Source organism: Dermacentor silvarum, chromosome 1 (genome assembly GCF_013339745.2).
Source record: "Dermacentor silvarum isolate Dsil-2018 chromosome 1, BIME_Dsil_1.4, whole genome shotgun sequence".
NCBI lineage: Eukaryota > Metazoa > Arthropoda > Arachnida > Ixodida > Ixodidae > Dermacentor > Dermacentor silvarum.
The window spans coordinates 179,405,533-179,511,375 of NC_051154.1; the positions used below are offsets into that span (position 1 = coordinate 179,405,533).

At 45.9% G+C, this 105,843-nt stretch overlaps 1 protein-coding gene across 1 annotated transcript; it reads left to right on the forward strand.

The window, feature by feature from the left end:
* The first annotated feature begins 23,648 nt into the window (after positions 1-23,648).
* LOC119436466 (tyrosine-protein kinase Abl-like) lies at positions 23,649-101,573 on the forward strand. Its single transcript, XM_037703319.2, has 11 exons — positions 23,649-23,993; positions 39,448-39,648; positions 42,999-43,297; positions 51,836-52,193; positions 54,832-55,058; positions 58,618-58,753; positions 64,173-64,325; positions 75,430-75,519; positions 83,965-84,084; positions 87,630-88,066; positions 99,296-101,573. The coding sequence occupies exons 1-11, from the start codon at positions 23,840-23,842 to the stop codon at positions 101,243-101,245; spliced, it is 4,125 nt and encodes a 1,374-aa protein (XP_037559247.1). The 5' UTR covers positions 23,649-23,839; the 3' UTR covers positions 101,246-101,573.
* The last annotated feature ends 4,270 nt before the right edge of the window (positions 101,574-105,843 follow it).

Below are 105,843 nucleotides of genomic sequence, written 5' to 3' on the forward strand. Positions count from 1 at the left end.
CGATGGAGGTGAGGTCGCTGGACAATGTCGCTGCCGACTCACTGCCTCCAACTATTTTCATGCTTAAAAATAAGGTTCATGTACTGATTGATGGGGTGTCTACAATGGCTTTAGTCGACACGGGAGCAACTGTCTCGGTCATGAGTGTGGGGTTTAAAGACCTTCTGTGACGCAAGGTTATGTTTCGTTGGGACCAGTGCAGAAGTTTCCGTTGAGTCAGTGGTGAATCATTATACCCGGTTGGTGTGTGTAATGTGGATGTGTCTTTGGGTGGGAGAGTTTTTAATGAAGAGTTTACTGTTCTTCCTCGCTCCTCGCATGACGTGATTCTGGGGATTGACTTTTTGCAATTGTGTGGTGCCAATGTTGACTGCCGGACGGGAGAACTCAGTGTCGACACCGGCGTTTCGCCTGTTCTCTTTGAAGGTGCAGCTTGCCCGGAGAGTGTGTTTTGCGTGTCTGATGATACAGTTGTGCCCGCCTTATCCGCGATGCGTATTGCCGTCGCCTGTTCATCGCCAACTCCTATCTCGTTCGATGCTGCAGTGGAACCTGTACATCGAAACTGCCTCAAGAAAACCGTGTTAGTTCCGCACTGCGTGGTCTCAGTGACCAATGGATGCGTGGGGCTGTGGGCGCTAAACTGTTCCACTGAAGCGGCAGTGCTACCTCAAGGCCTAAAGATTGCCACGTTTCAGGAAGACTCGCCTATATCCGTGGCAGTACTTACAGAGCGACCCGATGGAGGAGCAACCAGTGTCTCGAGCCCCGGGAGCTCGAAGATACTTTCCATGATTGATAAATCACTCAGTGACCACGAGCGTCGAGTGTTGATGGCCCTACTTACGAAACACACCTCGGTGTTCGACTTTGCGCAGCACGATGGCCCGCCATCGATTCCTGCGTCCAGAACTCGTCACCGCATCAACACAGAAGCCGCCCAGCCAATCCGACAAAAATCCTATCGTGTGTCCCCGTCAGAACGCAAGATAATAAGCGATCAGGTCCAAGATATGCTATGCAAAGGCGTCATTCGAGAATCATCTAGTCATTGGGCAGCCTCCGTGATATTGGTGAAGAAGAAATACGGTACGTGGCGATTCTGCGTTGATTATCGTCGCCTAAACGCCGTTACTAAGAAAGATGTCTATCCGCTCCCACGAATTGACGATGCCATCGACTGCCTCTTTGCGGCATCTTACTTTTCCTCCATTGATTTACGGTCAGGTTACTGGCAAATTCCTATGCACAAGGACGACAGAGAAAAAACAGCATTTGTAACGCCCGACGTACTATTTGAGTTTAACGTGATGCCTTTCGGGTTGTGTAACGCGCCCGCAACGTTCGAAGTAGTAGTAGTAACAACTTTATTTATCCTTTTTACAAGGAAAGGGGCAGCGGGGTAGAGGGGGGAAGGGGTCTACTCGAGGTAGTCTTCCGCTACCCTCTCAGCCCACCCCAGGATGGCCTCCTGAACGTCGGGCCTGGAGCTGCGCAAGGCAGCCCCCCACTGCTCCTCACTAGTAATTAAATTATTAAGGGGAGGGGGTAATGAGTGTTGAGGGCATCCCCACATTATGTGGTCGAGATTGGCCTTGGCCGCTGAGCAGAAGCGGCAGGCCGGTGAAGGGTAGAGAGAAGGGTGAATGACGTGTAGAAAGTGAGGGGAGGGAAAGGTGCGAGTCTGTAGCTGCCCCCAGAGGATCTCGCGTTTACGTGGAGAATTACGTGCCAAGGGAGGAAATGTGAGACGATCGAGTGTATCAGTAGCGCACCCAGGATCTCTGCCAGGGGGGGGGGGGGGGGGGGGGGGGGGTTGACAGTTTGCCAATACCATCTAAACAGCACTAATTTTGATTTCTTCACGAGAAATTGTCAAAAAATGCGCTTTTTGCGAGTGTGCAGACGATTGCGCTTCTTACATCTTAGTTGCAGTACTCAAATGCGTAAGGAAAGAAAAGGGATTAAACAAAAGGGGGGGTTAAGTCGGCCTAAGGGGGGGGGGGGGGGGGGGGTTTCCAACACCCGAATCCCCCCCCCCACCCTGTCGGTGCGCCGCTGGAGTGTATAATGTGCACAGATGTGGAATGTGCGAAGGCGATCTCTCGCGGAAAACGGCCTCTCGAAAGCAACGATTTGCGACTCACCTAATGCCCGCGCCTGGTCCGTTAACCCTCGGGCGCTGGCGTGAGCCACCTCGTTGCCGGCGAGACCCGCGTGTGCTGGGGTCCAAATCAGGCCTACGTCTTGTGTGGGAGGGCGAGAGAGGGTTAGGGAAAGGGCTTGTCTTGACACCCTGCCCGCTCCGAAATTGCTGATGGCTGTTTTTGAGTCGCTGACAATGACGGAGGAATTTGGAATAGCGAAAGCCAGGGCTATGGCCGCCTCCTCCGCCTCCTCCGGAGAAGAAGCATAGACAGAGGCGGCCGTAGCTAACTGGCCGTGCGAATTTATTACTGAGAGGGCATATTTGGAGCCAGTGCTATATTCGGCGGCGTCGACATAGAGCACGTCGGTTGAATTAGAGAATTTTCTGTGTAGGGCCTTGGCCCTTTGCCTCCTGCGTGGGATGTGATGTATAGGGTGCATGTTTTTTAGGGAGTGGTGGAATGTGTAAATTCGCGTGTATGTGGTGTGGAATGGTGTGTTTGGGGTGAGTGAGAGATGGTGCAGAAATGCCTAAGGAGTTGAGAATGTGTCGTCCGGTTTTCGATTTGGAAAGGCGGGTTTGTTGGGAGGTGAGATGGGCTTCGACGAGCTCGTCGAGTGTGTTGAAGGTACCGGTCTGCATGAGCCGTTCTGTGGACGTGCGTAGTGGGAGGCCTAGGGCGAATTTATAGATTTTGCGAAGGAGGGTGTTGACCTTGTCAGTCTCCTTTCTGAGAAGGTGTAAGTATGGGAGTGTGTAAGTTACCTTTGTGATGACAAAGGCGTGTATTAGTCGGAGAAGATCATTTTCCCGCAGACCGCCGTGTCGGTTGGACACGCGGCCGAGCAGTCTGAGAGTGTTGTCGACGGTGGATTGGAGTGTCTGGAGGGTGTGCGTGTTGTGTCGATTGCTCTGAATATGCAGACCGAGAACCCTGAGCTTGTCTACCCTGGGGACATGTTTGTTGCCGAGGAGGATGTGGATGTCGGGAGTGTGTCTACGGTTGCCGGTGTGGGCAGGAAGGAGAAGGATTTCAGATTTCTCGGGGGAACAGACGAGACCCATGCGTCCCGCTATGGCCTCCACCTTATCGGCGGCGGCCTGCAGTACGTCTTGAATCTCACCGTCTGAGCCACCTGTGACCCAGAGGGTGATGTGGTCCACGTATAGGGAGAAGTTCAGCCCTGGGATGGTCTTAAGGGAGCGTGCAAGGTGGAGCATGGCGAAATTGAAGAGCAGGGGAGATAGCACGGACCCCTTGGGCGTGCCAAAGCTCCCAAGGTGATAGGTAGGGGATTGCTCCGCGCCAATAAATATTGTCGCGGTGCGGTTGGAGAGGAATGCGGCAATGTAATTGTGGATCCTTTCGCCTACCCCAAGAAGGTTTAGCTCCCGAAGTATGACGCAATGATCCACATTATTAAAAGCGCCATGAAGGTCAAGACCCAGAATTGCTTGTGTGTCGTGAGTAGGGTTGGGTGTCAAGATGTCGTGCTTCAAGCGAAGCATAACGTCCTGGCACGACAGGGAGCGGCGGAATCCCACCATCTCTGGTGGAAAGAGGTTGTTGTCCTCAATATATTTATTGAGGCGGTTGAGGATAATGTGTTCGAAAGTTTTGCCAATGCATGAGGTGAGTGAGATTGGTCTGAGGTTTGACGTGTTTACGGGTTTGTGGGGTTTGGGAATAAAGATGACTCTGGCATCCTTCCACGAGGATGGAAGGATGCCAGTGTCGAAGCAGTGGTTGAAGTATGTTGTGAGTGCCTTGACAGAATTGTCGTCCAGGTTTCGGAGAATATTGTTATTTATCTGGTCGGGGCCAGGAGCGGAGGTCGTGCGGAGGTTAGCCAACGCGTGGCGCACCTCGGCTTCTGTGATCGGTGTAGCAAGGTCCGGATTAGGTATGCCGATGTAGTGGGGAATGGAGAAACGACGTGCGGGGGGGGGAGGTGTTTTTCTCGAAGCTCAGCAAAGAGTCCAACGTTCGAAAGGCTTATGGACACGATATTACGCGGCTTGAAATGGGAAATTTGCATGTGCTACTTAGACGACGTTGTGATCTTCAGGCGAACGTTTAGTGAGCACAACAAGCGTTTGGACTTGGTCCTGAACTGCTTGGAGAAAGCGGGTCTTGTGCTCAATTAAAAAAAAATGCCATTTTGGGGAACGACAAACTGTTGTGCTAGGACATCTCGTCGCTAAAGAAGGCATCCGACCAGATCCACATAAGACTGCGGCCGTAGAAGCATTTAAGGTACCCGACTCTGTCAAGCAGTTAAGAAGTTTCTTGGGCTTGTGCTCCGACTTTCTCCGATTCATTCCCCGGTTTGCTGACATGGCTCATCCCCTTACACGCCTTCTCCAAAAAGGCGTTCCCTTTGAGTGCACTGCAAATTGCGACTCATCGTTTCGCCAGCTGAAGTTCCTGTTGACGTCCCAACCAATTCTTCGCCACTTTGATCCTTCTTCACCAACCGAGATCCACACCGATGCCAGTGGCGTAGGCATTGGTGCTGTGCTAGTTCAGCGTATTGGCGACAGTGAGCACGTGATCTCGTACGCTAGCCGTTCCTTGAGCGGATCCGAGCGCAACTACACAGTGACCGAACAAGAGTGTCTGGCGGTCATCTTCGCATTGCAACGGTTTCGTTGGTATCTCTACGGGAACCCCTTTACTGTGATAACGGATCATCATTCGCTATGCTGGCTTGTGAATCTGCGGGATCCCTCAGGACGACTAGCGCGCTGGGCCCTGCGCGCCTACAGGAATACGACTTCGTTATTTGCTACAAAAGTGGCCGGCGACATGCTGACGCTGATTGTCTCTCTCGGATGCCACTTCCAACAACTGAATGCGATGCGTACAACTTTGATGAATACATCGCTTTTGTGTCCCCGGAATTTCCGGATATGGGTACCGTCATATCCGAGCAGCACAAGGACAAGAACTTACAACCGCTCTTCGCGGTAGCACAGGAGTCACCTGCAGGAAGTCGCTTTCGCCTACGCGATGGTGGCGCGCTGTATAAGAAGAGCTATTCGACCACCGGTGCACGCTACCTTTTAGTTGTCCCCAAGAACCTTCGCAGCCAAGTATTATACGCCATGCACGATGACCCAACTTCCGGTCATCTTGGTTCCACATGTACGCTCTACCGGGCTCAAGAACGTTTTTACTGGCCTAAGATGCGGAAGGATATCGAACGGTACGTCGCCAGCTGCTCTCAATGCCAGCGCTACAAGCGTCCTCCACAAGAGCCACACGGCCTGCTTCAACCAGTTTCCCCTTCTAGCGTCCCCTTTGAGCAAGTCGGTATAGATCTTCTGGGCCCTTTCCCCCGATCCTCCAACGGCAATCGTTGGGTTATCGTTTGCGTAGATCACCTTACCCGCTATTGTGAGACCGCCGCGTTGCCATCCGCCACAGCTACAGAAGTTTCTATCTCCTTGCTGACTCACGTTATACTCCGACATGGACCTCCTCGCATAGTAATCAGCGATCGTGGGCGACAATTTACCGCGGACGTAGTTGAAGAAACACTTCGTCTGTGTTCATGTAGCTTCCGCCGTTCTTCGCCCTGCCATCCACAAACTAATAGTCTGGTCGAGCGCACAAACAGAACGCTTGCCAACATGCTGTCTATGTACGTCGATTCGGCACACAAGAATTGGGACAGTATCTTGCCTTTCATTACCTATGCCTTCAATACCGCGAGACACGAAACTACTGGTTACTCACCATTTTTCCTTCTTTATGCTCGTCCGCCGCGCTACACCCTCGACACCATATTGCCCTACTTCGCTCGTGACAGCGAGTCAATTGATGAGATACTCTGTCGAGCAGAAGAAGCGCGACGCCTCGCTAGACTACGCACCCTGGCATCGCAGGACCGGTCCAAGATACGCTATGACGGGTGTCACCGCCACGTTTACTTCGATCCTGGTGACCTTGTGTGGCTCTGGACGTCGTTGCGGAAGATTAGCTTGTGCCAGAATTTTCTCGCCCATTACGTCGGCCCCTACGTTATTCTGGAGCGCCTCAGCGAAGTGAACTATCGTATTGCGCGTCTCACGAGCAGTGGACGACGCTCGGCCAAGGCTGAAGTGACACACGTCGCGCGTCTGAGGCGTTACAATCCACGAGATGAGTGACTCGCCCGGCGGGCTTCGTCTGCCAGCGAGGAAATGTCACGAGCTCTTGCCTTTAACCACGGCTGCCGCGCAGACAACCAGGGAAAAGAAGAGGAGAACGACGTGCGCCAAGCTGCTTCGGGACCGCGCTCGAAACGCTCTCATCAACCAGATTCATCTGGTTCGACATTAAACACCTCGTGTGTAATAATAATAATAATAATAATAATAATAATAATAATAATAATAATAATAATAATAATAATAATAATAATAATAATAATAATAATAATAATATAACTTTATTCAGATCAATATACCAGACTGAATGCATTTATGCGTGCGAAGCCAATTGCAGCTGCGTTGATGTTTGAAATCATCATCGGGTGGTTAGAGAAACATTTAGGGGATCGTATACTATAGTTGACACTCCACTTCACCTGAAATAACGTCTTCCTAAACCTCCGTATGCGAAACCTTAATGCATGCATGTGCTGCTTCTTGCAGTACTCCTCCGCCGCTGGCGACGGCCTAACGACTTAAAAAAATTAAAGCAGACACAACTTTCGTTGACATCTACGTAATGCGAAGCATGCTTGATTTGTTAGAGAATTGTTCTTATGGATCATATAATTGTACTGCAGCGAACGGTTAATGATTTTGCGACGTGTTGCGAACTGATGTGGAGCGCAGGGCATGGTGTTTGTTGTTGTTGTGATACAAAGCGACCGAAGTTGGCGTCAAAGAGGCTTATTAACTCCCTCAGGTACATTTACCAGTGAGCCGAGAAATTATCCATGTATTGTGGGTTTTTTTTCTTTACTTTGGCCTTCCAGCAATAATGGAACACTTTTCAAATATGTATTTCTGATAGCTTATATGTTAGACTATGGGACATATGTGTCCCCACGTTTAAGGTAACCGAACCTTTACATGGACTTCTTAATTTCTATAGCACCGTAATACTCCATGGAGCAATTTCTTGCGGCAGGAAAGTAGAAGTTAACATTGAAAATGTTGCAGCAGGTAAATGTGGAGATTTCAAGCTTTGAGTTTGAACAATCCGTGCACCCCTTTCGAGGGGGAGCTTCTTACTTTTTCGCACATTATTCTGCGCCTGCAGATCAGCTCAAGGCTTTTGCTCCGCTCTCGGCTAAAAAATTTTCCACAAGAACCCGTGCAACTCCTTGGCAGAACTACAGCGAGGTCAGAGTGGGCATAATAGGTTCATCAGCTTGCAGTTTGACGTACATAATGCAGTCAATGTTTACTCCAATGTCGCATTCAAAGAACACTCAAACGTACTATGTTATTGTGAACTCTCGCTCCACTTCGTGAATAACCCTCTTTGAGCTGGCAGGACATGATAAGGTGACAGGTTATGAAAAGGTTGACAACTAGAAAGGCCTTCATTTCTTCGGCCGGCGCTGTGAAGAAGTTTCCGTTTTGCTAAGAATATCTAATGCTTTCTTGTACAAGCATTGTTACGAAGCTCCGCAACTTCATATATTCACAGAATGTATTTTTAGTGCTATAACGTTGTTTGCACTGGGGAATACACTTTATTTCCCTGTGCTGCACGCAGGAATCAGATGTGATTTGCTCTGTTGTGCGTCTTCCATTCAATGAACCCTTGACTGCCCACGTATTTTTGGGGAGCAGTAGTGGCGAAATTTTTGGCTCCCACAGCTTCCTTGTCTCGCTTCTTGGATGGCTTTGAATGCTGTGCCTACTCTGGGTGCTCTGCGTCGATTTCTGCACAAACGTAGTTCACATATTCTTCCTCAAGCTGTAAAACAGACTCATCGTCGTTGTCATGGAACAAAATTTTATGGAATCTTTTCTTCCGATCCTAGAAATGTGCGTTGTATTTCGGCTATAATTTTAGAAAATGAGAGCTATCTAAAATTACCCAGGCCACATGTAAAGACACAAAGTATACAAATTTATTCATTTCAAGCGGCTATTAGAACATAAAAGTGCCACCCACAAGTGAACGCCGCCAATTGGCGTCCAGAATTCCGTCACGGTACACTGGGACACTTAATGTCCCCAAGCCTCTTTTTCGATAAAATAGTAGTTTATACTCGTTTAAATCGAGGAATCTTGATTTGTTAAAAGTCCTAGATCACGGCACTTTATATTCCACACATTGCCTTCCTTCATTGATTAAAAACATCTGCAAAACGAGTGCTTAATTCGTCGACGCCGAAGCAACCTTTTGTGGCGCGACTCCACCAACGAATCGTCAGCATTTTGTCAAAGAGTTCTCAACCGAAATAAGATATTTCGGCAACAGAAGCTACCTAGTTTGGTAATAAATTGCCCTCAGTAAGTTTCTATAGACGTTTTCACGAGGGCGCTTCCGACGGTCTGGCGTGGAGAGTATGTGTCAGTGTTGCCTGTTCGGTCTGTACTGTGAGCTTGCCTTGCGCTTGCATTGCGGAGTGGTAGCTTTCCTTCGATGTTTCCGTTTATTTTTGTCACGAATGACTTACGCTCGTAAATAATGGCATATATACTCATCAAAAGGCTACAGGCCAGCACTGTGTAGTTTATGGGTGCACAAACAACCAGCGGAAAATAACGATTTTGGGGACTAAGTGTGTCCACAACACAGCACTCCGCGAGACCACTGCCGCGATGTGGTATGTTCACGCTTCGCCGGTTTCCTGTATCACCCGAAGACTTGGCATTTCAGTCTAATGTGAACCAATGCACACATCAGTAAAATAACGCATTTTGGTAAACTCTTTTCGGCACATTTCCCAATAGGTTGCGAGAATTGTCAGCTCTTCGATGCAATATTTTCTCGTATGTAGTGGCAGAGGCTACATTTGTTATTCTTTCAAACACGTCTTCATTCCAGTGCCTAATACGGGGGTCACACGGCGCACTTTTGATCGTGATCGAGCCCGATATGGGTCAAATTTCTTGGTCGCGATTGGCTTCTTTGCTCAATCTGCGGAAGGGAGCCAATCGCGGTCGAACATTCCGATCCAGATCGGTCTCGATCGCTTTCAAAAGTGTCCATGTGACACCGGTATAAGACAAATTAGAGCACTCTGCGAGAGAACTAGTCGGTAAATACACTTCGCAACGATCTGGAAAAATCGTGTCCTATGGAAGATGTATGCAGACCCTGTGTCCACCAAAACATTGTCTCTGCGTTCACACGCACCCTGCGCGGCGCCCTGCCCATAAAGGTAATTAACTTCAACAGTGTTGTGCTGCATCGAGCTCACCCATCTTTGAGCGGTGTCTATGTGCTTGGGCAGCAAGAGCATGCAAAAAAACGAACGTGTCAACCTCGTCAGCGCGGCTATAGCGCCAGTGCTAGAGTTCGGGAACCGTAATGCGCTAACTGTGCGTGGCGTAGAAACGCGCTATGTGAGCCCGCGCAAGTAAGAACGTAAAAAACGGTATTCGAATGGGTACACGGACAATAGCATCATGCTTGCAAGAATAACAGTAACGAAAAAAATAAATAATTCGCGCAGTCGATCAAGTGAAATACTTACGTGCGTGCAGTGACCGCTTCGCTGACCACTAAGCGCTTTTCACTCACGGTCAGTAGTGGTTTACGGTCGTATCCATATGTATTTATTCGACAATTGTTAAGACTCGACATTACTTTATTATGAACATAGCACAGTGAGACAGTGTAAGGGAAACAAGAGAAAGAGCAGAGATGACCCTAACGGTGCAAATATTGGCTTATTTCTCTTCAGAGATAGCGCACACGAACAATTCAATACAAATCTTCAATACATCTTCAATATCTTCGAAGATGTATTGAAGCGATATCTTCAATACAAACTTCGCGCACAATCTACGTTAAGGTTCACCGTGAGCGAAGCTTCTTCCAAATTCAGACATTCGAAAGAAAAGCCATTCCAGGTAAACAAACGTAAAAAATAGGTAAACAAATATATCTTTATACCAAGTCCTGTTATAATCCCTATTTGGATTGACAGTATGTATAAATAAATACTAAATGCTAAAAATAAAAATCGAGCACCTGGGCTGTATCAGTTGCGCTGGCATCTGTGATCACAGTCGCGCGTCGGTTCGCTGCAGGTACCGCGCTGCTCGATCGCCACGCTTATGCTTTGACATTTGGTTATAAGCACCCTGCACTGCACCAGATCCAATAAATTTTGCATGATTGAGCTGTTCAGTTGCGTCGGAAGTGTATGGAGTAACCACCGCATATCTACCAACCACTGACACGCGTCGTCGGGCCGCCGGCGCCTGGTTCTAAGCATTGCCCGACAGCTACGTACGCGCCTGCTTTCGCTAAATGAGGCAACCCTCAACCGCAAAACGTAATGGTGATCAGATTCAATCGACGATACGGTCACATGTGCCCAGCAATAACAACGAAATATACCGCTGATTAGCACGCCAGGTCTCGACGAAGCAGACGCGGCTGCCGCCGCTACCGACGACGAAACACCACATCCACTGGCTGGGTTTGCTGTTGCCAGTGCACACTACACTGAGCGCTCATGCGAGTACGTGAAACATCTAACAAGTCAAGCGGCACAAGACAAGCGAAGCGGAAGAAAACAATCGAAATAATGCGCGGCGAAGATCACACAACCGAAGTGCGGCCGGCCTGCTCTCGCAAGGCGCACAGTCCAAAATGGCGGCATAACATGTTCTGACGCTAGACGTGGCCCGTGTCGGCCAATGGCGCTGCTCAAACGTCGGTTTGTGAAAAGGTCTATATATGGCAAAAGGTATTTACCGAGACGTGTTTCAAATTCAGGAACACACGTGTTCCACGTACGTTAAGGGGCACACCCAGTCGCACATACCCAAGTGGACATCAAAAAGGTTCATTCGGGATCGGCCCACATATATTTGTATCGCGGACAGCCAGTGGCACATATATACTGCACTTCGGGATTGGCCCACATTTTAAAAAATACTTCACTATATTTCAGATTGGCCAACGAAAACAGCCAGATAGTCGCTAGATAGTCGCTACAGAAAACTGGTTTGAACTCGCCAAGATGCTGCGCATTAACAAAAGAAAAAAAAAAAAAAGGGGGGGGGGGGGGGGGCTCCATTTTTCGTTCGCCAAGATTGTTGGTGTGGCGGAGGGAACAAGACAGCCAAATTCGCACACCCCCACCCATCTGCGAGCACCTGACAATTCGAATCGCATGATTAAACTGCCGTCATTCCCATTTACCCACAGTCTATTTCTACGGTATATGCTAAGCGCACTGCAGTTGAGGCCACTTTCAGTGCAGTCTCGGTTCTTTGACCTTCCGACACCCGCTCCCGCCATTTATTTAAGCTACCTCCCGCCCGAGTTTTTCCATCGCGTTTCTCTCGGCTGTGCGCGGGGGGGAAACAACCGCGTTCAAGGCGCGTGCTCCGCGGCGGGACGCCTTCGGGCCACTTTGTCTCCGCCGCCGCCTCCGCTGCGTGGGGCGCGAGCAAAAGGCGTCGATTGAGTCACCCTGGGCGTGCCAACGGGGGCGCGTGACTCAATCGCCAACTCATGGCACGCGTGGCCGCCGGGGCGTTGATTCCGACGGAAGCGCGTTCCCCAGGTGGTTCACTGCCGCCGCGCGCCCGTCCTCGGCTGAACCGCGCACGCGTTGCCCTTGCGCCGGTTACTCAACGGTCGGGGGGTGGGCCCACTATCAACGTGGCAACTACGTGCAAATAAGAGTATGATAGCGAGAAAATGCGGATCGTAGGTTGAGGGGAAAGGCAGGACCGTTGCTTATGCGTTGGCTTTTAATCCGGCCACTTCGTCAGCGTAATTCAGCTCAACTATGTCAGTAAAACCTTACGGGTCAAGGTAAAGCCCCCCGCATGCAGAGTTCAAGAGGAAACAATGCAGCTACCCTACACTTTCTCCTCAGAGACCTCGCGCTGACAGTGGCCGTTACACTGCAGCTGTGGTGCAGTGGAATTACAAGTTTCACTTGTCTTCCCTCCAAAAGTGTTCGTTGTGTTTTCGTCACTTGCACCTGTTAGGCTGTCAGGAGCTCGCCGTGCGTGTTCGCCGACAATACGCCGCGCACTTGTTGCAAAATACGATTGTACAGCTCTGTATATTCTTGAAGTAAGAAATTCGGGCAGAATTTAGCTACCGCTAATTCTCGGGTTATGCCATGGCACTGCTATAAGTTTGAGAGGTTAATGCGGCAGCATTATAGGCAAGCTTCACCCACTGTTGAGGTATCGAATATAGCGAAAATATGGGCCGATCCCAAAGGCAGCGCAATCTAACACCGCGTCTCAAATCGCTATGCTGTCCCGTTTCGAAGAGAGGCTTTGCGAGAGAAGCATGTGTGTGACCGTGGCCTAATGGTTTAGTCACTACTGGACTGCTGTGCTGGAAGAGGTTCGATCCGACGCATGTCTTCGCAGCGTTACGGGTGGATACTTTCGGAGGTACCCAACAGAAAAGTCGAGCTGTGCTGAGCATATACCCGAGCGCGTCACAATGTGCACAAAATCGCGATTCTGTAATAGATGCGAGGTATATAAATGCAAATGCCACTTTGTTAAATTAGAGTGCGAGTCGCCCATGATGCACGCGCGCCAAGATGTCGAGACGTCACAATGTAAGTATATACTATCGCATACTTAGGGAGGAGTTAGCAGTGCTAAGTTCCGGCCTAGTTATATATATATATATATATATATAAAGAGAGTAAGAAAGAGAGATAGAGAGAGAGAGATAAATTAACATCACATCCTACGCACATGCTGGAATCTACGTGAAGCGAAGTTTTCGTGATGCGGTCATTTAAATGCCATTAAAAAGTTCGTCTTCTGCGCAACATATTGCAGAATAGCGACTACTGGTCCCAGTATAGCATGGCAGCGGCTGCAGTTTACTATTGCATTATCTTCAGGATCGGACTACGTTTTAAGTCAGACGGATATTCACAAAATTCTCAAGTCCGCCTATATATAATGCTATCGGAATAGAATGCGCCTGACTTAGTTTTACACGGCAGAATGAGTTTCCGAAGCATCCGAAAAATCTGCACTGTTCGGTGGTTGGTCGTATACGAGAGCTGGTGCCCAGAATTTGTATATGCGCTCTTCCATCTTAATTGTTTTGTTTTTTCAAGGCCTCGATAACAGAGCGTTACTTTAGTTATTTGCGAGGGCGAGCCCGACAGCGCGGTTAGGGTTCGAAAATGACTGCGCTGTATACTGTAGCTTTGGCGAAGCAGCAGCACAAAATTCTCCTCATATCACCAGCTTCATGCGCCCTCAAAACACCCCTATGCATGCTCCCCATGTGCATGTTTTTCTAAAACTCTGTAAGATGATCATAGCGTAAACGACTTCCCAACAGAAATTAAAAATTAGATATTTATGATTTAAAAAAAAAAGTTAAAATAATTACTACAAAAATGAACGCAAGCATGTTGCAAGTGGTGCAACGCAGAACGTATGTAGCAATAGGTCTGGATATAAGTACTGGCTGACGTACTTCAACTGTGATATTCAACCCCATGCACGGTACAGGGGCCTTGTTGCATTTCGCCTCCACCGAAATGCGGCCGCCGCAGCCAGGATTCGATCCCGCGTCCTAGGGCTTAGCAGCGAAACACCAAAGCCACTATATAGACCGTACGGTGGGTAATTCTGAAATTGCAACGCGCCTCTAAAGCAGACAAAAAACAAAGCTAATTAGTAAAATTTTCGTAAAGATTAAAAATATACTTTGTTAAATAAAATAATTACTAATAAATAATCGGCGATTGTCACTCAAATTCCATTTCCACCGCTGCTATATATGAAGCTTGATCAGTAAAAATTATTTGGTCCCGAATCCCAGATTATTGATCATATGAGACAGTCGTCGCATAAACACCAGCTGTACATACATAACAGACATAATGCGTTAAACTCACCGCGGTGGCTCAGTATATTAAGGTGCTACTGTGCATGAGGTCGCGGATTTGATTCCACTCCGGGCATTCTTGTGTGGTCGGAATCCGAGAACGCTCGTGTACATAAACTTAGGTGCACGCTATAAAGAACCCCCAGATGGTCCAAGTTAATCCGGGGCTCTCCACTATATACGGCGTCTCTAATATCCCAGTGTTGATTTGGGACGTTAAACCCCATCAATCAACATCGCTGACTCAGCTCAATTACTAGCCTCTGGCTAAGGATCCAGATAATGCTACCCGTACAATGTTGGAACGATGAGAAAAAATAAAAATAATTTTAGGTGTTGCTTACGAATTTGTCTAAATAAAGTGCCGTCAGGTATCAAATTTCTTCAGCATTTATTCTGCTAAATTGAGGAATTATTTCACGAGTGTGCATGTCTGATAAAGTACCTGACCAACTCTCTCGCTCTTCGTTTTATTTTTTTCGCATACTTTTGGTCAGGATTTCTGAGGCCTGGTTCATGTCACTGTGATTGGATATTTAGGAAATCATGCGGATCAGGAGATCTGCGATAAATCTCTGAGAATGAGCGACTGGTATAGTACGTTAGTTAGCCCACCTTAATCTTTTTTTATTTATTTATTTATTTATTTATTTATTTATTTATTTATTTATTTATTTATTTATTTATTTATTTATTTATTTATTTATTTATTACACAGCCTATCTTGAACACTTATGTGCTATTGTTACTAAAGGAAAATGCGTCGAGATCGTTCTTTTCACGTGACAAACAAAGCCTGTCAAGAGCGCGTGAAGCCGAAGTATAAAAAAAAGGGCAAAAAAAAAAAACGGGAAAAAAAAACGGAGGAAAACACGTGTACTTCGCCTACCTGGTTCCGCAGAGCTTGCCACGCTGTAATTTTTAGTGATTAGCGACTATCATCATCATTTGTTTGTGACAAGGCAAACAAATAAGAATATGGAAAGAAACATGCAAAAGGCCACCTTAACTACTTCCTCGCAGGGATACAAGTAAAACCATTCCTTGCGGAAGAAGACGCGAGAGTGGTGCGCTGAGTGGCGCACAGTTCATCATCAGCGTTCTGTCCGACCCGGTTGTTTTCGCTGGTCTTGGCCTTGCGTTTTTCCTTGCGTTCTCAAGTAGCGATGCCGGAATCGTTTGCGTTCTCAACGCTCAGCGCCTAAGACACTTCCTAGGCGGCGGTCGGATACATTTGCGAGGCTATATATGTAGCGAGCAATAGCTTGTCAAGGACTTGCCTCCCCTTCTTGCAAATGCGGCCGAAAATCAAGCTTGCACAATTCTTGCTACAAGAAATGACGTCGCTGTCAACGGCGAGCGCAGATACGCGCTATAGAGGTTGTCGCACTGGCAGCCAGTGTGGCACAGGCCACCGGTAACAAGCTGCTCCCACTCCCAGTGAAGCGGCTTTCCCGGGGGGACGACTCTTTTGAAATACAGATCCTTCATGTCGACGAAGTTCGAGGCGCGGAACGGTTGCCACGCCCGCCAAAAGAGTGCGCGTCGGATGTACTTGCTTTCTCAAACCGTTGTCCCCGAAACCCAGGAGTATTCGAGAGAGTTCATGTAGAGTGGATTAGCCGGATACGTGTGGCCCTAGATGCCCCATTAACGAGTATTGTTTAGTGACGCCTAGCGAGGAACTTGCGACATCCTGTACGCCAGCCCCAATTGTTCAGGGAAAATCGAAAGCAAATCTAGGCCTCTATAACGTAAAATGATTCCAAACTGTTTTGATTCCAAACTCCTCACGTCAAATTTGCGTAATCACTGACGCAAGCATCGGGCGGTGACCAGCAGCGTTGTCTGAACAGCCTAATCAAACACTCTCCTCGTTTATAGGAGGTCACCTTTGTTCGCTTTCAAAACCAATAACATTGTCTACATTCATCGGTTTTTCTTATCTAATTGGCTCACAAGAGGCGAGGAGCACGCTCTAGTGGAGAGGGTTTCGATGGGGCCGAGCCAGCACAGTGAAAATAGATAACCGCATGAAGAGGGTGGTGCTGGCTTCTCCGATTGTCCGCTTCGCCTTACTTAGCTTGCGGTGGCTGGTCGAAAATCGCGGTGGCGTGCAACGGAAGGATAAGAATGTCGCCAGAACGGATCCTCAGCAAGGAAGAGTTGGCAGAGCGATGTCGCATGCATGCCGAAAGGGCTCGATAACGTTTTACTGCCACGCAATAAGGTTTATCATGCGCAAATAAATACAAGCTCACCAGCAGGTGCTAGTAGCGAGGGCCTGAGCGATCGGCGGGCAGCTATCTTCTATTCTTTTCGAAACGGGGCAGTCTGTGGCTATTCAGAAAAATTTTCAGTTTTGTTCGGCATATTAATGCATTTTTTTCGCGTACACGTCACTTTGGCGTGGTGAGTTTTCGCGGTTTTGTGAGGTCGCGTGACAGACAGGCGAAGTGGTCGTAGCCAGAAAACATTGAAGCAATAGCAGAGGGCTAATGGTGCACGTGAAAAGGCGTCGAATCAGGAATGATGATTTTTTGTGCGGTTTAATCATTCATAATCAGTGTGTACACGTTATATCAGACGGGGAGCTATCGCGGTTTTCGTGACGCGTCGCGTGACAGACAGGTGAAGTTGGGAGTGGCCCGAAAATGTTTTGACCAATCGCGGAGGCTGACTGCAGAAATTCAAATCAAAACAGTTTGGAATCATTTGACGTTATAGCGCCCCTAATTGATTATAGACTGCGGGTGACATAAGTCGCCTTGTGGTGACGCAAACATCGCCAGTACTGCCGTCGCTGAAGACGACAGTAGTGCATGGTCAGTGGAGTTTACTGGGGGGAGCGTGGAGAAAGAAAAGGAACGCCATGGTGGTGAGAGTGCCTGCTGCGCTTGACTGGAACCACACTGCAGGCCCTCACAATGGCGGCCGCCGTTGCTGGAACTACCATCTACTAAATCCTAATCATGGAAGCTGCAAACGTAATATGACTTGAATAGACCTCTCTCTGAGTACGTCACACAGTGCCGGCGACGCCACAGCATGACGTCACCGGCGCACGTGCAGTGGCACTGGCTGGCAAAACACCGCCACCGTCAGCTCTCAGCGAGGGGCAGTCGCGCAGTGCTTGGTGCGCGTGTGCGCCACGTGGACGTGCATTTTTTTTCCTCTCTTTTTTTCATTTTTTTCTTGTGAACCTCAAACTTTTGTCAGTCAGATCAGCAGTCTTGTGTGCCAGAGAACATCGGTGTGTGGTAAACTGCGTGATGAAAAACTGGCGACTTTTGGGAAGGATGCTTAAGCTTCACTAAAGAGTGGAGAACACGATAGCATTCAAAGATACCTGACTGCTTCTCGCACTTCCCGGCAACTGCAGCTTATGTAACCGTAATGTTTAGCGGGAAACGCTGGTGGTGAACGCTATGCACGAAGGCGAGCTTTCTGGTAGAAACGCGGCTTCTTGCGTGGGCCGATCTCGGAGGTAGTGCACAACCGCGCCAAAAAAAAAAAAAAAAATGCATCCTTTTCAGGTTTCTGTTATTGTTTCGCACTTATAATATTTCAATCTGAGAAGATTTAACATAAAAATTTCTCGCAGTTTCACCCGAAAGGCGAAGCATATCAATTGCGATATATAGCAACTTAGTAGAGAGCTATACGGACTAAGGATAGTAGTTTTATCAGCTGTATAAACTTGGACATGCAGCAGCACCAGCAACGCGCAGAACTGTTGTCGACGCCGTCAGCGTTTTGCCCGCGTTCGCACCGAACGCGCGCGGCGTTGGTGACTGTTGCCGGTGCCTCTGGGGGCGGCTCGGAGGTTTTCGACGAGATCAGAATGGCACACACACTCGTCGAGCAGCGTCGGAAATCTTACCCACCTTCTCGCCTCGCAACGTTCTTATATAAATACGCATTTGGTGCCGCAGCTAAACGTCGCCTCCCCTCCCTCCCTCCCTCGCGTGCCCCCACGGCCTTTCGCGCGACGGAAGATGTCGCGTTTGATCTCTATATATGGTGATTGTAAAGGAGGAAAGAGACGCTTAATTCTGCAGCCCTTCAGGGAGCACGGCGCAAAACGCGCGTTTGCTCTTCGACGTGCGTTCGCTTTCCGTGAGAGCGCGCGTCCCTCGCGCCCTTTCACTCGCACATACAGCGTCCGGAGCGCGGCGACGATTTCATCGCCGTTGACGTCCTACGGAACCTCACGGCGACGGCTACGCCGACAGCAGAAATCCGCTTTGGAGTGTCCATATAATTGCTATCGCAATAAAAGGCATGCGCTGTCTTAGTGACCAGGCATCGGCAGAACTTCAGAGTGCGTCATTTTGCACAGGTGGGAATGAATGAGATGCGATGATCAGTGAGGGGGCATATCTAAGTGCCGTCTGCGCTGTGTGGAGAAAAAAAAAACACATTGTTTCAGCATAATCTATCGGCTTAAAAGGATGACTGTAAATGAGCTCCTCGCATTTTGTGTACGCTTCGCCATGGGGATTGCACAAATGCGACCACTAAAATGAGCGCGCTTTATAACAGATCTCATGGGTTTTAACTAAAACAGAGAACTTTCTTGTTTTATTTCTTGTTTATATACTTCTCTTTACGACATAAAATTTATGCTGCGATGATGCGCATAAACACGCAGAACTGGGTCTTCTAAAGTTAAAAGCAGCAAAGGGAGGAAGCAGGCACAGCGAAGTTAACGCGCAATGAATTATGTATTATTTATATACGCTTCGTGCATTCGCATTGCGGTAACTAAGAGGTATTAATTAAAATATGATGTTTAACATTCCTAATCAGCAGTGTGGATTATGAATAACGCTGTAAGCGAGAGCTGCGGATTAATTTTGAACACCTGGGGTTTTACACCGTGCACCTAAAGCACGGTAACGACTGTGTTTGCATTCCGCCACCATCGGAATTTAGGCGCCACCACCGGGTATAGCTGATGGTTGCAGACTAAATTAACCTTGTATATCGGTTAAGATTACAGTGTAAATGGACGATAATTCACTTCAATGCAATTCATTTTTTTAATTTTTTTCCCCCCGACGATCACTCATTTAAGCGAAGTGTCGTTTCGGCACGGGAAAAATGCTCAAGTTCTGTGATAAAATATTCACTTTCGAAGAGCAATATAATTTTTGTGGCTGTTTGATCTACGGAAGAGGCATTCTTGCGAACTCGCCATATGCTGACTTAAAGGCGCCATATACTTGGCAACAACGCTACGTTGTTGTGCCAGTAAATCGAGGCGGTTACTTTCTAAGCACAGTTCGTATAGATGCTGCCACTTCAGAAAATAGCAATATGCAGAAATTGCGATCGTAGCCGCTTAGATACAAGCAGCGCTGTATATGCAGAGAACCGGTCAGCTGAACGTTTCTTTGCCAACCAGCGCCCACCCGGCGGAAGTGCGGCATATGGGAGGAGCACTCCCAGATTCGTGGTGACGTCACGCTGTTTGCAAACAGGCAGAGGTCTATTGTCGTTTCAAGCTTGTCGTCTGTTTATTTATTTCTCACTGTTTTGTGCGTTTTCGCGCGAGAAAGGAAAAAAAAATGTTATGGAAAAGTAAACATGAAGGTTGTCGATCGTTGTGAGCTGAGGGGTCCGTGACGGCTGTAAGCTTCCAAACCTCTGATTTATGCAGTGCGCCGGTTTTGATCATATCGCAAGAGATGAGCGGGTCTACGCGTCGGCTGCTCATGCCATGTTTATCTGTAGTGTGACATTTTCCACGGCCGTGCAAAGAACGCGTACAAAGGCTGCAGAACGTGAGTGTACGTGGTGGTCTAACTCGCGGACAAGCTCTCAGTTGAAGACGTTGAGCAAGTTCAACACTGTCCGATGGAGCCACAACTGTTTCGGAGAAGAAGCAGCATCGGGCGGAAACAACAAAAACATAACATTGAATAAGTAAAAACAAACAAATAAATAATAAAACATCATTCAGAGTTCTCAAAACAGCTAATTATTTCAATGTGAGACATTGCAAGTGATATCGCTTTGTTCGAGACACTGCTTGAAGTTTTTCTTTCTACCGCACTATAACTCATTATACACCCATAAGGATGTTTTTAAGTGTCAACTCACACCCTCATGCCCCTCAGAAACTGTGTTTTGTATAGAGGGACGCTCTAATCAAGGGTGTGATTCGCAGCATTACGCTGTTGGCACCGTTTCATTCTCGAGGGTGTAAATATCGCACAGTGTGTCTGCTCCCTCCCCAGTCACCTATGCAGGGTGGAGGAAGTTGTGCTTTGGAGGCTTCGGGCTGGGGTGGCCCTAACACTGGTTGTCACATCCGCATGGAACTTCTTCCAGTGACGAAAGCAGATGCCGACCGGCTTGTTCCGGCTTGCAAGCTGAACGCTTTCATCTCCTACTGCAAGATGGCTTGCGCTATAGTGCCACGACCAGCTATGATCGCTGGGTACACACCATCAAATACCACCGAACACTGCTTAATTTCATACACGACCCTGGTCTCGCAGCATATATACCGGTTGTCCCTCGTAACTTGAGCCAAACTTTAAAAAGTGACAATGAGAAAATTGTAGAGCAACATTAAAAACCTTCCGATCCAGATTTGTATTTGGGACACCCTGTACATACTGCAATGACGAAGAGCGGCACCGCTTTTTAGTAGTGAATGTTGACCTTGATGACCTGGACTTTTCGTGCAGTGGCACCGGGCAAATATGTAGAAATTGGTTTTACGGATGAGAAAGGGCCACCGATAAGCTGTTTTCCCCCCTATAATCCTGTTTGATTTTTCAAAAGTATGCGATCAACGACTCCGCAGAATATTTTTACAGCAAAGCTGTTATTGCGACTAGCTGCGGCGAATAATATCCGCTCCAAATACCGATGAAATTCGTTTCGTCTGTATTTTTTTTTTTTTTTCGTCGGTAAATTTAGAGCTAGCAGAATCTGTCAGAGTTGGAGGTTATGTTGGGTATGTGAAAGGTGATGTGTGGACATAGAGGTTTGAGCGGTAATTAGGCGCGTTGCGAGAAATCGCCGAAGTGCTGCTAATTGCATTCTGTAACTCTCACCAGTGCATCATCTCACAAAGGTTGGATGTAACAAGATGGAAAGCTTGATAAGAATAATGCTTATGTTACATATCATAATAATGCTTATGTTACATAATAACTTATGTTGCAATAGTTTCTCAATAAAGAAAATCGACCGGAAAAAAAATGGTCACATCTCCACGGCTCTAACACGATTTCATTGTAAGAACATTCACTAACTTGCAATGCGGGTAACTGCGCTAATTGCGTGCACTACACGATGCGCGAAAAGAAACAGCAGGAAGGTGCCGAGGGGCACAAGTTTCAGCATACTTCGTGACACGTTGCAAAAGCTATATCAAAATAAATATTTACAGCCGTACTGTGAAAAGCACCGATCGAAACGGTAAGCGACTGTGTGCGTCGCATAATTTCGCAGTCTTCTGTACGGATTTGCGGAATCTATTGTGCGCGGTTTCGGGTGCTGGTGCGTAATAAATAACTTTTAATTGAGGATCATCTGAAGATAGACGTCGGCAGAACTAATGTTGCAACACTGGTATCAGTGTTACTGCTTTTCAGAGTAATACACACCTACACCCTTGTACTAATAACCTCAGAAAATATGCTCTTCATAGCCCTTCAATAATTTAAAGGTTTAGTCTGGGTGTTTTGGACAGAGTTATGCTTTATTTAAAAAAATGAAAATTAGCAATGTGCTAAGGGCGTATTGTACATCATTCTACCTTTAAGTACAGTGCACTGGATTCGTCGTAACGATGGTTTACCGTATTCAAAAGTGCACAATCGTCGACAAATGAAAGGCGATATATCGACCGGGCGCCCTTCAATGCTCCTCGTATATGTGTGCAAGAAAATATTGCTTTTGGCTAGTTTAAGGTGACGTATTGTTTTACAGTGCCTCCCGGAGGCACGTACATATTCTCCGATGCTCTGCATAATGTGGCCAAAATCACGCGCTCAGGTTGTTTGGTAACATTAATTGAGGAACGTACAGTTGTCGGCGAATGAAACGCGATAATCGGAGCGCAGGGCCTTGCATGGTTTAATCCTCCGTAATGCGGTCATGTGCTGTGAAGCAAATGTATGAGAGTGGCACATGTCAGTTGGTTTTATTAATTTATTTTCTACCCCCTTCCCTTCTTTTTTTACTTTTTTTTCTTCCCTACTGCATGAATAACATACCCACTTCTCCACGGCGCAGAATATAACGAAAGCCGTGCCCTTGAATTTTCGTGTTTCATTTGTTGCCCAATGTAGTACGTGAAAATGAAAAATGCGCACCAACGATACGACGACAGTCATCAGCAGCAGAAGGCGAAAAGCACGACTCCTGCCTCTTCGCATCCTGCTGTTCTACCGACATTGATCGCGGACGTGATCTTTCTATCTCTCCTGTGTTTATTCTCCTGTTGAGCCCCGTGAAATTGCGCTTACTGCATTCATGCACTTGCAATATAATGCTGAAACCAAATTCGTTCCCATCATCATGGCTTCCCAGACTGAGCCGCTCCCCTGTCATGCTATACCTGTTCTCGTTGTCACCGCTCATAACACACATTATATTCCGTTTATTTTTAATTGAAGAGCAGTAGGCTGAACGAGTTTATGTCTGGCCTGGATCAGCCTTGTCTTAAATAAGTCCGTTCCTTGTCTTTTCTTTCTACATGTTCACGGTTACCTAATCTGTCGGCATTGGTACCCTTTGGGATGAATAAGGTTACTCCAACTACGCCTTATTGCACAATGCATTGTTATACATTTGCGACATTATCTTTTACCACAGGACTGAGGCTGGGAAAAAAAAAAAAAAAAAAAAGCTAGCTGCCTTAGCCCAGTTACCCGAACAAAAATATTTCACCCAGCAGTGGTGATGCTTACAAAGGTGTTAGTCGTAATACAAGTGATAACACATACCAGCTATGTGTCAGCTAGCATACCGCAAGTGTGCCACTGTAATTAATACCGGTGTCACACGGCCACTTTCAATCGAGCCCGATCCGGACCAAAATTCTCGACCGCGATTGGCTCCCCACCGTAGCTTGAGCAAAGTAGCCGATCGCGACCGAAAAACTTCGAACCCGATCGCCATCGAAAGTGCGCCGTGTAGAGAAAGTGTCATGTCAGGAAGCAAATAGAGCGCCTGAAATGCTCATTTCCTTGGCACATAAACACCACGGAAACACCAGCATACACATTCCGTGTATAAAGCTAGCTGCTTTGCGGAATCGCAGTACTCCGTAGTGGGTTGGCGCTGCCACAATGTAAAGGTAAGTGTGGGGCGCAGGCCCGGCGTTTGAGGCCATGCGGCGGCGGCGACCGGGGCCGCACGCGCATGCCCCCATCCCATGCTGCATCTCTCCCAACTACGAGAGCGGTTGAGAGCGGTTGCCCTTCTCCTCCGGCGATCGGGTCGAGGGTATGCATTCCTGCAGCGGAGCAGCCATCGTAGACATGGCGGCCGACTCCGTCGGCGATTGAATGACGGCGGATCTACTCGTTGGGTCGCGTTGACTTCATTCCGGCCGCCCTGCACGATGAAGATGTAGTTGGCCAGGATCCGCCAGGACTGGGCGGAGTCGTCACCCCCGCAACCGACGTCGGGCTATGGGCGCGCAGCATGGCAAGGAAAACCGTGGAAGCGCGTCATCCGTTGGAAGTAGTAGTCACGGGAACAAGCTGACAAAACATGGCCAGAAACAAAAGGCGAAGGACATCAGGCTTTCCTCTGTGTCGGCGAACATATTCACCGAGCACAGCGGTACGTGTTTTGCTCCCTGATCGTTAGCAGTGTTCATGCATGAACGAGTTGGGGTGTTTTCGTGGACGACGCTTAGGCCTAGCGGTTTGACGGATAGATGTTTTTCCGTCATCTCAATCCGTTGGTTTCGAAGCCCTTGCGTTTTGTGTTGCTTCTTGCACTGATGTTCAGGAAATCTGTACAGTCAGTACATGGCTGTTGTGTCCATGGATTATTATAGAAGTTAGTTGGGATCGAGTGCCCCGACATTTGCTTTTGACAACAAGTAGGGCTCAACTTGCTACCCTGCACGTTCCGGCATGTCAGTGATGTCGCCGGTTAATACTCTTGGGGCTGTATTGATGCTGGCTTCCATTTTAGTTTAGTTACATATGCTACTACGGTGTTTAACTGTGTAGGCAGAAGGGTATTGAATTTATATGGTAATTTTGTTTTTGTACAATCGCATTCTTTTTAACTGTAGCCCACTTACTCTGCAGGAAGAAATGCAAATAAATATAAAGAAAGTTCTATCTGTAACATTTATGAGCCGTCAAGAAAGAACATTAACAAAGCAACATCACATGCTTCCTTGACTGCGCCAGACCCGCGGAAGCCGACGTGAGCAAAGTGATATGACCTCCAGCTAATGGTGTTTCTCTGGTACGCTGTTACAGCCTCCTCCAAGGCCTGTTGCAAAGAGCGACGGCAAGAAATCGTGTCAATAAAAACACGCGAGCAGTGCTGACATTTTATCAGGCTCAACATCAGTTTATTGCACTGTGCAATATTACAATTTCACATAACTAGGAATAAGCCAGAACAGATGGTTTAGAAATGGCTTAGAAGGTTGCATAGTCAACGACCCCTTATACCATTGCTCTTTAGTATCGTGGATTGTGGTTTGTTATTGCTACGGCTGCCTGTAAAAAAGACCATTGGGAGTTGTATCAAAGTATGTATATTTAAAAGCCAATTGAAGATCTTTTAATACAAGCAAGCAGACCTAATAAGTGGAATTGTCAGTGGTAGCTGAAGAAGAAAACGTAAAGTTTATATGTCAGCTTGTGTAAACCTTGTGTTGGGAGTTAAGTTAAGGCTTCTATGAAACTGGAGATGTCTCTGTTGCACATACTGCATTGGTACATTGGCGGACCTTGAGGGGAAAGTGGAATAGTATATATTTATAGTGCAATGGGCTTCTTGTAGTCCATACATGTGCTTGTGGGCTCCTTGCATGTGCACACTGATAATGAAGTCTGACCCTCATAGGTGCACATGCAGTGCCCACAGTGCACATTTGTACATTGTAGGGTGTTCAGAAAGTTGCTTAAGCTGTGTATCAAGTAGCCACTTAGAGGGGCGAAAAGAAGCACATTTAACCGGGGGGGGGGGGGGGGGGGGCAGTGGACCACTTTCCCCCTACTTCTCTACTACTGATGCCACTGATGTTAAACATTCGTCTTTGTCACTTCTTCATATGCTTAGTGCCCATTTTCTTTGCGGGGTGCATGCAATATAAAACCACTCACAAAGAGCACATGCTTTAGACAGAGACAGTGACCAAGGGGGCTATATTTGAATGCTGTCATGTCCTCATTTGGAAATGCATTGCTCAATACATTTGCCACACCATCAGGAGCACCACGCAAGTCCCCTTGAAAGCAGCGCCTGTCACACCTAACAAGGTAGCACGGATAGGTTTGGATGCTTGTGGAACTTGAAAATTCTGCCTGTGAAACCCTTGTGTTTCTCCCAAGAACCTGGTCTGGGAACTCTTGTTATGACATCCAGTGCAAGCCATTTAAAGGGATTTTCTTGCAATATGAAACTTATGAAGGAGGTCCCATAGCCCTTAGACTGTGAGACCTCCTCCTGTATACTGTCTTTTCAATAAAAATTGTGAATATGTGATAAGTTCTTTTAAATATGGGGTTTCAGTGAGCTTGAAGACTAGAGGTGCTTGTGTGTGTCTGCTGTATTTCGTGCTTTCCTAGTATGCTAAAAAAATCTAATTAATTACCAATAATTGAATCTTGCATGTTGTTGACCAAATGTGCAAACCTTAAAAGCATTATTTGTGCACCATTGACAAACATCCAACATGTTGGAAATTTGGGTGAGAAGTGCATGGGGGACACCATATGTCTCTCAAAGCCCTGATGTTTTTTACCCGGCACTGGTGTTTCCTCTGGAAGCCCACTATGTAATCACACTTTTTGTAAAAGTTAGTTACCTGTGATGTCATTGTGCCAACTGAGCTGTTCAGTGTGAGATCTTGTTTCTGAATTACATGACCTGTTGTGAAGTGTTCAACGGAAATCCGTCTAGTCAGTAAACATGTCATTGCTGCCTAACATGACCTGTTGTGATTAACAATCGTAGAACAAGGAATGTCACTGAAGCTAGCATTTCGACAGGGGGACTTGCCTTGGTCAGGGCAGCTATTGCTTTTCCTTAGTTGTGTTTTTATGTACACGTAGCTCACTTTTTAATATGGGACGAGAAGGAGAACAAGCTGGTGCTTGGAGTAAGGGAAGTCAAATTGTTCAAAAAAGGGGGGAGGGGGAGAAAAGGAATAGAGGAGTGAGGGGGCAGTGTTTAGTTAATATAAAGAGGCAACAGGTAGGGGAACTGTTGTTGGTTTAGAAACAGTGCTGACACAAACTGAAATGGATCCAAACATTCAAGCAGCGCTAACAATATGGCATGCCCATCTTCCCGCAAAACAGGAAATAAGATCTGTTGTTTGAATACATGAAAAAAAAAAAAGTAAGAGAAAATGAAAACCGGTTGAAAAAAACTGAGTTTGAACAAGACATGTTTGGTTGTGTGTAAAAGTTTGAATATGCATAGTTTTGAAAGTTGAGGGAGAGAGAAACAAGATAGACCAAATAATGAATAAATGAAACAATAAACTTCTACTTGTGATGATACCAGATTAGCAAAGTAGGGCTTGTGAGAAAAAATCATTTAATAAATTAAAATAGTTTAAAAATATCTAATAGACATAATAAATTGGAATGGGGATAGGACCAGCGCTAGTCTAATCAGAGTTACGACTGCAAAAAATGAAGGGCTGCTTGTTATATTCTTGCCATTGGTGTAACGAATGGATTTAAGAAACACTTTGAAACATTTATGCCTTTTGGTTGCAGTGTATTGAACTTGTAAATGAGACATGATTATCAGTATTTTCTGTCTCAGTGCAAACGAAAGTGTGACTGTAGGATATGAAGTTTAAGTTCCTTGAAATTGTGACCTAGCAGTAAAATGCAGTGTGACTGCTTTTGGAAGTTTCTTAGCTGTGTCCGTACAGTATCCGTTGTTTATACTAACATTCGTTGGCTGTCCTTTTTCACTAATGTATTGTTTGTGGCAGAATGAACATTCCAGTGAATGAATGACGTTAGAACTCATACAGGTAAACCTGGAATAAATTTTGTGCACATATTGACTTGCAGTGCTGCTAATTTTTATATCATTTTCAAGATGTCTGCAGGTCTTACACCTGGGTCAAGAACAGGTTATAATGTTGGCAGGACTAGGAAGGGTTACTTTTACATGAGCCAACATGTCTTTATATTGTCGCAATATGTGACCCTTGGTACCTCCAGGAACGTTTTCCTAGGGCACTCATTGCTTGATAATATTGGACAGTATTTACGTAGAATATTGTTTGTTTGGCAGCATGTTGGAACACTTTGTTACAAAGGCTAGTGGCAGCTTGGAGGGTGTTTTAGGCTTCATTCTAGTTAATGCTGATCTCCTTTATAATTTACCTGCCTGGTTTAAGGTGTTTTGTTGGTGATTTCATTCAGTTAGTGTTACATTGAGATTTTTCTTCTATTCCATTGAGGGTGGGGGAGAGTGAGCTACGCGTACATAAAAACACTTAAGGAAAGCAGTTGCTGCCCTGATGAAGACCAAGTTCCCCTAAAACATTAGTTTCAGTGACGTTCTTTGTTCAACTATTGTTAACCACTTAAGGCCTCCATCTTCCTGTGAATCACTCTTGTTTTTTTGGCCTGTTATGTCTTGATGGTCATGTGGTGCATTGAAAAATAAATAAAATAAGTGGTGGGGCAGCTAGATTAGACTAATCCTTTCAGTAAAAGAGTTCAGTGCATGGAACCGTTGCCATCATATTGTGATGGTCTATGGAATTTTCACATTATGCTTAGCATCCTGGAATTTGTTGTACTGTTAATAGCAAGATGTCATAATTGCTTATCAGCAGTTAATTGGTTTGGCCAGTGAGTGGTGAAGTGTGGAATGTCACAGGAAGCTGGTGCACAAATGAAGATGGTGTATGCAGCTGCCTTTCACATTTTCTTTCTTACCTAGGTTCTATTTTTAGTAAAAGAATTTATTTGCTGCTTCTGGAGCATAATGTGTGATTCTGTTCCAGCTTGTTTTCCTACCTACAGCAGTGGCCCAGTGGTTATGGTGTTCTGCTGAGCACAAGGTTGCAGGTATAATCACTGCCCATAGTGGCTGCATTCTGTTGGGAGTAGAGTGCAAAGATGCTTGTGTACCATGGTTGGGGTGCACATTAAAGAAACTCAATGTAGTCAAAGTTTATGAAGAGCCCCTCACAAACCATAGGCCATGTGTTGCTATGACTTGTTAAATCCCCATTCATCAATCTATCCACTGTGTCCAACATATTTATTTCTGAACTGTGTTATCATTCAGTGCCATTTCCATTGAAAGGTGCAAATTATTGCTGTCATCATTGTCATTTAAAGGCGCAGATTGCAGTTGAGGTCACTGAATTTTAGTGGCCATCTTTTGCGTATTGTGCTGAAGTCGCTAAACACAGTCCAGGGCACTCCTTTGCTTTCCTTCAGTTCCTGTGGTGTACTTGTACTTACCGCTTGCTGTGATGCATAACCAAGAATGTAGAGAACCAGTGTGGGCATGACATCTGAGTCTAGCCACTGCCCCTGACTTACCTCGAGGTGACGTGCTGCGATTTACCTCATATCCGCTATCCACCACACCGTCTGCTTAGGTGCTATTTAAAGGCTGCTAATAAGAAAATTAGAGAATTGCCAGCCCTGCAGCTTTGCCAAGATTGCTTCAATATTATTGCAACTCATTTATAACCAATTTAGCCAAAAGGAAATTTCGTTGCAGTTGGCCTCTATTTAATGCTAAAGCACTGGTGGCTTGGGATGTGTTGTGGCACCGTAGCTAGTTCAGCATTCATTTTTTCCTGCTCATCTGCCTCGGCTGCAGATGCATGTTAGAGGTGGTGTGTTCTCAAGAATGGCGACACATTGGGGCTATGACTGCCTAAATTTCTGAATCCATTCTTTTGTCAGTGCCTCTAGCAGTCAAGACGGAGTGTGCATCATAGATTGGGGGGGGGGGGGTTGCACTTTGCATTTATTTTGATGGTTTGGTTTCTTTGTTGTGGTACTTTGCTATAGAAGACTTGAAAACTACCTTTTTGCTTCTGAGCACCTGATTTTTTTAGGTGTCACCGTGTGGTTTGTGGCCTTTGTACAGAGCAAGGTAGCAGCATGCAGCACATAAGGAAATGGCAGGGCACACTGTATGCACGTTGGTTACAAAAGCAGCTTTGCAAATTGTGGGCATTTACAATTTTTGAAATTCAACATGAAGCACTAATGCATGTAAAGTCTGTTGAACGTAAAAAACATAGTGGCACCTTTCAATGTGGTGGTAGCCAGCTTCATACCAATTTACTTGCTGCTGAACTTAATTCTATTTGATATTCTATATTAAATGGGGGGGGGGGGGGTAGTACTGGCTTTGATTTTGTGTGATCGCATTTCGGCAAAGAAGTATTGGCAATAACTTAGCAATGTTTCTCGATGTGTTCTCAATTTTCAGTGCATATAGCCTAACAGAAGAGAGTAGTCGCAAGAACCATGCTGAAAGGATGCTTTGACTAAATTAAGAGCTTTCTGCTGTTTAAAAACATGATCTTCAGTCTGAAACATTCCCAGAAATTATGGTACTATGATGAGAGAGATCACGTCTCAAAATTTTAGAAACGGGTGGAGTGTTATCTTTAGACAAGAAATTATATTTACAGCTGCATAAAAAGTCGAACAAAGATTAAGAGTCGTTATACTGCGGTGAAACATCGCAATGAAATAAGGGGCATGTACCACATGACATGACACAAACATGTACAACTGCTGCCAAGTGTGCACATTTTTTTCATCGAACATTATTTCTTTTCTGCAGAGGCTTTTGTGCTTTTATTTGTTTACTCTGCCGGTAACTAGGGGGTGGGGGGGAGGGGGGATTAGTTTTTCTGAAAAGTGGTGCTTTGAACTATCTCATCACATTGCCTAGTATGCACAACCTTGGGCCCATTATCTGCTTGGCACATCAGCTCACATGTTTTCTATGTGCCTTTTCTCCTTTCATCCTTTTGGCCCCCTCAAGAAGTTTTCATTGTCTTGTGTTGTCAGTTTTCTCATCTGTCTTAGCCATGCTGCCATCTGGTGAGTGCCCCAGCCACCCCTCCTAACATGGCACAGGTAGCTGGGGTGCAGTTGTGAATGACCAATGAAAAACGCAAATATTGGGGGGTTGCTACCTCCCCTTGCCGCCTTACAGCCCCCACATCATCACCAGCATATTTATTTACAAATGGGCAATTAAAGGGCCTAGTTGGTGGCTGTTCATACCATACTTTCTTCTTGCGCTATGTTTGAGAAGACGCGGTCAGGAAAACACGGACAAACGAACGGTCTGCAAATAAATACTTGCAGCTAGTTTATTAGTGTCAGATAACATATATGTAAAGGGTAAGGATCAGATTGAAGTAAAACACAAATACAAGAAAAAAAGTACCTAATGGAAAGGGAACACATAAAGGTCGCTAATGCTCTCACTAGCCATTTACAGAGATTACAGGTTTGAATGACACATTCTGTAGAAAAGACATTTCCGCTTGAGTTAGCTGTGTGGATAACATGTTGACACACTTCTCTCTTCCTGCAATAATATAAAGCGCTTCTTTAATCTTTATTACATCCTTGTCACCTCCATGTGCGGGCATCTCGGTCACACCGAATAGTGGTGCGCATGAGCATCTCCTGCAATGCGAAGCAAGGTGACCTGCTTCCTGTAATCGTTGATAGGTATATCGATGTTCGCAAAGTTGCTCATTTACACCACGTCCTGTTTGATCAATTTGTTCTTTGCAGCATGTGAGGGGAATTCAATCGATTACATTCTTGGCACATTGTGCAAGTGTGTCCTTGTGCAGTACTGTGCATCCTTTTTTGAATTTTCGATTTTTGTTTACTGCACTGCATAAACCCTTAACCTTGTCATGGAAAACAAAACTGTAACACCATGTCTTTCACCTATCTGTGATGTGGTGTGATACTTTGTGTGAATATGGTATAACTGCTTTTCTGAAATCAACCTTTTCTTTTTTCTTAGTCTTTAGTGGACCTTTTATTTCTTTGGGCATTCTTTCACTGATTCCTATTAGCATGCCTTTGGGTAACTACTGTCCTTTTAATTAATTTTTGCAACTGTATTCTGATACTATGCTCCACAAGGTGGTGGCATGATTTCTTAATTGCCTACTTCACACATGAGATTGCTGTGATTCCTCTCCTAATCAACTTAAAATGGTACCAACACGTGTGTTCTTCTCTAAGCATTACTTCTGTAACTAAAAATTGTAATCTTGACTGTTCTGGTATCTCACATGTAAATTCTAGACCTATGTGTGCTCTTCTGCAAGCATTTAAAATAGCCTCACTGTTAGTACCTCATATGGCTGCAGGTTTTGGACTGAGAGGGAAATAATCTACACTTATATAAACCATACCGAGACATCTGACCCCTTAAACTGTTCTGCTAGCTTGCGGTCACCTACCACCAAAAACAGGTCTGACAATACAAGTGCTATACACGAACCTATCGAAATGCCTTCTCACTGGGTAAACATGCTGCCTTTGAATTCTTTGATACATAAACTAAGTACACCCATGAGCAAAACTATACGGACCACAGGGTCGCCGAAAAAACTGAATTTCTTCGTAGTCAACATCTATAAACTGACACTGACGAGTACACTGGGAAGTTTGCAATGCCAAGTTTGGTCTGCAGTCCTCAATTTCAAGTTGCATTCGCAGGCAGTTGAAAAAATCGGCTTTATCGTGTAATCCCTTGTCCGTATACTTTTGCTCACGGGTGTACATCTTCAACAGGTTCAAAAATACTTTGACTACACCCACATGTCCTCTGCATGCCGAAGGCCTCTCCCCGCAAACTCCAATTACCCCTGTCTTGCTCTAGCGGTCCCCATCTTATGCCTGCAAATTGCCTAATCACGCCACCCAATTCTCTGCCATAACTCTAATAGACCACCGGTTATCCACCCTATGCATTAGGCTTACCCAGCTTCACTTTTTCTTAATGTCAACTAAAATATTGGCTACCCATGTTTGCTCTGTAATCCACGCTGCTGTCTTCCTGTTTCTTATTGTTATGCCTACCATTTTTTGTTCCATTGCTTGTTGCGTGGTCCTTGACTTCTTCTCAAGCTTTTTTGTTAACCTCCAAGTTTCTGCCGCATATGTCAATACCGGTAAAATGCAGTAAGTGCACACATTTCTTTTCAAGGATAGTGGTAAGCTGCATGTCATGACCTGGTAATGTCTGCTGTGTGTGCCCCAACCCATTTTTATTCTGTAAATTTCCTTATCATGATCGGGGGTCTCCTGTAAGTGGCCTGGATAAACATACTCTTGTACAGATTCTAGAGGCTGACTGCAAATCACGAATTTTTATTCTCTTGCCAGGCTATTCAATGTTACCTTTGTTTTCTGCATATTATCTTCAACCCTACTCTTACACTTTATCGGCTAAGGTCCTCAATCATTTGTTGCAAGTCACCTCCATCATTGTTGAACAGTGCCGACAATTTCATCTGCAAACTGCAGGTTGCTGAGATATTCACCTTAATCCTTACTCCTTAATCCTTCCCAGTCAGTGCCTGTCCCAGTCTCTCTCTATATGGCTTTCGTAGATTACGAAAAGGGGTCAATATCGTAGATACCAACAACCATGGAGGTACTACATAGTGAAGGAGTATAGGAAGCAAACATGAATATACTAGTAAATATCTATGAAGTGGAAAAATACTGATAAAAAAAATGGTCAGGCAAGGAGACAGTATCTCCATTCCTATTTACTGCATGGCTAAAAAGTATTGAAGCTATAGAAGTATAAGCTGCATACCTGCACCGAAAAGATGTTTGTAAGTGACAGGTGCCAAAATCTTGCTGTTCAGCATGAAGGCACTGGTTCGATTCCTGATCTCAGCAGCTGCATTCTGATGAGGGCAGAATGCAAAAGTGTTTGTGTATTATGCTTTGAGTGCACATTAAAGAACCACAGGTGGTTAAAGTTAGCCAAATGCTACTGGCCATTTCCTGCCTTGTATTAGTGCGTGCATTGTAACCATAGACTTCTTTTTGTGTGTCCTTTTGCAAGGTCAATTTTTCAAAAGCGCTTGTTCTGTGCCCCCTTCCATTTATGACCTGTTTTCTCTGTTTTGTAAATAGCAACATGGTTGGTCTCTGTGATGAGGTTCTTTCAATGAATTACTCACTTCTGAGACACAGCCTCAGCGCATGAAATGACGAAGCCGTTCTTTACCACAACAAGCCATTCATTAAAGAAAATACAGCGAAAAGAGAAAACGAAACTCGGCAAGCATCACAAAAACAAAAGAGAATTAAGTCTAGAAAGAAAGCATGAAAGTTAGAAGGGGCCTACAGTTTCATGGTTCGCACTGGAGCTGTGGGATGGACTAGAAGCGGCGACAGAGGCGGAGCTCGAAGTGGAGTAGCAGTGGCGAAACTAGAAGCCGTCGAAGAAAATCCTGGTTGACCCCAGGCGAACCCCAGGGATGCAATAATACAGGAAGAAGTTCTGCAAGTTCTACTGTGACGTTAGGAACATGGATAGGTAGCCTTAGTATGGTAAAGGTCTTGTTACCGGACACCAAGTCCAAGGGCTTCATTTCTCCCACGTCGGTCGGCACCTTATCATCAGGCAGTCATGATCGACACTGCTATGAAGACAGCCATAGTGGAGACTGGCAACAGCAGGGACGCCCTTGCGGCGTTCGCCAGCCGGAACTCGGGCACAGCGCTGGAGACGCTGGGCCGCCTGGGTCGGACACCCTTCCGACATTCGCCGACCGCAGGCTGCAGGAAGAAGTTGGATGTCGTGTCGATCCCAGGTGGGAGCCTGGAGCGGCCTTGGGCCAGGAACTTGACTGACCACTAGGTAGAGGTAGAGCCTTGGAGTTACTGGCACATATCCACTCTGGGCACACAGACGAAAACTTTTGCAGAACTTATACAAGTCACACATACCATTACATCCTGCTTTAGTTTTAGGAGACAATCCCCTAGTACCATTACCTGACGTGCTTAAATTTTTAGACGACACAGGCTTTCTACACAAACTGTAGATCAACACAGCTTTTGCTGTTTTTAAATTGTAGTTTATACACCCTGTTTTTGGCGCAGCATAGCCTGAGTCGCTTTTGCGCCACTAAACCCCATTAACTAACTATATCCACTCTGGGGGATTGGCCAAGAACCGGGTATTTTGAAATAAGAATGAGAAAGGAGATGTATAAAATAATGCAAACATAAATGTGGGAATATATACACATCTGAGAATGAATAATTAGAATATATCAAATGACTTGAATAGAATAAAGGAATAAATGATGAATTAAATGTTCAAAATTTACTATCATTGGGGGCCTCTACCCTTGGGCACAGTGACAGGAAGGTTGTCGATGCCATCCAGAATTACATTACAGGGTCAGAAAGATTTAGATGACAAAATCGGGGCTTAGGGTTCCGAAATATTTTACTGGCTGCTACTCCCGCACCCTGGTCATCTTCCACCTCTTCTTCCACGTCTGCCACGATGGCTTTCGCTTGCTTGCTTCCTTGCTTGTTGCTCACTTCTGGCACTTACCCACTACGATCACGGCACTCGCGCACTTCACGTATCGCAGTCTCTTAAGCTGTTTTTTATCCCTTGCAGGCTTATTTAGGCTCTTGGCTGCTCTGATGCTTTTTATGCCTTATTGCTGCATACACCACGTGATATCCGTTTATATAAGGTCAAATAGTTTTATTTTAGATAATAATAATGTAAATATAGTCTTGCTTATTGAAAACAGCGCTGATCGCAAGCTTGTCAACTATTAAATATGTAGTGGACTGTGCCAGTATATGCGAGTGCTATGCACTAGTTACCCCCCCCCCCCCTCGTGGCTTTAGTGTATCCTTGGCAGCCTTAATTCAAAGTATAAGCCTGAAGTTTCAACTCCTGTGCCAGCATTGCAAAAATTCGTCATCAATACAGTTGTGATCATCATCAAGTAAATTGTACTTAATAAGCCAGGTGGAGAGGAATGTCACCATTAGTGGGTAGCTCCAGGGAACCTGCTTCCTAGTAGGACACCACAGCTGTGAGCCGACTGCCCACTCCATTTTGCCCTGGATAGATCCAGTTCCCCTGGGTTCCTGGGCCACAGGAATGTGACATTTTTTCCTTTAGTTATCTGAGAGCTGGCTGGCTTCCAGAATGCCATAAATAGTTCAGGCCCATTGTTTTGTGCGGCCTTATAAGTGTTTATGTCGTAACTCCATTGACATTCTTATTTTGCTGGTTAGTATTGAATGCCATTTGGGGCTTCAATTTCACACTTTGCATACTATACTGCCACTTTATATCAGCAAGATGCTCGTGCTGCACCCCTTTTCTCAGATTGCATTCACTAAGATGTTGTAGCATCATGGTGCTGTGAACAAACCTTCCATGAATTGTGAATTGCCTTGGAGACCGGTTTCTTGGAGAACTTCTTTGCACAGTGCAGTGGGACAGATGCAGTATTATTTTTTCTTTTATATTTTATTTTAGTAGCTGTTTATTGGTTATGTTGCTGCAATTGATAATTTGTGTAATGACAATTATTACTGCGAAGCTGTTTATGGCTAGGGTTCCGTGCATTTTTCTTGTGCACTAGCAAAAATGTGGGCCGATCCTGGTGATAGTGCAGAAAGGGTCCAAGCGCAATGGCAATGGTCTTTCAAATTTCAAAGTGGCATCAGTGGTCAGCTATCATTTGTGAAACCTTCTTGACTTACCCAGCGTCAGCTCACACTAAGGCTGACCTGTTTGCCATTCCAAAAGATTAAGCTATCAATTTATGCTGGTAAAATGTTTCTCTCTGGTGTCCTTTTAAACTTTTTTCATATCTGAGAACATTATACATGACCCAGACACTTGAAGGACAACAAAATGCTTAGTAAGTGAAAAAGCATCTGCTTTGCCACTGCCATACCATGGTTTCCTTGGCCATAACACATACTTATGTGATCACTGCTGCTATATAAACCCACAGATATATTATAAAACCATCAAAGCTGATGTTTCATGCAAGTAATTTATTCAATGACTCGCGGCTTGCAGGTTTGAACAAGTGCAGACTTTGCTCAAGCATGAAAGGGAGATGGAAATAAGGCAGATACTGTCCGGTGTCTTTTTTTCATCCTTATGCAGCGCGTGAGCTTGTTTAAACCTGCAAATATAACTGGCCCAGCAACAGATAATTTCAATGTTGTTGTGGCATTTTTTAAGGATCAAGGCAATTCCCAATGTCAATTCATAACTTTCAAATCCTTGATTGTATTCCATACAAGCAGAAAAAAAATTATGTGATTATTTTAAACTGCTGAAGAATGAATTGAATATTGTCTTATTTGAATTGGCCCTTGAATCAGATAGTTATTTGAAAATGACATATTTTTCTTATGGCTTTTCTCACATCGTCAAAAATGTGACAACCTTCTTTCCTGGGTCCCGTGGGACTAGCCGGGTGGCGCGGGGTGTCCCCTGCGTCTTCTCTGGACCTCAATAAAGTTATTTCACTCACTCACTCACCTTCTTTCCTGCCGTAGTGGACATAACGTTATGCGCGAGAAGTCGCATGGCAGATAATGCTGTCTTGGCCAGAGAGTTGGACGTTTTCATTCAAACTACGGTAATTAGCACTCAGATTTCACACAGACGTGGTGTTCAGCAGTGGTTATTGTTTGGTACTATTTATGGCAGCTGCATCTGTGTATTCTCTTCATATTAAATGTGAATGTGCTTCACTGAAACATTTCTTCTTCTTTCTGGTGTTTTACGTGCCTAAACCAGTTCTGATTATGAGGCATGCCGTAGTGGAGGGCTCAGGATTAATTTTGACCACCGGGGGTTCTTTAACGTGCACTAGAACGCAAGCACACGGGCGTTTTTGCATTTCGGCTTCATCGAAATGCGGCTGCCGCGGCCGGGATTCGATACCGCTATCTCGTGCTCAGCAGCACAACACCTTAGCTGACTGAGCCACCGCAGCGGGTCACTGAAACATTTGATGCAATAGTGACATCATCTGCCATGACCATTCCAGCTAGAAAGTCTGCTTTTCTCACTCTGCCAATGCTGCAAACAGCGCATTTGCAATTTACTCTTGGCGATCACAAGACTGCTTTTTTACTTCACTCTGATGATTCATTTTTGCTTATGCTCCAAAGAATCGTCAGTATGCAAACAAATTGCTTATTTGTTCTTAAAGGGGCCCTGAACCACCCCTTGGGCTTGGTGAAATAACATAGTTCGCGGGTAGCATACGCTGTTGTGAACATCTCAGCTAAGTTCTGCTGTCATACGCGCTCTGTGGAGCTTGCAAGTGGAACGCGAAGTCACCTTTCTCTCAAATGCTCTCGTTTCAAAAGACCCCGTGATCCTCGCTCTTTTCTGTGTGCTTTATTTCGTAATAAAGCATACTCAAATACACGGCTGCTATTGGTTGCTGCGGTTTGCTACACCGAGGCCGCCGCGAGGTGCCGCCATGAGTCCAGTGGCTAAGCGCACTGCGGCTCGCTGAGGAGAACCGCGTTTGGCTTACGTTAAGCGCTGCGTAGGCACCAAATTCGGAAGTCCAAAATGAAATTTGAACTGCGTGCTACGGTGACATTTCGTAGGCGGAGCGTTGTGGCCCCGCCCCACTCTGCCGTAGCCTTCACAGTGCGTTGAAGGAGGAAGGGGAGCACAGCGGAGGCCGTGTTTGATTGTCAATAACTCCGCTTCTGCTGGACGCATTGAAGTACTTTTTGCGGCAAAGTGATTCCGAAATAGCCTATTTTCACTTCAAATGTATTTCTCCACTTCGATAAAAAGTGGTTCAAGGCCCCTTTAATACCCCATTTGTTCTTTGAATAAATCATGCTTCATAATGTGCAGTGTAATGACAGAAACATGCTAGAATTTTTTATATTGCTTGCATTATTGGTAAAAAAGGCTATTTATTTTATACATATTTGATTCATATTGATATGGAAGAGCTGCCACAGAGTGGCTGCACTGAATTGAAGGAAGATGACGTGTTCCCGCTTGATATAGCGTCGCCATGTCGCACACGATGCGATCGCACGCACCGACCATGCGTGGCAGCTCGCCCACACCTGTCTAGAGGCCTCACAGGAGCATCACAGACGCCTCTATGATTGCCATCGTCGCGACGTGCACTTTTCTCTGGGTTCTCTGGTGCTTCTCTGGTCACCCGTCCGCAGTGTGGGCCTTTCTGAAAAGCTGCTGTCGCGCTACACTGGTCCATACTGTGTGGTGCTACAAATGACCAATGTATACATTTATGAAATCATCCCCGTCAACCCCTCAGCGTCGTCGTCACTTGCAAGTGACATCGTTCGCGCAGCGAGACTAAAGCCATATCACACACCTTTCACCGCGGATGTGTAGCTTCAGCACCGGGACGGTGTTTCTGCTGTTGGGGGTGGTGATACAGAACAGCTGCCACAGTGTGGCTGCACTAAAGAGGAGGAAGACGACATGTTCCCGCTTGATATAGCGTCGCCATCTTGGCCTCCGCTGGCTTGCGTGTAAATAAATTGCAAATAGCGTTGGGCATCAGCTACACGTGACATTATTTAATACAGCCTCAGAAATCGTGCACTCCTAAAACATTTCTTTTAACGGTGTACAAAATGAAGGGCGTTTTCAAGAACCTGCATTTCATCCTGTAAGATGATTTGACTTATCTGTAACATATATACCTCTAACATATTTTGACAGGTGCCCTCAAATTCTTGTTGATTGTCGTGCCAGAATATCAAGTTATGCATTAAACTTGCGTATGCATTTACTGTCTAGTACTTTGTGGTACTTTTAAGAAATGGTGGTAAAATTGCAAAGATGCTCAAGCATTATAGTTCCCATATAGGTGGTACATAAAAATCTGCAGGCTTTTTCATGCATACTTCTTAGCTTGAATTTGTTTAATGGATACTCATGTATGAGCACTGTTGATTGGCACTGTTTGCAATGAACATTTTTGTTTATTATTAGTTATTTTTTCTGTCTACAGAGGCACTCTTACAGAGCCGTCCCTTGCCAGAGATTCCGGATGGGGACGACCCTGGGTCGTTTCGAGGATTTCTGGCTGAAGGAGCCTCCCGTTGGATGTCTAAAGAAAATCTACTGGCCCAAGAAGATGCCGATCCACACCTTTTTGTGGCCCTTTATGACTTTCAGTCAGGTGGCGAAAACCAGCTTTCTCTCAAAAAAGGTATGCCCTTGACCTTTGTTTATTGTTAATGATTAGTGCCAGAAGTCAGTAATAGGTTCACTCAATAATCCATGTTACTGAGTTCACAGTATGTTTAAAGGGTGCGTAAACAGGTCTTGATTTATTAAATGTGTAATCTTTGAGGGTCACATTTTTTTGGAAATGCGTCCCCCCAGGGTCACATTTGTTTATTGCAGGTTGAAATTCTTCAGAGTGACTTATTTCAAGAAAAAACAAGCAAATAATTTTTTAGGTGACAAAGCGACATTTTTTTAAATGTCTGCACTGCTATACATGGTTTATTGTTAAATACATAGATAAACTACCATAATGAATTTTTGACAGGTATGATAATATGCACACAACTTTGTTTTGTTTTAAATAGGTTTGACAGAACTAGGGCCCACATTTTGAAAATTACATTTTATTTTCCTTGTTTATCATGTGTTGTGCTGAGGATGCCATTCCAGCAAAGATAGCGGTGCAGTGGCCTTCTGTCTATGCCCAAATCAATGACGGAGCGCCAGAAGAATGGAAAACAATGTGGATTGTTAAAGAATACAGCCCCAGAGACACACGGTCATAGCAAAAGCGAGGCATGCCATGTGAGTGCCCGCAAGCAAGCTCTGTGGTGCGCACCTGTCAGAAAAACAAAGCGTGTGAGAAACTTGCAGTAATCAAATGTTAGATCACTAGACTGGATTCGATCAGCCCTTGCGCGCCTTGGAAAAAGGACTGTACGCATGGCAATATCGCTGGCTTACAAGCACCCGCTAGTAAACAAAAAAAAATCTCACGCCTGCGGGAGAGCCATGTGGGTGAGTATCTCGTGATAGTGCTTTGAAGAAATGAGATAGAAATCAGTTTTTCCACTGCCCTAAAGTGTAAGCGGCATGCGTGGGAATGCTGATTGTAAAGTGCGCAAGCATGTGCATGAACACGCAGTAGTGTGCTAGGCAAAGTGGAAATACTACTCCCAAAATATCATGGTGGCAGGCACCATAGAGCGGAGTGAAAGATCAGTTTTGACGGAAGCTGAGTGGCGGCAGCATGCTAAGAACTTTGCTAGGAGGTCATGGAAGGTTACAGCACCTCTGGAGCAACGTTAGGTGGTGATTTGTTCTCATTTTTTCAAATGTTTGGTCGCCGCCGCACATATATGGACGTTACCATTTGGAATTTGTTTTCACCGCAGTATGTGTACGGTGGTGACCCTCAAAGGGTTAAGAGCAATGTGTAGAGGGCCCACTCGGGGTCATCTGGGCGGTATGTTATTGCTTCTGCTTGGCACATTTTGGATAGTTCACAAGCTGACAAGTACAGCTTAAACTTATGAAGAAACAAGACCACATCACTGTACCTCTCAGTTCAAGCCTATTTGGCATTGAGCGTGCTTTTTTTCTTTATAAATAGATACAGTGCTTCAATAACGTTTGAGATCAGGTGTACTTCTCTTTGTTGGCTCTGGAAGATTGTGATCAACACAGCGCATTGATGTATCATGCTCTGCTCCGACTTTTGTCCATGCGTGTGCTGGTTTAGATGTGCAGCGTTCCACAGTTAGCTTTCTTTCTCCTGTTACCTTCTTAAAATGGTTCTTGCTTTTCACCACATTAAAGGAATCCAGCCAATTAAGTTGTACATGCAGCCACGAAGGATGGCAGGGATTTCATAATATAGATCATGGCAATGGCAAAGAAGCTTTGTACAAAGATAATGGATTTTTTGCTGCCTTCATAGAAATAGTTGGTTCAGATGTTCACGCCTGTACAATCAAACAATATATGATACCGGATATATCAAACTCAAAGAGTTTCATGAAATAGTTTGATACATCGATAATTCAAAATATAAAATATGCCTATCTAAAGCTTATCTGAGATCTCGGCAGGTCTCGGACAGCTTTCAGAGATTGTGAAAAGCAGGAATTTACTGATTTGCTTCTCCAAAGCTTTGTTGAACCCACAGAAGTTCACATATTTTTTGCTTACGAACGTTGCAGGTCGCTTGCACTGCGAAATGGTCTTAGATATAGTACTGATCGCAACACTAACCCAAAAAGCTTGCATTGGCTGAACGCTAGACCACAATGCATCTCACGTATGTGAAAGTGCTTGTTGTGTGCTTTTATTCAAGATAATGTAAAAATGAACACATCGTGGAAGCAAACTAGCCTGTATGGGTACGCAATGCGGCCATCAGCACACCTGTACTGCGAATCGTGTGTTAACATGCTTGGCTGTGTGTTCATTACAACACCAACATGCTGTTTAAAGAGCCGATAGTCATAACGTGGGCAATGAGCCAGGCGCACTGTTCTGTCAGGTTTCGGGACCAACCTTCTGTTGGAACCAGTCCTCGCTTCTTGACTGTCATAGAAAGTCTGCGCATCTCTTCTTGTGTGCCGCTCAGCGCTTCGTGCTTGCCACAGTGGTCTTTCCGTGAAGTGTGGATGCGTGCGGTGGTTTTGTTAAATTCAAACTGTAATGTAAAGATCCGTCAAAGTGGAGGTTTGAGTCGAATTCATTTTTGGCACTTGTGAAATCCTAAAATGCCGTTTGCAGAGAAAGCTTTTGTCTACAAGAAGACAAACCCTAAGGTGCAGCATCTTCAGTTCAGCATCCCATGCTTTCATGTGAAACGCTAATCAGACTGGGAAGCCTTTTCACATTCTTGAAGCAGAGTAGTGATCTGGCCTTGCCAATAATGAACGGCCGCAGTTTGCACAAGCCATCCACATGCGCACGCAGAAAGCAAAACTGAGAGCACCCTGCTCACTTTTTCTCCATGGCATGTACTGCCCTTCAGATTCAACCTCTAGTTTGGCAGCGTCTACTAAAACAGTGTCATTTCAATTTTGTCGACAGTAAATATTTCCAGTGATACGAGAAGTGATCGGGTGTCTCCGTTTGGACAAGTGCATTTGCAGGGATGCAGTGCGGCACAGTGTTCAGTATATCAGATGTGGCAGTTAACAGGGGTTCTATATACGCGTAGTACATCACTATACTTTTGCATGGGATTTTCGAGGGGATTTTGCAACTAATAACAATAGACAATAATTTGATATTTCCGTGAGAGGCTGTAGCAGGTTTGTGTTTCTTTACTGTACTCAAAAAATGTCACAGGGCTTCTGTAACAAGAGACTGTTTTGGCAGCAGTGCTAATAACTGGGTAATTATGATGCAGCATAAATTGAATTTCGCATGTTCATGTTGATAAGTAAATAACGAGCAGAATATACAGTGCTACTTTGGGAAGTGCACGGTAGCGTAGTGACAGCTTTGCTCATCACTGTGTGTGTGTTCCCGGGGTGGCTGATATATTTTTTGCTGGCATTGGCGTTGCAGGGGAGCAGGTGAAAGTGGTGTCGTACAACCGCACAGGCGAGTGGTGTGAGGCACAGGGCCGCTCCGGGCAGGTGGGCTGGGTACCTTCCAACTATGTGACGCCTGTCAACAGCCTAGAGAAGCATTCCTGGTACCATGGGCCCATTGCACGCAATGCAGCAGAGTACCTGCTTAGCAGTGGCATCAATGGCAGCTTTCTGGTGCGTGAGTCTGAATCCAGCCCTGGCCAGCGCTCCATTTCCTTGCGCTGTGAAGGGCGAGTCTACCACTACCGCATCAATGAAGACTCTGAGGGGAAGGTGAGTGTTGTAGTCAATATTCCATAGACTTACGTAATGGCTCAACTTCAAATCTCTGAAGCAGTTTCACAAACAAGGCAATGTTCTAATAGCTTTTTGCTGCTGCTGAGCCACGCTTACTGCTGCCATGAACGAAGCACGGCTTTGGGGTAGCAGCAGTTGTGTGACCGCATGTTTCCTTTTAGACAGGACCCATCTGTGCAGATTTTGTAGCTGTTGTGACCATTGTTACATCTTACACGAGCAGTTCCCAAATTTCTGGCCTTTGGGAACCCCACTAGCCTTCACAGCATGCCAAGGAACCGGGCTCTTCTCTATCAGTGTATTCATGCACAGCCTCTCAATCAATGCTGCCACAAAGCAATCTAATGGCCATACGCAATACATTACATTGAAATGAAAACAAAAAACATTGAGCTTATTACTGAGTCATATGAACGGGTAATTCATATTTAGCTCAATGCCACTTAGTCAGTCCCAAGTTTACAGATACAGTAAAATCTCGTTACTACGAACCCCACATTAACAAACTTTTTAGATTAACGAACTTCTCAGAAATCTCTCGCTGACTTTTTATAGTTTCAATGTAAAAATATTTCATTACTACGAACTTCAGAATACCAAACTTTTCAGAATAATGATTATTATTCAGTTTCTGTGTCATATTAACAACGCCTCAGTACTACCAACTAATATTTCAAAATCTGGGAATTCTTAGATTTCCGTGTATTCAGTCACGGCAGCCGAAACAGTAGGCTAGCAGACGACAAGGCGCAGAAAGCGGATGCCGCGCGCGGCACATAGGTTCAGAAAACCTGAGACAGCGCCTTGGGGAAAAAAAAAAGAAAAAAAAGTACGCTGGCACGCAGCATTGACGCATTGGAAAGCGGTGCGGCCGCCTCTTGAAAGGCCAATCGCCCACGATAATCACTCCACGAGTTCCGAAAAAGCCTCGAAAGTAGCGCGATGATAACGCAAATCGGGTGACAGTGGCATGTGACAAGGAAAACAGCTGTCCCCTGCGTGCGCACACAGGTTCTTTTGCACACGCCTTTTCCGTACCAGCCATCCCTAAGGATGGCAGATAGATGACACGCCGGTGTGCGTTGCAATGGGTCTGGCCCTGGTTTAGGACCGCACCCTTGCGCGCTCTACAGCGATGCAGTGTGCCAGAAGGCCTCGTGTGGACGGATATTCCACCAGCGCAGCTCAGTAGAGCAGCGGCACCAGCGAGGGGACAAGGTGCGCATCGTGTCAGGCATCACTGCAAAATACAGTAAAAGCTTGATGATACGATCACGGCTAATATGAATTTCCGGATGATACGAATTTTTCTGTGGTCCTGGCCGAGCCCCAATACTTTGCAACGTGCTAGAGAACAGTTGTTACGAATCGATTTCCGGCCTGCGTCGGTTGATACGAATTAACGCCGCCCCACCGACGGCCGCTAAAGAGAACAGCGCGCACTCACGCGCTTTCTCCCGTTCTTTTTTGGTGCGGAGGCGCGGACGCGGCGCCGGACAGCGCGGACTCCACGACTGGACGCGAAGAGTTTGAAGCGGTGGCGCTTTTGTACTTTTCCTCTTTTTCGGCGGCCGCCCATCGGACGGAGTGGCTGCTGTGCTTCGGGCCGCGTTCTTTGTGTTTGCACCATTTTACCTAGTCGCAGCGAGCTATGTCTACCGAGATAGAAGGACATTAGAGACTTTTTCTTCAAGAAATAAATGCTTTTTACGTACGTGTGCCTGAGTGAGTTCACCTCTGACTCTTTAATTTAGCTACAGTCGAATCTTGTTAATTCGAACACGCTTATTTCGAACATACCGTGCACCGACAATGCTCTTAGCAGCGCGCCAAATCACGCGGTGGCGCCTCCGACCGGCATTGCTCCGACACCGCCGTAGAGCAAAAGCTCAGGAGAGACCCCTCAATGCCGCGCGCGAAGGAACGGGGAAAAAAAAAAAAAAAAAGAACCCGCGGCGGAAATTTCACCCTCTCTCAATTTGCAAGGTCGCCGTTTCTGCATCATGCCGGAACAAGCGTGTACGTGCCGACTAGTGTGTTCTAGACAACCGTATTCTAGCACACACTAGTGCCGACGTCTCAGCCACGCGGATAAAATGGCAGTGAACCCTTCTCTATGCTTCCTCTATTTTCTAGTCGCATGTTGACCTTGCACGCTGCGGCAGCAGCGCAGAGGGAAGCAGCGGCGGAGGCGCAGTCGGGCCAACGAAACTGCCCACGCCCGCAAACGCTCGCTTCCCGATAACGGCAGAAAACGAAACTTCAGGGAGCAGCTAAAATAAGCTGGCGCCAGCACGCAGGCGGGCGCGCACGGAGGTGTGCGCACCGAGTCGAAGGTGAGAAAGCTACAAGGGAGTTGAGAGGGAGGGAGGGAGGGCGAGGGGAGCCACAGAAGCGGCGGAGTTGATGCGGCCAAATCCGCTTCCCTGCCGCCCTCCTCCCTCACCTTCGACGGTCTCCGCGCGCACCCGTGTGTCGGCGCCGCCCGCTCCCTGAAGCTTCGTTTTCTGCCGTTATCGGGAAGCGACCGTTAGCCAGCCTGGGCAGTTTCGTGGCCTGCGCTTGCTATGTGCTTGCTCGCCGCGATATTTCACAACTCGCACCGTTCCTGCATCGTGCTATGGTGCACGAATACTTCAAAAATACGTCCTTTTAATTCGAACAAATTTTTGGGCCCCTTCGAGTTCGAATTATCGAGATTCCACTGTAGTTTTAATTGTTTCGATGATACGAATTTCGGCTAATACGAATATTTTACGTGACCCCGTGAGATTCGTATCATCGAGCTTTCACTGTACTTTCGCTCTCAACACGCACTTTTTCATTCCGAGGCAAGGTAACTGTGTCAGCTGAACAGTCAGGCGAGCCGTTCTTTCTGAAAAGGTCCTGAAGTGGTGATTGTCATGCGCAGGACCATTCGAGCACTAGCTGAGGCAACGACACATCAGGTTTTGCAAGCACATGCTCCGCCTAGACAAGTGTCGTCTAGCAATGGAGGCACGTCTCTTCCTCCTTTCGCCCTTCTTCCAGCGCACCTCTTTCGCGCTTCTTTCTGCGGCCGTACTAGCTACGCGCGTGAAGAGATGTAACCTCTGTACTCGCGGGATTGCCACATGGTCACACTTTGTACTTTCCGGGCGGTGTCATTTACGCATGCTTGCCCTTTGAAATAGTTCAGGTGTCCGCCTCGAGCGAGACAGTTGCTTTGTCCAAGGCAAGGAATGTGAAAAACAAACAAACAAGCTTTGGAGGTGACCTGGAGCTTCCTTTTTTGCTGGTAGTTTTCTCGACGTCAGCGTCTTTTGAGCGCGTCACTCTCATCACACGGTGCTTCGGTGGTGTGTGGGGCCGGAATCTATGGCAAATAGCAACAGCGCGGGCTGAGAACCAACAGCGACGTCTTCGCGGATAGCTCATATGGTGACAACTTATTAACTGACGGGTTAATGGGAGGAATGGGTAATTTTGGGGCTTTCACTTTAACGACTTTTCAGAATAACGAACCATTTACCATGGTCCCCTGAAGTTCGTTAAATCGAGATTTCACTGTATGTGGTCAAACCTGGGTTTATTGACACTGTACTTGCAGCTGGAAACTTTTGTTAAATTAAGGTTTCTGTGTTATCCCAGTAAAAATAATTTTACGTGCTCCCAACCTATCCTGTTAGCTGCCATGTTGTGCATGTTTAAATAAATTTAACTGGAAATTTGGACAACAGTTACAAAAACTAAATGTTCAGACTCAGTGTAACCCTGTGAGCTGGGCAAGAATAACTGTCCATGGTTCAGAGTGCTGTCTTGAATCTCAGAGATGCTAATGGTTCTTTTTCTTGCATCATGACCGTGCACTGACATAACTGGGCATGGGCACATGTTCCAATGACCATGCAGTGACATGTGCTAACCCTGTGGCTATTGTGCTAGGCGCTGGGCACCAGGAGCAGCATCTTGATACAAGTGACGTGTCATAAATGCAAAACTGGTTTAGGTTGTGGATTGAAATGTCGCAAATCAATCACACTTCATATGCTTATTACAACAATAACCCTAAAAGTGTGCTTCATATGCATCAACGCGATTTACGTGCATTTTTATTCTGCAGTAGGTAGGAACAGATGCAGTGTAGAAATGAACTAGCCTCTATGAAAACTGCATTGTGCCAACACCGGTGTGCATGAGTCATGGTTAAAGGGACACTAAAGGAAAGTATATGGTCGAGCTAGTTTGACGGAGCATTCGTGTAAAAGTCTATCATTGTTTTCTGTATGCCAATACAGTCGAACCCGTTTTTAACAAGCTCGATAGTTCCATAAAAAGTGGTCGTTATATCAGTAGTTCGTTACATGTGGACTCACCCTTAAAGACACTCAAAAATTAACTGCACGGATGCTGGCATCAGCAATTACAATTCAGCTGCACTTTGGTCCGAAAATCCGATTTTCGGTGTCAATTTTGTTCATGGTGCGTTCCCGCACCTAGCTGCAAACTTCCGTTAGACATGTCCATCAAAAGACCGAAATGTGGCATCATGTCGCTCATTTCAAAATGACGCCCGATTCCGATCACCTGTCATTTCGAAACTGCAAGCGCAGCCGGCATTTTTTAATTTCTAGAGCTTGTGATGTATTTTACTACCAGCGGGACATGACTGTATTCTGCACACTAGAGCGAAGTGTTTTAGTTGGTTGGAAGCATAAACTTTGAACACTACTGTGGCATGCCACCATTCTGCGAAGGCCTCGGACATCATGATCTCTGCATTATGACTGCTGGTCAGCCCAGAAGTGCCATATAATTACGTTATGCTAGGTGAAAAAAAAAAAAAAGCAATGTTGAAAAGGTTAAATGTCACTGCGAACCGTTTCCAGCAATCGGCAATGCGTAAACAAAGTGCCGCCGAACCGTGATCTCTTGATAACAACAGTGCTAACCACCGATTCTTGGCAACATCGCGTGGCGGCAGTGCATGGTGCAGCGTTCTCGCCAAGTCGGGGCCGCATAGGGCGGCGTCGACAGGAACGCTTGAGCGGCCGTTGTTACCATGATGGAAAGACATGGACGGTCGTTCCAAATCGTTGAAACAGGTGCCGCAAGGACAATTGTGCAAAAACGAGAGTGACGCCGATATCCAATAACGTGCCGGCGCACACCCCGCACCATGCTGCTTATGCTGTACAGGCGCTGGCTGTACGCCTTGAAAACGCGGGACCTTCTTTGCGGCTTCCGAAATCTGCGCGAGGCGAGTGCTCGCTCATCTCGAAGGTCGTGTCATTGTCGCAGTTGGACTGGAGCGGGACACGTGCTTCCGTGCTTAGGGCACTTCGTGTGTGCCCTCTTTTTACTGTGGCCAGATTCAAAGCATTTGTTGTAGCAGTATGGCAATTTATAAAACGGTTCTTTATATCTGGAAGCAGTTTCCATAGGGAGGGTTGGAAAATCGTAAATGCACTGAAAGGGGGTCGTTTTAACGAATACTACATCGTTATATCTGGGATCGTTATAAGTGGGTTCAACTTTATATAAATTTTTTGCCTAGGAAATTGCCATCAAAGGTCCCGCTGCTGCTTCTCAATTTTAACTGCTTGACGTCATCTCCACATGACAGCCCGCTATGCCGTTATTGTCTTTTGTAGACTCTTCTTGGTGGGTGTAGGTGTTCAGCTTGCGGGAGTCACTCTGTGGCGCTGCTTGGGTTCAGGTTACCAGTTATGGTCACTTGAGCCTCCGGTGCCGGAGTGGGCAAGGTGGTCAATTGCCACAGTTTGCCGCTGCAGCCGTTGCAAACAGAGAAAAGTGATGCCATTCCCATTCGCAGGGGTGGCTGCTCTCTGTGAATCAGAGGTGCTGATGCCACACATAAGAGGTACCATAGTCAACAACAGATGGCGCCACTCCGATTTTCTACTTTCATCATTTTCTCACTTATAAAAGCTCTGTTTTCATTATGAAGAATTCATTATTATAGAAGCATAATCTTTCAATCTAGCTCGACTTAATATTTGCCTTTAGTGTCCCTTTAAACATGCCCCACATTTGGTTTACTATATGTACGCTGTTTAAACCCCTTATTGTGTGTTGGCCATGGTAGCCAACCAGACAAGCAGTGCTAGATTTGGCTGTGGCCTGTAAGCTTGCAGAACCTTGAGTGTATTCTTGCTCACATTATAGGACTGAAAGATGCACTCAGCGTGGGCATCAAGGGCATACAAAGTGCACCGAAATGTCTTACTTGTTTACTACCTCGCGAGTCTTTCTCACAAAGACTGCTGAATTGTGACTTTGTCAGATCAAAACTGCAAGGTAAAATTGCTTCTCTAAATGGAGTAAGTGTGAAAATGAAGGAGGAAAGAGGAGGAGGATCATATTCATCTTGGCTGTTTACAGAATGCTATAAAATGCCAGCCATGAAACACAGTTTTGGAACACCTGTCTTACCTTGAATAGTTTCTAATGATGCTTGTGCACACCAGTTGCACATTGGTAGAGACAAAGCTCTTGTTGCTTATTGTTTGTGGTGTAATTTGGGTTTTTGAACTTTTCTAAACAGCTCACAACATTAGGCATGAATGCAATCTCAAAATGAGGTAGGAGGTACAGTTAAACCTCAATACAACGAACTTAATTGTAACAAAACTCCCGATATAACGAATTATGTCATTTTTCATAATCTCTTGTCCATAGAAAATCACGTATTTATAACCTCAATATAACAAAGCATGTTTACACGCGATTTTAGTAACGAAATTTCACTGCCACCGCAAAGGATTACCGAGACAAGAAATGAAAAGTCCCGCGGGCGCAGGTGGTCAAATGATTGAATTACAAGCGGCTGCTTGCGAATGCACCTCTTAAATTGTGCTGCCGCGTGACAGGAGCGACCGCCGATAGAGCAGCGTCATGTTCCGTATCGTGTGCACTGTGTGCTTTAGGTGCGAGTGAAAGCGTGCGAGGGTGAGACGAGAAAGGTGGTGGCTTCACGAGTGCCGCCTTCCCGCATGAGCAAAGGGAAAGAGGGGGAGGGGAGCGAGCTTGTGGTAACGAGGGGGCGGGGAGTGGGGAGTAAGTTGGCACTCGTATCGGCCATGGCTTGGCATGGCAGTAAGCGCAACTGAGTGCATACACAGCCGTGCACCCTGCTTTAGAGGTATCTGCCGCGTGTGCAAAGAGTGGGCGTGCCGAGATGACGTGGCATCATGTAAGCAGTGTTCCCACACATTTAGTATTGAAAGTTGTGTAATCTCGAGTTTAGAGACCCGTTAAAGCGAGAGGTAGACGAAGTATTCGCTCCTCGCTGCCATTGCTTTTCATGATAGCGTCGTCCCACTGCGGGCAACGCTATCGGCCGCATGGGCAGAGTGGACGCGAAAGCGTGGCTGGCTTCGCTTAATTCGTACTGCTGCTGTGAAGATATCTTCGACGTGGCATGAAACAGTATCATTCGTTGCCAAGTCCAAAATTCACCAAAATTAATTGTTTTCTCATTCAAATTTGCTTCTTTCGATTGCCCGATAATTCGGAAAATATTGCGGCCCCTTTCCATGCAAGAAAAAACTATCGGCAACTGTGCTTATTTGCATAAAAGGCAAAATTTCAATACAACGAAATTTCGATATAACGAAGCAAATGGCCGATTTTACCGATTTCGTTATATCGAGGTTTAACTGTATAACACCAAGTGGAAGGGTTGTCAGCATTACTTTACTGCTACTATGATATTACTATTGTTACTTTATGATCAGGGTGAAATAGATTACATGTGCGGAACAGCAAGAGGCTGGCATTGTGTGTTCTTGCAAGGTCAAAATGCTGTTTCGGCATTATGAAATGCTTTTTAGACCCTTGCCGTGCTTTCAGCACTTCGAAGCCATCGGTGAGGATGATGAAGGCAGAGTCAGCGTAATTGCTGACAGCAGCGAATCCTTTGAAAGACACAGCACCTAACATCAGGAAGCTTCGTAGCGAACGTCAAAGCAGCTCGGCCTAGCGGTGCTAGACCTAGCGAGACCAGCTAGACCTAGCGGCTCAAAACGACGACACCGCCACGAACGAAATACCATGTGGCCAAACTCAAATTGCTACAGTGGTAGTGTTGGCTATGGTTGGTATGGCTGCCAGCAGATGGGCGTGCAAGAGTTCTGATTTGAGGCTGCGAGATAATCAAAATGGCAGCGGTGGTGGTTTCGATTTATGCAATTTTGGATGTACGGTCACTAGAAAAAGTATGAAAAATTGGACAGTGAAGGGTTTCAACATCCAAAATTTCAGACGTCCTTATACACAGCCCCATGGGATCTGTGGCGGTGCTGCAAAGGTGTTCGAATGATCAGGAATGTCTAAAATATTGGTCATTTACTGTGTTTACCAACTCACTTGTGTAAGACTTTTGGCTTACACAAGTAGCATTAAAATTTATTACTTTTTGTTGCAGGCAGCAGGCATTTTTCTTCTAGGGCCTAGTAGCAACGCTTTTTGCTGTAAGCTTGTTGTGGACCAGATGAAATTTTTGTGGCGCAGGTGTACGTCACATCAGACTGGCGGTTCAACACCTTGGCTGAGTTGGTGCACCACCATTCACTGCATGCAGATGGCCTTATTACTCAACTGCTCTACCCGGCGCCTAAGCGCAACAAGCCAGCGGTGTTTGCGCTCAGTCCTGAGCCAGATGAGTGGGAGATCGACAGAACGGACATAGTCATGAAGCATAGGCTAGGTGGTGGTCAGTATGGGGACGTGTATGAAGCTCTGTGGAAGCGTTACAACCTTACAGTGGCGGTTAAGACACTCAAGGAGGACACCATGGCTCTCAAGGACTTCCTGGAAGAAGCGGCCATCATGAAAGAAATGAAGCACCCCAATCTTGTGCAATTGATTGGTAAGAACTTGAAACCACTTGCAACTCTTAGGTTTGTAGAGGCTGTTGGCATGAGCGTGCTTTGTGTTGTAGTTAATGGTGTCTGAAAGGCCAAATTTTTTATAAAATATGGACATTGGAAAAAAAGAAACTGGCTTCAAATATCGAATCCAATGTCAAATATAGTTGAACTCTGCAGTAATGAAATCTGGGGAAAGTGAAATCTGCCTTCGTGAGAATTTCGTTGTTGCGAAGTAAGACAGCACAGACAGGAAATGCTCTGCAAAACGAAACTTTAGTATGAAAATTCCGCTAGCCTTCTTTAGCGAGCCTTGTTTGAGGCTATTCAGAACTGCATTGCCATGAAGTGCAGCCCATGTTTTGGTCAGCGATGACGGCACTGCCATGGAGCAGTATTCTCTGCTGATAACTTGCGTGGATTCGATCACATTTGCGTGACTCCGCACCAAACGTATTGGCCTCTACAAGCAACAGCGTTCCTCGAGTGCTAAGCACACTGTCTTGGCACGGGGCCAGAAACGCTGTCGCCGTTAGGTGTGTCTAGTGCCAAGTTTCGGGAAATCTTGTGAAAGTGGTCATATCTCCTAAAGTGATCGTATGAGTATATGGCCTTATCGGGCAAATCTTCGTCCAGCAATGCCAACCTGCACGTGATGCCTGTGTGGGTGGTAACAAAACCAGTGTTTTTGCTTTCGGTGCCAGATGAAGATTTTCTCTGATAGGGCTGTATTCTTGGATGATAACTTTCCTAGTTCTTAATTTCGGCCAGAGACGTGGCCAGATGCTGCGCTTGCCATCTCAAGTGCCATAAACATGTCTTTTTGTTTTTGCTGCGTTTTGTTTTCTCTGTACACCAAGGATCAGCGAACATGAGCTGCAAAGTATGCACTGCGCATGGTACGCAATAAGCATCACATCTCAGTAGAGCTCAATGGTTAGGGAGCTCTGATGTCTACCTTCGAACTTTCACTAAAACGCTTTGCTCATATTACCTACTGTATATACTTGTGTAATGAACACACTTGTATAATGAACGGTGCTGCGCACCCCCAACTTTTCTCCTGCGCATTCCCACGATTGAACGACTGTGCTGTAGTTTTTCAGAGAAGCTGGAATCTTTTATTCTCACACGTGTTCAGAGCAAGCATACTTAATCTCAAGCCCCATCGCTATGTTGGAAATACTTAATGATGATGCCACGTGAGAACCGCCGAGATCACATAAACGAAATTCCACAGTTAACCTATGTAGACTGCACATCCACGCTAGCGGTAAACATGCCGTGGTGGTACATCGGCAGGGGTGGTGGGTTTAATGATGGACAAGCTGACGGCAAAGCCATGACGAGAGAACACTGGCGGCAAGCATGTGGTAAGAACAGGCTGCGCGTTATCACGACCGCTCGGGACCTGTTGGAAAGATCAGCCTGTCCTTGCCGCATGCATGCTGCCAGTGCCGGTGCAAAGGCACCTTGCAGACTCGAGAGAGCAAAATACGCAACTGCTCTCAGTAACAGCAACTTTACTCTGACATATTAGGAAAGTATGCACCATCGCGACCGGGCGCGGCGCATGGGAGAGTCCAAGTAAAGAAGGGGCGGCAGGCGCTTGCGTAGTGTCGAATTCGCATGTTTGTTGCTCCCTTTTCTGCTTGTCTTTGGTTTCGCCTTGTGAGATGGGCCCCAAGTCGAGTTATACACCTGCTGCAGGAAAGAGAGTTTATCTGCTCAGAAAACCGAAATGGTGATCAGACACTGATAAACCGACATGTCAAGGAGCAAGGTAGTTGAGGAAAGAGGCGCACGCAGCGTGGTTGTCTAAACAACAGGTGCCGAAGAGTAGCGCATCAAGGTGATGTTTGCGATAACGGCAGACAGCCGGAAGCAGCTGCGAGGACGAGCTGTTGTGGAACCACGCTGTGGATGAAGAGTCTTGACGACCTGAATAGTCTAGATGAAGAGTGAAGTGTAATAAAAGTGCTGTTACGGTTTGCATATAGTATACGTGTATTTCTACTGCTAAGGTAAGTTATTTAATGCATTTTTCATATTACCATCTTACTTTTCAATTTTTGCAGTTTCGAAAAAGTTCCAATAAAATTTACTCCACATAATAAACACACCCCCAACTTTGCTTTGGGTTTTTGGGAAAAAAAATTGTGTTCATTACGTGAGTATATATGGTATTTACATTTGCAGCAAAGGTCCAATCAGAAGTGTCTCAAGGTGTATTCGACACATTTTAAACACAATTATTTTCATCAGTTCTGATGATGTGCTATCTTGGCTTGTACAGTTGTAGACGCAGTGCCTGAAGGTGACAAATTGCCTCAGCCTTGGACAAGTTTTTCCCAATCATGTCAGGAGAAACTTGCCTATAGAGAACTGTGTGCATGTTACAGTGGTACAAGGCATGGTGGGAGTTGATACCTCTGCTGCAGAAAGTCAGTCAAGGTACACTGATACGTGACTCTAGTGATTGGATTTTGTGACATAATCGTCATATAAACACACTGCAACATATTTATATATGTTGGCAAAGTAAGAATGTTTGTGTAATTACTGTATGCTGTGTTCCTGATTTTCTCAATATATTACAGCTGTCAAAAGTACCACATCATTTGCTAATTTCTCCTACAGGGGTGTGCACACGAGAGCCGCCCTTCTACATCATCACCGAGTTCATGGCCCATGGGAACCTCTTGGAGTACCTACGCAACTGCTCACGGGAGGAAATTACAGCTGTAGTGCTAATGTACATGGCTACTCAAATTGCTTCTGCTATGTCCTACCTGGAAGCCCGCAGCTTCATTCATCGGGATTTGGCAGCACGTAACTGCCTTGTAGGAGACTGTCATCTTGTGAAAGTAAGTGTCTTATGCATCTTTCTTGTACAGTCACGAACCGATAATTCAGACTCGATGGTTACCGCCAAAAGGTCCTAATAACTTGTGAAGTCCGAAAAATACCGGATTTGCCAGAAAATAAGTCACTTTTTTCCATAAGTGGTCAAAAAAGGTGGGTGCCATATTCTTGAATCGTCAGTTTCGGGAATACGGTCAATTTTGCGTGACCAGCCCAAAACGCATCAGCGTCTACGAGCGAGTGCGTTCTGGGCACAGTGCCAAGCACACTATCTTATCACGGTGCAGTGACGCTGTTGCCCGTTGACGCGTCCAGTGTTAGTCAGGCAAAATAGTATAGCGAAAGTGAAAGTATCCTCAAAAGGTGATTGTCTAAGAATATGGCCCAAGTTCCACGTGTTGCTACATGCACATACACTTGCCTTTGGCCTAGACAGTCCGTGACCACTATTTTCTAGCAATGAAGCATGCCTTTTATGCTATTCCTTTTTGCGCCTTGTCAGTGGTCAGAGCGATGCTGCACCCACATCATCAGTGGGATCAGCCTGCCATGAATGGTGGAAGATGAAAATGGAACGGAACTCGCACAACAAATCGCAAATGCAGCCTTTATGACTTAGTGGCTTGGCTTGTCCTGTGGTTCAGGCATGGTTGGTGACTACTAGACCAACTAGGCTTTGCTAGTTTGTTTCGAAGATCCGGCGATGTATTTAAACGAAAATATCACTACTTTTGATAGACTCGGCGACCAAATAACTCAAGGTCCTGCATTGTCTGAATTATCAGTGAACGACTGTACTCTTAGTTTACTTCAGGATTGTTCACACTTTGATGCCAAACCCCTGAATCTTTCAAACACTGTTGAGGACACCTTGTGTCTTACACTCCCTCCTTCCTTTTAACAAGCTCGTTGTGCATCTCAGTGACATGTCGGGCTTGTATTCAATTGGCTGTTATTCCCCCTGGAATGCTTTTAGTACTTCTTTTCAGAGGGCTTTGAGTGTCAAAAATGTCTCTGGAACCTGTTTAGTTACCTTTGTTTGAATTGGCAGAAATGTGCGAAAGTAACAAGTGACCAGAGCATGTTCACGTTAAGGGGGGACGCGGCTTTCGCATCGCGAAAAATGGCTAAAAAATCGATTTTTTGAAAATCACATTTTCAGTTTCTATAACTCTTATTCTATCTGATTCCGAAATATCATCACTGAAAACGAAGTAGAAGTGCTCTAAAAAAATTGTATCAGCCAAGGTGCTCAAAAATCTCGCGGAAATCGCGAAAACACGGCGTTTTTCAAGCAACGATATCTCCGGAACGGCACAGCCGAGCGCCGCCATATTGGTCTCGTTGGAAAGCGCATTTCTCCATCTTCAAATTTGCCGGTTCAGCTATCTCCTCCATACAGAAACAAGCACACAAAAAGCAAATGATTGAAATGACCGATTGGCCGCGCCCGCCACGTGACTCCAGCGCGGTTCGCCATTGGTCCGGTGCTCGCTCCGCGATGGCGTCGTCTGCACCGCTTGTTGCGGTCTCCTCGCGAGCTCTCGACAGTTTCCGTAATCTCGACGAGTGTTAAAACGGGCGCTACGCGGACATCGAAGTAGCGTGGCCAATCCCGCATTTTGTGGACGTCTCAGACCCGCGGCTAAGCATTCTGAGCATCGGCGACGCGGACTTCGTGACCAAACTTCGGGCACGGAATCCTCGGACACGCGGCTAAGCCTTTCGCGCGTAGGCGTCTCCGACTCTGCGATCAAGCACATTGCGCGCGGACTTCTCGGATCCTTGCCTAAGCATTTCGTGCATCGGTGCCTCTGACTGTGCGACTAAGCACATCGAGCCTCGAGCCCGCGGCTACACATTTTGCGTGTCAGCACATTGTTCGTTGAGTGTCGACTCCTCAGACCCGCGGCTAGGCACTTCGCGCGTCGGCACCGTGAGCATCGACTCCTCGAGCTTGCGGCTAGGCATTTCGCGCGTTGGCACCTCGGACTGCGCGACTAATCTAATCGAGCGTCGACTCCTAGAGCCCGTGGCTAGGCATTTCGCACGTCGGCACATCGCTCGAGTGTCGACTCCACGAACCCGCGGCTAGGCACTTCGCGCGTCGGCACGTCGAGTGTCGACTCCTCGAGCCCGTGGCTAGGCATTTCGTGCGTCGGCACATTGCCCATCGAGTGTCGACACTTCGAGCGTCTATTCCTTGGACCCGCGGCTAGGCATTTCGCGCGTCGGCACCTCGGACTGTGTGATGGAGCTCACCGAGCGTCCATTCTTTGGACCCGCGACCAGGCATTTCGCGCGTCGGCACCTCGAACTGCGCGACTATGCTCGTTGAGCGTCTATTCCTCGCACCCGCGACCAGGCATTTCGCACATCGGCACCTCGGACCCGCGCTTAGCACATCGCGTGCTGACTCTATTATCGTAATGCCACAATATCTCGTAACAATACCTATCATGCCACCCCTTCATAAAGAGAACCTCATCATGAGCTCTGTTCACTAGGCAACTTGGGCTGGCACAGACACCTGCCTGCAGAAGTGAGGCATCATACAAAAGTACAGGCTGGAAAGCACCTAGCAGCTGCATTGCTGCCTATCTATCAGTGGCTCTCCTAACCTCCATAGCCATTGTCAATGGAAGATGATTCAGAAGGCTGCTGAGAGCCTTCATTCAGTAACATGGTTGATTCTACCAAAAGAAAATGCCTCACTGACTGCACTAGAGACTGCTATCAATGAGGCAGTCTGCGGGTACAACGCTAGAACTACTGTATATTTATGCCCACATAGTTCTGCACCTCACTTGGTTTGAAACCCAGGCACCATACTCTTTGTAGAGCAGCAGTAAAGAATGCCATAAAAACATGAAAAAAGGCAGAACGAAGGCGCAGCAGACCAGAGGCCGCATGTCCAAGAAGCCCCACATCACAAAACACATCAGAGATTACAAATTCGGTGCGTTTTAGAGAACTGAAGAGAAGGTGAAACTTTGAGAGCCGTTTTCTCAAAACTGTTTTTTCGCCTTTCTGCTCAGTTTCTGGAGCTGATTTCTTCGTTACCGTTTAGCCTATTTTGATTTTTTTTTTTGTCACGTTCCTTGGACTACAGTGCAGGTCGAGACAGTCTCGCATTTTAATCTTGACTTTTTATAATTTTATGGTGTGGTTATTCGTTCACCCCGAAAGTGTGCTTGGTGTGAAGGTAACTTGAAAAGTGACTATCTAAAAAATTTGTGTTGCAAAAAAAAAAAAAAGTAAGACTGTCACGACCTTCAGCACGCATTGAGCTATGCAGTCAATACTCAACGAGCCTTCCATCATGTTTTTAAAGCTCTCCAGGCCCTCCAGAAAGTTCAAGAGGGGAAAATTCTGCTCAATAAAATGTTCTCGAGGTATCACTCTGAAACTTTTATGGAAGTATCAGTGAGACATTCTAAACATTTGTGCCAATTTTCATCAAAATCCAGGAAGAAATCAGGAAGTTGATTTTGAAAGCCACGTCCCCCCTTAAGCAAAGCACTGCGTCTAATGCACACATGTTACCTTCTACATTTTCAGGTTGCTGATTTTGGACTTGCCCGGCTGATGAGAGATGACACGTACACCGCTCACGCAGGTGCCAAATTTCCTATCAAGTGGACTGCCCCTGAAGGCCTTGCCTACAACAAATTTTCTACTAAGTCAGATGTTTGGGGTAAGCTAACTGTTGGCATTGAGTTTCTTTAAGTGCCTTTGCAACCATAGTTTTACAGTAGAACCTCGTTCATACGTTTTGGAAAAGAACACGAGAAAGAACATACTAACCAGGGAAACTACTAACCGAAGTCACTAAAAGATCACTCAACGGTAGTTGTCATCTAAGTAATGTGAAGTGTTGCAGCACCAGATGCCGATGCGCGCCGATCTGGTGGGGCCTGAGCGGCGCACAAGCTTATGTTCATGCTCCTTGAATGTGGCCTGTGTCAGCAGCTTCCACGCATGTGCATGTTGTTGCGAAGTCTTGACATGCCCACTCTGTGAGAATCGTTCCAGCAGGCACGAGATGCCGAGGGCCCGAGCAACTTGAGCAATCCGAGACCTGTGTTCTTGTTCTAAGATGGGGGTGGGAAACCAAAACGAACTTGAGCTGGTGGGCAAAGCCAGAATACAATGCCACAATACCACCAGAGCAAAACATGATGCTCACTTCGCACCGCCTGCATCAGGGAACAGCAGTGCGTTTAGCTTATCACCTATTAAACGCGTGCAGTACGCTTCCTTCGCCACACACACTGTGAAACAGATAGGTGAACATGCTTATTGCAATGGGTTGGCGCCAATATATGCGACGACCTGCAAGGAAATTTGCTGGTACTGGAATAAGAACTCGCCCGTGGGGCGGGCGAGTACAGCGGGGAAGCGGCTGTTGGAGGCGCCTACTGCTCTTAATTGCGCATGCTTCGCACCTTTTCTTGTTTACATTGGATCTAGTGGCCAATATACTAGACTTGGTGCCGAGAGGTTTTTGGCGAACGTATTACAGTTGAATCCCCCTATGACGATTGCCGCTACAACGAAATTTCCCCCACAACGAAGATTTTCTGATTCCCTGTCAGCTGCGCATAGAAAGTAATACAAGGAAAGTCTCTCCATAACGAAGGCTTTTTATTCATTTTTCCGCTTCAACTTAACTTTTCGAGAACGAAACTGGCACTGAATTGAAATTGGAACTGCCGAGTAGTCAAATTAGAAGGGCCTTCCAAAGTTGTGACGATCATATGTCTGCTTGAACAAGGTTTTCGTGAACGAAATCAAGTTCAAAGTACCGATTTAGGCCACTGCAATCCATAGCAATGTGTGGTCATCACACGCCTGAGCGAGACTGCATGGGATCACCACAATCGCTGCAGTTTTCTGTGGTGGGTGTGTCCGGTCGAAGTGGCTACGCCAACGAAGAAGCGTAAATTTCTCTCTCTCTCGAGAAGGCACATATGGTCGCCGAGGCAGAAAGCGAAGGAAAAAATTTCGAAGTTTTGCCCGAAAGGCGAAGCATCGATTGCGATAGCAGATTAGTAGACAGCTATACGAACTAAGCATAGTAGCTTTATCGGCTGTATAAACTTGTAAACATTCGCTTACTAGCTAAGTTACCAAGCACGATGTTACACACGCACGGGTAAACATGAACACATCTCGCTCGATGACTGCGGAAACTCGCTGTCAACACGCTGTAGTGAGAAGGCGCAGTAGCGAGTGAATTGACCTCCGTGCCATCTCTCGCTTCGACACGAACTAAACGTCGAAAGCACAGCGCATGCTACTCTACCGGCCCTAGTTGCACTTTTCCCACATTGCAGATCGTTTTGAAGATGAGGCTCATGCGGGCACGCTCTTTGTGCATGTCGAAGATCGCTTTCAAGATACCGCAGGCAGCAGCCGCTGTTAACATGATGGCAACGTCTCGTCTGGGGAAAATGACAATCCGCAAGACAGTGCAACTCCTGCGACTGCTTTAAAAGTAATGGATACTTTTGACCTCATCAGAAAAGTTATCAGAGCCCACGACAATGACATTGCGATGGCTCTTTTAACCAACTATGAGACTCATGTAACGCCTTGCCGTGAAGAGTAAGAAATCGAGGCTAACCGACTCCTGGAAATAAAAGTTCCGGTAAGCGCAAGCTTGCCAAGCTTGCTGACTTTGTCATAAATATGCAGTGAAATTGTGATAATTCAAACCGATTCGTTGCGGCGGTGCATGTGCCGCAAGAGTGTTTCGTGATCGGCCGGGTATGTGCATTAAGTTAGGAGTCAGCCGCCATGTACGAAAAATGCTGTAACAGCGGCGTGAAATGCATTCTCTCGTGAAGTTGACAATGTATTGACCGCCTTCGGTACATTTGCCCCCACGCCGTCACGTAGATTTCTGGGACGATGGTTTCGGTTTTGTTCGCAGCTTTGCCGTTTGGCGTACACTTGCTCCACAAGTTTCTCATATGCTTTTTATCCAATGATAATAATTGAGAAGTTCATTAATTAAGACAAATTATCAAATTAGGCAGAATGCAAAAAATAATCTGAGTATCTTCAAGCAACACCAAACAACATTACCTTGGTTCTGTCCAGCTACGTAGCATTTGCACATTTTTAAAGTTTGGCCCAAGTTAACTGAAACACCTTGTATAAGAAAATGTGAGCCCTAGTGACTAGCCTAGCCTAATGCTGATGCCAATTCCCGGCAGTCTTTTGGTGCAAACTCTACTCCCTGCGTGGCCGCCGGCAAGTGATCCCGATCGAAGGATGTTCACACCCTGCAGATATGAACTGTGATCTTTAGAACACGCAGGATACCTTTATATCAGTGCACGGAAGCAATGAAGCTGTTTGGAGAAGAAAGCGAAAGTCCTTGCTGAAATCCGATGAATTGAAGTCATCCATGTCAGTGCTGCTGGCATCGTTCAAAAACGCTCGCTCAGATGTGTGATAATCCGCCTTTTGCATTGCGCTGTGGCGCCACCTTAGCGGGCTCCGCGAGAAACAATTTGTACGGCGTCGGGGCCCCGTGGTACGCAGATGCACGCTGCAAGAAGCGAGCTGAAATGGGTTTATGCACTTGTCAGTCGTTGTAATTTTCGTTTTGTGTGAGTGGCCACTTGTTGGACAGGATGCCTAGGCCGGCAATGACTCTGGTGCGACTTACAACCGCAAGTCGTCGAAATATGATGACGGGATTTCGTGCAGCTACGCCGACAAAACCAGTCACCGTGCGATGTGCCTCTGAACGAATACATCGCACCGTAACGCGATAATCACAGCGCCTACGCTTGTATTCCTGTTATTCATATTTATTCGTGCCGAATATGAGTCCAAACATGCTTCGGAAGTTGAAATGCACGAACGTGAGCACTCGCCAGCCGCCCACGTCAAGTTTAAGCTGGGGTCGATTCCGCTCAGTGGAGGTTAGCCGTATCGTATATAGCAGCCGAGTTCATGCATTTGCCACTGTTAGACCTGCACTGAACGTACGCTAATAGGATGATAAAAACTGATTTTATAGCTGAGTCTCGACCACAGTGGCCATAGCTCTTTGAAGGGGCGACAATGCGCCCAGAATATTTATGCAATGCAAGAACGGCGCATTTGTTTACATCGGCACGTGTACGGCCACCGCTCGCTGTTCGCTTCAAGTACAGTAGAAACTGTGCACCGCTCACACGAAATAATGAGGAAATGTTCAAAGCATCTATGAACACTTATCATGCACATATTGGAAGCGAGAAGCCATGAACGTCGCGGACACATCGAAAAACAACGACCAACTAGCCGCACCGGCACGCGAAATGCCGATGCCTGCCGTACTCGCGTGGCAACGAGCGGTGTTGTTGCTTACGATGCAGTATCGAAAGGGCCATCACTTGTTGCCTGTTTAGCATAAGAGGCAAACTGTGTTTTCGGCAACTACTAAATCTGGCAGCAAAAAAATACACTCTCTCTAGTTGCACTTCGTTCATGGAAGCGCCGGCGACTGCGACCGACAGCCTTCGTTCAAGAACGGTGCCTGTACCGCGATATTAGCACTGCACGGTGTCGCCGCTTCCCACTCTGTTTGTGCACCGTACTATGCTAAGAGTGGTTCACTTCAAGTTGGTAAGGTCAGGAGCGAACTAGATAAGCATTTTCCTTCGTCGTACTTGCTTATCCTATATATTTCAGGTCCGCCGGTAGCGGACGAACTCGTAGGCTGTGTTATGCCTAATGAAACTGCCTGAACGAGATCGACACCGCCTCAAACTTGATGTGGAGGGCTGTAAAGGGCTGGAAATCGTGCATATCAGCGTAGGAAACACGTTTCGACTCAATCTGAGCGTCAATAAATACATGCACGAGTGCATTTGCAGCGATATTCACGTTGTCGGTGCGATGTTCTCACTTGGCGTCCGCTCGCACGGCGATCAGCACACTGGTTTTGTCGGCGGCGTCGGCAGGAAAGCTTATCACACTACGATCACTCGCTGTCGTCTGTCGCGTCGTCGGTCGCTTCTTCGTCATACTTATATGACAATATAGGGCCGCTATTTTGTAGCAATGCCTTTAAAGTAATAATGCCTTTTCGCGCTTATCGTGCTTTGTCAGTGGTCAGAGCGACGGTCCGCTCGCGTTATCAACGTTGATATCGTCAGCGGACCGTCGCTCTGACCACTGACAAAGCGCGATAAGCGTGAAAAGGCATTATTACTTTAAAGGCATCGCTACAAAATACCGGCCTAGGTCTTCTACTGGCACAGTATGACAACTACAGCCGGCCGAGCGTTGGCGCCGGCGTGAGGTCGACTTCTGACCGACATCGGTGTCGTGTTGGCATATATTGCGGTGTACCGGACGTTCACTGAATATCGCTATGAACAGCTGAAGTTTCTACCGAAACACAGCGCAACTACCGCCTCGTCGATCGGCACATCGCCGACAATAAGGAGTTCGCGTCCTCGGCGACTATGCTGCATACGCGTGCGTCGTCAGCTGCACGAACCACCGACGCCGTACAAAACGTTTTCGGCGCTCGCCGCTAGGGTACAGCGCATGCGCACTCGGGACATGCAAAAGGCGGATTGGTAGAAATGCGACGTTTCCGTGGAGGAACCGTGCGCAACATCGATTCTTTCTTGGGAACTATGAGTGCCCATGACCAACCCCGACTCTGGAGGTGCTTTAAAAATACCCGCACAGTGGAAAAAGGAGAAAACCGAAACTGTAAAATAGTTTCTATTTAAACCATTATATGGTGCTAGTTGTCTGAGAACACTCGAAGAGCTACAAAATAGAAATTTGCCGCCATCAATAGCAGGCTATTGATGGGAATTGGCGTGGGCAGAAAAGTGTTAACATGGGAGTTAAATAATGGAGCTCTCTAGACAGTGCACTCAAAATTTTAAAAAAGCAAGCTTGCTTCATTTACATTGCCTGACCTCAGCTTGTGTTTTCATTGAGGCATTGATTAATGGAAAGGCCAACTGGTCGAGCATTACAGTCTAGGTGTTGGGTGCATTGAACTTGGTTAATTATATGTTTCAATGAGGCTGGAATCGTGCTGCTCTGGCATTTCACCTGACTTTGTATCACCACTTCTGATTATGCAGCTTTTGGCATCCTGCTGTGGGAGATTGCTACTTATGGGATGTCCCCCTATCCCGGTGTGGACCTAACAGACGTCTACCACATGCTTGAGTCTGGCTATAGAATGGAGTGCCCTCCTGGTTGCCCAGCCAGAGTGTATGAGCTCATGCGTCAATGTAAGTTTTGCTTTGCCAGTTTTTTCATTTTTGCAGTGTTCTTGTGAGAAAAATGATACGAGAAAATAAAATTCCATTCATGAATTTGGAGCTCCAAATGTTTCAAGTTAGTCACTCACCCGACTTTCAAGATGTGGCTTCGCACTCTTGCTGCCCAGCCGGTGCATGCAATAAAGAGCAGTGATATGTGGCTGTTAAGAGAACAGCTGAACTCAACCAATTTAATGTTTATCCAAGATTTATTACTCAAAACTAAAAATCTAAAAATGGAAAGCTGAGGCGCACATTCATTCTTTTTAAAGGGACAATGAAGAGGTCTTGGAATTGGAGGATTTATGGTGGTTTGGAAGGGCTGCCACAGTATAATTCAACTGCTGAAGTTATTTTCTCGATTACACAGATAACAGCGCCCTCATCGCCGTTTAAATTTTCACCGTAGCTTTGCCCCTCCTTGCGCACCGAGCATAGCAGCGAAAAACCGAGCACTAGGATGATGTCAACACAGAGGTCACCTGAGTGCTATATTTGAATCACGCACCTCGCCGGTACCCACGATGTCGTCACTAACATCTTCATCAGAGCTTGTTAACCGACCTGCACCATCTCCCGCAGGCGCAGCTGCTCTTTTTTGACAAATTGAAGTGACTTGGAGTGGCTTGTGGCCTGTTAACACTTTCCTGTCCGCGGGTAAATAGGCAGTTTTTGGGTAGTTTAGTAAACTATTTTTTTACTGTTACAGCAAATGCTTGATATTAAAATGTATGATATAAATTTGTAGTAGAAGGAATGTGCTTTCTATCGGTATCATTTTCAAGCAAACATTTATTAACAATTCCTTGAAAAAAATTATGTATTAAAAAAAATTGTAACTAAAATGAAAAAAACTGTAGAAACATTGATGTTTGCTTTGCACCAGGAGAACATGAAAAAAAATTTGTATGTGCGCACACTGGTACGAACAGCGGAAGTTCACAAGTGCACATTACCGTATTTACTCGAATCTAGGCCGACTCCGATTCTAAGCCGACCCCCCCAAAAGTTCGAAGTCAGAAAAAAAAAAAAACTTACCTCGAATGTAGGCCGAACGAAAAAGCGAGGACAGCATTCGCAAAATAAAACAGCATTTATTAAATTCGAACATGCCGAGCTCATTCTATGTCACCATCGCTGCTAGCCTCGTTGCTATCTTCCTTACTGCTGACATCTTCAAACAGTGCGCTATATTCAGTACCATCAAGCGCATTAGAGATGCTGCATTTTTGGAAGGAGCGCACGATTAATGTTTCTAGGTAAATGTCATTCTCGGTGCGGCGCACGCAAAAATCATCTCCTGTGGCCCCCTCCAACGACAGACCAATGCCGAAGTTCCGACCGGCTTGAACGTTTCACGATGCCTCTACGGCTAGCACAACTACCGTATTTACTCGATTCTCATGCTTCCTCGATTGTAACGCGCACCCGTTTTCCGTGAGGAAAAAAAAAAGTCCTTTACAGTACCAGCGCACCTCATGCTTTCAAACAGAAGTACAACTTTCTGTCATTTGGAAAAATAGATTTCCTCCCGATGCACTGAAGTTGCGATGAATAAAAAAAGTCGCAGTTTCGCCCGAAAGGCGATGCATCGAATGCGATAGCAAATTAGTAGACCGCTATTAACAAGCACGGTGTCACGCGCGCACAAGCAAACATGAACACATCTCGCTCGTTGACCGCGGAAACGAACTGTCAGAACGCTAGAGACGGAGCGCGCCTTCGTGCTAGCATGCGTCTCGCTTCAACGCAGCGAAAACACGGCGCGCGGCGGACTTTACCCGTCGCAGATTGCTTTCAAGATAGGGCCAAGGCGATCGTATCGCCGGAGTGGATCGTCGCATATTACGTCCTGCTTCGGTCCACTGAAACCGTTCCGCATTGCTTTGCTGGCGAAAATTCTCTCCTTCTGTTTGCGCAGTCCCGCTCGCAAGTTTCGGATTCTCCGAACGCCCGTGATGCGGCCCGATTTCCGTCCGTCTCCGCACAGATGATCACTTTCCTTTTAAATGCGGCATCACGATGAACTTGGTACTTCATGCTGATAGATAGAGCAGACGCTGAGAGCATTGGCTGAGAGCGTGAAGACAGACGGTAGACTATTGCCTAAGCACGTGTACTGCAGCACGCGGAGGAAGCTTCCGCATGCTACGGTAGCTAGGCTCGACGCGCGTGCGAGGCGGCCATTTTGAAATGCCGACGCAGATTTAGGGTCGTGTTGAAAGTGCGTGTTAGATTCGAGTAAATACATTATTCGTTTAGTGCCATTACGATAACGCCACACCGCGCGCCGATGCTGCACCATACCGATACAACCGATACGACGCAGGTCAAAATGACGACGTCCCTCGTGTACTTCAGTTGGCTACTGGCGCGGCTAGTAGCGGCTGCGATACTAACTTTTCTAGATGGCGCTAACTATGACCGTATTTATCAGTTTCAGTTAAAAACTGGCGCATTTTTTTAAATCCTCGAATCTAAGCCGACCCTAGAGTTTCGTATGTGATTATTTGAAAAAAACTATCGGCCTAGATTCGAATAAATACGGTAAGCCTAATAGCTCCAAACTAAATTTGCGGAACACTGCTTCTTAAACTGACAGCATCGCATGCACGATATCTGCACATCATGACGCGCATCATGACGGGTGCATAGAAACTGAAGCTGCGTTCAGGGCAAAGCGCACCGCTTTCTTTCTCTTTATTTCCTTCCTTCCTTCTTTCTTTCTTGTCCCTGGCTCATACCTGCATATCCCTGGTTCATACCCGCATTGGATATGCGGGTAGGCGCCACACGGGATTTTATTATCGTTAATCGGTGACATAACTGACGAGCATGTGATGTTATTGATGTCATGACCTATCAGTCATGTTAGTCATCCGTTTTGACACCTGTGCTAAAGCAAAACTGGCAGGAAACCGCCTCACACATGGAGCCAAAATGCTGTTGATAATAGTTTTTTTCTACATGCGGACACGATTCTGGGGGAACTAGCCCTTAACAGCTTCGCTGTAAAAAAAAACTTCGAAAGTAGGCCGAACAAAAAAGCAAGGGCAGCGTTCACAAAAGAAAACAACATTTATTGAATATGAACATGCCGAACTCATTCTACGTCATCATGGCTGCTAGTCTCGTTGCTATTTCCCTTATCGCTGTCATTTTCAAACAATGCACTATATTCGGTACCATCAAGTGCATCAGAAATGCTGCACTTTCTGAAGGAGCACACGATCAAAGTTCCTGAGTAAATGCCATCCTCATTGGGGCGCAAAAGCATCTCTCGTTGCTCCCACCGACGACGTACGTTTTTCTCATTGATGCCGAAGTCCAGCCCAGCTTGAACGTTTTATGCCTCTGCGGCTCGCACAACTTTTCGTTTGAAAGCGGCACTATAGTGGAATCGCCTGTTTGGTGCGACTACGGTAAGGCCCATAATGCCACGCCGCATGCCAAAAGTAAAAATAGTGATGTCGCTCCTGTACTTCAATTGGCTACTGGCGCAGCTAGTAGCAGCTGCGATAGTAACTTTTCTAGATGGCACTTGCCATGCACCATGTTTACCCGCCGTGGTTGCTCAGTGGCTATGGTGTTGGGCTGCTGAGCACGAGGTCGCGGGATCAAATCCCGGCCACGGCCCGCATTTCGATAGGGGCGAAATGCGAAAACACCCGTGTGCTTAGATTTAGGTGCACGTTAAAGAACCCCAGGTGGTCCAAATTTCCGGAGTCCCCTACTACGGCGTGCCTCATAATCAGATCATAGTTTTGGCACGTAAAACACCATAATTTTCTATGCACCATGTTTATTCATTTCAGTTAAAAACTGGCGCATTTTTTAAAATCCTGAAATCTAAGCCATCCCTAGAATTTGGAATATTATTTGAAAAACTACTGGCCTAGATTTGAATAAGTATTGTAAGTGGTCTAAGCTGTATTTAGATTTCTAAGTAATAAGGTTGCTGATAGCAGCAACTCAGTAGACTCCAGTAGACTAGCAGTAGACGCTGAGTATTTGTGCCACCTAGTTGTACAAAATTTGTAAGCATTAATCTTCGTGCTAAGTTTTCTTTTGACATTCGATTCAATATTCGACTTTTAATACAGTTAGCAATCTTAGGGTACTTCACATACTTTCCTGGGGCTAACTGTCTGTCTGTCTGTCTGTCTATCTATCTATCTATCTATCTATCTATCTATCTATCTATCTATCTATCTATGTCTCTAACCGTTTTCCCACAAACCTAGGTCTGGGTAGTCCATGGTCGAATGAGTAGTGCGTCGGGCTTCTCAGCTGAGGCAACAGGGTTTGAAACCAACCGTCGGACCAACTTGGATTACTGGGTATATGGCACTGTGTACCTATGTACTGCTCTTGAATGAACCTTTTGACGCCCACATGGGTCACTGGGTATGCGGGAGTGGATATGTGGGCATGGGTTTGTACTGCTCTTCAATGAATCTCTCTCATGCTGATTTGGAGCACTGCGCATGTGCCACTTGGTCTGTGCTGCCCTTTAATGAACTTTTCTGATACCAACTTGGGTCACTTGGTATGTGTGAGTAGGTGCGTGGTGCTCTTCAATGAACGCCTTTTACGCCAATTTACGTAACCAGGTAATTGCCACTGTGAATGTGCCACTTTGTAATGACAAAAAAAGGCCCTTTTAATATCTCCGATGTTCAGTGAAATCAAACCTGCACCAAGTTTGGACTTTACGGCGGTGCCGATAGATGGTACAGCGTGTGCGGTGGGAAGCAGCGTGACATAGCTGCAGTGTGAGAAGCCGATTTTGCGATAGGCGATTTTGACCAGCTGAATGGGCCATAGAAAACTTCTGAAATTTCTCCCATGCTGACTGGAATCAAGCAGGCGTCGTGGGTTTCTCAAATAGAGCAGCACAACGCTTAAGCAAGCTGGGCCACAAATGCACTAGGTGTGCAGCTTTTCAATGAATGTCTTTCACGCCGACGCTTCAGTGAGCTGCGCCATTAAATGAACCAACTTGGGTCACTGAGTATGTGTCAATGGGTGCACGGCCAGAAAGGGAACAGTTCTCATCGTTCGCATGCACCGGCGTGTACGCATCTCGTCTCGGAGACTACGCGCTGACTTGTCGGCAGTGCCACTAGTTGGCACAGCGTGGGCAGAAAAAAGCCCAGCTGCTGCATGCTGCGTTCCTCAGCACATGCATTGGTGCGCCATGCAATTCGGAGGCCACACAAAGGTCTCGCCACTAAGTGGTGCAGAGTGTTTATGGGGAAACCAGAGAGAGGTGTCCTGCTGCAGTACACGACTAAGGCATTTCGATGGTGGCATTACGCTGTGTCTCTATATTGCTTTAATGCTAAGTGCAAAAAACCGTTGACAGTCATCGTGAGATGGGTTCTGCCAAATCATTTTCTTGATACGATTTGATATTTGACTCGAAATCTACTACAGTGGAATCTTGTTGATACGATCCTCACGGGAACCGGAAAATAAAACGTATCATCCGAAAATAATTGTATGTAAGAAAAAGAAACGGTATATAAGGGCAAAAACGTATTATTCTGAAAAACATTATGCAGAATCGTATCAACGAGATTTCACTGTATTTAGTATTTTCAAATTCAAATTCTTTATTTCCAAAACAAATTTGGTGGCTGACAGGGCTAAAAGCTGTGGTCTGCAGCTTGACAGAGGCCCGGACACCGTATTCAAGGCAGGGCTTGACTTCGACGTGCATGTCGAACCGTTAAACAAAACATGCGAAACAGAAAATAACAGTTCATCAGAATAAGAATACACTATAGGAATAAGAATACACAATACCAGATATATTGCTATAAATGATTCATATGCAAAGAAAAAAAATATATAAGAAAAGTCGAACATAATGAAAAAAGGGGAAAATAACATATGTATATATATACATACATACATACATACATACATGATTTCACATTTGCATACACACATACACATATAATGCATCAGGAAAAGATATTACATTCTAAAACACTACAATGTGAAATACAAGCAGACACAGGAGGATTTAGCTTCTGTTAAAAAAAAAGAATTACTAATGTATGTAGCTTGACGACAATAGTGATAGGTATGATTTAAAAAAAGAGCTGATGTAGTAATGCTATACTCGTGGACAACTTTCTGTGGCAATGAAAGGAAAGCTATGGAGGGAAAGCGCGCACAAGTGAGAGCGCTACTGAAAAGAGTCCCGCGTTTTAATCCAGGTGCGTTTAGGCTGGGGAAGAAAACATAAACAGCTTATTAGCAACAGTTAAATAAGACAGAAAACACCACTGAAGTGTAAAAGTTTACTTATTTTGTGGCATTTCTCTTCCGCGTCTGGGCAAACGCGAAACCATCGCATGTGAAAGCTGCGTCGATTCAGTGTCTGTTAGGAGCAACCAAAAGCACTCTCAAACGCTGCCGGACTACTTGGCGCGGTAACATATGTGCAGCATCCATGCGCGATTAGCTTTCCCTTCATTGCCACAGAAAGTTGTCCGTGAGTGTAGTGTGGGCTTCGCTATATGTTTGTATTTATTGAGGAATAACGAAAGATTATATTTCAAAGACTGCAGCTTGTAAAAAGTACGGAAACGTGGTATTAGCCAAAAGTCAGGACAACGTGTACGAACATTGGTATATTGCTGAAGCACTGCTATTGTGGTAATCAAATTTTTAAAAGTGGGTGAAGACAGATAGAATGAACGCAAAACACCAAATTCATACATATGCTGTATTTTCATAATGTTGTACAACTTAAAATAATATTCTGTGGAAGAATATTATTTCTTTTGGGGGCGAACTTTCTTTTGTAATAAACAAATCCTTGTGATATTCCTTTGTGTAGTGGTCAACCATACGAGACTACAGTAATTAATATGAGAAGCAAACAGCGCAGAATAAATCTGTTTTTTTTTTTTTGCTTCCACTGAGAGAATTGCACGGCGTGATAGAGCTCCTGTGGTCATTGAAAGTTTTTTGCATAAGTTGTCAACATCCGAATTCCATCTGAGATTTGAGCTAAATGTTACTACGAGAATTTTATATTCATGGACGATTTCTATCTTGTGCCCGTCGCAGTATATATCCTGTTCTAAATTAATTACTTTATTTTTTGCACGAAAGAAAAGTACCTTGGTTTGAGCTGGGTTAATTTTGAGGCAGTTAGAATGTGACTAAAATACAAGCTTCTCAAGGACGTGATTACATCTTGATGCTAGATCGGCTTCATCAGTACCCGCCGGGGTGGCTCAGTCAGTTAAGGTGTTGCGCTGCTGAGCACGAGATCGCGGAATCGAATCCCGGCCGCGGCGAGGCCGCATTTCGATGGAGGCGAAATGCAAAAACGCCCGTGTACTTGCGTTGTAGTGCACGTTAAAGAACCCCAGGTGGTCAAAATTAATCCGGAGCCCTCCACTACGGCGTGCCTTATAATCGGAACTGGTTTTGGCACGTAAAAACCCAGAAAGAAGAAGAATCAGTTCCAGAGTAGGATAGTGCTATCATCGGCATATATGATAAATTTTGAGCTTGTGTCAATACCGACAATATCGTTTATATATACATTAAACAAAAGAGGACCTAAAATACTGCCTTGGGGCACACCACATTTTATATGGAGGGGAGATGAATGGCAATTGCCAATGTACACACACTGAGTCCTGTTGGTCAAGTAAGAACGGAATAGTTCGAACTGCTTACCACGAACCCCGTAGTCCGAGAGTATTAGTGTAATAAGTATGTTATAGTTAAGTGAATCAAATGCCTTACTGTAATCTACGAAAAGACCAAGAGTTATATGTTTATTTTTGATATTTTGTAGCACACTTTCTTTAAGAGTTAATTAAGCTGTTTTAGTAGAGCGTCCTTTTCTAAAACCAAACTGCGCGTCGGAAAGAAGATTTATTTTCTCAAAGAAGTTAGTCGCGAAAACAATATCTTTTCTAAGCCTTCAGAAAAAATTGGTACCACAGATATCGGCATATAATTTTTTGTCTCATTTTTATTGCCCCCTTTATAAATGACAGTTACCTTGGATCGTTTCAGTGCGTCAATAATTTGACCTGATTGGATAGCGAGATTGTAAGCGAGCGCAGGAGCAATGCATTTGATAACATAGTTTATGGGCTTTATTTGTAGGTTATCAATATCTAAAGCCTCGCTGTTCTTTAGACCTAGAAATGTTCGATAAACTTCATCTTCACTTATATCATGCAGAGCAAAGCTCTCAGCAGGGCAATTGTTTACGGTCTGATAACCTGTAAGTTACTATCTGGAAGAGCGTGTTCTAGAAACGCTTGGTTAAAATGATCAACAAGCACCTGACCAACTATTTCACGGTTATTGTGTGTTAACTTTGAGGGCGTTTCCGTTTTACTTTCGCGACCGAGAACCCTATTTAGCAATTTCCATGCGGCGTCAGGTTGCTGTTTCTTTATATCAAAAAACAACCGCTGATAATATCCCAACTTTGCCGACCTAAGCTCGGCGTTCAGTTTATTTCTGAAAGTGTTAAAATCTTTCGAGTCAGACGGTGCTCTTGTACATACAAAGGTGTGAAATAATCGGTTTCTTATTAATAGCTTTCCTGTGGGCAGGAGTGACCCAAGGTTTTCTTATTCTTTTTGATGGTTTGAAAGTTGTAAAAGGAAAATGTATAGCGTATATTCGCTGAAAAATTTCAATGAACTTAGAATATGCTTTATTCACGTTTTTTATGCCAAATATAAATAACCAATCCTGAACACTGATGTCACGCTTAAATAAAAGTAAAGCATCGTCTGATACATACTGCACTGTAATTGCGTCCCTTCGACTATTTGTATAAACTCTGGGGGGGAAGAAAATCATGAAGATTGGGCAGTGGTCACTTATGTCAGAGGCTATGGTTCCCGCATCAGTGACTCTAGTTTCCGTGTTGGTAATAAACAAATCAAGTGTTGACGAAGTTAGTACAGTGATGCGTGTCGGTGTAGTGATTATATTCACAAAGCCCGTGGAAGTAATGGTGTTGTTGAAATCTTGAACGCAAGTGCTAGCTTCAAGGGTATTTATATTAAAGTCTCCACCACAGACGAGTTTCAGACTATTTGTGGAAACAAGTTGCAAGAAGTTTTCAAAAAAGTTCATAAAGTGCCCAAAATTCCCATTTGGTGGGTGATAAACGACAGTAATGATGTCAGCGTTTCGTTTCAGTGTTAGTACCTCGTAATCGTTTGTAATGCATGTGTAATCTGATACTACCTCATATTCTTTAGAAGCTTTAACATAAATGGCGACGCCACCGCCCCTACGACTACTGCGATTGATAAAAAAGTTTTTGTATCCATTAAGATGGGAGCATTGCACACTCGTCGTAATACCTTGTTTCAGTAAGCATTAAAATGCTATACTGAAAAGAGAATTCGCCTAGGAAATAGGCAATCTGGTCATGCTTAGCGAGGGCAGAGCGTGTGTTGATATGCAAAACAGAACCGTACATAGAAGAACATGGAAGAATTTCATGGGGCAACGCAAAATCGTGGTAGCGCATTTTGAAAGCTTAAACTGTACGCAGAAAGAGGGGTGCTAATTACACCGATGTTATCTTATTGAGGTTATTGAGGTCACAAGTTATGGATATGGCGCTAGAAGTGTCTGACTGCCTTGCAAAAATCCTTCCATTATGGGTCCACACGGATTTCCACTGGCAGTCCTTCTTACGCCTAATAGCCATACTGAGAAGTCTCTTTAGTGTAGGACAAAGATGCTCATTTACATAGATAGGACTTGAGCTGCCAAGTCCTAGGCTGTTATTAGTAAGCCGGGCTTTTCTCGCTTTCTTTAATGTCATGTCGCGCTTCGACCGGGACTTGAATTGCACGATAATGTTAGTTTTATCCAGATTACGCATGGAGACGCGATGGCAAGTCTCGATATCGCACTCACTGATTGGTTCTTCAATAGCATCTCCGATAGTGGACAATATGGCAACAACACTTTCATTTTCTGTCTTAACGACTCCTTGGATTTCAAGATTGGCATTCCTAGAATACTGTTAAGATGAACTATCTGGTTCTCAAGTTCGCCGTTCTTTCTTTCCAAGGAAACGTACTTTGCATTGATTGCCTGGTTCTCTTTCAAAAGCGGAGTGTATTTTGCCACTTCAGCTTCAAATCTCTTCTCTATGCGTGAATTCGATGCTCTGTGTGATATTTCGCTGCTTATTCTTCAGATCACGAATTTCATTGCACAGGTCTCTCTCGTACGCTTCACGTGATGATGTCAATTCTATCTTGAGTTCATCTTTTAGTTTCTGAAGGATTTCGTCTTTCGCTTTCGCAAACTCTTTTGACATCGTCACCCCGACAGAATTTAAGAATGTAATCCTCTGTTTGAGGGATAAAGTCATGCTTGTTTTCATTAGCTTGAGACATATATGCAGTCAAACCTCAATATAACGAACCGCGTTTAACGAAATTCGCAATGTAATGAACTATTTTCAATTCCGGATCTTAGTTCCATTGAAAACCGTTTTTTTTTTTTTTTTTTGCCCCACGATTTAATGAAGTAATTTCATGACACAGGCAGAAACGCGCCCCTATCTGCTTTCTCCTCCTATAAGTGCTTACTAACAAGATACTCTCCACAAGGAATCTTTTGGGAATTTGTGAAGCTGTTTTTACTGCTGAAACTTTAAAACCTCGAATTAACGAAATTCACGATTTAACGGAAGTTTTTCCCTGCAAGTACAACTTTGTTATATCGAGGATCGACTGTAATTCCATCAGCATCATACTCTGAGGATATGTTTCAAGCAGAAATTCTTGGTTCCTTTTGATTGCATGTGAAAAACATTTTTATATTAAAGTAACTTGTTCATTCGTTAGAAGAGTAGAATTTTGGGCCAGTTGATGATGCATATTTGAGAACGGTGAAGCGGTAAAGACGGGAACAAAGTAAGGCAAGACAGACTGAATGTACATCGGCCTCGACTCATTCTTATTTACAATATGATGATGTACTGGTCTTGACTTCCGACTGTGTTTCGTTGTTCCTCTTTAATATTTTGATGTGCTCCTTGCAGGCTGGCAGTGGGAGACCACGGACCGTCCAACATTCCAGGAAATACACAACACATTAGAAAACATGTTCCAGAATTCAAGCATTACTGAAGGTTAGTATTCTGAATATTGTAACTTAGCAGAAATCTAGTACATTCTTGGTTTTCATATTATATAATCTTAAAGTGCTTTTGTTTGTTTTGTGACAGAACAACTAATTTTGAAGTTTGTAATGTGCTGTCAGCTTTTATTTATTGTTTATTCATTTCAACTGTTGAAGCCCAGAGAACCAACATAAGGTCCTAAGGTAAAGGTCCTTGAAATCCTTGAAAACCCTTGAAATTGAAAAGTGCATTTTCAAGGCCCTGAAAAGTCCTAGAATTTTTTTCCTTCCTTGGAAATCCCTGAATTTCGTGAGCAATGCACTTGACATTGCGACCTCCTTTCTGTGATAGATTGGCGTCAATCTGACAAACTCCCCATTTCAGAAACAATACGCCGGCGCGAGCACACATGGTTCCATTTTGCAGAACTGCGTGGAAAAAAATAAAAGGCTTCGCTGCGTCAAACCACGAACGGAGCGAGATACCTGTGCCGCGCTTTGGTGCTAGCTCGGCTGGTAGTGTTTACGCTGCTTTCCTCACCCTATCGTTCGTTTCAGTCCGCGCCCGTCGTTCTGCCTTGTCCCACTTTCACTCTTGCGTGCGAGGTGAAGCTAAAGAGAGCTATAGTGGAGCAGCTTAACCACTGATGCTCACTGCCTTTGGATGGAGGTTTGTTATAATGGTTATTTATGATAATATAAGTGCAATAACATTACCGTATTTTCCAGTGTATAAGTTGCACCCTTGTATAAGACGCACCCCCCTCAAAACGGCAGTTTTTCTGGGGGAAAAAAAAAGAAAGTATACAAGTCGCATTGATGTATAAGATGCACCTGTTCTTTCGGCAAGCGATTTAAAAAAGTGAGAGTGACATTTCGCTCCGTGAATGCGGGTCACGCGCAAGCGTATAGGTGCCATATATTTCTACTCCAACCCCATTTCTGCTGTTGTGGTTGTTGCGATGCTCCGTAGAAAGTCCAAGGGCAATAACATCATCCCCGCGCGCCATATGGTGTATGTGCGAGTGAAAGCATGCGACGGTGAGCCAAATCGTGCAGAAGGGAGAAAAGCGGGAAGGCAGCCCGGGGAGGGAGGGGGGGAGGCTGCCTGTACTCTCATAGCAACTGCGTAGTTTGCGCAGCGGTGCGCGCCCTATCTTATCTGCAGATGTGACAACTTCAGGGTAGATCGGCTTGCGGTCCTACCACTGTTTGCGTTGCTGCTCCATCGTTCTCGCATGGCGCTCGGGAACCCGGCACCTCGATAGTGCGCACAGAACCCGTATCAATTAAGTCAACCAGCGCGCTTCGCGTGGCCATAACATCGGATCCGATTTTAACGGCAGTTTTTCCGGAAAAAAACTTTCATAGGTCGCGCACCGTTCAATAAGACGCACCGACGAAAAATTCAGAAAAGCACTGCGTCTTATACACCAGAAAATACGGTATGCTGAATGTTTTGGAAATAGTTGATAAACCAACCCAGCTGATACTGCAGAAGCCTGAGCAGCTGTTGTGAGTGCTCGTTGTATTAACTTTTATAATGCGGACTTGAGAAATAATCAAGACATGTTTTACAAAATTGGAATATACATCTATTTGTTATAATGAATGTATAGCAAGACTACACTGAATGGTTTGGAAATGTTTGGTAAACTTGGCCAGTTAATACTGGAGAAGTCAGAGTAGCTGTTGGGAGCATTCATTGTGTTTTGGGAACTTTTTTTTTTTGGTATTGTTGTGAACTTGCAAAGTGATCCAGGCTAGACATTATTAACATCATTGGGATATACATTTATTTCTTTTGTAAAGGGTTTATTAGAGTTCCCAGCACCTCCACCAATTGTAAAGGGTTTATTAGAGTTCGGAGCAGCGCAGCGGCAACAGTCGAACGAGACAGGGCTTTCAAGCACGAGCGCCGTTGCTGAGCAAAAGCGCTGGACCCACTAGCGTCTCTCTTCGCTACACTTTTTATTTTAGTGCAATACAATGGAATCTCGATGATACGATCACGGCTAATACGAATTTCCGGCTGATACGAATTTTTCTGTGGTCCCGGCTGAGCCTCATTACTTTGCAACGTGCTAGAGAACGGTTGTTACGAATCGATTTTCGATCCGCGTCGGTTGATACGAATAAACGCCGCCCCACCGACGGCCGCGAAAGAGAACAGCGCGCAGTCACGAGCTTTCTTCCTTTCTCTTTTGGTGCGGAGGCGCGGATGCGGCGCCGGACAGCGCGGAGGTCGCGACTGGGCGCGAAGAGTTTGACGCGGTGGCGCTTTTCTTGCTTTTGCGCGCGGCCGCGGCAGCGAGCGAAGGTTCGTGCGGTCTATCGCTTCAACGGAAACTGAGGGGCGTAAGCACAGCGCATACAAAGAGCCGTGTGGAGATCTCTTTCAAGATATGGTGCGCGTGACAACCCTGGCACAGGCGCAAAGTGCAAGAACGCATTTGTTGGCAGAGTAGAAGCCGCCCCCGCCCCCCCCCCCCCCCTCCCTCCTTCCCTCCCTCCTGCGCTGCCTTCCCGCTTTGCTCCTTTCAGTGGGAGATTGCGTCGCCAGTTACCTTTGCGCCCGGTTGCAAGATACGCATTTGGTGCCCCGCAGCACAGCGTCACCCCCCCCCCCCTCCCGGCCTTTCGCGCGACGGAAGCAGGGCCGGGCTCGACTGGCGCGCCCGGCCGTGGCAGAAGTCGCGTTTGCTCTCCCCTGTGCATTTGCTCTACGTGCGTGAAGGCGCGCTTTCACTCGCACATACGGCGCACGGTGACGATTTGATCGCCCTTGGACTCATGCTCCACGTCTCATGCTCCTCCTCCGCATCGCCTTCGTTGATCTCCTCTCCCGTCGGTGGGCGCACCTCGTTGAGAAGCGTGCTCGCTACCGCCCTTGTTGGCGAGATTGTCCAGCGGAAGCCGCATTATAACCGGTATTTCGTCTCACACGGCTGCACTGTAAGCGGTATGCGTATACATGGAGTTGTATGGGAGGGTAAACGGGAGTCGGAAAAGGCCACGTTGTAGCCAGTTCTGCACTATAAACAGGTACATTATAAGTGATCTATACTGTAAATGCTTTTTACGTGCGCGTGCCTGAGTGAGTTCACCTCCGACTCTTTAATTTAGCTAGTTTTAATTGTGTTTCGATGATACGAATTTCGGCTAATATGAATATTTTTCGTGACCTCGTGAGAATCGTATCATCGAGATTTCACTGTAACCCTATGCTGAATGTTTTGAATATTTTTGGTGAACTTTACCCAGCCTATACTGGAGAAATCTTAGCCACTGTTGTAAGCGTTCATTTTGTGTTGTGATCTTGAGAAGTTATCAAGGCTAGACATTTTTATTATAATTGTATATCACATTTATCTGTATATCACAGTTATAAATAACTGTGATATACAGTTATTTATTGTAATTGCAATAAAACTAGTCATTTTTGGAAATGCTGGAGTAAAGAAATCATACTTTGGATGCTGCTTTGAGTCCTTGAAAAACCTGTGACAGGTCCTGGAAAGTCCTTGAATTTTTGCCTTGGAAACCTGTGCGAACCCTGCATACAGTCGAACCCACTTATAATGATACCGGTTTTAACAATATATCGGTTATAACAATGAGAAGCTACTGCACCGTCAACTTTTGTACGTTTTCTATGGTGAAATAACCTGCTTACTACAATGCCCCGATGCCGCATTATCGGTTATAACGATGAAGTCTGGCTACTGGGTGTCCGTGCCGACAGGCAATGGAATGCGAACTCTTTGAAAAAAGAAAATTGAGCCGTTGCACGCTGCCGCGCATTGTTTTCCTTCTTTCTCCTCGTCCCCAGCCTTGCGTGCCTCTGTCCCGTAGCCCTTCCGCCCTTCCGAACATGAATGGGCTGCGCCCATAACTCTACGCCGTGCCACCATCCGAAACATGAATGTGCTGATAGCGCTGGGCTGGCGGAACGCCGTAAATGTGCGACGCAATAAAGCCACAACGGTGTTAGCGTTCTCCAAAACAAAGCGACGGAGTTAGCATTGCCATAGTTAGTGAAAATCGTACTGGAATGACAGCAACACTGGAATGCTTCGTGCCTATTTGTGCCTTTAAAGCCTTTATTCTTGCGTTTACCGCTGCGCATAGCACCGTGTTGGCCGCATGCCTTCATGAATGCGTAGTCACCATCCATGATCACGTCGAAAGCGACCACGATTTCATCTGCAGTGGTTGCGGCAAGCAATAGTTTCGTTTTTACTCAGTGCAAAGCTGTCGAGGATGAAGATCACTGTCTACATCGCCATGGGCGGCGACCTGGGGACACGGGCGAAAAAATAATCTGGATGTTCGCCCGGTAGTGAAAAGCGCTTCTCAGGTGAAGATGTGCGCCGCGGGCTACGCTGTGACAGAAAACGCGAGGCATTCGTTGCTGCAAGTGCTAAAGGCTGCTTCACACTACGCCGACGCGGGAATGATTTTGATCTGCCGACTGATGAGCAGTTTACAGGATGGAAAACGCTGTGGCCAACGGTTTAAAGGAAGGAAAACGCGGTTTAAAGGAAGGAAAACGCTGTCGACAATAGTCAGCAGACCAAAATCGTTGCCGTGTCGGCCTAGTGTGAATCAGCCTTAAAGGGGTTGAGACACCAAACTTTGAGGGTATAAAAGGCCTGCTGTAGGCTTCCTCTGTATGAAAGGACACTGAACATGAAGTGTTGGACACAGCAAACGCTTAAAATATATTTTAATTCGCTTCCAAAGAGTGCTTAAATGCTCGTTCTCACGATCGAGACCCATCGCTAGCACGATTAACATCAACGCCACTGTGTTGGAAGCGTAACGCGTTTTAGTGACGTCATACCACATTAGAGTGACGTACAATGAGCGGTGACCCACAGCACGGGGCAAGTCTCGAGTCTAGAGTGCAGTATAAGCTGCATCGTACGCAGACGCTGTCGGAATCGGAGCTGCCGCAGCTAGCGATGGGAACTGTCGGCGTGGGTTTGTTTGCCTGCACTGGTACAAAACGTATGTGCGAGAGCAGACGATGCAGCAGTGCGTGCGTCACAGCCTTGTCGGCCCACGTGACCAAGCTTCCTAGCCAGTGACGTCACTGTCCAACTCAGCGCCGAGAAACCGAAACCGAAAATGGTGCACATAAATAATGCGATACTAAATTATTTACCGAGAATATATGAACCTTCCAGTGTGTATCATGCTTTCTGGAGCAATAAGAAACGTTTGAAACAAACAACGCGCAAGCCAGAAATGTGATGTCTCAACCCCTTTAAGGGGGGAGGAGTAGATGAAAAATAACTTTTTTGTTCCTTGGTAGAAAGGGCTGAAATTTGGCACACATACTGTACATTGTAATAAAGAGGCAAATCTAAAATTTCATTAAGATATCTTCATTAGTTTTTGTTTTATAAGAGTTTACAAAAGTTTACAAGTTCCTTGCTCGTAGAAAGCCTGGCACAGTAACGAAACATAGTACGGAACTGGGAATACTTTGTATGTTTGCCCAAATGTCTAATCTACATCAAGACATTGTTAGATTTTTTTGTTTTAGTGCCCTCATAATCTTTCGCTCATCATGACATGCATATGACTTGTGTTTCACTGCATAGAGTCATGTAGTTATTCTGAAATAATTAAATAATGGAAAGATAAATGAACATTTTAAGACTGTCTTGATGTGCTGCACAGTTTATGGATCACAGCAAAACAAACTAGATCAAAATCGGTTCAGCCATTGTGCTATATTTTCCATGAGCGAGGTGACCGACAAAAAAAACACAATTGAGAAAACAGGCTGCAAAGTTTTGCAAGCAGTGCAGGTTCATTAGAATGCATCAGAGCTGTAATATTTGGCATCATTGCTGTCAGACATCTTCCTGCACCTTTGCCTCTTCGTTTGGTGGGCTTTGAAAATTACATAGCCTGGCTGGTCCATCAAATTGAACTTCCATTCAGTGGCGGACACCGCGCGAAGGGAGTCGTGAACGCTGCATGCTCGCGCTTCTGCCGTCACCGCTGACATGAAACGCGGCTTGAGGCGCGTCTGAATGGTGCGACCTTAGGGCGACTATTTGTCCGGTGAATCTTCGGTTATCACACTGTAGCTCGTCAACGATTGGGGCTCGCTCGGAGGCGGCGTGTCCGTGTCGCATGATGCATCAGAAACTGAGTACCCAGGGTTTGTCGGCGATGGTGACCTTCGACCCGCGTCGATACGATCTCGGCTGATTCGCGCGGCCATAAGCCGAGGCGCGGAAGCCTCCGTTGATGCTTCTTCCATCAACTGCGTTATCGGTACTGATGGCACAGGGCGATTGTCGGTTTCGCTGCTGGAGTCACATGGTGCAAGATAGCGCAGCACGTAATCCACGGTGCAAGGTAGCGCGGCACGTTCAGTTGGGTGCTCCTCTGCTTCTCCCACTAATCGCCGTATTATGGTCAAGAGAAAGCTAAAAAGCTATTTGAACTGCAGATGGAGCATGATGCAAGACTAATTTCTTTCTCTGAAATGTGCTTTCCCAAATTGGATATATACAGTAGAAAATGCAGTCGAATCTCGTTAATTCAAACACGCTTAATTCGAACTTTTGGTTTATTCGAACTGATGCTGTAGTCCCGTCAAAGTCGTGTATTCCAATGGGCAAAAATGCCCGGTAATTTGAATGCGAAAGCATTTGCGACAGTTAATTCGAACATACCGGGCACTGACAATGTTCTCTGCAGTGCGCCATATCACATGGCGGCGCCTCTGACCGGCACTGGCTCTGACACTGCCATAGAGCAAAAGCTTGTGCGGAGAAAAAAAAAAGAAAAAATGAGAAAAAAAGAAGCCGCGGCGGAAGTTTCACTCTCTCAAATGGCAAGGTTGTCGTTTCTTGGTCGCGCCGGAACACGCGTGTACATGCCGACATCTTAGCCAACGCTGCGGTTGCGGCGCAGAGGGAAGCAACAGCGGAGGCTCAGTCCAGCCAACGGAACCGGCCACGCCAGCCAACACTCGCTTCAGCAGCAGAAAATGAAACTTCAGGGAGCGGGCTAAGCTGGCGCCGGGCTGGCGTGCGCGCATGGAGACAGTCGAAGGTGAGGGAGCTATGAGGGAGTTGAGAGGGAGGGCGAGGGGAGCCACCAAAGCCACTGCCACTGAAGCAATGGGGTTGCCGAGGCCAAAGCCGCTTCCCTGCCGCCCTCCTCCCTCATCATCGACGGTCTCCGTGCGTGCCCGTCGCCGTGCCGGCGCCGCCCGCTCCCCGAAGTTTCGTTTTCTACCGTTATTGCGAAGCGAGCGTTGGCCGACGTGGGAAGTTTCGTGGTCCTCGCTCACTATGTGCTTGCACGCCCCGATATTTCACGACTCGCACCATTCGTACGTCGTGCTACAGTGCACGAATACTTCAAAAATAAGTCCTCTTTTAATTCGAACAAATTTTCGGGTCCCTTCGAGTTCGAACTATCGAGATTCGACTGTAGTTGATGCGTTCTTGTTTGTTACAGTTTCCCTGCTCATACACTCCGAAACACCCTCCCCACATAGCTTTCATAGGGTCATGTGTATTAGCTTCTCATATTTATGTTTTCCTTCCTGGTTGTTACATCTAAAAACTGCTGCGGCATACCATCGACACCACAGCATATGACAGCAGCGTTTACGTTGACCATGCTATTGCCTGAATTGCCCGTCACCTGTCATGACTGGGTACTGTGATGATGGCATCAGGATATTGGAACAGCTGAGTGTGTTGGCCGTCATCGCTGAACTCAACACGACTTACACCATTGAAAGGGATGAGGTGGACAAAGGCACAAGCTGTCACCCCATATTCACAGATGCTGTCTTGGCCCGAGATGCTTGCACAGTTACGGTTTGGCCTATCCGGCTCGTGGTCTCAGAGACGCACTGACGCCAACGTGATCTCGGAGGTCATGCCTTGCTATGCCAGCCTGAGTGGCATACCGCAATGAAAGAGAGAAGTGTGATTGCAATGGTAAGCTGCTGCTTGTGCATGGCGATTCGAAAGACCAGTGCATCCACTTCCCTCTCTCACGGTGGCGAGCCACACAGGCTGGTGCAGCCAGGCGTGGCCTTCGAGATTACATTGAAAGTCACGCCATGCAGGCTGCCGAGGTGTCTCAACAGGCTAGGGGCTAATAGTTTTTTGCCACCTCATTTCGAAGGGAATGCAATTGGAAATCATGGCTAGTTCAAATCTGAAAGTTCAAATAATTAAGTCTTGAATAGATTTTTCAGTGTTAAAAATGACAAACCTGTGATGTGCCTTGTGATGTAGTGAATTTGTACTTGGTTGTTAATGGCAGAGGGGTGAAAGAATGGATTGCAAGAAGAATCATTGCAAAATAGAGCCCCCTATGTTATTTGCAAGGGTTCGGTTATGAAAAGCGTGCCTAGTTGCATGTCAACACGGGCTTCTTACTGTGGACTATTTTTGCCTTTTAGAGGTGGAGCGACAGCTGGAGAAGCAGTCACCAGCTATGGCATACAAAAAGCATCCAGGGAGCTCGCCAACGATTGGAACCATGACCGATGATGATCAAGAAAATAGAGCACCTGACACAAGTACGTTTGCTCAGCACATGTGACCACCTACAAACATTAGGGGACAGTAAATGTTTGTAGTTGGGCTTTGAGTGCTAAAGCATTCTGCAAAAGGTTGTAGTAGCATGACCTTTCACATAGCAAATTAAAGTACAGGAGATTTTGTTGGTGTAAAAAATTTTTCTAAACCCAGATACAGGGTTTTATTTCGTGAACTGAAAAAGTTGAGAAGCCGACAGTGCTCTTTCCTCCATCTTGCAGCTTAAAACCAATGCTTAATAATATAATTACATTTGAACCCTCTTATAATGGCCACATTTCACTGCATTTACAATTTGTCGATCCTGCCTATTAAAACTTCGTCCAGGTATAATGAACAATTTAAAAAGCACCATACTGTTACAATGAACAATTCAAACCAGGTCGCAGTAAAAATAGGGTGCACGCTAAATTCCGAAGCTTGGAAGCGTGCCCCCCTGCTCCAGTCCACCCACGATGAAAGTATGACTGCCGAGATGAGCGAGCGCCATGCACGTATTTCAAAAAGCTGCAAGGAAAGACATTGTTTTTGATCATGCTAAGGTAACCATGATTTTAAAGCATGTCTCCAGCAAGGATCACGGCGAGACAGTACAGTGTACGACAGTGGCCAACGTGATAGCACGAGCACGCGCACCGCTGCTATCTTAGAGATAGCGGCGGCGGCACTCTCATTCTTGCGCATCCGTGTGGCACCGTGTGCAGTACGCCTAATTGGATGACTGACTCAAGTGGTGCTATCTGATCGTTGCTGCTCATATTCACGTGGACGAAGTCAGAGTCAACACGGCACGTGCCGCTGCCACGCTAAGTTGCAATGAGTCGGCGGTTACTACGCCGTTATCAGGAGATCACGGTTCATCGATGCTTCTTTTACGTCGTTACTGATAATGGTTCGCAATGGCGCTCCACCTTTCGAACTTCCTACTTTCTCAGCCGAATCAACATAGTAAATGTAACTTCGCATCTCTCAGCGTGTATGTGGCTGATGCTGCAGCCGTAACGGCAAGACCTTTGCAAGAATGCTGGCATGCAGCAGCAGTAGTTCCTGCTTCCAACCAACTAGAACGCTTCGCTATCATATGCAGAATCTACTGTTGTCCCGCTGATAGGGAAATATATCACTAGCTCTCGAGAAGAAAAAAATGCTGGCAGCTGCACTTGTAGTTTTGAAATCACAGGTGATCGGAACTGGCCGGGCACCATTTTGAAAATGCTACGACACCGCATTTCATTCTTAAGATGACATTTTTAACGGAAACATGCAGCTAGATGCGAGAAAGTGAGGGGAACAAAAATGAAGATTCTGAAAATCCGATTTTTGGATCAAAGTGGTGTCAAATCGTTACTGCTGATGCCAGCTTCAGTGTCATCAATTTCTGTGCGTTTTAAAGGGTGAGTTGGCATAAATGAATTGCTGATACAATGACCACTTTTCGCAGAACTATCAAGTTTGTTATTAGCCCCGAGACGTTCTCCAGGCTAATAACACATGACAAGCATTTCAATGTGTGCAAGGGCATGCAGCGGTGCGCTGCATGTCAGAAGATGCGTACATTTAGGCTTAACATTGTGATCGGTATATCGGACCATTTCGCAGCGTGAGTGACATGTGAAATTTGTTTGCGAAAATGGAATAAACTTAATTTGCGTAAAGACACCCTTTGTGGCACGTGGTGCCTAGAGCGCCAGCTTGATGACTGGTGCACAGAGCAGCATGGAAAAAAAAGCCACTTGTCTCAGTATTATTGTGAGTTCTTCATCAAGAGCGATGGCCTTTGAGATAAAAGATAACATGCCAAACCGTAACTAACTGAGGCCACACACAGACAGGGAGGCAGTGGTATTTTGGTTGGCGGATCCAGAGGGATTATGAGCCCACCTCCCCCCCCCCCCCTCCCTCCACCTCTTCCCTGAAAACATGCAGTAGTGAGCGTGCAGCAAGACCCCCTCCACGACTTTTTTTTCCATTCTCTGTATTCTTTAATGAGCCCTTATCTCTCTCTAGCACTCTGGGAAAGTTGGTGGGGTTTCCCTAGGCTAGAAAGCTTGAGAAACCCTAGTCTAGCCCATGTGCATGATCTCAGGCCTGATCGCCTGTGAAGACTACTCGTATAAAGATTTTAGGAGCACTCTTCCCATGACGCCTTGCCACCGGGCACCATACCAGCTGGTGGCATATTTTTCTCACAGCCACACTGCCTAAGCCTAACGTTGGATGAGCAATGCTTCCTTGGTAGTCAATGACCTATGTTAGTTTGATGTCGCGTCAACAAAGATCTCTTGGCAGCGGCTGTACGGGACTCTAAAAGTAAAGAAATTGCCTTTCCAATGGCAGCAAGGGTGTGGCGATTACTTGAGTGGCGGCAGCTATGTTTGCGATATTGCTCGCGCAGATCACATAAAAAAATCGAGAGACACACCATTTGGCTGGTAAAATTTTTGTTGCCATAATACATAAGTCCTAACATTGGTGCCACAATAAAGTCAGAATAATCGAGCAGATTCAAAAAATCAGTCAGCGACTATAATGCATTTTAAGATAATGGCATTAATGTTTGCAATTAATTCTTTTGGGACAAGGAAGTGTGACAATTCACTTCATGAAGCAAAAGCTACAGTTCACCCACCATTGTCTTACATTCATAAATAAAGTGAAACCAGCAAACCAGTTGGCTTACAGTTGAACGGCTGGAAATGGAGCAAGTTGGTAGGGATTCATGGTGTGGAAAGGCAGGCATGCAAACGCAGACGCAAATAGAATGAGAAGAACAACACGACTGCCATTTGTGTTTGTGTTGCCTTTCTCGTTCTACTTGTGCCTGTGTTTTGCACGCATGCCTTTCCACACCATGGCGTAGAGTTAACCTACAGTGGCTTACAGGTGAAAAGGACGTGTGCTGGACTTGAAATAAGTCAAACAAAGGCCACGAAAAGGTACACAGTTAACTTCTGGTAATTGAACTTCATCCAGACATTATCCTAGGTTTTGAACCAAGAGGGTTTGAAAAACATTTGCACCTTCTTGAACTGTTCTGTGCCATAATAAAAGGAGTGTCAAATTTACCAGTGTCAAATTAATCGAAGTCTGATGTATTTAGCGAACTAGATAAGCCGAGAAAAGTGGCCTGCTGGGCTATAGTAATTGAGGTGAAACCAGCAAACCAGATGTGAGCACAAGAAGTACACAGGGAGCAGGCTTGACCTACAACTCACTTGTTGGCCTTAAGTGCATCCTGATCATTCACTCCTTCACTTACCATATATCAAGTCATCCAGAAAAGGACTGTTATTACTCCTTTGCTAACAGTTCTTACTCTTATAGAAGACATCAGACATGAATGCAGGATGACTACAATGCTTTTAAAAAAGTAAAGGTGACTGGCCCTTAGGAACTATATTAGGTGCGATGCCAGCACCAAAGTACCTTTATTCCTTTAAATTGCACAGATGACGAGCTGTCCATTCAGAGCTGCCTGTTCTTTTGGAATTGTGAGGAAGATAACCTGGGATGCTGGCACGCCCAGGTAACCAGGCAGTGGTGCCCACCAAGCCAAGCCAAGGCCTGCTGCAGGTGAAGTCGAGCACAGTACAACTGCGCCGGCCGGGTCCTCGCAGCAAGCAAGCTCCTGTTCCTCCAAAGCGCACCAGTTCCTTCCGTGACAGCACCTACCAAGACCGCAATCCTGATGATGAAGATGGCGATGAAGAAGAACTTAATGGGGGCCTGGAACGGGTGTTTGAAACAGCCGGTGACTGCAGTGGTCCTGAGGCCAAGCAGTCAACACCTGACACGGAGGAGTCTGAGCTGCATTCAACGACAAGTGTTCCAGACGTCTCCCAGCAGCTGCTTAACACCAAGCCACAAAAGCTGAGGAAAGCACGCACATATCCTCCCAACTTGCAGCCACAGAGGACTGGAAAAGATGCAAATGTTGCCTTGTCTACAAAGCAGGCCAAAAAGGTAAAGCTTTTCTAGCAGTGCAAGCTTTGAATTTGTTGGACTTCATTATTTGAAAACACAATTGTGAGCGTTGTAGTTTAGACATGCAAGCACACAGCGATAGGACCTCCTTTTTTCTTTTCCATATTACCCGGACTTCCTTCAGAGCCCAGGGTAAAAAACATAAAACATAGAAGTCATGGCAGCAACTTTGTTGGGTATTTCTGAACACACACTACTATGTTTCCAATATACAACTTATGCTTGAAACCAATGACCTTATTTACCGTATTTACTCGATTGTAACAAGATCTTTTTCATTATTTTCATTATTTTAGTTGCTTGAACTCTACCCTCGCGTTACATTCGAATAATGGTAAAATTGACTATTTTAAAACAAATATTCTAAATCCCGCGGTTTTTAGCATTACGTTGGCAGCCTGTACCTTTACACTGGTTAAACTGACAGCATCGCATACTCGATATCTGCACTTCACAACGCAATGGAGGCACCCAAACTGAAACTGCGTTCTGTGCAAAGCGCACCGCTGATAAGCAGCCGAGCAAAAGGCTTCTCCATCGCCTAGGCAACCACCGCGCACCCGCATCGTACTGTCGCCGCTTTTTTTTTTTTTTTTTTTTTTTTCGCGCTGTGTCTGATGCTCTTCCTCCGCATTGCCTTCCTTGCTCTCCTCTCCCATCGGCGGACGCACCTCGTTGAGAAGCGTGCTTGCTACCGCTCTTGTCGGCGGGATTTTGCCACGGAAGCCGCATTATAACCGGTTTTTCGTCTCCCGCGGCTGCACTGTAAGCGGTATGCTTATACATGGAGTTCTATGGGAGGGTAAACAGGAGTCGTAAAAGGCCGCGTTGTAGCCAGTTCTGCACTATAAAAGGTTACGTTATAAGTCCGTCTATACTGTACCATGTAAATTGGTTGTCAGTCCCTTTAAATGCAAGACTGGTGGGAAAGGCCCTGTGGACCTAGTAGTGGCCTGGTACTGCACCTGAATGAAATGGTTGTGTCGTCTTTTAAGAAGTACTGCAAGAGTGGCGCTCTTTGGCCAGAACTGTCCCTTGCGCCATAAAAACCCAATAATCAATCATTTTAAGAAGCTGCTTAATCTCAAACTAGCTCGACGGCACGAAGATGACTTGATTCTTGATTTTTAGTTTCGCTTTCACGAGACTCTGCTTGTTTCGGCACCGAACCCCTCGGAGTATACGGCCAGCAGCACTTTTGGCATTGAAAGCGAGCCTGGCACTGCACCAGAAACACATGTCGGCGACGCTTTCGGTTCTGAGTCACGCAAAATTGCATGGAAGTAAAACTATCTGAAAGTGATCGCCTGAGAATACAGCCCAAGAAAAGCTCCGTCTCCTCCTCAGACGACGACGATGAGTGAAGGGAACTCATTTCCGACTTTGAATTCAATAAATGTACCCTCTTTCTTCTTTGTTTTTTTCCGTTCACCTCACAATTAGATTCACGCATTATTTTTTTTTTTACTTTCACGTGATTGGAAAGTCTAACCTTGCGTTGCAATTATGGTCGCGCTACATTCAAGTAAGTACAGTACCTGTGTTTACCTTAAAAACCCGCGTATAATACGAGGTTTTTTTCTCAATTTTACCATGTAAAATTTCTGCCTCGTATTATATGCGGATCCCAAAGTTTCCAGCCTAAAATTTGCAGTTTCAATTTTGTTTTTGCTCAGTGCTATCATCATCAAGACTCGTAGCGGAGGATGCGTTGTCTTGCGGTGGCGTCGGTAGGCTGCTGCTGCTTCCAACGGGTGCCATTTTGACCACGCTAAGAATCTGCACGTTCGCTAGTCTATCTCGCACGATGTCGGGGCCACGAAAGCAGTACCTAGCTGCCTTTAAGAGGAAAGTTAATTTAGCTGCCGAGACCATCGGAAATTGGGCCGCAGGGCGGCACTTTGGCATCACCGAGGGCAGCTTTCACGGCTGGGATGATATCCCAGTTGCAACCGCTGGACGTTTGCATTAACGAGCCTTTTAAAGACCGGATCAAGTGCTGCTACCAAGAGTAGATGAGGTCGGGTGACCCGGAAGTAACGGCTACCGGACGGCTGAAACGGGCCTCTCCAGTGGTGCTTTGTAGCTTGATTACGGATGCATGGGCCAGCATCCCTGAGGAGCTCGTCAGTAGCTCTTTTAAGAAATGCAGCATTGCCAACGCACTTGATGGCGCTGAAGATGACTTTCTGTGGGAAGGTATCTCCGACAAGGGGCTATCGGGAGACAGTACCAGTGAAGCAGATGAGGACTGAACGTTAACTGCAATGCAAATAAATGCTTTCTGTAAGTTTTCCTCACTCGCATTATATGCGGATGAAAACATTTTTTTTCGTTATTGCTATCCCTAAATAACACCTCGTATTATATGCGGGTTTTTACGATAATGCAGACCTTGTTTCCAAGAAAATGGGTCTGAAAATTGCCTGCATGGGGTATATATAATCAGATACGAAGCCAAAATCGGGTTCACGGTGTTGGCAACAGCCTACCATCAGATCCATCACATGCAGCGTCATCACCATCACAAATTGGTGACAGAGCACGTTTTTATGAAGGTTGCTGTTGGTTCATTTTGTGCTCGACTACGATCAAGAGCGTTATTCTCGACCAATAACTTCTGGAGATACCATCACTTTTGCGAGATTTCGTGCGACTCGGCAGCGAATGCGTCTGGCCTCTAGCGTTTCTGGCACTGTGTCAGAAACGCTATCAGCCGCACGTTTCAGCAAGTCCGATGTAGTCTCACAAAAATTATAGCAGTATCAAAAGTGATCACTCAAGAATACAGCCCCTGTGTACTTGATATCTGTGGCCAATGAAGCGCAAATGAAGATGCTGACGCACCGCTTTCATTATGAAAGCTCATAAAAAAAAATTCCCATCTGTGAAGGTAAATTCTGCATGCCTCGTTCTTTCTGATTGTGAACATGAGGGGCATGCTATATTTTTCTTGTAGGAATCGGTGGTGTGTTACATTCTGGTGCGCGTTAATTTTCCGACTTTAAGCCCGCGAAAATTTAGTGCGCATTAAATTTGGGGGTGTGTTAAAATCCAGTAAATAATACTGTAATTAAAATGTCATTAATTGAACTTCAATAAAAATCCAATCTCACTTCAGAAACGTCTAACTCAAGGCTACGATGAACAATATATCATTGATCTCATTTGCCAAAGATTAACTACCTTTAAAGAAAGAAAATTTTGGTTCATGTTCAATTTTGGTTCATACCCAGTACATACTTGAAATCTACAGTACTAAGTCTTCTTTTCTGACATGAAAAGAAAGTAGGGTGTTTTCAGATAAGTTCGGCCGGGCATGTCCGGTAGTTTTTTTTCTCCCCAATCATAGTAGTTGTACAGTAGAACCCCGCTGCTACGTTCCCGGGTGCTGCATTTTCCCGGCTGTTTCGTCGTTTTCGGCCAGTCCCAGCACATCTTCCATAGAACCCAATGCATTGGTAACCCCGCCGTTGCGTCGCAACTGTGGGACCGTTTCCGCATCATACGTTGTGAACTGCCACCCCACGCCGGCCCGAGCGGCCATTTTGACTTTTCATGTCGCTTGCTTGGTGGCTTGACAATGGCATTGGCCACCCAAAGTGCAACACCTATGACATATTTTCGGTTCCCGCCAGTAAAAGCATGGCTTTTGAGATTCGTTTGCTATCTAACGATGGTGTGTATGACGCATTGTGGCCCTAAAATTGGTTTTGTTGCATAGATGTTTCATATACAGTCCAAGGGCGATAACGCCGTTGCCACGCGCCGTATGCTGTATGTGCGAGTGAAAGCGTTCGACGGGAGCCGACGACCGCATCTAAATCTCGCGCGCACAAGAAAGAAAAGCAGGGAGGAAACACGCCTTCATCCGTTGTGCTCGAGCATCAGCGAAGGGGGAGGGAGGAATAGTGGGCGGCGTTGTACGCAGCTGTGGCATCAGCTGCGTACTGCGCGGCGGCGCGCGGTCGTGCGGGCCGTATCTTAAAAGCGATCTGCGTTAGGGGCAGAGTCAAGGCAGTGTAGGTGCGTCAGCGGCTCGTAGCTTTGTGCGTGCCGTATGTCTTGGCGCTCAGTTTGCATTGAAGCGATAGACAACAGCACGAAGGTCACTTCTCTCGCTGCTGCAGTGGCGTTTCCTCACGCCAGCGTTTGACAGCACGTGTCTGTGCTCATTGAGTGTGATGTGTTTATGTTTGCCTGTGGGCATTGACACCATGCTTGTTAATATAGTTAATAACAGGGTGCGTACAGGTCCTTGAAATCCTTGAAAACCCTTGAAATTGAAAAGTGCATTTTCAAGGCCCTTTAAAGTCCTGGAATTTTTTTTTCTTTGAAAATCCTTGAATTTCGTGAGCAATGCACTCTGATATCGACATTGCGACCTTGTTTCTGTGGTAGATTTGCGTCGATCTGATAAACTCCCCATTTCAGAAACAATACGTCAGCGCAAGCACACATGGTTCTGTTTTGCAGAACTGCAAGTAAAAAATAAAAGGCTTCACCACGTCAAACCGTGACTGTAGCGAGGGACCCGTGCCGCGCTTCGGTGCTGGCTCGGCTGGCAGGGTTTACGCTGCTTTCCTCACCCTATCGTTCGTTTCATTCCTCGCCCGTCGGTCTGCCTTGTCCCACTTTCACTCTTGCGCTCGAGGTGAAGCTAGTGAAGCTAAAGAGAGCTATAATGGATCAACGTTACCACTGATGCTCAGTGCCTTTGGGTGGAAGTTTGTTATAATATTATTTATGATAATATGTATAAGTGCAATAACATTACCTATGCTGACTGTTTTAGAAATGTTTGATGAACCTGCCCAGCTAATACTGAGAAGCCTGAGCAGCTGTTGTGAGTGTTCGTTGTGTTAACTTTTAATATTGCGGACTTGAGAAATGATCAAGACATGTTTTACAAAATTGCAATATACATCTATTTGTTATAATATAATGGATGTCTAGCAAGACTACACTGAATGGTTTGGAAATGTACGGTAAACTTGCCCAGTTAATACTGGAGAAGTCAGAGTAGCTTTTGGGAGCATTCATTGTTTTTCGTGAACTTTTTTTTTTTTTGGTATAGTTGTGAACTTGCGAAGTATTCAAGGCTAGACATTATTAACATCATTGGGATGTACATTTATTTCTTTTTTATTTTAGTGCACTAACCCTATGCTGAATGTGCAACATTTTTGGTGAACTTTACCCGGCCTATACTGGAGAAATCTCAGTCGCTGTTGTAAGCATTCATTTTGTGTTGTGATCTTGAGAAGTTATCAAGGCTAGACATTTTTATTGTAATTGTGATATACATTTATTTATTGTAAGTGCAATGAACCGTCATTTTTGGAAATGTTAGAGTAAAGAAATCCTACTTTGGATGCCGCTTTGAGTCCTTGAAAAACCTGTGACAGGTCCTGGAATGTCCTGGAATATCCTTGAATTTTTGCCTTGGAAACCTGTACGAACCCTGTAATAAGCGATTGTTTTCAAGATTATACGGACGATAAAAATACTATCCTTACTTTGTATAGCTATCTACTAATGTGCTATCGCAATCGATGCTTTGGCTTTCATTCGAAACTACCACTTTTTTTCACACGTAAGAATTAAAAATAATATTGTGAGCAGTTCAACACTACTCTCATTTCTAAATTTTTCCTGTTTCTCGGCTCTTGCGTTTCCCAGCTCTTCCGTTTTTTTTGTTTTTTTTTTTTACGATCTCGTGAAAAATGTATCAACGGGGTTCTACTGTATTTTGTAATAATTGGAATCAATGTTATTGACCTGAACTATATCACTAAATATTTTTAAAGCCGTAGCCTCAACACTTCTTATTCGGGAGCTTAACCAGAATGCGGATTCAGCTAAATTCACAAAAAAAACGCTTCTGTCTGACCGGGAGCTTCCATGTTTTATCATGAAAACAGATTTTTTTTTCTCTCAAAAATTAAGATTTATTTCGTCTTTCTTGACACTCACACAGAGTGTCATATATATTTTTGATCAAAATTAAAAATGATCTGAACACACCCAGTAGTAAATTTTGTATGTACAGTAAAAGCTCGATGATACGATCACGGCTAATACGAATTTCCGGATGATACGAATTTTTCTGTGGTCCCGGCCGAGCCCCATTACTTTGCAACGTGCTAGAGAACGGTTGTTACGAATCGATTTTCAGCCTGCGTCGGTTGATACGAATAAACGCCGCCCCACCGACGGCCGCGAAAGAGAACAGCGCGCAGTCACGCGCTTTCTCTCCTTCTCTTTTGGTGCGGAGGCGCGGCGCCGGACAGCGCGGACTGCGCGACTGGGCGCGAAGAGTTTGCGGCGGTGGCGCTTTTGGTACTTTTGTACTTTTCCTCCTTTTCTGCGAGCCGTCAGATGGAGTGGCTGCTGCGCTTCGGGCCGCGTTCTTCGTGTTTGCGCCATTTTGCCTAGTCGCAGCGAGCTATGTCTCGCAAGCGGAAAGCACTCTCCTTTAAAGAGAAATTAGACATTCTTCGAAAGGTCGATGAGGATCCCAAGAGGAAGCGGACGGAGTTGGCTAAGGAGCTAGGCCTCGCAACGTCAACACTGAGCACAATTGTTGCACAGCGAGACTATCATGAAAAACGTGCTTTCGTTCAACGTCAACGCGAAGCAAGCGAATTCGAACAAACACGCTTATTTCGAACATACCGCGCACCGACAATGCTCTTAGCAGCGCGCCAAATCACGCGGCGGTGCCTCCGACCGGCATCCGACCGGAAATTTCCTTCTCTCTCAAATTACAAGGTCGCCGTTTCTGCATCGCATCGGAACAAGCGTGTACGTGCCGACTAGAGTGTTCTAGACAACCGTATTCTAGCACACACTAGTGCACGTCTCAGCCATGCGGATAAAATGGCAGTGAACCCTTCTCTATTTTCTAGTCACTATGCTGACCTTGCACGCTGCGGCAGCAGCGCAGAACGAAGCAGCGGCGGAGGCACAGTCGGGCCAACGAAACTGCCACGCCCGCAAACGCTCGCTTCCCGATAACGGCAGAAAACGAAACTTCAGGGGGCGGCTAAAATAAGCTGGCGCCAGCACGGCGGCGGGGGCGCACGGAGTCGAAGGTGAGAGAGCTACAGGGCGTTGAGAGGGAGGGCGAGGGGAGCCACCGAAGTGGCGGAGTTGACGCGGCCAAATCCGCTTCCCTGCTGCCCTCCTCCCTCACCTTCGATGGTCTCCGCGCACACCCGTGTGCCGGCGCCGCCCGCTCGCTCCCTGAAGCTTCGTTTTCTGTCGTTATCGGGAAGCAACCGTTAGCCGGCGTGGGCAGTTTCGTGGCCCCCGTTTGCTATGCGCGTGCGCGCCGCAATATTTCACGACTCGCACCGTTCGTGCATCGTGCTATGGTGCACGAATACTTCAAAAATATGTCCTTTTAATTCGAACAAATTTTCGGGCCCCTTCGAGTTCGAATTATCGAGATTCGACAGTAGTTTTGATTGTGTTTCGATGATACGAATTTCGGCTAATACGAATATTTTTCGAGACCCCGTGAGATTCGTATCATCGAGCTTTTACTGTAATTTCTTATGACAGACATTGAAAAGTATTAATGTGCTGTCATTCAAGTAATATTTTAAGGTTTCTTTACTTTTTGTGCCAGTATTCTTTTTGACAATCATGCATCATCTAGCCCAGCAAGGAGTACTCAGACATGGTACTTCAGAGATTGACATCAGTTTTGATGTCTTGATAACTTGGCACTTAAAGGAACTGGCAACCAATATTTATGGCACCCATTTTTGTTTTAGTCGGTCAGAGTGTCCATACTGCAGTCACAACACAGAACATCGTGGAACATTTTTAATGATTTTTTTTCTATCTGAATTTGCAATCGTGTTTATGCATTCCTGTGCTGGAAACAGTGAGAGATGCGCACATTAGCAATTGTACACCAGCATTGGTGGGAAGCAGCCAATAAGTGCGGCCATAACCTTTAGAAATTCATCTATTGTTTGTCAAGGAGATGGTCAAGCCATTCATGCTTCCTGAACGGTTGAATTATTTCTGCCAAATATTGGCAACGTGCTTTTATGTTTACCTGTGCCAACTGCTTTGATCATATATAAGTTGATGTTTTTACTACAGTGCACTGTACTTTGACATGTGATGCACAGTTCAATGTGTTGCCATTCAGAAGCATATTGTCTGTTGATAACCTTAGCGAGCTGAAGTGAAGAATTTTAGCTCAAATGCGCGATCAGGATTTACATCCATATGAACTAGAATGTGAAACAGTGTATTAATGTATGCTGCCATGCAATGAGGGACGGCACGGTTCTGCCGTTCCAATTGTTCTCGTGTGGGTAGCGCCACTTGTAAGCGTTCACTTTTCTTAGATCATGATACACATCGAATAAAGCACATACGCTTACAAAATATAAAGAATGTGATTTTAAACAATACACATGATTCACTTAATAACAGCCAACTTGGACACAGTAATCTGTGGTCACATGGTGGGAATTCAGGCCTAGTACAGTGTAGACCGCTTATAACGTAAGTCGCCGGAGTCGTGAATATCTGCTCTATAAGCGGTACCACACTATAACCAAGACAATGATTTTCAAGCCCTGCACGTATGCAAAAAAAACATGTAGACCAAGCAGCCGCGCGTATCCGAGAATCGAAACATGCGACTAGGGAGTTTTGCATCTATTTAAATTTACGAACGTTGAAAGGTTAATGTCCAAGTACCCACGATCTTCACATGAAGCAGACAAAGTAATAATAAAAAAAAAGTCTCAGTTTCGCCCGAAAGGCGAAGCATCAATTGCGATAGCAAATTAGTAGAGAGCTATGAGGAGTAGGGATAGTAGTTTTATCGGCTGCATAAACTTTACACATTCGCTTACTAACTGAATTAACAAGCGTGGTGTCAACGCGCACAAGCAAACGTGAATAGACTGGATGATCGCAGACAACCACTGTCAAAACGCGGGCGTGGGGAAACGCGGCTGCCGCAGCGAGCGAAGGTTCTTACGGTCTATCGGTTCAACGGAAACTGAGCGGCGTAAGCACAGCGCATACAAAGGTCAGAGCCATGTGGAGATGGCTTTCAAGATACGGTGCGTGCAACAACACCGACAGCCAGCACAGGCGCAAAGTACAAGAATGCATTTGTTGGCAGAGTAGAATCCGCCCCCCTCCTCCCTCCCTCCCGTGCTGCCTTCCCGCTTTGCTCCTTTCGCGTGGGAAATTGCGTCGCCAGTTCCCCTTGCGCCCGGTTGCAAGATACGCATTTGGTGACGCAGCACAGTGTCGCCTCCCCCCCCCCCCCTCCCTCCCATACCCCCACGGCCTTTCGTGCGATAGAAGTCACATTTGCTCGCCACTGTGCTTTCACTCGCACACACGGCGCGCAGCGACGATTTTATCGCCCTTGGACTCATGCTCCACGTCTCATGCTCCTCCTCCGCATTGCCCTCGTTGATCTCCTCTCCCATCGGTGGGCGCACCACGTTAAGAAGAGTGCTCGCTACCGCTCTTGTTGGCGAGATTTTCCCGCGGAAGCTGCATTATAACCGGTATTTCGTCTCACGCGGCTGCACTGTAAGCGGTATACGTATACATGGGAAAATTAACGGGAGTCTGAAAAGACCGTACTATATCCGGTCCTGCACTATAAGCAGTTACGTTATAAGTGGTCTATACTGTACCAAGCAATATTAAAGTTATAATTACTACTTATACCGCGAACACCTTGTTTGATTCTATCCCTGTTAATAGTGGTCTTTTCATTTCCACCAAATGACGCATTCTGGGCGCTTGTTGGTCCCTTCAACCCCTTAACTGCCATGATGAATTCGAAAAACATTTTTAGAAGTACTACAAAAAAATTGATGAAAGTCATTGTGTATTGTTTCCTTGTAAAAATTACAAAAACCTGATCACATACACATGTGCAAAAACAACGCTTAACCTTGCACTCGGCCGCGCTACGCTTGAAACAGCGAAGCTGGGCGATCATAGCCCAGCATTTTCCATAAGTTTCATCTTATTACTCATGGTGATGATAATTTCTTTTCGTGCGTCTCGGATTTACGGTTGTCACTGCGCGTTGCATAGCGCAGCTTGCAACACCGACACCGCGTTGCAATGTTGACAACACGTTCTAGCAGACCCACTCTGTGAATGCGTCTCTCTCCCTCTCTCTCACACATTTTCTTTATCTCTCTCCTGAGCATAGCGCGCAAAACCTCTTCACCTCGCAGAGCACGAGCGTGCGAACGCGCCAGCTGTGAGTGAAGACGACGATGCTCGAACACAATCATATGGTTCGCATAAATGCATGTTCTGCAAGCGTGGCTGTATAGCCTATTGGTTAAGACGCTCGCCTTGTGACTGTGGGTACGCGGGTTCGAATCCCGCCTCGGTAAGAAAGTTTATTTTCTTTTATTTCTTGATAGTTCCGTCATACGAACCACAAACAACAAGTTACGGCTGCCTTAAACAGCTTCGCTGTTAAAATTGCCAACAACTCGGGACGGTGTTGAACTCATCGGCACCAGAGGACGCTCGTTGTGATGGCGAGTTATCTCATCTTCAGCAGTTAAGGTGTTAAGGAAAAGATGCATGGTTTTAGTTGTATAAGCATCAATCAATAAAAGCATTGGCCTGCTTGGGCGATTTCTGAAGTTTTAGTATTATTTTCTGAGAACAGTAGCACTGATATGGCCTAAGGAAAACAGCTTTGAGCCACTGCTTGCCTTACCAGTTTTGTTGGTAACCATACCATTTGTAAACTAGAACCTGCGGCACAAATTTTGCAAGGGCTGTGTAAAATAATTAGTAGAAAAATCAATAATGTCAGTTGCGGCACTGCATGGCCTGCATAAATGTTGCACATGGTCTCCTTTTACTGGTCTGAGAGTAATGGGTATTTAATTCACACTTCCTTCCTTGTTAGCCAACAAATAGTAAGTTTGTGCTCTCAAGTACAAATGTGGAAAATTTAGATTACCCATTTGTGCCTCATACCTCTTGAGCCTAGTAGTCTTTGTTCTGAGCATTTAAAGAATAAATTTTATAATGCTTGCAATATGTGCTGAGGTAGAAATAAATCTTCAGATATGCATGTTTGGCAGTCTTGTGCAGTGCTCTTACTTGAGTCATTTTATTTATAGCGATGTTTAAATGCAATTATAGACATGAAACATGTTAATTTATTTACAGGTTCAAGTGGCAGCCTTGGAGGTGCAGAATGTCAAGCGTGCCATCAATAGGTATGGGACATTGCCTAAGGGGGCCCGTATTGGTGCCTACCTAGAATCATTGCGACAGCACGGACTGCACACTGGGACATCCTACCAGGAGCCTGTTGTCGAGGTTGGACATGCTCACTACCAGATGGGAAATGTGCTATCTGTTGGTTCAGGAGCTCGAGTGGCTGCCGGGGCTGATTACGGTCACGCGCGTTGCAAGGTTGGAGACGTCACACCACCACATGCAATATTGCAGCGCCAAAAGTCTGACTTGACACACACTAAAGTGAGCGATGCTTTTGAGACTGGCTCTATTCCCGAGATGAGGAGGCCAGGGACCAAGCAAGGGCCATCTCCCAGGCTAGCAAGGCATCACAGGTTTGATGGCAAGTCTACAACACCTGGGCGAGATGTGCCTAATGATGGCTTACAAGATGTAGTAAGTGAGAGTGAGGCTCAGGTGGGTGTTACACAAAAAAGAGAGTCATTTGAATCCCTTGCATTGCAGTCGCAGGATGGAAAAGCAGCGCCAGCAACTGTGTCACCAGTTGCACTTTTTGGATCATCCGTTGTGCGCCGAACTCTTAAGCGTCGACCAAAGGACCGACCACCTAGCCCTCCAAAGCACCCCCTTGTAAAGAGTGGCTCTGTGGATGACCAGCTGAGCCGCCACTCAGGAAACTCTAATGCTGCCACGAAAGCAGCTTCAGACAGTAATCAGAGTCCCGTGATGCCTGAGGCTCCGGATGGCAGCCCTATTTCTTACAGTGATGAGGGGTTCCCTCCACCACCAGAGTTTAGCAATCCAGACCAGCAGACACTCGAGTGCCAGGATGTTCACTCTTCACCATTAGCAGAAATATCAGCAAGGAACTCTGCTGCGCAGGTGGTATCAGAGCTGTTTGAGAACCTTAAGATGAAGGCTCGTCGAAAAGCTGCGGAAACAGGGGAAGCATGTGCTCAAACAACTGGAGATTCCTGCCGTGGAGTTAGCCCTGTTGAAAAAAATGCTGCCGATGTACTAGCCAAAGCTGCCGCTCCACAGAAGAAAGCTCCTGTAGAGGACAGCAAGAAGCGGGAGCCAGAGCGATTGCAGTCGCCCACCCAGTCTCTAGAGCCACCGGCACAAGGAGAAGAAGAGAAGCGGCAAAGCTCTGGAAGCATTAGTAGCCTGAAGAAGCTGTGGGAGAAAGAGACGGGTGGTGGCAAAGTGAGCCCCAAGATTGGTGCCAAGCGGCCAGAGTCATTACGCCTTTCAAAAAATGATGGTGGAGAAAGCAAGAAAACAAGCCCTCCATCACCACCCTCAACAGTCACCATGCCGCCAAGGACACCAGATGATGCACCAGACTCTCAACAGCAGCAGCAGCAGCAACAGCAGCAGCAACAATTTACATCAAAGCCTGTTGTTCCGACCAAGCCTGCCCTTAAGACAGCCTCCAAGCTCTCCTCCAGCACAGCCAACAAGTTTCTTAAGTCAACGTCGTCATCGTCAGGTGTGCCCAGTCAGCCCAAACCTCCTGTGGTACCTCGCAACCAGCCGAGCACCTCTCCCCAGCCCAAAAAAGGTGCACAAAGGGATGAGGATCGGTTGGCTGACAGCAAGAGTTCCATCCTGGAGATCTCAAGTGCACTGGAGAGTGGCATTGTGGCACTTAAGGCAGCTGTGCCAGGCTCCCTGAGCAGCGTCAGTGTAATGCAACTGTCCGACAAGGTGCAGCTCTTGTGTTCCTCCTGCAGCAGCTATGCCGAGAGTGTGCCGCCGCACGGCCGTTTTCGTTTCCGAGAGCTGTTGTCGCGTCTAGAGACGCAGGGCGACCAGCTGCGGACATGCTCCAGCAACAACAGCGCTGCCAGTGCCAAGCTGTTCACGGACCTGCACAACACGGTCAGGGATCTGGTGAATGTGGTGCAGCGGTGAGCTTTTGCTCCACGCCTCTGTACATACTCTGTTTCACTGCAACTGTGATTACACTTCACGATGCTCCTCCGTTTTTTTTTTTTTTTTTAATCATTCTAGTCCCTTTTAGAGACCATGTGTGTGAGGGTGCTCGCCTGCATTCAAGCTCATCATGAGAACCATTGTCAGACTCCCATGTTTGTCAGGTGACGGAAGATTGCTGAATGTCCTTTGTAGTCCGAGAGAAAAATAACTGTTCTGGTCTTTTATCATCGGGTAATCATAGTAACTGTAATGCTGATGGTATTTATATCACTTTTTAGGATGCTGCAACATTTTTCTTTTTTTTATTATTATTATGAACTTGTCAGACCAAAGCCTATGACTTCAATGCTTTTATTGAAATAGCTTGTCTGTCGTATTTTAATTGACTTTGAGCCTTGATGAATGGACTTAGTTTTGAGTGTGTGGTGATTGTGCAATTTTCTATGCATCTGTAAATTTTTTGAGTATGGTTACTGTAACAGAAGCAGACGTGGTACCTTTTAAATTATTCAAAATAAAATAGTAAAAAAAAAACTGTGTTCTTGTTGTGGAGCATCATGAAAGTAGGGGGGGGGGGGGGGTACAAGTGAAGCCTGTTCAAGCCATGCAAACCTGAAACCCTTGTGTATATGCTAGGTAACATTACCTGCCCATGTGCAATACAGCTTAAATTATGTAAATGTCATTGCGGTGCTTTAAATTAGTCTGCTGAGTGCAATATTGTGGGTTTGCAAAAATTAACAATCCACACTCCTATTGCTGCATACTGCTCTGAGGCCTGTCCCAATGTTCACTCTAAGGTGCATGGCCAAGCACTGCCTTTGACAGTGTCAAGAAGACTGGAACAACTGTGTTTGCTTCCTCCAAAAACTCGCACATGAATGCAGCTTTGCGCACCCTTCTGACACAACTGCTCAATCAAAGCCTTATGCTGTGCATTCACTGGAAGAACAAGGCGACATATCTCCATTTAGGTGCATGTTAAAGAATCCTGAGTAAAAATTTACATGGAGTCCTCCATTACCATAGTGTGTTGTGTTTCAGGATTTGTAGTGGTCCTTGAAAACCCTTGAATGTGGAACTGCCTTTTTCAAGGCCTTAAATGCGCTTAAAGGGGCCCCGCAACACCTTTAAGGCCACCATTTCTTCTCCAGATCTTTTCTTAGCATATCAAATAACTAAGGACGAAAGGAATTATGATAGCGCACACTAACCCAAGTTATTGGTCACGTAAGCTTAGAAATACAAGCAAAATTAGAATAACCCTTCGCTTAATTTTTGCAGCTCTGGATGCCACATTTCACTCTCTCGTGACGGGGTGTGCGCCGCCCAATAGTTGCAGAGTATCGATGTTACATCAATCATGGCCTACACAATTGGGCGATGCGGTCTCAGATCTCTGAGGCCATGTTGTCACTTCTATGGTTACAGCAGCTTCCATAAGGCAACCGTTAGGTCATGTGGGTGGTATTTATAGGGTGCCTCAATGCGCTCCTCCTCTCCCAGGCACATTGAGGCACCCTAGTCATGTTGATGCATTGTTCCCATAGGTACAAAACCTTACGCATGCGTGGCTGTGTGATAATTAGGTGATAATTAAAATGGCTGTAGAATGTAATATGGTAGCGTTTCTTGCTTTCTTTTTTTTTTGGTTTTGAGCGTAAATCGCATATTACATTTTTTAACAAATGATAATAGTGACACATCAAGGTCACGTCTGTCGCACAAGGTGCACGAAAATCGCTGCATTGTGATGCCACTATTGCTGCCGCCAAAGAAGCTTTCTCGGAAGCGTTCCAGGGCCCCTTTAAGTTTTCTGCAAAGGCTGCTACGAACCCTGTGTGTTTGCATCTTGCTGCCCTGTTAGGTGTCCTCACTAAAATCCTATACAAGAGCTTTTTACATGCATAAATTTCCGCACTGGCCTGTCCATGATACTTGCAGTGAAACTTGTTCAATCATGTCTTGCAGCAGGCAGATGATATCCATACGAAAGGGAATGAGAAGCTAAGGAGGCAGTCTGTGGTGGCCTGCTGGTGCTGTGTGTATTGTGTTGACCCATGTCTTGTGATTTCCCAGGTTTGAAATGGCCCTCTCACATTGTAGTAAACACTCACCCTAGTGTCCAAGAACACGGCTGTCCCATAGGTCATCCGCCTGATGCAGAAATGCAGTGACACCAAAGTTTCGTTTTCTGTGGCGGTGTCCTCCAACAGTCGCTCACCAAGAATTGTGCATGCTTGGTGCACGTTAATTGTGGTAACCTCCAGTGTGTGCATACAATCCAATAGTGCCAATAGTTATGAATAATAGTAAAAGGCGGGTGGAGTACGAGCACCAAGTACTGTAAAAACCGGAATATAGGGTGACCTTTTTTAAAAAAACCATTGCGAAAAGTCGACCCTTGTCTTATATACCAAACATTGGCGGAAAAACTACGGAAGTCTTGCAACAATGGGCGGATGAAGTAAACAGCCGCCTTCGCCATCGCAATCAGGCTGCTTTTTCACATTTTGTTTCAAAATGTGCGGATGCCGACGGCAATTCACGGATGCCGACGGCAATTCACCGTCGCCTTCAAGAAAAAGGCGATTGAGTATGCGGAAGCCCACGGCAACCTGGCTGCACAGCGTGAATTTGGAGTATCCGAAAAGAGCATTCGGTACTGGCGGAGGCAGAAGCAGCGTATTACCACTTTCAGCAATCAAAAGAAAACGTCATTTCGTGGGCGGACCGCAGCGTATCCAGAACTGAAAGACAAGATTGTAGAGTTTGTCGGGGAGCTGCGTGTAAGATCGCTGCCTGTGACTGCCGAATGCATCCGTTTGAAAGCGGTACAGATCGCGCGTGCTTCTGGTCTGACGAGGGCGCAATTCAAGCGCTCGCCATCCTGGGTGCGACTATTCATGAAAGAGGAAGGGCTTTGCACTACAGCGCCGTACTTCTGTGTGCCAGAAACTGCCCGAAGAATTCAAAGACAAGTTCATCGAGTTTCAGCGATATGTAATTGCGCTTCGGCAGCAACGCGAAGTCATTATGGGACAGATTGGAAACGTCGACGTAACGCCAGTGTGGTTCAATATGCCCTCAAGCCGGGCTGTTTCCGAGAAAGGAGCTAAGCAAATCAAGCTTCTAACAACGGGCAACGAGCACTCACGGTTCACTGTGATGCTCGCGTGCACAGCTGATGGGAAGAAGCTGCCCCCTTTCATCATTTTTAAAAGGAAATAATTGCTGAAAGAGGAATTCCCACGCGACGTCATCGTCCGGGTTAATGAAAAGGGTTTCATGAATGAATTATTAATGCTGGATTGGGTCCGGCTCGTCTGGAAGCGGCGACCTGGTGCTGTCTTTGAGTGAGCGAACATACTCGTTCTTGACTCGTTTCGAGGCCACCTCACAGCCAACGTAAAGCGGGCCCTGTGCGATGGCAAGACGGACCTCGTGGTCATCCCTGGTGGACTGACATCTGTGCTGCAGCCACTAGACGTGCTAAATAAGCCGTTTAAAGATAGAGTGCATGAAATCTATAATGAATGGATGCTGAGCGATAACCCGAGTACTACCCCCACCGGCCGCCTGCGATGTCCACCGCTTGCGACTGTTTGTGGCTGGGTGTCGTCGGCGTGGAAATCTCTCCCCGAAGAGATGGTGGGCAAGTCTTTTAGAAAATGCAGCATGAGCAATGCGCTGGACTGCACAGAGGATGATGCTATATGGGACGTAGGCAGTGAGAAGTACTCCTCATCCGACTCTAGTTCGGACGACTCTGATTCGGAGTAGTCCGAACTTAATGATGCGTTTATGCGTTTTTTAATGATTAAAAATTGGCTGGGTGTACAGTGCACCCAGCCAATTTTTAACAGTATCGCGCGACCATCGACCTGCGTGTTTGCCAGCAGCATTTAAATGAATACTGTCACCGTTGTGCAACCGGCTGAGTCGCATTTTTTTCAAGGCAAGGGAGTCTTTCGGTACTTTTGCCATTGAAAAATCTTTTTTTCATTTTTAGAATTGGTTAGTTGGGGGGTCCACCTATAGTCCGGTTTTTAGGGTAGGTGTTGATAAACACCAGGCAGCCATTGTATGTTGTCACCGTATGACGATGATAGTTAACAGCATCCACTTGGAATCAGAGTGGCGACAAATACTCGCCTATCCTGCGTGACCTAATTTAATTAAGTTTACTGTATTGTAATCAAGCGTTATGCCTATATCCTTATCCTGTAAAGTTGCCTTTGATGAACCTGTCCTCAACTCTTCCCTGCTTTTTTTTTCATGGAGACTCCAATCGTCCCCTGCTGATCCTAATGCAGACCAGGCCAGTTAACGGTCCCATCATCCTCGAACCCCAGCACATCCATCCATCCTCTGATTCTGGATGGATGAATATCTTTGCATTCCTTTACAATGTGCTGAGTTGTTGCCGGATTTATTTAATTTTTGTTTTCTGCATCAGACACAGGTCCCCATGTTGCTCCAGTCTTCAGGCAGGTAGCTCGGGCCTCAAAAAGCAAAGCACTATACCCTTTGTCTTGTACCATTGTTTTTTTGGCAATTTCTCGTTTACCTTT

What these genes read in the sequence shown, in the direction of transcription:
- LOC119436466 (XM_037703319.2), top strand. Translation starts at nt 23,840, where the DNA reads ATGGGCGCGCAGCATGGCAAGGAAAACCGTGGAAGCGCGTCATCCGTT. An exon ending in ATGAAGACTCTGAGGGGAAG is followed by an intron (nt 43,298 to 51,835) that starts GTGAGTGTTGTA and finishes TTTGTGGCGCAG; the next exon opens with GTGTACGTCACATCAGACTG. An exon ending in CTACAAAGCAGGCCAAAAAG is followed by an intron (nt 88,067 to 99,295) that starts GTAAAGCTTTTC and finishes ATTTATTTACAG; the next exon opens with GTTCAAGTGGCAGCCTTGGA.